Source organism: Biomphalaria glabrata, chromosome 11 (assembly GCF_947242115.1).
Source record: "Biomphalaria glabrata chromosome 11, xgBioGlab47.1, whole genome shotgun sequence".
NCBI classification, from domain to species: domain Eukaryota; kingdom Metazoa; phylum Mollusca; class Gastropoda; family Planorbidae; genus Biomphalaria; species Biomphalaria glabrata.
Genome location: NC_074721.1, coordinates 3,332,000 through 3,476,178, shown reverse-complemented (window position 1 = coordinate 3,476,178; position 144,179 = coordinate 3,332,000). Strand labels below are relative to the sequence as shown.

Genomic DNA, 144,179 nt, shown 5'->3' with positions numbered 1-144,179 from the left:
ACGCATTTGCACCATTCAGTATTCACACTAAGCTGCGCAAGTAATCTCTATATACATGTAGTTAGATGTCAGTCATGAAAGAAAAACTGTGAAGACTTATATAAAAATAATACACCATATAAGGAGATCCCATCCAGTGTTATTTGCCTTATACGTGTTACCAATCTGTCAGAATACATTCTCATGAGTTAATATCGTTAATAACTAATATATAAAATTAGGTTTATATTTAATCCTTTGGTAATTTTCACATATCGACTAATAAACTCAGTAGTCTCCTTTTGTTTAGCTTTCGATTTTTTAGATTTTGTTTCCGTTATTTAAGCAATAAAATGCAGTAAAGAAAAAAAAGTACCCCTTTCAGACCTTGTAATATATAGGATCTGTAAAGGTCATCTGTTTCTGTGGCGCACGGTTTACGAGGATGTCACGTGGCCAGCACAACGACCAACATCCTTTACCTTCCAAAACTAAAATCAGAAACCTATAAGATGTGGGTGGGCTCAGGGGCGCCCTAAAAATCAAGAAATTGAAAATCCCATTCTTCACCGAGATTCGAACCCCGGACTCCAGGTTCGAAAGCCATTAAATGAGTACCCTATTGTTAAATAAAACAAAGATATTGATATCTCGATCTTGACGGGAACATTTCCATTTAGATGCACAGTTATATTTCCTGGCTTGCACGCAACAAGCTATTTATTCGTGACTATTTTTGGAATAAACATCAAAGACAGATTGTGGGTAGGAGAGTTATGTTTTTTATATATGTAGAGATTTAGACATATCAACAGATGAAAGATGCACTACTGTCCAGAGTTGGACACAGCAATCTACACAAGAAGACAACAAAACAATAAAAGCAAGCATGGCGCCGCCTCGGTATGGAATCATTGATAGACACCCTGCCTACTAATCGATTCCGCCCTCGTCTGAAGCAATCGTCCGTACTCAAGACTCCCACACTCGTGAACACGACTTCGCCCTGAATCAACATTTAAAGTGTTTCGGGTTCAGCGTGGCGATGTGTTCGGGGCCGGCAAAGGAACGGGCAGTGATGGAAGCGTTCAAGGATCGAGAGAAGCAGAGCGAGAAGAAGAGGGCTATCTAGGAGATCAGGGGCGTTTTGCAAGGCGGGCTGGAGGAGTGCAAGATAGGAGAAGACTAAGAAAGAGAGAACTGAAGATACAGATAGGGAGAAGCTGAGAGACAAGAGTCGGGGAAAATGGTGTTAAGAGAGAGAAAAGGAGACTGAGAGAGTGTGTGAGAGAGTATGTGAGAGAGTGTGTGTGAAAGTGTGTGAGAGCGTGTGTGAGAGAGTGTGAGAGAGTGGGTGTGAGAGAGTGTGTGTGAAAGTGTGTGAGAGAGTGTGTGAGAGAGTGTGTGAGAGAGTGTGTGAGAGAGTGTGTGACAGAGTGTGTGACAGAGTGTGTGAGAGTGTGTGAGAGAGTGTGTGAGAGAGTGTGTGAGAGAGTTTGTGAGAGAGTGTGTGAGAGAGAGATTGAGAGTTTATGTAAGAGAATAAGAGCGCGTGAAAGATTTAAATAGAGTGAGAAAATGAGAGAGAGGGGGAGAAAGAGGGAGGGAGAGAGAGAGAGAGAGAGATTGTGAAAAAGGAAAGAGTGTGACTGACTGAGAGAGAGTTTAAACCATCATATATATATATATATATATATTTATACAGTGCCGGTACTCAGTGGTTAGGTGCCGGTACTCAGTAGTTGATTGTCTAACTTTTAACAATTAAAAATTAACAATATACTTTAAAATACAAGAAAAGTAATAATTTTGTCAAAAAAGGTGCCGGTACGCCGTACCGGTGCGTACCGTCACAAATAAAGCCCTTTGTATATATATATATAACTCCATACCTTATTAATCTTTGAACTCGAAGACCAGCCTCATTATTATTATTATTATGTTAGAAACGAACGAATATTCATTCTCTAGCGCTGTCAGGGTCGCGTTTCGCTAAAGAGAATCAAAATTCATCGTAGTCCCTTAAATATTTCCCACTGATATTATTATTTTCATTATTATTATTATTATTTGTCACAGCTTTCCTATTATATAACTCTGTAGAATCTACCTTAGGTCTGGATACGTCTAGGTGTCCCTGGTTCAGTTCTAGTTAACGAAATAAAACAATGAAACCACTAGATCAAACACATAAACTTTAATCAGCTTTACTGCATATCACACACGCTGGTCTCTCTCTGATCAACTAAAACACACTTCCGGTCATTCGCGCAGAATGTAAAAATAGATTATACAGTATTATACATACATACACACATTCATCCGTGACATTATTATTATTATTTTTATGTAACATATAAACATCAGTAAACAAAAAAAAAAAAAAAACAGATTAGGAGTAATATAGAAACATCCTGACACATCACCTTCATGACAAATAATGTGACGTGTACTTTAGGGAAATCTTTGTAATGTTTCTATTTCTAGTTCATGTCTAAAAACATTCTTTTTTTTCTCTTCACTTCATATTATTACAGATATTTTCTATTATTCCACTTAATATTCACGATTCCCTGTTCCGACAATAAGATTGACAGGTCATCCTCAATATGGGGGTCAAGTCTGTTAGAACTCAAACAGTTGAAGTGATAACTTAGTCACAGTTCTTGTATGCAAATATGGTTTCAGTTTTATGGCTTGATTATAAGAGCATGACAGTTAACGCTGCCTACGTGATCGTCTGCTGGCCTTGTGTTATTTCTTCTCGGCAAGGACAGCTTCAGTTTGACTTTGTTCAATCAAGATATTTGACTTTGTTCAATCAAGATATTTGACTTTGTTCAATCAAGATATTTGACTTTGTTCAATCAAGATATTTGACTTTGTTCAATCAAGATATTTGACTTTGTTCAATCAAGATATTTGACTTTGTTCAATCATGATATTTGACTTTGTTCAATCATGATATTTGACTTTGTTCAATCAAGATATTTGACTTTGTTCAATCAAGATATTTGACTTTGTTCAATCAAGATATTTGACTTTGTTCAATCATGATATTTGACTTTGTTCAATCAAGATATTTGACTTTGTTCAATCAAGATATTTGACTTTGTTCAATCAAGATATTTGACTTTGTTCAATCAAGATATTTGACTTTGTTCAATCAAGATATTTGACTTTGTTCAATCAAGATATTTCCCACTCTGGATAATGATATTGGCTTTATTTTTATTAGCGTATCCAAAATTAATAAACCAGGAGATACAGGCCTACCAATTGTATGAAGACCCACCAATAGTGACGCAAAAAGGAACAGTCTCTGTGGGAGCTGGTCACCTTGAAAGAATGTCAGAGAACAGAGAAACTATGTTTGTAAAATGTTTTACATGTTTCGGATGTTCCTTCAGAGTTGAAGATAGTTACTTCCTAGTCCAAACCTCCCGCAGGACGACGGGGGTTGGGAGCGGGCAGGGTTTGAACCCTGGACCATCGATAAATCTGAACGACAGTCCAGCGCGCAAACCGCACGACCAGAATAGTATTCCAGCAAAATCAACAAGGTAGGCGCCCCTAAGGCAGACTACAAATACGATGGATTAAGAGGCAGATCTACAGAGGTCGGGCATGAAGATCTGAATGGAATGGTGAGCTGAAGTAGGTCATAGCCCTCCATGGGTTGTGGCGCCACTGGCTACGGGATGGATCTATAAGTAATTTATTTAGCACGTGGTAATAGGGTACGTTACTGTACACCAGAGTACACCCTGGAGTGGCACGACATCCCCTTAAGGGGGCGCCACGTCCTGACAAAAGGGTGAGGATGAGCGAAACCTGTCACATTATTTTGTTAAGTAGTACAAAAAAAAAATAGGTTTGATGACAGTAGGCGGTTAATATGTCTTGATATCACTGGGAGCTATATCTAATGACTCAGTATCCAATGTATACCGGTAAAACTCTTAATATACTTTTATGTGTATGCAATTCCTATTTACAAAATAAATTAATTTAATCATGTAAGTATAAACCACGAAAAGACTGAACACTTAATATATATATATATGTGGGAAGGGTGGTGTAGAGGCTGGACATACTGGTTAGCATACATCCTGGCTACCTATGAAGGGGGCTCGAGATTCGACACCCGAATCGGGCAGAGTTGTGTTTACTGAGCGCCTAAAGGCAGCACGGAAAACAACTCCCAGATACCCCCTCCCCCCCCCCACTGGTCCACAAATGAGATTGGACCAAAGCGCTCTGAGCATGATATAAGCATGAAAGTAGCGCTTTATAAAAGCGATAATTATTATTATTATATAAACACCTATCTATAATACACTATTATTTATTTATGAGTTTATAGAAATAAAAAAAATTATGTGATTTTTTAGTTCTACTAGTCTTGGTAGAAACTCAAATCTTCTAGAAGATTCAGTGTAAAAAAACAACTTCCTGTTTATATTTCTGTGGAAACCTACATCACGCTACATATTGATATATAAATAAATAATTATATGTACATAAGAATATCTTATTTGTACTTTTATATATTTAGAAGTTTCGCACATTTAATGGTCTATTTATACTCTGCTTATATTGATGTTGATTTAAAATTGAAACTGGATCACAGTTTTGAGTTTTATATACTAGAATCCAAATGTTTTATACAAGAAACAAGTGTGTTTTAAACTGACATTGTAACAAAAAGACAAAGAAATCCCATAGCTAAGCCATATCCAGGTTTCCTGTGGGCTGTTTAATATTAAGCTCGTCCAGGCGTCGATATTGACAGTTCAAGGTCTGATGAAGTCTACATTTTAAGTTCCACTGTTGAAAACCTGCATTATTAAGTTTTCATTTTTTGTTTGTCTTCTGGTGGAGAATCAAGCCAGGTCATTGCCTGGTCCTGGGTTAAATAAAGATACTGCGATGGGAGGTCTCCTTTATAATAATAATAATAATAATAATAATGGCCGCCGGAAGCTATGGCGTGTTTTCCTTCTCTCTGACTCAGTGCACTTTTTAGCGAGATCAAGGAAGTATTTGTACTCTAGACTTTACAGATACTGAAGTACTGCTACATGGTTGTAGGTCTGCATATATTTAGGATGTTTTTATGCATTGGGTTTGAAAACTTTCTTAGTTTTAAGATCACTTCTTATCCTAGGCTAGGGACGCCATTTTCGCTGCGTCACTTCCATGATTACTAGACCTAGATCTAAAAAGCTTGTTTACTGAGACAGTAGATCAAAATAAACCAGTCAACGCACGTTCATTTTTTTTATCTTCATTTTTGAATTTTGAGGAAATAGAACGGACCCATTGCTTCTTCCAGGACAGTGATGAATATGAAATAAATTAGGCGGTAAATATTATTCACCAATGAGTCGAGTGTTTACTGAGGGTAATTCACAACCTCATGACCAAACACAAGAGGTCGGTCTACTCCCTGACTCGCACCCCACACAATTGAGAGGTGCTGTTGGTGGTAGAACAAGAGGAGCCAAAAGGATCAAATGGACGAGAGAAATGAATATAGACATTATGAAATCGTTCTTCCGTGTAAACATTTGTGATGATAAACCTCTCCCAGGTTATAGGCAAAAACTCTCCCTGGAATTTAACAAATTATACCCTAATCTAAACCTTACAGAGCAGAATGTTGTAGACAGAAGATCTGTAATAATTAAAAAATGCCTACACCCCAAGTCCTCCACCATAAGGTTATACCTGCCCAGGAAGGATGGGGGTCGTGGATTGCAGAACATCTTCAAATTGTGTAAGATGCAAGTTTTAAAAATACGATCAAAACTGCTCGCCTCCAGCAACAAATTAGTTTCCTTCCTACGGAAGTACGACTCCGATCGGTAAGGACACTCCCCCTTATTATAAATACTCTCCGCAAGAGGTTCTCGAGTCTACTGAACATTTGCTGTACTGGGATAGGCCTATTCTGACCGACAAAACGGTAGATTTCAATCGCCCGGATCTGCTGTTCATCGATAAAAAAGAAAAAACCGCTACCATTATCGATATCGCCGTACCACTGTCTCATAATTTAAGAAAAACTGAGATAGAAAAACAAAGAAAATATGGGAACCTGGGCTTGGAGATTAAGCGTCTATGGAAATTGTCCAAAATAACAATATACCCCATTGTTATATCAACCGAGGGGATAATAACAACTGACCTCACAGACACATTCAAGGCCCTTAACATTCCTAGGAACATATTCGTTGCCTGTCAGAGGGCGGTACTGCTGCAGACCTGCCACATCACCAGAAAATTCCTCAGTGGAAACTGTTAAAGGGACTACGATGAATTTTGTTTCTCTTTAGCGAAACTCGACCCTGGCAGTGCCAGAGAATGACTACTCGTTCATTTCTAACATAATAATAATAATAATAATAATAATAATCTTTATTATCCGTAAGGAAATTTGTCTTACAATTTGTGCATTACACCAAACAAAAAACATTATAACTATAAGAAACCAAAGTGTACATTCACGCCAGACTCTCTCATATACAACGAGGAAACTTGTTTCCGCTTGGTTTCAAAAGTTTAACTTAAGGTTGAAAGAAATTGTCAGTGTGACATCTAACTATCAATAATTTAAAGGTATCAGTTCGTCAGAGTCTCAATCACTATTGTAAGCAGGGTCGGATTTACGACAGTGCAAGACTGTGAATTCCCCATAGTTACACCTTCAAAGGAGCCTCCCAATTTCCGAAATTTAAAATGTAAATAAAACATAAAACAATAAGAGAAAAGATTTAAATTTATAAGTTCTCTTATTCTTTAAAAGTATCACGTGAATATCGTATATGCTGCGGGACACACATTTGAGACCCTTGAAGATATATTTGAGACCCCAGGACACACATTTGAGACCCAGAGAAAAACCATTATTCAAGAAATGCGCATAATACGAAAAGAAAACTTTAAATAGACTGCCGCGGGTCTGCTTTATATGAGATGCGGAAAAATATGTAGGTCGCAACCGGGTTTGTCTAGTCATATGAAACACTGCACTCGTTTTTAATCTTCAGAATCGAAGACATTGCCATTATATATATATAGAGAGAGAGAGAGAGTGCGAAGAAGACAGCCATCAGCGAAAAGCTAAGAGCGACAGAAAACTACGAGCAAAAGGAAGCAATACTGCAACAGACTCAAACCAACGCGCTGCTGTGTCCTTGTCTTCGGTTAGCTTTTCAAAGAGAAGATTGAAGACCCCTGGGTACTATCCTAGACAATAAACTAAATTTTACTGCAAATACTGATTATATCAGCAAAAAAGGGCAGCAAAGATTACGATTACTAAGAAAACTGTCCTCGTTTAATGTTAGCGAAAAGGCCTTGGCTATGTTTTATCACGCTCACATCTGCAATATTTTAAGTTTCAATATCACCGCCTGGTATGGCAATCTGAGCATTAAAAATAAAAATAAACTTTATAGAATCCTAAATGCTGCTGGCAAAACCATTGGCAAAAAACAAACCCCATTTGGGCAGTTGTTTGAGACAAACATCTATAAAAAAGCTAACAAGATCCTCGAAATAAAGAATCACCCTTTGTGTCAGGATTTGGGGATTTTAACATCACAAAAGAGATACAAGACACCGATAGCAAAGACAAACAGACACAAACACTCTTTTGTTACCCTGGCAATCAAATCATTAAATAAGAACAACCTGGTATAAACTTTGTCACATGTAAATTATGAGTGAGTCTGGAATGAATGTACACTTTGGTTTCTTATAGTTATAATGTTTTTTGTTTGGTGTAATGCACAAATTGTAAGACAAATTTCCTTACGGAAAATAAAGATTATTATTATTATTATTATTATTATTATTAAATACATGTTTAACACCCCTGAATACATGTTTGAGACACATGAATACATGTTTGAAACCCCTGAATACATGTTTGAGACCCCTGGATACATGTCTGAGACCCCTGGATACATTTTTGAGACCCCTAAATACATGTTTGAGACCCCTGGATACATGTTTGAGACCCCTGGATACATGTTTGAGACCCCTGGATAGATGTTTGAGACCCCTAAATACATGTTTGAGACCCCTGGATACATGTTTGAGACCCCTGGATACATGTTTGAGACCCCTGGATAGATGTTTGAGACCCCTGGATACATGTTTGAGATCCCTGAATACATGTTTGAGACCCCTGGATACATGTCTGAGACCCCTGAATACATGTTTGAGACCCCTGGATAGATGTTTGAGACCCCTGGATACATGTCTGAGACCCCTGAATACATGTTTGAGACCCCTGAATACATGTCTGAGACCCCTAAATACATGTTTGAGACCCCTGGATACATGTTTGAGACCCCTGGATACATGTTTGAGACCCCTGGATAGATGTTTGAGACCCCTAAATACATGTTTGAGACCCCTGGATACATGTTTGAGACCCCTGGATACATGTCTGAGACCCCTGAATACATGTTTGAGACCCCTGGATACATGTCTGAGACCCCTGAATACATGTTTGAGACCCCTGGAATTAATAGCCATCTTCAAGTTCGTAGTAAATAAGATTGTGTTGACCGGGGACGAGGTGACTGAGTGGTTAAGCGCTTGGCTTCCGAACCTGGGGTTCTGGGTTCGAATCTCGAGGAAGATTGGGATTTTGATTTTCGGGATTTTTAGGGCGCCCCTGAGTCCACCCAACTCTGATGGGTACCTGACTTTAGTTGGGGAAAGTAAAGACGGTGATCGTTGTTCTGGCCACATGACACCCTGTTCGTTAACCGTTGGCAGAAGGAAACAGATGACCTTAACATCACCTGCCATATAGACCGCCTGGTCTGAAAGTGGAACTTTTTACTTTATATATTTAATTTAGGGGCCTATTTAAGTTCTTAATTGAACTCGACACATAGTCCGCTCTATGATTAGGTTTGCGAGGTCTAGAAGTTTAACTTTCCTCATGTTGCCATTCTGAATGTTTACTTACAGTATTTAAGCAAAACTTAAATAATCTACGACTGCTTTATAAGAAATAATGTGCTGTGTAAAAGTCTCCACAAACAAGTCAGTCAAGAGAGCCAACAGTTGAAGTCTTGGCAGTAATAACTTTATGGCCTCTTGGGCAGCCCTGGACCTGTGGGTAGTGACTGATGTCGGCCATTAATGTAGGTCAAACTAGGTCAGACTAGGTGTTATGTTTTATGTTGGGCTGAGAAGAATGTTCTTAAAATGCATAATTTTGTCATTTTTTAATACGAATCTACAATGTCTTCATGTTACGGAGATCTTGCAATGCCATCAAAATCATTTAGCGCACTCATTAGTTATCTCATATAGTATAATAACTTATGGAAGTGATATCTTATCTTAGACAATTTCTAACAATATTCTTTTTCTGTAACTATAATTATTCACTTATTTTACTAAAATATATTATGCACACATGACATAAATAGCTGTTTACAGCAAGCTGTTTAGTATCTCGAACAAGGGAACGAAATTGTACAATAATGAAGAAGTGGTATTAGCTGAATTAGCCCCCTTTTCATAAGTCTCCGATTTAAATTGAAACAAAAAAAAAATGCTTAACTATACAACCTTCTCTAAGTACCTCGCTAGCAGAGTGGTTAGCAGTTGGCCCTAGAAGGCTGAGCCAAGAATTAGACTATGCTAAAATCCCTTTCCTTCTCCTCCCCCCCCCCTAACTAGTCCAGATAAGTGATAGTCCAAATAAGTGATAGTTCAAATAAGTGATAGTTCAAATAAGTGATAGTTCAAATAAGTGATAGTTCAAATAAGTGATAGTCGAGATAAGTGATAGTTCAAATAAGTGATAGTTCAAATAAGTGATAGTTCAAATAAGTGATAGTTCAAATAAGTGATAGTTCAAATAAGTGATAGTTCAAATAAGTGATAGTTCAAATAAGTGATAGTTCAAATAAGTGATAGTCGAGATAAGTGATAGTTCAAATAAGTGATAGTTCAAATAAGTGATAGTTCAAATAAGTGATAGTTCAAATAAGTGATAGTTCAAATAAGTGATAGTTCAAATAAGTGATAGTTCAAATAAGTGATAGTTCAAATACGTGATAGTTCAAATAAGTGATAGTTCAAATAAGTGATAGTTCAAATAAGTGATAGTCGAGATAAGTAATAGTTCAAATAAGTGATAGTTCAAATAAGTGATAGTTCAAATAAGTGATAGTTCAAATAAGTGATAGTTCAAATAAGTGATAGTTCAAATAAGTGATAGTCGAGATAAGTGATAGTTCAAATAAGTGATAGTCGAGATAAGTGATAGTTCAAATAAGTGATAGTTCAAATAAGTGATAGTTCAAATAAGTGATAGTTCAAATAAGTGATAGTTCAAATAAGTGATAGTTCAAATAAGTGATAGTCGAGATAAGTGATAGTTCAAATAAGTGATAGTTCAAATAAGTGATAGTCGAGATAAGTGATAGTTCAAATAAGTGATAGTTCAAATAAGTGATAGTTCAAATAAGTGATAGTTCAAATAAGTGATAGTTCAAATAAGTGATAGTTCAAATAAGTGATAGTCGAGATAAGTGATAGTTCAAATAAGTGATAGTTCAAATAAGTGATAGTCGAGATAAGTGATAGTTCAAATAAGTGATAGTTCAAATAAGTGATAGTTCAAATAAGTGATGGTCGAGATAAGTGATAGTTCAAATAAGTGATAGTTCAAATAAGTGATAGTTCAAATAAGTGATAATTCAAATAAGTGATAGTTCAAATAAGTGATAGTTCAAATAAGTGATAGTTCAAATAAGTGATAGTTCAAATAAGTGATAGTTCAAATAAGTGATAGTCGAGATAAGTGATAGTTCAAATAAGTGATAGTTCAAATAAGTGATAGTCGAGATAAGTGATAGTTCAAATAAGTGATAGTTCAAATAAGTGATAGTTCAAATAAGTGATAGTTCAAATAAGTGATATTTCAAATAAGTGATAGTTCAAATAAGTGATAGTCGAGATAAGTGATAGTTCAAATAAGTGATAGTTCAAATAAGTGATAGTCGAGATAAGTGATAGTTCAAATAAGTGATAGTTCAAATAAGTGATAGTTCAAATAAGTGATGGTCGAGATAAGTGATAGTTCAAATAAGTGATAGTTCAAATAAGTGATAGTTCAAATAAGTGATAATTCAAATAAGTGATAGTTCAAATAAGTGATAGTTCAAATAAGTGATAGTTCAAATAAGTGATAGTTCAAATAAGTGATAGTCGAGATAAGTGATAGTCAAGATAAGTGATAGTCGAGATAAGTGATAGTCCAAATAAGTGATAGTCGAGATAAGTGATAGTCCAGATAAGTGACAGTCGAGATAAGTGATAGTCCAGATAAGTGATAGTCGAGATAAGTGATAGTCGAGATAAGTGATAGTCCAGATAAGTGTCAGTCGAGATAAGTGATAGTCCAGATAAGTGATAGTCGAGATAAGTGATAGTCCAGATAAGTGACAGTCGAGATAAGTGATAGTCCAGATAAGTGATAGTCGAGATAAGTGATAGTCGAGATAAGTGATAGTCCAGATAAGTGTCAGTCGAGATAAGTGATAGTCCAGATAAGTGATAGTCGAGATAAGTGATAGTCCCAATAAATGATAGTCGAGATAAGTGATAGTCCATATAAGTGATAGTCCAAATAAGTGATAGTCCAAATAAGTGATAGTCCATATAAGTGATAGTCCAAATAAATGATAGTCAGGATAAATGATAGTCCAGGTAAGTGATAGTCTAGATAAGTGATAGTCCCAATAAGTGTAGTCCAGGTAAGGGATAGTCTAAATATATGATAGTCCAGATAAGTGATATTCCAAATAAGTGATAGTCTAGATAAGTGATACTCCAAAAGAGTGATAGTCCAGATACGTGATAATCCAAATAAGTGATAGTCCAGATAAGTGATAGTCCAGATAAGTGATAGTCCAGATAAGTAATAGGATCATAGCGAATTGAGAAAGCTAAAAGCATGAAATAGCGCTAAATAGCAATAATTAGTAAAACAAAAGAATGTATTAATCGCACAGATCTATTGCTGTTAGTCTAGATCTATTACAAATTTAACTACATGACAGATTCAAACTAATTGATACAAATACACTACGTATAATCTTTTATTTTTAAAAGTGTTTTTTTTTTAAATCTTTTTCTTGTTGAAAATAGAGTGTACTCGCGGCATTAAAAAATGATTATTATTATGATTAATTAATAAATTTCAAGTGAAATAAGTCTCATTATCATCTGTATTAATTGTAACATTAGAAACAAAAGCCGTGTAAAAAAAGTTTTCTTCATGATCAAATTCATCATCCTCAACATCATAATCATCACATAATCATCACATAATCATCACATAATCATCACATAATCATCACATAATCATCACCATCACATAATCATATGAATAGGATGTGTGCGATGTCTATGATATCTACATATCACAGCATCTGTCATCTGTGATTATATCAGTAACATATGTGATATTTTTGCAATATATGTGATGTCCGTCGCGTATCGTGGTGTATGTCATGTTGGACGATTGAAAGAGTTGAAATGGTCGAAAATCGATTGCGAAATCCAAACATACAAGAAACATACAGAGGGACGTAACGCAAGCGTTGTAACATTTTAAAACAATCTCTCAAAATGTTGCACTTTAAATTCTCGATTATTTTGTACGTTCCCTTACATCATACCAACACCTCTTCCTTTCTTCATATCCCTTACTCTTCTTTGTCTACTGCTACTGTATTTTATTACTAAAATAGAGAATATAGCCCTTATGTTTAAATATAAGCAAAGGGGAGATTACTGTAAATGAAAAGTGATCATCCCATATGTATATATACATATCCAGACATTCGTTGATTGTAAGATTTAGGGGTGAAGCACTCAACATAACAGATCTGTTTTAGGAAGGAGGGGGGGAGTGTAGGTGGGGGATGCTACAAACCTGGTGTTGCGGTGTGCACCGAGAGAGTTAATGGGCCAGTTTTAATTGGAAAGTGTTTCCGCTAATTTTATGGGTTGTCCCTGGACTGTGTCAAGAGTGTAGCTCAGATCAAAATTATGTATGAATTTTGTAGATATCATTAAAATTAATAAATAAATAAATATACAGATGATGTACAAAAGGCGGAGAGAGAGAGAAAGAGAGAGAGAGAGAGAGAGAGTGAAAGAGAGAGAGGGGTGGGGAGGAGAGAAAAAGAGAGCGAAAGAAAGAAATAAGGAGACATATAAAAGATATAAAAGGTAAGGAAGCGAATGATTATCTTTCAGATATTTAATGTACTTAGGTGAGGTGGCTGAGTGCTAGAGCGCTTGGCTTCACAACAGGAGTTCGAATGCTGGTGAAGACTGTGTGTTTTTTAAAATTTCGAGATCCTCGGGTCTCCTCTGAGTCCATCCAGCTATAATGGGTACCTGGCATTAGTTGGGGAAAAGCAAAGGCGGTTGGACGTTGTGCTGGCCACATGACACCCTTGTTAACAGTTGACCTTTACATCCTCTGTCCTATAGTCGAAAAGGGAAACGGTTTTACTATATATCATGTACAGTGTTGATTTCCAAGACAATGGTTGGGAAAAAATGAAGGAGGTAGGAAGTCATTTTTCTCTTTCTAATCTCTTTTTTCTCTTTCTAATCTCTTTTTCTCTCTCTTTTCCTTTTTTCCCTCCTCTATCCCACTGCACTTTTGTGTTTCTCTTTCTGTCTATGTCTCTCTGTCTCTGTCTCTCTCTATGTCTCTCTCTGTCTCTGTCTCTCTCTATGTCTCTCTCTGTCTCTGTCTGTCTGTCTCTCTGTCTCTGTCTCTCTCTGTCTCTGTCTGTCTCTGTCTCTGTCTCTCTCTGTCCCTGTCTCTCTCTCTGTCTCTCTCTGTCTCTCTCTGTCTCTGTCTCTCTCTGTCTCTCTCTGTCTCTCTCTGTCTCTGTCTCTCTCTGTCTCTCTCTTTCTCTGTCTCTCTCTGTCTCTCTCTGTCTCTCTCTGTCTCTGTCTCTCTGTCTCTGTCCCTGTCTCTCTGTCTCTGACTCTCTCTGTCTCTCTCTGTCTCTATCTCTCTCTGTCTCTGTCTCTCTCTGTCTCTGTCTCTCTGTCTCTGTCACTGTCTCTCTCTGTCTCTGTCTATCTGTCTCTCTCTGTCTCTCTCTCTCTCTCTGTCTCTGTCTCTCTCTTTGCACTTCTTTGCTTTCATTCGTTTCTTTGTCACTCGTTCTCTTCTGTTTTCGTCAGTTCTCTCTCTCTTTCTCTCTCTTTTTCTCTATCACTCTCTCTCTTTCTCTCTATCACTTTCTCTCTCTTTCTCTATATCACTCTTTCTCTCTCTCTCTTTCTCCTTATCACTCTCTCTCTCTATCACTCTTTCTCTCTCTCTCTTTCTCTCTATCACTCTCTCTCTCTTTCTCCCCATCACTCTCTCTTTCTCCCCATCACTCTCTCTTTCTCTCTCTCTCTTTCTCCCTATCACTCTCTCTCTCTCTCTTTCTCCATATCACTCTCTCTCTCTTTCTCTCTATCACTCTATCTCTCTCTCTTTCTCTATATCACTCTTTCTCTCTATCACTCTCTCTTTCTTTCTCTATATCGCTCTCTCTTTCTATCACTCTCTCTTTCTCTCTCTTTTCTCTCTATCACTCTCTCTTTCTTTATCACTCTTTCTCTCTATCACTCTCTTTTTCTTTCTCTATATCGCTCTCTCTTTCTCTCTCTCTCTCTTTAACTATATCACTCTTTCTCTCTATCACTCTCTCTTTCTTTCTCTATATCGCTCTCTTTCTCACTCTCTCTCTCTTTCTCTACATCACTCTCTCTCTTTCTCTCTATCACTCCCTCTCTCTATTTCTCATATCTAACAGACAGACGTTTCATGCTGTAACTCTCTCAATTGGCGATAATACATTTTAATGAGCTCACAATCGGCCTTCAGTTTTAACGTTTCTACAGGGTCAGTTTTAGCTTTTTGTTTTATTTTCTGACAATTAGGGGAGAAAACAGATCTGATTATTACCACTACCTGGACTCGGATAACGCAAGTTCGGTGAAGTCTTATATCGTCACGTGATTGTACCATCATTCCTACACACTTTCTCGATACCATTAATCATTAGGTAAGTTTTGTCAAGTTTATTTTATTGTTAAGTTTTAATATTTTTGACTTGCTACGTGTAATATTTAAAGATATGGCTTGTTCAAAATCATATAGATATGCCTTAATTTGAATTTGTAAACAAATTTTATGCAGCTAGTTTTTCTACGTTAATTTTAAATATTTGAAAACTTTTTAATCGTATTGGTTGATTCCAGTGTCAGTAAACAAACTGCAGTCAAATTTCAAATTTCTAATTAAAAAAATAATACGACATGAAAAGAATATTCATTTTCATTCACTCATAAAGTTAGTCCAACGCTGTTTCTTAATTACAAACTTATAGATAATGCAACAATCTAAAAAGTCCCATTCCAACAAAACTGAAAAAATAAAAGAGACTATTTATTGAAAAACGAAATGATACTATAACAACACAATGTGTGACTAATAAGGATATTCCTTTTAAATTCATAAACTGAATGTTAACATGTGTAAAGATGAATCAGAAGACATTATTACCCTATCATAATCATTACATTTTAATAACGATGTCTAAATATCATATCAAAGGTAAATTACATAACATTGCGATGACTGGGTATATCCTTGACCTTTCGGAATGGAAGACAACAACACTGACCTGCAACGTCACAACATGTGGGCAGCGGAGACCAGTAGCTCGTTGCCACGTCAGACAGAGCTGCGAACTGGCAACGAGCTAGTGGTATAATGCAAGTCAGTGTTCACCCCTTTTATGACGATTTGTATCGAGATCTCAGACAACCGATTTTCATGGTGTTATACCCTACAACAGGTAGTTCAGTAATCTAAACTTCGAGTGGAAAAAAAAAATTGGTGTTATTTTTAAAGATGATGACTTATAGTAAGAGCGATTGCATTCCTCTTAATAACCAATAAATGATATTTAAAAAAAAAATACCCATAACCCCCAGACAAAAGTCATGGTTAAGCGCATGTATAGATCTACTCTAAGTATATAGGATCTAGATATATAGTATAGAATATTCTAGTTTGGCGATAAGCCTATAAAACCAGACCTACAAGAGGCGTGTCAATATAGTCTTTTTATTGATTGATTTATATCTTTAATCAATACATGCTGGAACACCAGTTGAAGTATGCTTGTTTATTATAAAGATTGTTAAGACCTACAGTCAAATTTAAATTTAGAAGATAAAATTTCGAAAAATTATAACTTTCAAACCAAAGAGTTTCTTGGGAAAAATTGGTACAAGTTCTCGTTCTTCCCTAGTACTATTAAAGCATGGAATGGGTTGACTGAATCAGCCAGGAAAACCAATGACTTGGCAGAGTTTAGGGCAATGATTAACATGCATGACTAGATAGACCTTGGAAACGCAGGTAGATAAGAATATAAAAGAGCAAACTTTAAGGAAGGGTCCTTGATTACAAATGGGGAACACAGCATAAAGAGCAAACCTTAAGGAGGGGTCCTTGATTACAGATGTGCGCGGAGGGCGCTGAGACTCAGCGGTAAAGCGCTTGGCTTCTGAACCGTAGTTCCCGGTTTCGAATCCTGGTGAAGACTGAGATTAATAATTTTGGGATCCTTGGGCGCCTCTGAGTCCACCCAGCTGTAAAGGGTACCTTACATTAAAGGCGGTTGGTCGTTGTGCTGGCCACATGAGACTCTCGTTAACTGCAAGCCGCAGAGCTAACATTTACAAGTTCTGAAAGCGGGACTTTACTTAACCTGTGTCCGTGTATGTTTATGGAAGGTTGGCCTCTTTAGTCTCATGAAATATCGCAAAACGAAAATAATTTATATCCAGATGTAATAAATGCCACAGCAGCGCGTAATTCATGACCCTTCGACTTCCTCTTTTCTGAACATTGGGAAGGTGTTGGGGAAGGCTTCCGTGCTGTCTTTAAGGACTTAACAAACAAAACTCAATTAGGATTGAAATCTCAATTTAAATATTCTTAGTTAATCTCTGGCTTTAAACTCGATTTCCTTCAGACGTTTTATCCCACTCAGCCGCACATAACATTGTTTACATTTTAGCTCAATATAGGTCGTTAATCAAACTGATGACATCCATAAAACAGTGGGAGGTGTCTAGAATGTAGTTACTTCCACCTACTTTGTCGTGACACGTCGTCACAATGATGGCATCCATCATCCGCAGAGCACGAAGTGTTGCTCTATCCAAGATGTCGCGCTGCAGTAGAAAAAGTGAATACATCTATTCTGCTGGACACCTGCTTCAACCCAATCGACCCACAATCTAGTCTACGTCCGGTAAATGAGGGTTAATATGGATCACACCTGTCAGAAACGTTAAGTAGTATCTAGTAGCTTAGTAGTTACTATTAGTTCAATAAAGCACAAAAGTCTCCAGTGTTTGACAATGGGTTTGATAAATAACACAGCGTGTTTCCAAATCGTGCCAAAAAAAGATTAATAGTCGAGGAAAACAAAATAGAAAGTCGACGTGCATGTTGAGTAATCATAACCGAAATATCGAATTTGTTGAGAGATGTGTCATAAACATATTTTATTAAAAGAGAGATAGTTGAGATTGAACAAATATCTTAATATCTTAAACAAAAAAAAAAAAGAAAGAGAAACTAAAAAATAAATAAAAATAAAGCAAGATAATACAAGAAGTTTGTGTTAAACATTAACTCCTGGGTGGATTCTTTGGGTCAGTCGCACGAAAATTAAGTAAAAAAAATTGTATACGAATTTGGGATTAACAACAACTGCCTATTAAGCTTTGAGAACAGCAAAATAATTTTTCTCACCTATGAGCTTATTTCTCTCTCTCTCTCTCTCTTTGTCTCTCTCTCTTTCTCTTTCTTCCTCGCATTACTCTATTTTTAGTGTGTTGTTTTAAGTATATAAGAAACATGGCTATGTAGACTCAGGGAATTAGAAATAAAATGTATTTGTCTTCTCATGTAGCAAATCTAATAGTGACAGACAGACAGACAGAGGGGCGATAGGGAGGGAAAAAGACTTATTATAGATATTATCAGTTTAATGTTACACTGTAAAGTAAAAAAAAAAATGCAATTTTTACAGCACAAGTTGACCTTCACAATAGATCTAAAACTTAAGAGTAACCTTGCACAGCTAGATCAAAAGCTCTTTTTCTGATCTATTTCCTGGCGAACAATAAGACTTTGTTGTTCAAACCAGGAATGCTACAAACTTGCTAAGAACCTGTTGTGTAGGTGGAAACTTTAATTGGTTTAATTTATTTGGCATTTTGATTACCAGGTAGTTTTAAAAGCAATGAGGGAGTTGTTACATAAGTATGAATGTAATAAATTACTCTTAGAATGGGAAAGGTAAATGGTATAGAAAGGTATCGAAATAAATAAATATATATATGTATATATATATATATGCTAGGATTGCTCGCTTGAAAGCATAGGTCTTTCTCTGTCTTAAAATATAGTTTGAGTCAGTAACAAACAAGAAAATAATAAGTAGATCTATAGTACATTTAAATTGGTGTTTTTCATGAGTGGCGGTGACTGAGTAGTAGAGGGTTCAAATCCTAGTGCAGACCGGGTTGTTGTTCTTTTATTTCGGGATCCTTAGTGCGCTTTTGAGTCTATCTACCATAGTCGATTTTTAACAGTCATTCACAAGAAAGGGGGATCCACAAATTAATGTAAGAAAGTACTTTGTTTACGTAGGACTTAGGCAACATCGGGTTGTTTCCCTTCTGTGGAATTAAAGGAGTTACTATTTCAAACCACACCGGCTGACTCTACTATGTTGCGTTATTTGATATTTGTCTAGAGATAAATATTTTATAAAGTAGTATGTTAAAATGAGCATTAATAAACTCACAGAACACCTTATACCATACTCTACAGTAATAGTAATAATAATAAATAATAATAATAAAAATCTTTGTTATTCGTCAGGAAATTAGTTCTATAATTGTCTATTACAAAAGAAAAAAAAAACAATACATGATTAAAGAAAACATATGTACAATAGCACACAAGATATATGTTCATACCCCAGTGTCTCTTTAACATTATATGCAAACTTTACAACAGTGAGTTACATATTGATCAATGACTCAATTACCAATGGAACAAGGGAGTTTTGGTGTGTTTTTTTGTGGTTAAAATCTTATATTTTCTTGGTGATGCTAAAATGTTAAAAATCATGTCGACACTGTCATGACTTGATAGCTAGACGCATAGAGGGGCGGGTTAATCGGGAATTTCCTTAGTGACGCGACGGTACATTAAAATCTTGGAACGGAAAAAAGATTGTGTGAGTGTTTATATTAAGAACGCGCGACTACAAAATACAACACCTCAAGTCACAGCACTAACAAATTTCTCAACAGAAATAATAACACCTCTCTCAACAGCACGCGACACTGGACAGTGGACAACGTGAAATAATGGACCGGCATCTCTCTGGACATCCTATTGACAACAGTTTTATATAGCGCTACTTTTCATGCTTATAATCTCTTTTGTGGACCAGTGGGGGGAGGGGTATCTAGGAGTTAGTTTTCCCTGCTGCCTTTAGTAACTCTGCCCGAGACGGGAGTCGAACCTCGACCCTCCGTGTGTGTGGATATGACAGCCACAAGTTCAAGCGCACTTAGCCTCTCGACCACGCTTCCCATTTATGGAACATAAATTGGTACGCTATGAAATGACACTAAAAATATTACAAAGCTGCAATAATAAAAATAAAATAATTATAAAACAATCGTAATAAAAATACAATAGTATTTGCAGCAATATGAAAATGAATATTAACAAATGACCTACTACTGTACATTTTTGGAGTCTTTGTGTTATAGAATAGGGGACGCTATTCATTTTTTCCTCATGGGTAGCAAATTAAACAGATTACTTCCCTTAGTTTCATCACATTTTGTTGATATAGGCGTTTCTACGCACACGTAAAATATACAAACATAACCAGACCAGGCATACACACACACACACGTAACTTGTTATTATGCGTAGACAGAGACACCCTCATAATCCACATCCGGGTCGTGTTGAGGCTGTAGCTACAGACTTCCTGGATATGCAAAGCGTCATAGGCGTATTCTTAAACTAATGCAAATATGAAAAAAAAATCTAAAAAAAAAATACTTCCGAAAAAAAAAAGATAATCTTTTTCGATATCAAAATAAATAAATACTTATAAATAAATATTTATAAATACTTATCAATAATAACTGAATAATTGGTTATTCCTTTATTGATTTGTGTTTTCTTTTGTACAAGAAATAATTGTTTGAAGTTTCAACTTGATCCGACAATGGATGTGAAAAAAATAACTTTCTCCATTATCTAAGGGGACAAAACCTCAAATATTTAGCCTTATATCTGAATACCTTGTTAGCATCCAACAAAATAAATAATTACCTGTAATTAACTGACTAATTGGTTATTATTGCTTAAAGATTCGTGTATTTTTTAGTTAGAGTAAATAATTGTTTAAGGATTCAGTTTGATCCGAGAATGGTTGCGGGATAAAATAACGTCTGCAACATTTTACAGGTAAAACAAAAAAAAACATTGATATAAGCTTAGTAAAAATGAATTCTTATTGACAGTATTTAAAGCTCCCAATTGTAGTACAGGTGTTGTGTAGATAGAAACACAAGGGAAGTAACTAAACTTCACTTTATCTTTCAGTCTCTGACTTGTACACGAGTTATCTTTCGTATAACAATAGACACTGTACATAGCCTCCCCTGAGATAATCTGACAGAAATCATTTGTTATAGAAGCCTTGAATAATAACTTGCAACGTCACAGCCTGTGGGCTGTAAAGACCAACAGCTCGCTGCCACATAATGAATGGTCTCGACCGAGCACGGTATTGGTATAAAAATGTGCTATATAAACGCATTTTAAAATATCCGTATCAATTCGTTTTTATTTTATATTATTACTAGAGTCTACCTGATTTTTTTTCATTTCAACTGAAGTTGAATATGTTTAGATTGTAATAAAAGTTATGTTTCATTATAATTTTTTTCTTTAACACGAAGAAGTTATTCAAGCTGTTTTATGTTTAATATAATACGCCTAAAGGGGTTTAGTTACGTATACGGTAATATGATATCTGAAAAGGCAGTGGAATCGCTTGCTCCAACCAGTGTCCAATTCAAAGAGAGAGAGAGTGAAAAAGAGAGAGAGCAAATGCGCGTGCCTCTCTACGATTTAAATAGTTATTATATGTTTATTGTGCCTGGACCACTTTTATTTCCTTCAATAAAACGGCTTGCGCCAAAACGGTCCCCCGCCCACAACACTAATTTTTTTCTGGTTCTCCTTTTGCATCCCTGAATTCCAAGGCCAGTAATGCACAGTTTTAACCAAAGCACACCCACTTCTTTGTCTCCCCTGTTGGGTTAAAGGACGGAAAGCATATATTGTCTGAGCTAGAGAGAGACATAGAGAGAGAGAGAGAGAGAGAGAGAGAGAGAGAGAGAGAGAGAGTGGCCCTTTCCTTCCCCTTTAAAAAACGAATTCATCAATTGAAGTGGAAAAACTCTATCACGTGTGTGTGTGTTTTTCTTCAACTTACACCAAAATGAATCACGATACAAAGGTCGAGGTGATGTCGAACAGAAGTAAAACAACCAATAAACTTGAAAACAATACTTTTTCCAAAACAAAGTTTTTATTGGATGTATCAATTAGTTTGAATCAGTCATTAAATAGAATTTGTAATAAGCCTCAGACGACAATTTAAAAAAGGAACTAATTCGGCGTATAACACCACTTCATTCAAGTACTATTTCTTTCTCTTGTTTGAGATTTCAAACAAAGTAATTTATAACCAATAGTTAATTAGCTAATTGTTTTTTGTTTTTTTTAATAGATTCTTGTGTTGTCAGGTAAAAGAAATAATTGTGCTCAATTTCAGCTTGATCCGAGATTGAATTTCGGAGAAATAAATTGTACAAACTTTTGGCCAGACAGACACACAGACAGACAGAGTTGCTATAAGCTTTGTAAAAAAAATAAAGTTTCTCTTTCAGACATTGCAATCCACAAGTCGGATGGCTTAATAGTCATCTATTTTCCCCATGGGTAGCAAATTAAATAGATGACCTCCCTTAGTTGCCACGCCCACTTAAATATACAAACAAACATAACCACCCCAGGCCCACAGTTAACGAGGGTGTCATGTGGCTAGCATAACGACTACCTGCCTTTACTTTTTCCCTAATGTCTTGCACCCATGAGAGCTGGCTGGACTCAAGGGCACCTAAAATGTCCCGAAATAAAAAAAAATCTCAGTCTTCACCAGGATTTAAACCCGGGACCCTCTCTGTTCGGAAGCCAAGCCATCCCCCCCTCCCATAGTGAAACAACGGAGCTTAAAAGCCATACATATTGTCAGACGAACCTAAAGGAAAGATTATTACATGAAAGAGACACTCTCAATCTAGTCTGACTCTCAGTTGACTTGTGACAGAACTTTGTCTATAAATAACAAGGCGTCAGTTCTCCACAATATTTATGATCTAATTCAGTGTTTCCCAAACTGCGTTCCGCGTAACCCTAGTGTTTCGCGAGGCTTTTATTAGGTGTTCCACGAACTACTGGAATAATTAATTAGTAGGCCACCACGTGAATTAATTTCTCTAAAAAAAAAAAGCAAATTGTAACGTTAAATACTCAGAATTTGCAAAGTGTTCCGTTAATGAAAAAGTTTGAGAACCTCTGGTCTAATTACAGAACGACTTCATCTAAAAGTGTGTTAGGTTACGAAACGAAGAGGGTTGTTATGGAAAGAATCAAAATGCTGCTCGGGGACTCTGCCGTCGCGTAGTAATCTTTGAGTTGAGGGAGATGTTACATCCCCCCCACGTGCTGCAGACTACGTTCGACTAGGAGAGGAAGTGACTTGATTCCAAGTTTCATTCATGTGTTGGGATTACAGTCGACAAAGGTGGGCAGTTAGAGATGTACATCTAATTTAATATTTAATCTAATATCTTTTGTTTGTAATTTAATGCTACTTTAACAATCGTATTTTCTCAACCAATTTATTCACCCATCTAAATCTACATCTCCGGATTGCTGCCTTGTTTCGTTGTCTTTGTCGACATGATGGTTCCTGGTTCCAGCCCATCATCTCCACTCCCAGCAGTGCTGCAAGAGGTTTAGCCTAGGATGTAAACATTTTCATTTCAAACAAAACACCGCAAAGCATATACTCTCCCATTGTGAGATTACCATGTAAATTAGTATTAATAGTGTGTACTAAATTATTATTGTTATTATTAAGTCTCCATGTTACTATATCGAGACAAATGAGTTTTGATCCAATCTTTTTGTGACGTGCTGGGAAGGGAGTATCTGGGGAGAATGCCTCCTTGGGGCTAATAGATCTAGCTGCTATGTGAACACAACAATGCGGGAGAGGGGGTATTCTGTGCTACCCATGAAGCTCAACCATGCTAGATAACTCAAATATAGATTTTCTGTATTGAACGGAGTTACTTCCCTTAGTTAAGTTGCTGCTTAGATTCTATCTTCGTAGTAAGTCATTGCTGGTCCGCAAAAATACAATTGCTCCTAGGGAGAAACCTGGAGACCTAAGCACACCAACAGTTTTCTTACAGTGCTGCCGTGATTTTTCACGAACATATATATATATATATATATAATTAATATATAGTTCGTCCTTCCTGGTTCGATGATGACCACTTTGTCATCCAGGTGGCTGTGGGCTTTGCACTGGGGTTTTATGCCTCCTCATGTGGCTGGTGAGACCTATGTGAGCCCGGAATGTTAGGCCGCAGACTGGGCAGGTTATTCCAGCTGGAGCTAGTGTCGTTTGCCTTGCTTTTCTTCTCTGTCTGCCAGCGTTGTTCTTTTTTCCTCAGCAACCTGTAGACGCTTGAGTTGTATAACTAAAAGTTAAGAATGAACAATGCTTAAATATAAAGACAGGCATTAGACGTGAATCAAGATGGATTGAAATAGACACTTGTAATAAATATTGGAAACAGAAGAAAAAAAAAGTGTTTTTTTTGCGCAATACTACAGTACAACTTGATTTTTAAAAGGCTTACGATGTGCTATAAACTATAAGGATAAACTAAATACTTAAAGTGTTCAATGTAGACACAGACGTGACAAGGTGAACACAGACATGCCCAGGGTAAACACAGACATGCCCAGGGTAAACACAGACATGCCGAAGGTAAACACAGACATGCCCAGGGTAAACACAGACATGCCGAGGGTAAACACAGACATGCCGAGGGTAAACACAGACATGCTGAAGGTAAACACAGACATGCTGAAGGTAAACACAGACATGACCAGGGTAAACACAGACATGCCCAAGGTTAGCACAGATATGCCAAAGGTGAACACAGACATTCCCAATGTAAACACATGTATGACAAGGTGAACACAGACATGCCCAAGGTAAACGCAGACTTGTGCTTGTTAAAACAGACAAGTCCTAGATAAACACAGACATGTACTAGGTAAACACAGACATAAAAAGGTAAACGCAGACGTGTCTTAGGGAAACGCAAAGTTAGCTTTATTGACATAAAAGATACATTTCGTATATGAAATCTACTTTCGGACACCCCCGAGGGATGATTATACAAGTTAAAATACAAATCTACCACACTCAGTTAGTTTCTATACCTTCAGTGCTGAAAGTTATTCAAGCAGACAAGGTTTGAACTCAATGCCCTCTTGATGACCCCTCGAAGCCCATACCAGTTGACCAGGCAGCAAGTCCTGGAAAAAGATGTACTCCATTTCCACCTCCACCGCCAATGTGCTATAATTATTAATTCTGTAAAACCTGAAAACAATTTTCCTGTGTGACTCTTAAGTTGTACATGTTTTATATACATACATACATGCAGAAGAAATACCAGCGATACATATTAGAAATCACACACTTACGGTGGTGCAGGAATTCACATATTTGGGAACAACAATAGCCAGCAACCTAAATTTAGACACTGAGCTGACAAAAAGAATAGGAAAGGCTTCTTCAGCAATGGCAAAACTCTCCAAGCACGTGTTGGAAAATACCAAATTGTTTACGCAACAAAAATCCTAGTCTACAATGCCTGCGTTCTGAGCACACTTCTTTATAGCAGTGAGAGCTGGGCAACTTACATGCGTCAAAAACACAGGTTGAATAGCTTCAACCTACGCTGCCTGCGACGCATACTGTGCATCTCCTGGAGGGATCATGTCTCCAACCAGGAAGTTTTGAAACGGGCCAATATGCACAGCATCTATGCTCTCCTTCAACAGAGAAGACTTCGCTGGCTCGGTCATGTCAATCGCATGCCAGATGGAAGAATCCCTAAAGACATCCTATACGCTGAGCTTGCAGAGGGAGTCAGACCCAGGGGCAGCCCAAGACTAACCTATAGAGATGTCTGTGTTCTCTCAAAACTTCTTTAATGAACTTCTTCAGATTACATAGATAAGTAACTTCTCAATTCAATAACAACTTGACTTAATTCTTCATAAAAATAAAAACTTTCAAGTTACAACATCAACTTTAACTAGTATAACTTCAACTAATGTAACTTCAATTAATGTAACTTCAACTAATGGACCCTCATACTAACACAAGACCGTTACATTGCGAGGACCCCGACTAACTCACTTTCCCCTAATTTACACTTTTCTCAATCGTACTTTCCAGAATCATAGAAACTGACGTATGCTATTTTTTTGCCTTAATCTCTTTCTCTGACTGGATGACTAAAATTAACTTGTTTACTCTGGTCGACTCTGCCTTGACCTGGGCTTCTAGAAACTGGTCGAAATAGGTCATAGTCTCGACTCGGATTTAGATCTATGTCAACTTAGCTAATGTTCCTTTCAAGTTTCTTTTTCTTTAGCCACGAAAATAAAAGTAGAGTGTGAAAAATGGGTTTACCCGTTAAGCCGAGATATTCATATCAAATATAACATACTGTGAAAAGGGGTTTACCCAATTTGTTAACAAGTTTCTTTATAGAGATAGATTTAGTTTGTTTGTTTTTTTGCCCCCCCCCCTCTCCCAGCTGTTGGAGGGACATTAAAGATATACTAGGTCTCCGCCATGATCTAAGGAACATTTATGCCAATTTTTATTAAGATTGGTCAAATGGTTTTGATTTCTTTGCGGGACATACATACATGCATGCATGCATGCATACATACATACATACATACATACATACATACATAGATACATACATACATACATTCACACATATATATATACATACATATCTACATACATACGCCTTACTTTCTGCTTTATATATTAGATATATTCGGACTCCAAGACAAACCTTATTATCTATGTATGTGTGTGTGTGTATGACTAGATGCATGCCGCTTAGAACGTAATTATCTTCTTTTTTTAAAGTAACGTCTGTATTATATAAGATAAGATAAATATCTAGTTGAGATCAGCCTTTGAATCATACTTTAATACGAGTCTTTAATACAGACACTCGAAACCAAAATGATTCTTGTATTCAGAGAAACATTTGAGCTCGCGTCTGCTTTCTTATTTCATATTTATGGAACGAATCTCTGAAATGTCAAAGTTAAAAAAAAAAAAAGGTTACATCCCGGATAGCATTAATGATTAAATCACCATATTCTGTCCTTCTGTCTTCTGAAATCGATAACAGAAAATGTCACAGAATGAGAAAAAACAAATATTTTCTTTTCATGGCAAATCCATGAGTGGCTGAAACAACTGTAATGACAAAGTGTTCCTTCAGGTTGAGGGGGGGGGGGGGAACACAATCATAATAAAATCGGCCGAAATAAAGCTATGGGTTATTAATTCAAAGTAATGGCTTATTAACTCAGTTTGTTATTGGCTAACATTGAGTGCAGTACAAATGTGGGCTGTAGAGTTGTGCTAAAATGTTGTAGGCCCGTTTTTAATTCACTATAAGTGGACCGGGAACTTATCAATATAAAAACTTATTAAAATAAAAAAAAAACAATAATGCATAACTAATATTGATTTGCATAAAAACTGATATTATAGAAATAATAATAATAATAAAAAACCAGGTTTGATAGGAAGCTTAGATTGCAGAAACCACTTTTATATTGAGTGAAATTACATCATAACTGTATACCATGGCGTAGGTTACTCTGCAGAACGCAAGCCTTTTTACACGACTATATTTCATGTTGACAACGAGTCCCATTCATGCTTGAAAGGGAAGGGGGAATAAAAGGGAAAAAAAGGTGGGGGGAGGGGGAGGGGAAGGAGGAACTTTCTTTGCTGTTGACTCACGATTTGAAAGGGGAAACCCCTTTTTTAAAAAAATAATTCATATAACATAACATACATAACACTAGACTCCATATCACACGAGTTTTTCACAGGTTTCCAAACATAGAGAGCTATTTGATAAAAAGAAGACATCCTTTATTTGCACAAGACAGCCGGGGGTTGAAGACAACGTTCTCTTTGTGACCTGAACTCTTGAAAGGTCCTTGTCAATGTTCCTTAAAATTGTTTTTACTTTATAATCATCTCTCATGAGATATCACTGGTGTCTTTTCTTTCTCTCGGATAGTTCCTCTACTGTTGAGTAAAAATGAGATACTAGCTTTCAGAAGAGTTTTTTGCTACAAGCCCTACGATGTAACCTCATTCTAGCGATATATCTTACCATAATTCCTTTTGTTTTTTCATTATTCCATTTTCCAGTATTCTATTTTATATCATTCTAGTTTCCATTATTCTATTTTATATCATTCCATTTTCCATTATTCTATTTTATATCATTCCATTTTCCATCATTTTATTTTTCCATCATTTCATTTTTCAATTATTCCATTTATCCATCATTCTGTGTGTCCATCACCCCATTTTCCAACATTCTATGTTTCCATCACCCCATTTTCCAACATTCTATGTTTCCATCACCCCATTTTCCAACATTCTATGTTTCCATCATTGCATTTTCCAACATTCTATGTTTCCATCATTGCATTTTCCAACATTCTATGTTTCCATCATTCCATTTTCCAACATTCTATGTTTCCATCACCCCATTTTCCAACATTCTATGTTTCCATCATTGCATTTTCCAACATTCTATGTTTCCATCATTGCATTTTCCAACATTCTATGTTTCCATCATTGCATTTTCCAACATTCTATGTTTCCATCATTGCATTTTCCAACATTCTATGTTTCCATCATTGCATTTTCCAACATTCTATGTTTCCATCATTGCATTTTCCAACATTCTATGTTTCCATCATTGCATTTTCCAACATTCTATGTTTCCATCATTGCATTTTCCAACATTCTATGTTTCCATCATTCTATTTTTCCATCATTACAATTAGCCATAATTCTTGTTTCCATCATTCCCTTTTTTTCCATTGTTCATCTTCCCATCATTCTATTTTTCCCATCATTCCACGTTTCCATCATTCCATTTCCCATCATTCTATTTTTCCCATCATTCCACGTTTCCATCATTCCATTTCCCATCATTCCACGTTTCCATCATTCCATTTCCCATCATTCTATTTTTCCCATCATTCCACGTTTCCATCATTCCATTTCCCATCATTCCATGTTTCCATCCCCATGCCTTGTTCAGTAGACTAACTGTCAGGTAACGAAATGTAAATCTTAATCTTTAAACACGGCAGAAGAAATTCGAGTCGAGGGAACTAATTATCTCCCATGTGTAGGCCTCGCGTTCTATATTCTCTTTTCTCTCTCTTCCTCCCCCTCAATCCTCTTTCTCTCGCTCCCTCTCTGCTTTCCTTTTCATGTTTCCTCTCTCTTTCCGTCTCCCCCCCCTCACCGCCCCATCACTCTGCTTCACTCAACTCAGTGATGCATGCTTTTAAATTGCAGATGTTCGTTTTAAAAGAAGATTTTTATACAAATGTCACTCTGCAACGTGATGAGACTTTCTTGTTTTTTTTTTCAAAAACCCAACTTTATGAACTTCTAAGTTTTTCTGGATAAATACCATGCTTACATGGTTCATGGAAATATGCATATAGCTTCGTTAGGTCATAAAGAGCAAGGGGTGTGTTATTATCCTTAAATCTATGGTTTTTTTTTCTGGTCATTTTATTCGATTATGTTTTGTATTTATAAGCAGTGTCGCATATAGTTGTAAGCTATTTGAGCTAGGGGCCCTTTATAGACCGGGTTTTCTACAACAATGCAAATATTTCTTGTGGCCTTCAAATAGTACACTCCCTTCCTGAGGGAACAGCAGTACATTGAGAACAGGAATACACTGAGAACAGGAGTACATTGAGAACAGACGTACATTGAGAACAGAAGTACATTGAGAACAGAAATACATTAAGAACAAAAGTACACTGAGAACAGAAGTACACTGAGAACAGAAGTACACTGAGAACAGAAGTACATTGAGAATAGAAATACACTGAGAACCGAAGTACATTGAGAACAGAAGTACACTGAGAACAGAAGTACACTGAGAACAGAAGTACATTGAGAACAAAAGTACATTGAGAACAGAAATACACTGAGAACAGAAGTACATTGAGAACAGAAGTACATTGAGAACAGAAGTACATTAAGAACAGAAGTACATTGAGAACAGAATTACACTGAGAACAGAAGTACATTAAGAACAGAAGTACACAGTGAACAGAATTACACTGAGATCAAATTTACACTGAGAACAGAAGTACACTGAGAACAGAAGTACATTGAGAACAGAATTACACTGAGAACAGAAGTACATTAAGAACAGAAGTACACAGTGAACAGAATTACACTGAGATCAAATTTACACTGAGAACAGAAGTATACAGTGAAAAGAAGTACACTGAGAACATAAGTACACAAAGAACATAAGTACACTGAGATCAAATGTACACTGAGAACAGAAGTACACTGAGATCAAATGTACACTGAGAACAGAAGTACACTGAGAACAGAAGTACACTGAGATCAAATGTACACAGAGAACAGAAGTACACTGAGATCAAATTTACACTGAGATCAAATGTACACAGAGAACAGAAGTACACTGAGCTCAAATGTACACAGAGAACAGAAGTACACTGATATCAAATGTACACTGAGAACAGAAGTACACTGAGAACAGAAGTACACTGAGATCAAATGTACACAGAGAACAGAAGTACACTGAGATCAAATGTACACAGAGAACAGAAGTACACTGAGATCAAATGTACACTGAGAACAGAAGTACACTGAGATCACATGTACACTGAGAACAGAAGTACACTGAGAACAGAAGTACACTGAGAACAGAAGTACACTGAGATCAAATGTACACAGAGAACAGAAGTACACTGAGATCAAATGTACACAGAGAACAGAAGTACACTGAGATCAAATGTACACAGAGAACAGAAGTACATTGAGATCAAATGTACACTGAGAACAGAAGTACACTGAGAACAGAAGTACACTGAGAACAGAAGTACACTGAGAACAGAAGTACACTGAGAACAGAAGTACACTGAGAACAGAAGTACATTAAGAACAAAAGTACATTGAGAACAGAAGTACACTGAGAACAGAAGTACATTGAGAACAGAAGTACACTGATAACAGAAGTGCATTAAGAACAGAAGTACACAGTGAACAGAATTACACTGAGATCAAATGTACACTGAGAACAGAAGTATACAGTGAAAAGAAGTACACTGAGAACATAAGTACACTGAGGACAGGTGTACACCAAATATGACCTCTTTAGGGGCCCCTTCATTTCGACATCATGACTTATTTTCGTAATATTCAATGTAAAAAAAAATATAAAAAATCGATCAATCATTAAGTGGCCCCCCTCAAATAAGGGCCGGAGGATTCTCAAATTCTTCCCCCCATCCGCCCACCATAGCTACACTACTGAGTGACTGATTAAAAGCATATCTTCTACCTAATGCCTATTTACACTCATTAAACTAAATAAAGTTTCCTTCCGCCATGCTCCTCCCTTCCGCCATGTGGGCTAACTAGGACGGAATCATTTTCAATTCAGAAGAAACTTCCAAAACATGTTAAAAAAGCAAAAACATAAGAAAAACCAAAAAAAAAAAAAGGTTACGAGACACAAGGTCTTAAAAAAAAAAGTTTACTAGGTTGTCTACACATTACCACCATAAACCACAGACCATAGAAATACACTCATTAAACAGTATTTAACGCCAGTGATTGATAAGGGATATTTCTCTGGTTTTTGAAATTACAACTCATTCAACCGTCTCAAATTTGCCATTTTTTTTTAATCTCAATTTTTGTTTGAACAGATGTGATTTCCGGTAAGCGTTGTACTCTCGTGCCTTGAGGAGAACGTCGTTTAAAGCAAAGTTAAATAGAATCCGCAGCAGTACCAGTACTTGGGAAATAGGAAAAGAACGGAAATGGAATAAGAACTCACAATTACAGTTATATTTCTCAATAATGTGGAAGTTATTTCCCTTATTCGATACCATACGGGAATGATTATTACCAAAAATAATTTACTAATTAGTTAAAAAAAATAGATTCATGTTGTTTTTTTTTAGGTACAATAAATAATGGACCTCATTCACCAATCGTAAGCAAACATCATTTAGCCACGTGATTCTATATCTCTTTTATACAAATTATGTAATCCATAGTGGCTGTCACGTGATACGTATTTTTCATTGTTTTATCAATATAATGACGTGGCTAAATGTGTTTATTTACGATTGGTGAATGAGGTCCATTGATTAAAAATTTCAACTTTATCAAAGAATGGGAATGGAAGAACTAACATGTTCAATTATCAAAGTGGACGATACATATATAATACGTCGGATCTGTGAATAGTGTGATGATGCCTATCTGTCTAGTAGTTATGGATGCCTGTCTGACTTCGATGTAGAATTACTCTGGAGATGTCTGGGTTTCTTGTGCGGGTGTATTTCAATGTGACTAACCAAACAGGACAGATGGAACACACACAAATTTAACAGGTGAAAAGATAAGTCCAAACACCGTTGAACAATACAGATGATGGTTTTAATACACAAAAGGCCACAGTCGAATCTCTGTGGATAAATAATTATTACTCCTAGGAAATCCTATTACTAACTTCTTTTATGTCTCTAGCTAGCCTCTAACCCCACCTAAATCATAACGTCATTAGTCGCGTTCAAAGTCCCTCAATTATGGTGCTTCTTTATAGAAACTAAAAAATACTAACTAAGTGTCTAGCAATACTGAGAGATTATTTTCCCTTATGGGTATCAAAAAAAAATTAATAACCAGTAATTAATTAACTAATGATTATGTCTATGCCAATAAATCAGAGTTCAAAGTTTCAAGTTGAACCAAAGATGGCTGTGGAGGAGAGAACGAGTAAGTTGATACAAGCTTCGGAATAAGCGTGGTCGAGAGGCTAAGTGCGCTTGAACTTGTCTTGGCTACCTAGAAGGAGGCTCGAGGTTCGACTACCGACTCGGGCTGAGTTGTGTTTACTGAGCTGCCTAAAGGCAGCACGGAAAACCAACTCCTAGATACCCGCTCCCCCCGACTGGTCCACAAATGAGATTGGACCAAAAGCGCTCTGAGCATGCTATAAGTATGAAAGTAGCGATATATAAAAGCTATAATAAAAATAATAATAATAAAAGGCTACCACTGTAACGGGACCTAAAGGAATATAAAAGGAATAAAGGGGCCAGTAAGCGTAAGTGGGCTAAGGTTTACTTTTTTGTACCCTTACGATCTATGGGGCAGATGTTTATGTTTATCTGTTTCTACTGACGAGGGCTCCATGTGGCCAGCATAATGACGACTCGCCTTTATATCTCTAACGAATGCCAGTTACCCATTTAAGCTAGGGGGAGTGGGGCGCATCGAAAAATCCCAAAATTCAAATTATCTGTCTTCATTTGGATTCAAGACCTCTTGTTTCTGCAGCCACGCGATTGACAACCACTACGCTGTATATGAAGGGATTATTGAGAATATAAAGTGAATGTGTGGAATATAAAGTGAGCGTTGAGAATATTAAGTGAATGTTTGGAATATAAAGTGAATGTGTGGAATATAAAAGTGAATGTTTGGAATATAAAGTGAATGTTTGGAATATAAAGTGAATGTTTGGAATATAAAGTAAATGTTTGGAATATAAATGGGCACATGGCAAGATAAACAAAACTAGAAACAAGCATCTAATAAAATTATTATATTAAAAAGTGTTTGAAAGAAGGAATGATGCCAGTCTTCAATCATGTCACAATTGTGTTGCTTTGTGTCTCAGAATCCTTAGTCTAAAGATTTCTGTTGTTTTGTCTCATCAAGTAAAATTATATACCCTTCTTGATCCTGCTTGAATGTTTTGTTCGAAACGGCTCTAGAATTGTCATATTTTTTTATACATTGTAAAATTCGCCCACGCCGAAGCATATGATTTCGTAAGCGAGAAGTCGGCAAGAAAATGTCAAGAGCATTTAAAATCCGTGCTTAATCGACAGCAATATTGTAGAGAATCCTTATCAGTTTCAAAAGAATCCTATCAACAAGCAACTGTCAAAACTTCCGGAGGATTTTAGATATTCAGACAAAGACTCTTGGATGGCTTCGTCTAGACTGGAAATAAAAAAAAATTAAAAAAAACTTTAGTGTATTTAAAAACAAGTGAACTGTATGTATAGCAGAAAATTGTTGCCTGTTTTTACAAAACTTATATCAACTCATTCTGTCTGTCTGTCAGTCTGTCTGGTGAAACGTGTGTAGCCTGCACGTTATTTCTACCGCACCCATTCATGGATCAAGTTAAAACCTCGCACAATTATTCATTGGCCTAGACAACACATTAATCAATAAAAGAAAGTAACCAATTAGTCAATTATTTACTGGTATTGATTATTTAATTTGAAACCAACAAGGGACAGTAGTCTTTCAGTATTTACAGATATGGCTAAATTAGTTGGTTCATTCCCCTTAAATTATTGTGCTGTTATCTCCTCACGCATTCTCCAATCAAGTTAACTCTTTCCATCCGTAATTCTGGTGAAATCAACGTTGGTATCGTCAGTTAGGAGAGAAAGAGTTAATACTTTAAACAATTAGTTATTGTACCTGATGAAACATGAATCAATAAACAAAAATTCTCAATTAGTCTATTAATTATTGGTAATTAATTATTGTGTTTAATATCGAATAAGGGAAAGAACTTGTACATTATCGATAGATATAGTTTTAAGGGCGCAGTTCTTCCCCTTTTGAATAGATGTATTTTTCTAAGTATTTTTTTTTTTTGGCTTGTTACATCAAGTAATATTCTTGTAAAAAAAACTTTGCCTTATTAAAATTGATTCATGTCTTGTCTGTGTTAATGAATAATGAGGTAGTTCCGGATCTCTTCTCATTCACGTGGGTGTGTTGTTTACATAATTGACCTCATTGACTTCATTGTAATTTAAACATGAAAATAGTCTAGATCTAGACATCTTTAAGTAATAAAAAGTATGTTACAATAATTCACTAATTTTTTATGATTATTTAGTAGGTCTACTAGATCTAGGCTAGCACTAAATCTAGATCTACATCTTATCATAGGAAGATATTGCCATTATTGCCATGTATAAGACCACAGTCACGTGACTTTTTATAAAGTAGGTCAGATATTCGGAACTACCTCATTGTGAAAGTTTCAACAGGATTTAAGCACGGGTGTGGGAGAAATAACGTGTACACACTTTTTACCAAACGCAGTAAGACGGACAGACAGACAGACAAAGTGAGTTGCTATATGCTTTGCAATAAAAAAAATCAGTTGGCATATGGTTAACAACCATTTTTTTGGATCACAATATGTTCATCTTTTTTTTTTTAATAAAAGAGTTTTCCTTTAAGTCGGGAAATGCAGGTGATATTAATTAGTTTTATTGATTGATCTATAAGCCATTGCAAAGAGTTTATTATTTGCTAGATTGTATTGTTAGCTTAAATGATCATTAAACAAAGAAAATATGGAACTTATATAAATATATATTTATATATATATATATATATATAATCTATTTATCACACAGACTGTATCCTGTCTTCCAATGCTAGACTCCTGTGCCTTTTCTTTTAACACGCTTCGAACGACACTGAGGCAGAATGTTCACGGCAGACCTTCCGGCTAGGAAAAAACTCTACAGATGGACAACAACCTGACTACCTCATCCCTGACTGAACTCAGAGTCGTTACTATAGCAATCAAGGATAATTACCTGTGGGTCATCATGGCTTTGGGATTCCCAGGAAACCTCCTCACATTTTTCACCATCCTGTCCATAAGGCCAAGGCTACGCTTCACCGTCTACGTGGCGGCCTTGGCTGTGGTGGACAACGTGTGCCTGGTCACAAAGGTCATAAATATTAATTTGAACCAACGCCATGTGAACATGGGTGATTTCGGATGTCAGTTTTTGCAGTATTGGGGCAGTTTAACTGGCCAATGGGCGAATTGGCTGCTGGTCATGATGACCGCTGAAAGACTTATTGACATCACAATGCCGTTACTCAGTATGAGGATAAACAAACGGTGAGTACTTAAGTCATACATTTGTCGCGTCGCTCTACGCACTAGCTACTCTTTTTTTACTAAGGTTTGTCTTCGGGTCCGAGGATTATTGAGGAATGCAGTATTTCCCGTGGCTACGCAGCCCCAGCATGAGTAATTAAGTCATACATTTGCCGCGTCGCTCTACGCACTAGCTACTCTTTCTACTAAGGTTTGTCTTCGGGTCCGAAGATTATTGAGGAATGCAGTATTTCCCTTGGCTACACAACCCCAGCTGCGACCTACATATTTTGACACAACTAGAGCAGGCATAACCATTGTCCGCCGGTGGTCGATTAAGAGTTTCTTTTCGCCGTCTGCGACTGTCCTCGGCAGCGGATTTTCTTTTGGTCTCAAATGTGTATCCCGCGGCCTGTTAGTGTAATAGACTAAAATAAAATGAGCTTCAATAAATTCAAGGATTTTATTCGTCGCTATTTATGTTCTTTACTCCAGCCACTTGTTCTCTAAACTGACCTCCATTTACACACAGTCCTGACACACTGCTGTTCACTCAACCATGTATACTCAAGGTCCACAGGTCATTTCATACACAGGCACACACACTGCACTACCAGCCACGCAAAACACATACACTTACGATCACAGTTAGTGACCCCCAGCTTTCTTGTTCTGAAGCCGCATGCAACCAGGTGCTCTGCTAAGGCAAGTTGGCTCCTAATCTGGTCATTAAAGCGTTTCCGTGAGGCACCTCTGTTATGTCGACCACCTTTTAGCTCACCACAAATGACTGCTATTGGCATAGGTTCGCCTTCGCCATGCAGGAAACGTGCCCTTCCCAGTGTAACTGTCGGACCATAAAGAAGTCCCTCTATACTGTCCATACCGGCGTTCGCAAAGACATCGCTGTTTGTAGTGCGGTCTTGCCACCGTATGTCCATGATGGAGAGCAAGCATCTTTGGTGAAAGCGTTCAAGTAGTCTTAGTTGCTTTACTGTCATTGAAAATAATCAAGTAAAATTATTTTTGTTTGTCTGTCTTTCTGTCTGTCCGTCTGGTAAAAAAAGTGTTTACACGTTATTTCTTAAACGCCCTTTCTCAGATCAAATTGAAACTTTGCACAATTATTCATTTGCTTAGACAAGACATGAATCAAAACAAAACTATCACCAATTAGTCAATTAAGTACTAGTCATTAATATTATTATGTTTGATATTATTAAGGGAGATTAATCCTTCAGTATTCACAGATAGGTTTAAATTACTAGGGTTTAGTAATAGTAGTAATTATACATAAAACACTGAACCATAATCTTCAAATACAAATACAAAATTTAATAAAATACTTAGAAAGACACAAAGATAAAGGCACACTGCTTGTTCCATATGCTAGGACAAATTTGTACAAATACTCCTTCTTCCCTAGTGCTATTAGAGCATGGAATGAGTTGCCTGAGCTAGCCAGGAAAACCAGTGACTTGGCAGAATTTAGGTCATTGGTTAATATGCATGACTGAATGCATGGTGCGTAGGACATAATCACCTTCCTTTTTGAAGTAACGTCTGTATTATATAAGATAAGATAATATAAGCTTTCTTTTTTTTAAAAAAAAAGGATTTTTTTATGTGCTTCTTAAAAAAAACAAAGCCTAATTAAAGCACTTTTTACCAGAGAGACAGACGGACAGACATATATAATTAGTTAATATAAGCTTTGTAAAAATTATTGGTTTATGATAACACCATATCAATACTTCTGTATTCTGTACCTAGGAAAGCTTACTATTTATCGATTTTATCTTTTTTTTTTCAACTTGTGCTTACTTTTTGTTCTGTTTTTTAGCATCTACCTGTCGCTCAATGGAATTATTATCCTCTCCTTGCTGGCCATCAATTGGTACTATTTTAAGGTATTCTACTTCAACAAGGGAGACAATAATAAATGCGATTATCACAACGAAACTAAGGAAGAGGAAAACTTCTATTTTATCGCTGTCATCATCCACCTAATAGTCTATTCATTTCTACCAGTGCTGCTCATTCTCATCATGACCTGCTTGATAGCCAAGAGGTTGTATGCGTCAGTGAGTAATTTGGTAAGATTGCACTACATTATTACAAAGCTTGTTATCAATAGTTAATTAACTACTAGGCTAATTTCTTTGTTGCTACTTGTGTTGTCAGGCAAAATGGATAATTATGCAAAATTTCAGCTTAATCCGAGAGTGGGTGTGGGAGAAATAACATGTACAAACTTTTGGCGAGACAGAGTTTATATAAGCTTTGAAATTAGTTACTATTATTCTTATGTTTTAATAATTGTAAGAATTTTAAGACAAAACTCGTTCATTATTGTGAATTTATATAGGAGTATTGAGTATATTATATATGAATGTGTTCAAAGGAATATTATGTAAATAATAACATTATAAGTGGAAGTTCTTTAAAACTAATATCAACTCATTCTGTCATACAGACAGACAGACAGACAGACAGAGTGAGCTGATAAAGGCGTTTTAAAAAGAAGATGATAAGGTCCTAGGCGTGTCCCTTGGTCAGTGTAGTCATGCAAGTTAATCTATGACTTAAACTCTGCCAAGTCATTCGTTTCTCAGGCTGATTCAGGCAACCCATTTCATGCCCTTATAGCACTGGGGAAGGAGTATTTTCACCTTTTTTGTCCTAGCAGATGGAGTATGATATGTATCTTTATCTTTGTGTCTTTCTTAGTATTTTATGAGGTTTTTTGTATTTGAAGATTATGGTTTAGTGTTTTACATATAATTGCTTGTTTAATTTTTTGTCATTTATCCTAAATTTCATGATTTGTTTGTTATGAACTTTCTGCTCTATTTCATTATGTGTGGTGCATCTTTGTGTTTTCTTGTGTTATGAGTTCCTACATAAGAGATTGATGTTCTCTTATTGGTCTAGCCTTGGTTAAATAACACTACAGTTTTATGTTCTTTTTTGATTGATCAAAATTGCTTTTGATAAACCTCAATGTTTTGATTAATTATTTAACTAATTTCATCAATAATGTCTCATCATACTGCACAGGAGGGTATCATCCTCCAATTATTATTCAAATTCAGCTTAGTACTTAAATAGAAAATAATAATGTTGTGAATTTTTTTCAGAAAAGACATTTTTCAGTATCCAGGTCGGCTCTAGAAAAGAGGAAAAGGTTTCAAAGGCAGATAACTGTCATGACTATGTTTACTTGTGTCGTCTTCTCCATCCTGGTCATCCCTAGGCCAGTGCAGCATCTGTTTATGGCAGACTTGAAAAGGAGGAAAGTCCCTTACGATGAGAACTTACAATTGTAGGTCACTGTGTTACTTTAAACGAAATTAGTCGTAGAAATAATTGGGAATAGAAGATAAGGTGTCACACCTAGCCTTTCTTCATCACTTTGTGATGATCTAAATTATGGCAACTTAAGTAAGAGACCCCAAACTTAGATGATTTAAGAACTGCAGGAACCTTTAGTTTATCAGTAGATTCTAATATTATTATTATAGCTTTTATATAGCGCTACTTTCATGCTTATAGCATGCTCAGAACGCTTTTGGTCCAATCTCATTTGTGGACCAGTGGGGGGGTGGGAGGGGGTATCTAGGAGTTGGTTTTCCGTGCTGCCTTTAGGCGCTCAGTAAATACAACTCTGCCCGAGTCGGGTGTCGAACCTCGAGCCCCCTTCTAGGTGGCCAAGCCAAGCGCACTTGGCCTCTCGACCACGCTTCCCAACTGATCAGTCCAACATTCATCATCATTATCATCACTCCTTTGAGTTCCTCATGGAACATAGGGCCTCGACAAAAACACGCCACTCTCCACGGTCTCTTGCTAGCTTTTTGATGGTGTCCCAGCTCTTCCCGGTCTTCTCTGCTTCTTCAAGTACACTGCGTCGCCATGTTCTTTTTGGTCTTCCTCTGCGTCTTGTTCCCTGGTGGTTCTACTCTAAGGCCTGCCTAGCTCTGTTGCTGGTAATTTTTCTAAGGGTGTGACCAATCCATCTCCACTTCCTCTGCGTATGTTCCCTGGGGGTTCCACTCTAAGGCCTGCCTAGCTCTGTTGCTGGTAATTTTTCTAAGGGTGTGACCAATCCGTCTCCACTTCCTCTGCGTATGTTCCCTGGGGGTTCCACTCTAAGGCCTGCCTAGCTCTGTTGCTGGTAATTTTTCTAAGGGTGTGACCAATCCATCTCCACTTCTTCTCTAAGATCTGCACTTCTATATTTTTTTGTCCACTAGTCCAACATTGATTAAAAGTAAAGTTTCCCCTTTCACGCCTCCCGATCTATGGGGCAGATGACGTTAAGGTCAACTGTTTCTTTAGCCCACGGTTAACAAGCAGGGTGTTATGTGGCCAGCACAACGACCAAACACCTTTACTTTCCCTAACTAATGCCATATTTTTAACACATATATGCATACAGTTATAATTTGTTTGTTAGAAACATTTTTTGTTTACATTTGTATCGCTAAGTTGTGTAAGTTCTGTCATACTAATTACTACATTTACACGAAAAAAAATGTTTATTTTTTTTAACGAGAAAAAATCTATTTAGTATGCATATATGTGGAACAAAATTTAAAACAACAATTAATATGTAATTTTTCATAATATCGAGTGAAATAATATGGGATATATAACTCTAGATACACTTAGTTAAAGGTAATTTTTTTTTTTTTTTTTTTTTTTTTTGAGGAATTAGAGATTGACCATTTACAAACCAATTACATCAATTAGATACTCATTATAAGACATCAGTTAGGCCAGGTTCACATTTAACTTCACATTCACTTTCACCTATCCATTAGTTTGCTGGACCGCTGGGCTCCACACAAGATCTGTCAACCTTCTTTCTCCATTCTTCTCTGTCATTTGTCTTTGATCGAATTTAATTCTGATGTTCGTACATAAAATACTGATACCTGACTTTTTACCTGCTTGGGTGGACCACTTCGGGGGTCCGATTTCGAGTTTGTGTTTCCATACAAATTGTCTTTGTAACCTTTTTTATTTGTTAATTTGGTCAATATTTTAATTCAATAACTTTTCGTTTGTTTCATAGTTAAATGTTTTGGTTTTGAAAGTAATTTTTAAAGAATATGTCACCATGCCGATAGGTCATTGATTTTGATTAGTATTTTAACATTTCGGTTAATCAAAAAATTCTTTGTGAATAGATCAATATTTAGATTAAATAGGTCTATTTCTAATGCAATAAATCAATATTTTGTGTAAAAAGTTCATTATTTTTAATAATAGTTTAATATTATGGTTGCATAGGTAATTTTTTAAATCAATATTTAGGCTATTGAGGTCATTTTTTTTGATACTTTAGTTATAGAGGGCGTTTGAAGGTCAAGTTAAAAATATGCTATTTATAGTATCTCATCTCTAAACGTTACTTATGTACCGACAGACAGGAAGAAAGTTTCCAACGGTCTATCATAAAAGAAGAAAATGACCTCGAAGGTCAGACATTCTTCTGGACGATGTGGGGGGGGGGGGGCAGAGGGCAAGGCTAATCGAGACAACAGAACGAAGCGACTAACACTCGACCAGACTGCAAAAACTGAATGGCGGGTCATTCTCTGTTTCTCTGTTAGATGGAGGGATGGACAAAGAAACAGATAGACAGGCAGACAGAAAGATAGATAGATAGATAGATAGATAGATAGATAGATAGATAGATAGATAGATAGATAGATAGATAGATAGATAGATAGAGACAGACACAGAGAGTTAACAAGAGATAGAGACTAAGAGAGAGATAGAGAGAGAGAGACGAAGAGAGAGAGAGAGAGAGACAGACAGAATAAGACAGAGAAAGAAATTTAAAAAATGAATAGATACATACGTACATATATCGTTAAACACACCGTTGTAAACAGATACATAATTATTGAACGTATCATGCTTTCATTTTGTAATATCTCCAACAATATACTTTTCACAGTTTCTTGACCAATATCTTCTTCGTCATGTCTGATTCAAGCCACGCAGTCAACTTTTACATCTACTTCCTTAGCAACAAGTTCTTCAGAAAACAGCTTTATGAGAAACTGAGCAATCTGATCAAAGCTATCAAAACGTGCCCCGCCCAAAGTCCGCAGTTCTCAAATCTACACGGAAGATACACTCCGCAGTTCTCAAGTCTACACGGAAGATACACTCGTTCATCTTGGACCAAGCAGACGGCAATTTGACGTCTGCCGAGACACTGATGTACTCTCGAAGAAACGTGGAAATGTTTGTGACAAATTGTGTGGATCTCATCGCATAAGTGACAAGCTCATTATTAGAGAGTATACTGTGATGTGTTATATGCGCTGTTGTTCAATAGAGAGTGTCGGACATCAAGCGACATTGACTTGTAATATATTTAGTTATTGAATGTCACTCTTTGATGTCTACGGCACCTACATCTTATCTCGTCTCATAGCTCATTGACAACTTCAAGACATATAGTTGCTGTCATAAATACTTGCCATAAGTCTGTTGTTGTTTATGTTAAATGTACAAACCAATAAAATATACAATATTTTTGTAATATATAGTCTTTACACTTACGATTTGATATTGGCGCATGGTTAGCAAATTTAACTATAGCAACTGCTGCTTAACAAAATTTGGCAATATAAGATATCGACCTTCTTGGATAAACATTATTAAACATTATTTGCTTAAACTGGCATAGAACAGATCACCTGCTTGCATGTGACTTCAGAACGTGACAGCTGGAGATCAATTACTATGGCCTCGGGATACATCCATGATACCAAAAGAAAATCCGCTGCCTAGGACAGACGCAGATGGCGAAAAGAAAATCTAAATCGACCACCGGCGGACAATGCCATTGCCTGCACTGGATGTGGCAAAATGTGTAGGTCACAGCTGGGGCTGCTTAACCATGAGAAAAACTGCATTCCTCATTAATTTTCGTACCCGAAGACAAGCCTTATTTATTTTAATCGATAAAAAAAAAAAGATAACATTTATAAACCTCACTGTTGCTTCCTTGTATATAGGCACGTACATTACAAAAGTCAAAATTAGGCATATGTGCCAGCATCCTTAAGTTTGTTTTAGAATTAGATGAAAAGCGATTTCACAGAATTCTTAAGGCCCATTATGTTTTTTACTTTTAGCATAATAAACTGTACTAGCGTTAACGCAGTCCTTTGACACACACATACACACACATACATATATATATATATATATATATATATATATATATATATATATATATATATATATATATATATATATATATATATATGTGTCGATTTTGAAGAGCTTCATGTCGCGTTTGGTCGACACTGGCAACTGGGAAGAGGTGGCACTGGACAGATCCACATGGAGAGAGAGCATAAAGGAAGGGTCACAGATTGCAGATGTCATACACAACAGAAGCAGAAAGAAGGGTGAAAATGCAACGGCGCCTGGTGATTATATATGCCCAACCTGCGATCGCAGCTGTGTATCAAGGATTGGCCTCTTTAGTCACACAAGAAGTTGCAAAGGGAAAAGATCGTCTCTCGAGACGTAAAATGCCACAGAGATATATATGTGTAAATATACAAATATTCAAACTATGTAAACCACATGAAATATGAACAAATTATAGTTCAAGTAATACTAAAGTTAAAGACTTTTATTATCAAATAGAATAAAACATACCATTGCTGAGGAATGACGCACACGGCGAAAATAGATATACAAGATCCACATTTCGATTTAACACAGACATGGCCTCTCCTAAAAAGTTCTATCAAGCAGCAAAGCCAGTTAATATCTACATTAGCTCAGGGACGTAGGAGGCAAGAATATGAACAACTCAAATACACATTATTACACACGGATGATGAAATCGTTAAAACAGAAACTCTTTTAAAACTAGAGGAATTAAACAAGTATACTTATAGGGGTGCTGAGATTAGTAATGAAGGTCCTAGTAAACTATTCCTATCGTTTGAACAGAATGTACAATCAAGTAAAATAATAAGCAACATCATAGATAGTGAGGGGAATAAAGTAGATGATTATGAAGATATTAAGAATATTTTTACAAAACACTTCACTACTATATACAGTGAAGAGCCAGTATATACTGATGCTCAAGATAATTTTCTAAAATTTTGCAACCAGCTGGACAAGACAGATGAAGATCTTTTAGGGAGTGCATTTACGCTAGACGAACTCAGGACTGCCCTTGACTCGACTAAGAACAATAAATCACCCGGTTCAGATGGCTTAACATTTGAACTCTATAAAACCTTCTTCCCCCTGCTTGGTCCTCTCTTACTGCGACTATATAGCGACGCCATTAAACTGGGACATTTTCCTCCAAATTTTAACGAAGCATACATCACACTTTTACCTAAGAAATCTGAAAATAACACTTCACCTAGCGACTATAGGCCCATTTCACTTCTCAACACGGACTATAAACTTCTCACAAAAATGATTTTCCTAAGAATGAAACCACTCATAAACCAACTTATCGGACATGACCAGTACTGTTGTATCCCGGACAGAAACATTGACGGCATGACGCATTTTTTACGGGATTTTATCATGTACAGTAAGGATAAAAACCTCAATGTGTCTCTTTTATCTGTAGATCAAGAAAAAGCCTTTGACCGAGTAAGCCATAGCTTCCTGTTCAAGGTGCTTGAGAAATGTAAAATAAGTTCCCTGTTAATCAGATATATAAAGCTTGTCTATACCAATGCAACAAGTAGATTGATAATTAATCATTCTCTCAGTAGGAGTATCCTCATACAAAGGTCTGTCAGACAGGGCTGTCCCTTATCCCCCTTCTTGTATATCCTTTGCTTGGAACCCTTCTTGGAATCTGTAAGATCTGACCCATCCATTATTGGGATAAATATACCGGGTCGTTCCTTCTCAACCATCAAAGTCAAAGCCTATGCGGATGATACAACCTTTTTTCCATCTTCAGAGCAAGATATTGAGAATATACTAAAGAAATTTACACTTTTCGGAGAAGCTAGTGGTTCAAAAATAAATATAAATAAATCCTCTGTAATGGGACTAGGGAAATGGAAATTCAAAGAAAATTGCGCTTTCAGAATTGTTGATAAAATCAAGATTTGTGGTATTGTCTATACCTGTAATCCTTTGTTCTATTGTAAAGACCAGTGGGAGAATATTTTTGTCAAAGCCTCAAACTTAATTAAACGTTATCAGCACACAGGTTCTACAATATTTGGTAGAGCTGTATTGATAAATAGTTTGGTCATTCCAAAGATTGTCTATTTAGCTAACATTACAGAGCCACCTCCTAAATTCATAAACAAGCTGAACAAGTTAATTAGAAGCTTTATATTTAAAAACACTATTAGGAGCATTAAGCACACTACACTCATTCAAAACAAAGAGGATGGGGGGATAAACTTGCAAGATGTTAAAACAAAAATACAGTCGCTAAGGCTAAAATTTGTAGGTCAAGTAGTTAGAAACCCAACAAACTTTCCCTTGACAATTTACTATTATGGTTTAAGATTAAGTAGTCTTCTTCCAATACACAATGATACTCCTCACTATTTTGGTACAGTCACTCATCCGTTTTACAGATCTATTTCAAGAGTTTTACCTGGTAATGAACATTTAATACACAACAAAACCAAAGAATCATACATAACACTTAAAAAGCTGTTACAGGAAAGCCTAGTGAATAGGATTAAGTGGGGGAGAGTTCTTGGGGTGACAGAATTCAAGGACACATTCATAAACCTACACAGTAAACATATCCCACCAAAAGCTAGAGAGATTAGTTATAGACTTATCTTTGGGATGACCCCTATGGTTAGAAGACGGGCAAATGACCGTGAATGTATATTATGCCACCTTGAAAATGCTGATAACGAAAAACACATGTATTTGGAATGTCCATTATTCCTTCAAGTTAGAAGTACTGTAATGGACCTATTGGAAGCAAACTGTGGCAATTATGTAAATGTTAACTTGTCTATTATTTTAAACAAGCTGCCAAAACTAAAAAATAAAATGATACATAACTTTAACTTGATTATTGTTTCCGAATACAGGAATCTTGTTTGGGCTACCTGGCTCAAATGTCTACATAATAATAAGGTGTTTGATCCTAATCACTTGGAATTAACATTTAGAAGAATAATGGACTTTAGGGTAGAGAATTATCTAGTTTGATTTTCATATACCTGTATAATGCTCATGTAGTTTTTCAGAAATAGGGTGTTGGGGGTCAGGGATATCTGATATTGTGTTGATTGTTCTGGAGTAGAGTATACTTGTATCATTTTTCTGTCTTTAGGGGGTTCATTGGTTAGGTAGTATGTCTTTGATATTAAATAATATTTCTATTACTGTTATTATATTTTTAGGTTAATCACTTTTCAATTGTTTATGATTTAATACTTGTGAATTATGGTAACTTACAAATAAAAACATATTAAAAAAAAAAAAAAAAAAAAAAAAAAAAAAAAAAAAGCCCACAAAAGAGGCAAGATGGCCCATAAAAGAGGCATATAAAGCCCAAAAAAGAGGCAAAGAAAAGAGGCATAAAGCCCAAGGATTCCTATGATGATAAAGCTAAAACTGAATAGCGCAAATTCTGAGGTTTCCTTTTTTTTAAAAAAAAAAAAAAAAAAAAAGGAATGACGCACACGGCGAAAATAGAATTTAATCGACCACCGGCGGTCAACGATAATGCTTTCATGGATGTTGCTGGTGCTGTGTAGCCACGGAAATTATTGTATTCCTCATTTACCTTTGGACTTGACGACAAGCCTTAATATTAAAGAAAAGGAGCAATTGCTTAGACACTTTTAAAATGTCCAAATCGACATGGAATCGGATGAATTTCTTGTCGCAGAGCTTAATTTCAATGTTAATGCTTTTTTGTCCATTATAGTGTTAGGGCTATTTTTTAAAACCAGAATAATTTAAAAATATTTTCTAAACGTTTATAACAAGACTGACAGGTCGCATTCCAAATTTCCCGGCTGTCTCAAAATCATCATCAAACTCCATTTGAGTGAGAAATGGAGAGACTCAAATCCTCTCTTGCAAAAGCCCTGGACAGAAACCCTGCTGTCTTGCGTAGTGCATAAATGTCGCCATACAGGTCGAGAATTTGTTGGTTTCCCAGAGCAGTCGAGGCGGAGATCAGCAAGTCTGGGGCAGTCAAAAAGATTATGAGAAACGGTTTCCTCCTCTTCCCCGCAGCGGGAGTCAAAATTTAGCATTAGCCTTGAGAAATATGAGCCAAGAGGACAGTGGCCCCCCGACTGTTTTGTCCTTTTGCATATTTTCTAAACTGTCGTTTCGGCGGCCCTAGGCTCGAACCTTGCCCCTCGCCATCCCCGCTGTCCCAATCAATGGACCTCATTCACCAATCGTAAACATTTAGCCACGTGGTTGTCTATCTCTTCTATATAATTTATGATCTAATGTTTCATTCATGATGGTTGTCACGTGACAGTTTTTTTTCCGTTGTTTTATCAATAAGATCACGTGACTAAATGTTGTTTGCTTACGATTGGTGAATGAGGTCCATTCTGAAAGAATATCCGAGACATGAATCAAATTAACTAGGTCAAGTCAGGGAACAGAACCAGGAAAAAGAAGTAGAGGAAGTCAGAGAAAAAGACGGGAAGACAGCGGGTCTAGTCACGGAAAGAGATTCTAGCCAAAGAGAAAACAGAGAGGAAAGGAGAAAGACGGTCAACGGATCTTGTGTGGTGCCCCAACCTTCCAACAGGCGAAGGCGAAGGTCCAGTCTTTGCACTTTGAAAACCAGTTTAGCAGTAGTGTGGGTGTGTTGAAGGGCACGCATGTGGGAATGGACCTCATTCACCAATCGTAAACAAACAACATTTAGCCACGTGGTTCTCTATATCTTCTATGCAAATGACACAATCCATAAAGGCTGTCACGTGATATGTAATTTTCATTGTTTTATCAATACCGTCACGTGGCTAAATGTTGTTTGTTTACGATTGGTGAATGAGGTCCAATGAGATTCCTAGTTCCTACCTTTGCTGAGGAAAGATCCAAGGTAAAGATATAAACAAGCATAATAGAAAAATTCTTAAAAAAAAACAAAAACATTTCTAAGGGTAAGAACTCTATTTTTACAGCTATATATACCACTAATGTAGAAGTTGTATTCGATACCAAACAAAATAATTGATTACCAATAAACAATTAATTGTGTAAAAGCTTCAACTTAATCCAAGAATAGATGTGGGAGAAATAACGTGTACAAAACTTTGCCCAGACAAACAGAAAGACAGACTGACCGAGTAAGTTGATATAAGCTTTTCAAACAAAACTACAAGAAAAAAGGTTAATTAAATGAACGCAATTAAATTTAAAACCTTGAACTTGCTCTAATAAGATTAAATGCATGAGACTTTGGTGTTTTCTTACGAGCCTTTCTATGAGATACATCTGAACATCTTAATAATGTTGTAGTTGAGTGTAAAACGCCTGGCCTTGAAACTAAGGAGTCAGTGGCGTAGCTATGGTGGGGATGGGGGGGGGGAGAATTTGAAAATCCCCCTCGAACCCACAATTCAGAGAGGTCCCCACTTGAGAGGGACCCCCAAATGAGTGTTAGAATTTTTTACATTAAATATTACCCCATTATCTCATGTCCTGATGTCGAATGTCAAAATGTAGGGGCACCTAAAGAGGTCAAGGCCCCCCCCCCACCGGTGGCCCCAAAACGATTGCAAATTCCTCGCTACGCCACTGCGAGCGGTCTCGGTCTTGAATCTCAGTGAAGACTGGGATTTTGAATTTAACAATTTCTAAGGCGCCCCTGAGTTCATCCAACTGTAATGTGTTATGCAAATGTAAAGGCGGTTGGTCATTGTACTGAGTGCTGACCCCATGACACCCCGTTAACCGTGGGCGCAGAATCAGATGGCGTTTTCACTACCTGCCACATAGATCGCATTGTCCGAAAGGACTATGCTTTACTTTTAGGAAAATTAAAACTGTCTTAAGAATTTTATTGAATAAAAAGAAAAAAACACTTAATTTTCTTTGGCAACAAATGTATTCATTTTAAAGTCAATGATGCTTTTCTACAAAAGAAAAAATATGAAATAGATGTACCCACATGTGTATTGTTGGTTAAGAAAGTAACACATACGCACTCAATAAATACAGACTCACAGACAGAACTGGAAAATTACATTAAAATTCTAGTATCATGCGAAACAATTTATTACCAATAAGGTTACAATTTTCCTTTTTTTAAAGAAAACATCAATTTTTATTCTGTAGTTGAATATTTACACTGTTATTAATTGATCTCTTTGGCATATTATGTCTCGACAATGAAAAGTATCCATTTGCAACTTCTTGTGTGACTAAAGAGGCCAATCCTTGATACACAGCTGCGGTCACAGGTTGGGCATATGTAATCACCAGGCGCCGTTGCATTTATTTGATATACACCGAAAATAAAGGCCTAATCACTTAGTTTGAATTTACAAAACATTACAATCAAACTTCCAGTCTTCATGGACGTAGCGCATATAATGTTAATACGTCACAATGCATAGTTTATTACGTAATAACTTTTGGTTAATATGTCAAAATGTATTGTTTGTAAGTGTCACAGATTACATTATAGAATTGTTTGTACATTTCACTTTTGAAAGTAATATAAGCCCTCGACATGAGTCTCGGGATTTAATCCTCAAATTTAGACACTTGACATTCAAATCAGGATTTACCCAAGGGACTTAATTAGTAAGTTTGAAATCTATTGGTTGATTTGAATTTAAACAAAGACATTTTTGAAAAGGGTTAGCGCCAGAGAATTGGCGGTAGTAAGAAAGAAAAGTCAGTCGATAATATTAAGTCCTTGTAGCTAGTCACGTTTCTAAGAGCTCTGTTTGAAAAGCCTTTGTAATATGTTCCATGCTCATTGATTTGTAATTTGTACATAAATTGTACTTACGTTGTATTTAATAAAGTTCCAGAGTTTTGTTTTATCAAAGCATCATTAATTTGTGAGTCTAGATCGTCAGTTTTGTTAACTATTGAATTCAAATAAAATCCTCGGCATCACAACACATCGTGACGTCATACCATCCGAATGTTGTTGTGACATATTTGGCACTCTCCGACTAACAAAAGTTCATGGACAACTTTTAACGAAATTTATTCAAGATCTAGATCTGGGACCAATTTCTAAAACTCTTCAAAGGAACTTCATTCTTATTTAACGGAGGACAGAATTTCTGTGTTTAACAGGTCAGTTGGTTATCGATAATTCTTTTATAAAGATTTTCGTTAGAGTTACGTCTAACTCACGAAAACTATTATTATATGTAATTGGCAAAAGGAATAAGACCAATATACATAATAACTGGCATTATTAAAAGACCAGTAAGTCAAATAACTGGCATTATTAAAAGACCAGTAAGTCAAATAACTGGCATTATAAAAAAGACCAGTAAAGTAAATAACTGGCAATATAAAAGACCAGTAAAGCAAATAACTGGCAGTATAAAAAAGACCAGTAAATCAAATAACTGGCGTTATAAAGAAGACCAGATTTAACCAACTGTTAAACCAGTAAAAAGTACATCGGCTCAATAGATCTATATTATTATTATATCTGAGATAAAGCCAAAATCCAGATATTGAACATTTTGCTCCAATACAAGAAACTAACAAAAAAATTAAATATGGCTTCCAGTTCTAGAACACAACGATTCTTCGAATTAATAGAATTTGCCAAAGAAAAGCAAATTTCAAAGCCAGACCAGTGGGCAGAGAAACAAGAAGAAAAAGAATATCAAGAGCAAGAATCTGAAAAACGCATACAATTAGAAGAAAAAAAATTACAAGAATCTGAAAAACGCATGCAATTAGAAGAAAAAAAATTGCAAGACGCCGAAAAACAAAGGCAAGAATCTGAAAAACAAAGGCAAGACGCCGAAAAGCAAAGACAACATGAAAAAGAAAAAATGGAATTCGAAAGGCAAAATAAAGAAAGCATTTCAATTCAAGGTCACTCAAGTATGTTTGACAAATACAGATTAATGAACAAAATATCGGCATTCAACGAAAACATTGACAATATGGACTCGTATCTCATAAGATTTGAAGAAATAGCTACAACATCCGGTCTACCTGAAGCACATTGGTCGAGCTCACTCCTCACCCTTTTGACTGGCAAAGCTGTCAACATTTGCTCACAACTGTCAATCAATGAACGCAGCACTTACTCTGATATCAAGGAAGCTCTACTGCGCCAATACGGAGCAACTTCAGCCAACTATAGAAAGAAATTCTATAATGAAAGGCCACAGCAAAATGATGATCCGCAAATTTTTGTAGCTAATATGTCAATGTGGTTTGATAGATGGGTATCCATGGCAAAAATAGAAGAAAGTTACCAAGCTCTTCGTCAACATATTATTATCGACAACATCACCCATGCTCACTCAGAAGATATTCAATCTTACATTATAGAGAGAAATCCTACTGATATACAGACATTAACCAAGATCATCAGACAATATAGAGCAGCCTATCCAAACAAGTCAGTCAAACCATCTGTTGAAGAAAATTTTGTCTGCTTTGCTCAAGACAAAAATGCAAGATATAAGTCAGATGACAAAGTCAAATGCAACAAATGTCATAAACTAGGGCATTTCACGTCTCAATGCCGCAGCAGAACCACAGAATGTTCATTTTGCCATAAAAAGGGTCACCAAAATCATGAATGTTGGAAAAAACAGGCAGTCTCAAAAAATCAAAATTTTGATACACCCACATCACCAACTCAAAGATACAGCAATAGAGAGCAATACAATCTCAACAAAGCACCTGGAAACAATAAACCAGATAACAACAAACCTCGCTACAGAAGTCATTCACAGGACTCCAGACCACAATATATGCCAAACAGAAGCTCATATAACAGAAGCTATTACAATGAGCACTCAACTATGACAGTCATTGCAAAGTCCAATGGTCTCAAATTTTATCCAGGCTTTGTAGGAGACAAGAAGGTGGAAGTGCTTCGTGACACAGGAAGCACGTCCACATTAGTACATGAACGCTTCGTACACGCAAACCGTTTCACAGGCAACCACGTCCAAGTCACTGCATTCAACGGAACTGTCAGCAAGTTACCTGAAGCCATCATTTATGTTACTACACCATTCTTCAGTGGTCAAACAAAAGCATTAGTAACACCCAATCTACCAGTGGACCTAATCATTGGAAACATAGAAGGAGTTAAAGAATGCACTCCTCAAGAACTTACTGAATGTACAAATGCCATAGAGCAAGGTCAAAAATGTTTGGCAGTAATGACAAGATCCATGTCCAGACAACAAGAACATTTGGCACCTGAACAAGTTAGCCAAAATAATCACATGGCTACCTCAGTTACTCAAGTTGTGCAGAATGCAACAGAACCAGTTACTAGTCCAGTAGCCAGCAACAATCAAGAACATTCAACATGGACACCCCCAGTTACATCAAGCCCATCCCTACCGGTCATAAGTCCACCACCAATTCCCGAATGTCCATTGTTGAACTTTGAAGAACAAGACGACATGCCCAGAGTCTCTAGCAATGATACAAGAACTCTAACTGGTCAAACTGAAGTCAATCAAGACAAGTCTCATGAACCAGAGGCAGATAACAAAGAAATTTTTATGCAATCTGACTCTATCACTCATACAAGTATTCCTCATTTGAAAGAATATGAGTCAACTAAAGAAGCCATTACAACCAAGAACATTGGAAGTCAAAGAATATTACATGAACACATGAAATCAAGATATTTTGCTCAAGGAGATCAAGTCAATTTACTGTTACCAGATTGGAGTAACAAGCTATTCTACAAATGGCAAGGTCCATTTACTATCACCAGAAGGATTTCCAACCTGCTTTATGAAATCAATGTCAACAAGTTTACCAGAGTATCTCATGTTCATATGTTTGAACATTACCATGAAACAGATAATGAAGACATCAAAGCAGAAGTTGAACATTTTACAAGCTTAGCAACTATTCCTGAGGAAGAAGAAACATCATCAACACCCATTCCTGAGATAGATGTTTCATTACCGACATCAAATAACATTGACATTCCCAAGGTCATCACTCTGAATGACATAGCAGCAGCAAATCAAAGTGACATTCCAAAGGTCATCACTCTGGATGACATAACACTACAAACAGTGAAAGACACTAAAGTGTTTCCAGACCATGCAGATTTCTTTACCAGTGTTTCTGAGACATTTCCAGTACTGCAATTTGAAAGAAACTCAGAAAGCAATAACATTGACAACACCAAGTTTCATCCTCCTTCTACTCAAGGGGCAACTTTTCTTCAGAAAGGAACAAATGAACTTCTTCAACATTGCTGTATTGACCGATTGAACTCAGACATGTTCAGTCATTGCTCTATTGAACATTTTAATGCAAAGCATTCTGCTACCATTGTTCTACAGCGTCAAAGTTCATCAACCAGAAAATTGAGTTTTGGTTTCGGACAGTTCTTATTTTCACCAAACTCAAACGCGGTTCAATCAGACATTATCTGTGAGATCATTATGACATGGAGTCAACAGCTTCATAAACTGAAAGACCTTTTCTTCAAGTTTAGAAAAAACGTACACACATCCATGACAGCAATTCAGAAGGGTTCTAAACTTCACACTTACATTTTATATATGTACTATACCATATTTAGTGTCACTTGATCCATTATCATTCATACTCGTCAAGGAAGAACATTATCCAGTTATATTTAATTAATAAATTAATTTGTTTACTCACTTTTTCCACAGGAGTTCTATATCAGATGTTATATTTATTTCAGCACCAAGCAACCCACTGAGGAAAGTCACTCATTCAAGATACTTTGTTTATTATGTTTCAGCATCTTTGCATATGACATGCATCAGACATTTTAATTTTTAAATCATGTGCATTTTATTTCAGGTCAAATATTATTGCATATATCCTATTTTAATAGTACAGATACATGACAGACAATTGGAATTTTTCATTGCTTCACACATGTTGAGATTTATATCACATTGAGTACTATTTTCTCAGAAGATTGTCATGTATTATCACAATTATTTTTTCTATTATTTTTTCTATGTCAATTTTTCATATGCAATATATTTTTCCATGTACACATTTTCACATTAGTACTAACCAAATGAGTTATAATGTCATATTTTAATATTATCATGAAGCACCATGAAGAGAAGTAACCTATTCAATTCAAGATTTAATTTATCCAAGTATTATGCCTTGTACAATTTTTGATATTGTTCATGACAAGCATTGTCTCATTTTCATAACCATTTCAATAGTGAGACAGGTGTTCAAAGTCATCAATAATTTTATTCTCTGCATTTACATTTTTTTATTATTGTTGTTATCTCCAAGTTGACTTTATTTTGTCATATGTTACCTCAACCATTTTTCTATAATTTCATGTATGGTATTTTGTGTATATTTAAATATTTTTAATACATATGAGCATTTCTATTACCATACAAATGCTAAATGGAGGGGGGGGGTAATATGTCACAGATTACATTATAGAATTGTTTGTACATTTCACTTTTGAAAGTAATATAAGCCCTCGACATGAGTCTCGGGATTTAATCCTCAAATTTAGACACTTGACATTCAAATCAGGATTTACCCAAGGGACTTAATTAGTAAGTTTGAAATCTATTGGTTGATTTGAATTTAAACAAAGACATTTTTGAAAAGGGTTAGCGCCAGAGAATTGGCGGTAGTAAGAAAGAAAAGTCAGTCGATAATATTAAGTCCTTGTAGCTAGTCACGTTTCTAAGAGCTCTGTTTGAAAAGCCTTTGTAATATGTTCCATGCTCATTGATTTGTAATTTGTACATAAATTGTACTTACGTTGTATTTAATAAAGTTCCAGAGTTTTGTTTTATCAAAGCATCATTAATTTGTGAGTCTAGATCGTCAGTTTTGTTAACTATTGAATTCAAATAAAATCCTCGGCATCACAACACATCGTGACGTCATACCATCCGAATGTTGTTGTGACAGTAAGCAACACGGATGGCTGCCTGGTCGTGAGGTTTGAACGCTGTACTGTCGTTCAGATTTATCGATGGTCCCGGGTTCAAACCCTGTCCGCTCCCATCCCCCGTCGTCCTGCGGGAGGTTTGGACTAGGAAGTAAACTATCTTCAACTCTGAAGGAACATCCGAAACATGTAAAACATTTTACAAAACAAACAAACAAGTATGTTTATTCATTTTGATTAGCTTCGCCTAAATCCAGAAGCTTAAGTCCCAACAAAGGATGAATGTTTATGAAGGTTCTCAAAGCTGTTCGCCATACAAAACACTCTAAATAAATTGCTAAAAATGGCCTTCGTTTGATAAACACATGATGTTTATTGTCATATGAGAATATGTCTTTTTTTTTTCCTTCTATCATGAGCAGCCATATTCTCTTTCCACGTATTAGTCTCTAGGTTGCCAAGATCTCTACCCAGAAATGAAACTGATTGACAATTCTAAATTCAAAAAGCTATGCACCCAAACAAGTCCCTAAAATAAATTTATTTATTTAGATTTAAATTACGTTCATTATTGCACACAATCACGCAACATATTCTTAACGTCCATAAGCTAACTAGGTAGTATGTCTTTGATATTAAATATTATTTTCATTACTATGATTATATTTACAGATTAATCACTTTTCAATTGTTTATGATTTAATACTTGTGAATTATGAGAACTTACAAATAATAAACTATATAAAAAAAAGCCCACAAAAGAGGCAAGTGGGCCCATAAAAGAGGTAAAGAAAAGAGGCCTTAGGCCCAAGGATTCCTATGATGATAAAGCTAAAATTGAATAGCGCAAATTCTGACGTTTCCTATAGAAAAGAAACAAAAAATAACTAGGTTAGGGATGGTACAAACTCATTTTTTTTTATAAATTAGTTGAGGATGCGCTGAAGCAATTCCTAAATTAATTGAAGATATAAGAGAGAAATATCAGAAATAATAGAGATTTCAATAGAAACCATCTTAGTAACCCTTAATATCATTCATCTTGTATTGAACAACATTAAAGTTTTTGAAAGACAATTCAACAAAAAGGGGGATAGGGGGGGGATCCTATGTCAGTGAAAATGAAAGAACAGGATCACATAAAATAGTAAGCAGATTCATTCTACTATGAAAAAATCCACTCATCCCCAATGGGTACCTGACTTAAGTAAGGGAAAGTTAAGTCGGTTGGTCGTTGTGCTGGCCACATGACATATTGCTCGTTAACCGTTGACCTAAACATCATCTAGCCCCGTAGATTGCAAGGTGCAAAAGGGAAACCTTACTTTTTGGAGGCGCGGTGGCTGAGTGGCTAAACGCTTGTCTTCCGAACCTGTTGTCCTGGGTTCGAATTTCGGCGAAGACTGGATCTTTTAGGGCACCCCTGAGTCCCCCCAACCCTAAATGGCACCTGGCTTTGGTTGGAGGAAAGCAAAGGCGGTTGGTTGTTGTGCTGGCAACGTGACATCCTGCTCGTTAACCCATTGAAACCAGAGAAACGGAAACTTTAATAGAGGGATAGAATCGTTATTTTTTTGTGTGCCTAACCAAGAAATCTGCCCTGGTTATAAGAGGTCGTTGTGATCGGTGGAATAAACATACATTTTTTGACTACTGGAAGGTATTTTGGTTAAGCCAATCACTTATTGAGATGTCTAGACGCTGGAAGTTTACCGCTTTCTTATCAGATTTAAAAGCATCTCGCCTAAAAATTAGTTTTGGTTGTCTTTAAATAAACATTGCTAAAAAAACAAGACTTGGGTTCTAAAACCCTGAATCGCTAGCAATTAATATAAAAACAAGGTAAAAAAGAACATTTTAACTTTAATCCTCTTGAAAATGAAGCTTGAACGATGACTTAAATATTTTTTTTAACATATAGACGAATATCTGACAGGCTGTTAGAGCTACTACTTTAAAGCTACTACTTTAAAGCTACTACTTTCAAGCTACTACTTTAAAGCTACTATATTAAAGCTACTACTTTAAAGCTACTACTTTCAAGCTGCTACTTTAAAGTTACTACATTAAAGCTACTACTTTAAAGCTACTACTTTCAAGCTACTACTTTAAAGCTACTACTTTCAAGCTACTATTTTAAAGCTACTACTTTCAAGCTACTACTTTAAAGCTACTACTTTAAAGCTACTACTTTCAAGAAAGCATTTCCGAAAGTCGAAATTCTTAGGAGGACGGGAATTTTGTGTCTCGGTATTTTTAGGCTGTCCCTCAGTCTATTGTATTGTGTACACTATTGTAACTCTATTGTGTACATGAATTTAGTTAGGGAAGAACAGGCGATCTTTGTGCTGGCCACATAGTGCCATGCTCGTTAACCGTTGGCCAAATAAACACATGACACCATAAGCCTTTTAGAGCGTATGGTCTCAAAAAGAAACTTTAATTTACTTTTACAATAATTCACTTCGTGCAGTAAAGTAAAGTAAAGTTCCCCTTTCAGGCCTTGTGGTCTAAAGGGCAGATGATGTAAATGTCATCTGTTTCTGTGGACTGCGGTTTACGAGGATGCCATGTTGCCAGCACAACGAACAACCGCCTTTACTTTTCCCCAACTAATGTCAGGTACCAATGAGAGTTGGGTGGACTCAGAGGCATAGAGGCAACCGAAGATCCCGAAATTAAAAATCCCAGTCTTCACCTGGATTCGAACCAGGGACCCCGGAACGGAAGACAAGCGCCTTACCGAACAGCCAGGCGCCTCGTACTACCTATAGACTTTGTTCAAAATCTTTAATTTCTACCTTTATATCTTCACTCACGATGTTAATTCCTACCAATGCTCCATCACACAAGATTTACATGGCTAATACACATAAATCCCCTTATCTTACACGGAAAACATAGAACTTGATCAAATAAGGGCCGGATATACGACTGTGCATTAGCCCAGGCCTCATCCCTTAAAGGGGGGCCTCCACCAGCTTTTAAATAAGCAAAGTATGACCAAAATATGGAATACTACAGTCCATAAATAATGAGTCCATGTATCATTACTATAGCATTAATTGAGATCACTTTGCTTAAAATCCTCAAAACAGGTTAAGGGCCTACAAAAAAAACAACACTGGCCATGGACTCTATTTACTTAAAGTTGTGAATTTCTTCTCGTATATGTTCCTTGTTGTTGTGAATTTCTTCTCGTATATGTTCCTTGTTGTTGTGAATTTCTTCTCGTATATGTTCCTTGTTGTTGTGAATTTCTTCTCGTATATGTTCCTTGTTGTTGTGAATTTCTTCTCGTATATGTTTCTTGTTGTTGTGAATTTCTTCTCGTATATGTTCCTTGTTCAATCGTCCACACTTCCATCACACTGCCCAGTGTGTTTTGTCTGGTCAAGCCATGACACTTGACCTGTAGGAAGTCGCTGATGTACATGAAAGCTTTCTTTGCCAGCTCTAAAAGTCTTCTACGGAACAGCCTGTTGCTCAGAAAGTAGATGTAGAAGTTGACAGCGTGGCATGAGTCAGACATGGCGAAGAAGATTTGCTCCAACAACCTGGAAAACATAAAAATTTATTCAATGACTTTTAGAGATGGCCTAAACAAAAAATGTGGGAATATAGGTACGTATGGTTTATAGAGGAAGTGGGAGATGTCGGAAGTGTATTCTGTCTGTAATCTTCCTTTTAAAGGATCGCGACAAGGTTGATTGGCGTTACCCAATATATTTATGTATTTTCCTTCTAGATTGACGTATTTTCCTACTAGATTGACGTATTTTCCTACTAGATTGACGTATTTTCCTACTAGATTGACGTATTTTCCTACTAGATTGACGTATTTTCCTACTAGATTGACGTATTTTCCTAATAGGTTGACGTATTTTTCTAATAGATTGACGTATTTTTCTAATAGATTGACGTATTTTCCTACTAGATTGACGTATTTTCCTACTAGATTGACGTATTTTCCTACTAGATTGACGTATTTTCCTAATAGGTTGACGTATTTTTCTAATAGATTGACGTATTTTTCTAATAGATTGACGTATTTTCCTACTAGATTGACGTATTTTCCTACTAGATTGACGTATTTTCCTACTAGATTGACGTATTTTCCTACTAGATTGACGTATTTTCCTACTAGATTGACGTATTTTCCTACTAGATTGACGTATTTTCCTAATAGGTTGACGTATTTTCCTAATAGGTTGACGTATTTTTCTACTAGATTGACGTATTTTCCTACTAGATTGACGTATTTTCCTACTAGATTGACGTATTTTCCTACTAGATTGACGTATTTTCCTACTAGATTGACGTATTTTCCTACTAGATTGACGTATTTTCCTACTAGATTGACGTATTTTCCTATTAGTTTGACGTATTTTCCTACTAGATTGACGTATTTTCCTACTAGATTGACGTATTTCCCTATTTTACCTAATAGATCTTCGTATTTTTCTATTAGATTTACATATTTTCTAATAGACTTACGTATTTTTCCTAATAGATTTGGCTGCAGTGGCCCGGACAACACTTCTCGTTCGAGTGGAAACGTTAAAAATTAAATACAAATCGGATAATTTGGAATCGAAACAATGCTCCGGATACTGTGCCAATGGAATTAAGTTCAATGTACTGAAGGCGTTGACAATTCTTGACGCCGTTTTTACATGAGGATATTTTCCCAGTGATGAAGCCCCGTACAAAAGTTGTAATATAGTTACAGAACATGAAAGTCTCTCGGAACGGTTGCCATCTTCGGCCTTGCTGCCTACCGAGACAGATTGAGGATTGGATCCTCCAAAACAAAGAGTTTTACTAAGTCTCGCATCTACGTGGAACACATTTAGAGAGAAAGATTTCTTTCATTCAGTCAGATAGATTTCTTTTAAAAGACAGGAAAAGATGTTTTGGCCTACACTTTCATTTACTCTTAACTTTCACAACAACCCAACATCTCGACAATGTCACGTGACATTATCTGTTCCAGGGCCGGCCTTAGAGAATCGGAAGCCCTTGGCGAAGTGGGCTATATTCCTCAACTACGTCGCTCCGACCAGGCGTCTGTCTAACTGTGCGCGTGTATCTTCTGAGGAAGAGTTGAATAACTTCCACCCCCTTTCATTTGTTTAGTCCATCACATTGATTGACAAGTGACCAGGTTACTAGTAGAAGCGGCCCGTGGTCTTTCAAATAAAATCATGATGACCAGTTGATCGTCTGAAATACATGAACACATACATCTACCCACTATGCCACCCAGATTGCATTTTACCTTTGAGAGATTTACAAAGTCAAATATAGATTTACTTATGCTACATAGACCATTCCCCACCCACGCCCCTTAACAGTTGGTGGCTCTACATACACACACACATACACACACTTATATATGTGTTTGTGATTGGCCTATCTGTTAATAAATGCTATCAAACTTTTACTCGCCAAATTATTCGTCATATTCTACTATCCGGGCAGATGCGGCTCCGGCCAAATATTTAAAAAAAGCAATAACTATCAGACGCAACACTGATATACGATGTATATAAATATATAATACAAATATATAGATTATATATATATATATATAGGCCTATAAATTATTATTGTGTTTGCTACTCTAAATTATCATTTTGTCTTTATTAATCCAATTTGGTATCAGAAACACTGCTTTATAGGACTGAAGGTAGCCTACTTTAGAGACTGCGCGAAAATCATTTTGCTTATATAGTGAGTTTTAAATACGAATTTTTATACACCGATATTCATTTATCATAGAGCTTATATCACAACCAGCATTCATTGAGGCTTCATAATATTTTTTAACCAATGCTAAAAACACATATATAGTAGATTATATACTTATGACAAAGAATGATTTATACCAGACATTACTAAAGATATTACAAATTTATTTCTGAGAATGGAACTGCAAACCTTGAATAAGACTTCTGTTTGACCTCATCCCATTTCATTTCCACAAAGTAGTAAAGAGGCCGGGGGGTGACTAGGAGGCTGAATATGACACACGCCACAATTGTCGTGACTGTAATATTTTGATTGTATCTTTTTCGCTTGATTAGAGCCGGCATTTGAATACTGAACCGTCTTTCCTGTGTTGTATAAAAAAGCAAATGGTGTATTAGTGATTGAAACATTGCTGTTCCAGCAAGATGACATACATTACGGTAGAGAGGCAAATAGTTCCAGGTATAGTCTATCATGACTAGCTATCACGCAGTAAAAAAAAAAAGGACTAGCGTACATTGTTGTTGTTTTTTGGCCTTATAAACGGTCACAACAGAATGAGACAGCACATATTCCAGAAGCTGATAATTGAAATGTGTCCTTTTTTTTATCCTACTTTCCTTTCTCGGATCAAGAGGATGACAATACACGAATCAATCCAAAAGTAATTCAATTAGTACTAATTCAATGTAGTAGATCCTTTTATGTTTAAGTCAGAAATGTGTAAATCAAAAAAATGGGTTACATGTTTAGGATGTTTATTCAGATTTGAAGATAAGTTCACCCTAACCCAAACCTCCATCAGCACGACGGCGAGGGGGGGGGGGGCGCAGGACGTCGATTGACATCGGTACCATCTAGACCTCTGAACCACAGTTAAGAGCGAATACTGTATGACCAGGCAGCCGCCTTATAGTGATAATAATAATTGATTTATTCTTTGCCTCTCGTGGCATGGGATGTAGTATATAACTCTAGTATATAGATTCGAAATATGAATCTGGTAAATGAATCTGTCATATGAATGTATTATATGAATCTAGTATAGGAAACTAGTGTAAGAATCTAGTAAATGAATTTATTATATGAATCTAGTATATAAATCAATTATATGAATCTAGTATATGAATCAATTATATGAATCTAGTATATGAATCAGTTATATAAATCTAGTATATGAATCAATTATATGAATCTAGTATATGAATCAATTATATGAATCCAGTATATGAATCTATTATATGAATCTAGGATATGAATCAATTATATGAATCTAGTATATGAATCAATTATATGAATCTAGTATATGAATCAATTATACGAATCTAGTATATAATATTATTATATGAATCTATAATATGAAAAATAAACAAATCCAGCTAGGCGAAGGATTACGTCAACATGACAGAATGTATGTCTCTGACAATTAATAAATAATAAATAATAGTATAGGGCCAATCTGCAACAGATGCATTAGTAAGAACATAAATGCCACGATGGCATATGTTACAGTGGTACAGGAGATGTGAGTTACATATAATTGGGGTGTTATAGGAAATAGACACGGTTGATTCATTGTCGTAATAACAGTCCGAATATATGTATGTAAGTCTTAAGTGCCACGAGATGTCCATTAATCTGTCTAGAAATGAGTTCAACCAGTAAAGCCAGTTTCGGCACGCGGACCGAATCCGACTCTCCATACCTGCCCACAGAACAAGCTATCGGTATGTTTAAAATAGATCTAAAAAAGTTCCCTTTTCGGACCTTGCGATATAGGGCAGATGATATAAAGGTCAACTGCGTATGTGATCAACGGTTAACGAGAGTGTCTTGTGGTCAGCACAACGACCAACCGCCTTTACTTTTCCTTAAATTAAAAGGGAAATAGGAAACAACAATGTTGCATCGGCCCGTAACAAGCACAGGAGAAATAGATTCGGCCCTGTGGCTGAAGAAGCTCTGGAATCATTTGCAAGGCCGGTCTTAGGCCACTGCAACCTACGCTTTCATTTTCCCCGCGCTAATTCTATGTGTAATTATTAATTGCAAATTATATACGAAAAATTTGCTGCACTAATTAAAATCTCCTGAAAAATAAACAAAATTATCATTTGTGTGTGTCATTCATTATGGAAAACGTCATTCCTACGTGCGTTAAAAAAAAGGCAATGTCAGCTTTCATGTAATAAAATGTAATGATCGGACAAATTTTCCCCATAACCAATACCGTATTTACTTTAATAGTCACTGGCATAAAAATATGCCATAGGTAGCAAGATTCGTGAAGTTAACTTGATCGCAATTTTGTACTTAGAAAAGAATGAATAAAATGCAAAGCCGAATTTATTTTCTAATACAAAATCTTAATTTTCACTTACTATCCTTATTCTCACCCAGACTAGGCCCCCGCGCAATCAGTTTCGCATAGGGCCCCGCAATTGCTAGGACCGGCCCTGATCATTTGGATGTATGTTTTGCATTTTTAAATGTTCTTTCAAGTTTAAAGATGATCACATTCTAGTCCAAAACTCCCGCAGCCGGCAGAGTTCGAACCCTGGACCATGGAGCCAAAGTTCATAGCTAATACCTCTCGACCAGGCAGCCATCCGTGATACTTATAGACTTATTCAAATTCAATCTCCTTTAATCCCATCTTACACAGACACTATCGCAAACAAACAAAACAAAAGAACACAAGCTAACAATCTATGTCTCGCAAAGACCTTCCTTTAGGGAACAGTACCAGGAAAAAGAAGAAGAGGCAGACAGAGAAAGCGATAGGAAGAAAACATAAAAAAAAATGGACGGGCCTGCCATTGAAAGAGGTTCTAAGGCAAAAGACAAAGAGGAATGGAGAAAGACGGTCGACAAATCTTGTATGGTACCCCATCAGTCCAACACACTAGGGGTTAGGTAAAGGTAACCCATACACAGAGATATTCTTAGACGTATTTTCCCACTTCAAAATCTGAAAATATCAAACATGTTTCACCATATAAAAATCCATATAAACAAACTTTTTTTTTTTTTTAAAGTTATACTGACCTACTGCCATACTTACTATATTGTTTACAGAAGTGTAAAGTCGTCTGATTATGAGGCAGCTCATTATGGAAAGGCAAAGAACCGGAAGCAGAGAATAGACGACCATTTCAACGATAGCATTTATGTAAACAAAGTCATACATTGTACTCTCCCTTGTGTAACTATCAGAACATTTTCGAGTTTCTCTGTCGAAGTAATATATTTTAAAACTGGTTCCATTGACTCCTAAGAGAAGGGCGATAATAATGGCGTTGATTATCAGGTAATGCCTAGAAAAGAATACATATACATATATTAGTTAATATATTTTAATATCTTTTAATTAAGGACTTGCATAAAAATATTAACTTCCTAATGTAATATTAAACGTATATATCTACTAAAACTCTTAAATTATAACTGATCACAGCCCCTGCTACACTCCGAGAAATGCTAATGAAGAGCCCAGAAATACAATATCTAAATGGCACAGACCTCTGTTCTTCATATAAGAAGAATTACTCCATGAAGTAGTTGAACTACATGAGATTCAACCATTAATAAAAGTTTGTTTGACGGAATGGAGGGATGGGTTGGGTTTACGGTTTGGAGAGAGGGGTTAGTAAGACGGATTGAATCAAGGAGTTTGATAGTCGTATTCAAGCAAGAAGTGTTTGAGCGATTAGATAGCAAGACGGACTGGAGACAGGAGTTGGCAAAATAAATTGGAGACATGAGTTGGCAAAATAGATTGGAGACATGAGTTGGTAAGACGGACTGGAGACAGGAGTTGGCAAAATAAATTGGAGACATGAGATGGTAAGACGGACTGGAGACAGGAGTTGGCAAAATAAATTGGAGACATGAGTTGGTAAGACGGACTGGAGACAGGAGTTGGCAAGACGGACTGGAGACAGGAGTTGGCAAAATAAATTGGAGACATGAGTTGGCAAGACGGACTGGAGACAGGAGTTGGCAAAATAAATTGGAGACATGAGTTGGTAAGACGGACTGGAGACAGGAGTTGGCAAGACGGACTGGAGACAGGAGTTGGCAAAATAAATTGGAGACATGAGTTGGCAAGACGGACTGGAGACAGGAGTTGGCAAAATAAATTGGAGACATAAGTTGGTAAGACGGACTGGAGACAGGAGTTGGCAAGACGGACTGGAGACAGGAGTTGGCAAAATAAATTGGAGACATGAGTTGGCAGAACGGACTGGAGACAGGAGTTGGCAAAATAAATTGGAGACATGAGTTGGTAAGACGGACTGGAGACAGGAGTTGGCAAGACGGACTGGAGACAGGAGTTGGCAAAATAAATTGGAGACAGGAGTTGGCAACACGGACTGGAGACAGGAGTTGGCAAAATAGATTGGAGACATGAATTGGCAAAATAAATTGGAGACAGGAGTTGGCAAGACGGACTGGAGACAGGAGTTGGCAAAATAAATTTGAGACAGGAGTTGGCAAAATAGATTGGAGACATGAGTTGGCAAAATAAATTGAAGACAGGAGTTGGCAAGACGGACTAGAGACAGGAGTTGGCAAAATAAATTTGAGACAGGAGTTGGCAAAATAGATTGGAGACATGAGCTGGTAAGACGAACTGGAGACAGTAGTTGGCAAAATAGATTGAAGATAGGAGTTAGCAAAATAGATTGGAGACATGAGTTGGCAAAATAGATTGGAGACATGAGTTGGCAAAATAGATTGAAGATAGGAGTTGGCAAAATAGATTGGAGACAGGAGTTGGCAAAATAGATTGGAGACATGAGTTGGCAAAATAAATTGGAGATAGGAGTTGGCAAGACGGACTGAAGACAGGAGTTGACAAAATAAATTTGAGACAGGAGTTGGCAAAATAGATTGCAGACATGAGTTGGTAAGACGAACTGGAGACAGGAGTTGGCAAAATAGATTGAAGACAGGAGTTGGTAAAATAGATTGAAGACAGGAGTTGGTAAAATAGATTGAAGACAGGAGTTAGTAAAATAGATTGAAGACAGGAGTTGGCAAAATAGATTGAAGACAGGAGTTGGCAAAATATATTGAAGACAGGAGTTGGTAAAATAAATTAGAGACATGAGTTGTTAAGACGGACTGGAGACAGGAGTTGGCAAAATAAATTGGAGACATGAGTTGGTAAGACGGACTGGAGACAGGAGTTGGCAAGACGGACTGGAGACAGGAGTTGGCAAAATAAATTGGAGACATGAGTTGGCAAGACGGACTGGAGACAGGAGTTGGCAAAATAAATTGGAGACATGAGTTGGTAAGACGGACTGGAGACAGGAGTTGGCAAGACGGACTGGAGACAGGAGTTGGCAAAATAAATTGGAGACATGAGCTGGTAAGACGAACTGGAGACAGTAGTTGGCAAAATAGATTGAAGATAGGAGTTAGCAAAATAGATTGGAGACATGAGTTGGCAAAATAGATTGGAGACATGAGTTGGCAAAATAGATTGAAGATAGGAGTTGGCAAAATAGATTGGAGACAGGAGTTGGCAAAATAGATTGGAGACATGAGTTGGCAAAATAAATTGGAGATAGGAGTTGGCAAGACGGACTGAAGACAGGAGTTGACAAAATAAATTTGAGACAGGAGTTGGCAAAATAGATTGCAGACATGAGTTGGTAAGACGAACTGGAGACAGGAGTTGGCAAAATAGATTGAAGACAGGAGTTGGTAAAATAGATTGAAGACAGGAGTTGGTAAAATAGATTGAAGACAGGAGTTAGTAAAATAGATTGAAGACAGGAGTTGGCAAAATAGATTGAAGACAGGAGTTGGCAAAATATATTGAAGACAGGAGTTGGTAAAATAAATTAGAGACATGAGTTGGTAAGACGGATTGGAGACAGGAGTTGGCAAGATGGACTGGAGACATGAGTTGGCAAAATAAATTGGAGACAGGAGTTGGCAAGACGGACTGGAGACAGGAGTTGGCAAAATAAATTTGAGACATGAGTTGGTAAGACGGACTGGAGACAGGAGTTGGCAAAATAAATTGGAGACAGGAGTTGGCAACACGGACTGGAGACAGGAGTTGGCAAAATAGATTGGAGACATGAATTGGCAAAATAAATTGGAGACAGGAGTTGGTAAGACGAACTGGAGACAGGTGTTGACAAAATAGATTGAAGACAGGAGTTGGTAAAATAGATTGGAGACATGAGTTGGTAAAATAGATTGAAGACAGGAGTTGGTAAAATAGATTGGAGACATGAGTTGGTAAGACGAACTGGAGACAGGAGTTGGCAAAATAGATTGAAGACAGGAGTTGGCAAAATAGATTGAAGACAGGAGTTGGTAAAATAGATTGAAGACAGGAGTTGGCAAAATAGATTGAAGACAGGAGTTGGCAAAATAAATTGAAGACATGAGTTGGTAAAATAAATTAGAGACATGAGTTGGTAAGACGGATTGGAGACAGGAGTTGGCAAGACGGACTGGAGACAGGAGTTGGCAAGACGGACTGTAGACAGGTGTTGACAAAATAGATTGAAGACAGGAGTTGGTAAAATAGATTGGAGACATGAGTTGGTAAGACGGATTGGAGACATGAGTTGGCAAAATAGATTGAAGACAGGAGTTGGTAAAATAGATTGGAGACATGAGTTGGCAAGACGGACTGGAGACAGGAGTTGGCAAGATAGATTGAAGATAAGAGTTGGCAATACGGATTGGAGACAGGAGTTGGCAAGGTGCATTGTAGCTACACCATTAGTTATAGAAGGTCCTAACTCTGAGCTGCAACGTCACAACCTGTGGGCAGATTAGACCAACAGCTTGTTGCCCCTTCACAGATCCATTGACGTGGCAATGAGCTATTGGTCTAAACTGTCCAAAGGTTGTGACGTTGCAGGAAAGTATTCAGGGCTTCCTTAACGTTAGGGGATTATCGTTTGCATTATTTTTTAAATTTTTGGTTTATGGAAAAGGAGGATTTAACTGCAGCCACCCCCCCCCTCCGGTATTTTTTTTTAAACTCAAAACCCCCTTGGCTGCGCTGGGGCAAGTGATGGTTTAGTATTACCTAAAATAAACTAAATCAAAGCAAAAAATCAGTCCCTAAATTTCAATTCTCCAATCGGGAGGGGGGGATTTTTTACGCCCATGATAAGTACAGACATTATTTGTTCGTTGAAGGAAAGAATGTAGACATCTCTGGGTTAAGAATAAATGCAATCTTGAAATTTATTTTTGATTAATTATTGAGTGCAACGATGTCGCCGACAACAAAAATAGGCTAATTACAGAAACCACATAATTATTGACAATTTATTGCTTAAAAATTTATTTATTTTTTCCGTGTTATGGTGTAAAAACAAGGAACCGTGAGTAATATTTAATCGATGTGGTAATGTAATCCACATTTAATAGAAGATAATTAAAAAGCTGTTACAAGAAAACCTAGTGATTAGAATTAAGTGGGGGAGAGCTCTTGGGGTGACACATTCAGAAACCTACACAGCAAACATATCACACCAAAAGCTAGAGCAACAACCTATAGACTCATCTTTGGGATGACCCCTACAGTTAAAAAACGAGCAAATGTCCATAAATGTAAATTATTTCATCTTGAAAATGCTGATAACGAGAAGCATATATATTTGGAATTTCCATTATTCCTTAAAGCTAAAAATACTGTAAGAGACTTGTTAGAAGCTAGCTGTGACAACTAAGTGAATCTAAACTTGTCTATTGTTTTAAACAAGTTGCCAAAACTGAAAATAAAATGGTTTATAATTTCAATTTGATTATTGTTTCTGAATATTGGAATCCTGTTTGGACTAGCAGACTCAAAGTTTTACATAACAATAAGGTGTTTGACTCTACTTATTGGAGGTCCTAAAGAAAGATCAAGGAGGTACTAAAGACAGGTCGGCTGACCTACTGAAGGTCTTAAAAGACAGATCAACTGACCTATTGTAGTCCTAAAGACAGGACAACTGACCTATTGGAGATCGTAAAGACAGGTCAACTGACCAATTGGAGGTCTTAAAGACAGGTCAACTGACCTATTGGAGGTCGTAAAGCCAGGTCAACTGACCTATTGGAGGTCGTAAAGACAGGTCAACTGACCTATTGGAGGTCGTAAAGACAGGTCAACTGACCTATTGGAGGTCGTAAAGACAGGTCAACTGACCAAGTGAAGGTCCTAAAAAAGTAAACTTGTTGCCATAAAAGTAGGTAGTAAATAAACAATTTCGAAATAATGGTGTTGATGTGCAGGGGCGGACTGGGTGTCAACATCGGCCCTGGAATTACTATACTAACCAGCCCACAATTTGATTGCCATATGATGTACATCTATTGTTACCTGCCCATATAATAATCAATGTTTTTATAATGCATTGAAAACTGAACTTAACCGTGCAAACATGAATTCAGAACTTCAGATAGGCCTATTTAATGTTTTATATTTCTTGCCTACATCTAGTTAAACGTAGAGGCTATAGGCTTTGAGATAATATCAATTTGTACAAACAGTGTACAATTACAATCTTGATTAGTTTGAATAAAATATTTTATATGACTTGATTTTGAAACGATTTGACATAATTATAATTAATGATCTTGAAATACAAAAACAAACCCTAATAAAATGCTCAGAAAGACACAAAGATAAAGACACATTCTTCGTTCCATATGCTAGGACAAATTTGTACAAGCGCTCCTTTTTCCTTAGTGTTATTAGAGCATAGAATAGGTTGCCTGAGCCAGCTAGGAAAACCAATTATTTGGTAGAATTTAAGTCATTGGTTAACATACATGTTCCTAGATTGACATAGGAACACGCGTAGGACGTAATCATCTTCTTCCCTGTATTATATAAGATAAGATAAGATAAGATATCGAGTTATAGACATAGATTTATGTGATTCTCTTATTACGAGAGTATGTGTTTAGTATTACACAGTAAAGTCTATAAAATTATTTTATGAAAGGTAAGCAAATGTCCCCAGTATTAGGTATATATATATAATAATATTGGGGACTAGTTTAAAACAACAGTTGGGTTAAGACAAAGCTGCATACTTTCACCAGCCTTTTATCAATACCTTCCTTGAAAGGACAATGAGAGATGCCCCAACAGGGCTTTAAAATGGGCATCAGTATTGGAGGTGAAAAGCTGAATGGTGTCAGTAGTTTCAAATACCTCGGGGCTATTGTCTCATATGAGGGAAGTAAACCTGAACTACTGGCTTGAATTGCACAGTCCACAGCAGCCCTTTCAAAACTTAAAATACTATGGAAAAACAAAGGCTTATCCCTCGGCACCAAAATCAGACTGATGCGCTCCCTGGTCATGGCCACATTCTTATATGCTTGTGACTGCAGAGCTAGAGAGGAGGATCCTAGCAATGGAATTGAGATGCTACAGAAGGATCCTAGGTATCACATTCGAAGAACGCATCACAAACCAAGAGATTAGAGACAGGGTTACTGCAGCGAATGGACCCCACGATTACCTGCTAACTATCGTAAAATGTCATTTTGAGAGTAGCAAATACTAAGATCTTTCTTGATGTTTATAAGAATAATAAGGAGTTGTAAAAGAGCTCTCACGACCTTTTCAACAATCCAGGCGCCGTTCTTCAAGAGGCCGTTTCCAAAATGGCAAGACCCGCTCGGTTAGATAAAGAATTTGGCAGTGGTTACTTGTGCACTCGGCCTTCGGCCGCGTCTCTAGTAGACGAGTCCGGAGCGACCTAGTCACTGGGAACGAAGTGTTGATCTAAACACTCCAGAAGACCCTCTTGAAGACAGAACACACTGTTCAATCAGGCCGGTGAGAGGAGCTTCTGTTCGCTTTTGCGGGCTAGAATTTCAAGAGCCTAGGCTCAGTTCTACCAGTTTCAAATAAGATTAATAACACATGAATACATAATCGAGTGAACAACCCGAATGAAATCTCCGCAGAAAGTCAAGACCCACTACATGATCCAAATCTAATAAAACTCATAGATAGTGAAGCTCCACCAAGACGAGGGTTAATCAAGATAGGCGAAGATGGTGTCTACGTGAGAGAAATTCATCTGAAAGCAGGCAAGACACAACAATTGCTTGTTCCAAAGAAGTATAGAGCAACAATTTTAAAGCTTGCACATGACACCCCGTTTGCCGGACATATGGGAGTAAAGAGAACATTAAATAGAATCTTGAATGAGTTTTTTTGGCCTAGAACTACGCAAGAGGTCAAGGCCTATATAAAGTCTTGCCATATTTGCCAAATACATGGTGCAAAATAAAAATAAAAATATGCATTTCATTTAACTTATCCTAATTGTTCTTCAATATTATCGTTATTAAAATACTTTTCTAGTTCAGAGGGAAGATCTAAGGTCTTTTAATGATTCGATTGAATCGTTTATCGTTATTGTCTCGTGAGTTGTAGTTTTTAATTTATCTTGTTACACGTGTGATGCTCAGTCTTCTTTACCACCAGCTGAGATTGTAATATTTCTCTTGTTCGTCGATGTGTGTCTGCTATGCTCACAAGCAACACTGAAATGAAGGCAGGTAAAGTAAGTAAAGTTCCCCATTCAGAACTTGAGATCCATAGGGCAACTGCTGTAAAGGTCATCTGTTTCTGTGGCCTACGGTTAACGAGGGTGTCATATGACCAGCACAATGACCAAACCGCCTTCCCCCCCCCCCCCACTAATGTCAGGCACCCATCAGATCTGGGTGGACCTCAGAGGCGCCCTAAAGATCCCGAAATAAAAAATCTTGTGGTCTATATGGCAGATGATGTAAAGTTCATCTGATTCTGTGGCCTACGGTTAACAAGGGTGTCATGTAGCCAGCACAACGACCAACCGCCTTTGCTTTACCCCAATTAATGTCAGGTACCCATTAGAGCTGGGTGGACTCAGAGGTGCCCTAAAGATCCCGAAATAAAAAAATCCTAGTCTTCACCAGGATTTGAACACGGAACTTCCGCTTCGGAAGCCAAGCGCTTTACCCTCACCACCGCAGAAAATAGGGCTAAGTGATATTGAAGTCATCTATTTATACTAGATGCCAAAACCTACCTGTTCAGGTTTTATCTTTCAGCCGTAATTGATTGGTCATGCATGACAACATGTCATTTTTTTTTTAGAAGTACAAGTACCCTACCGATTCATTAACTATATAGACCAGGGGTTCTCAACCTGTGGGTCGCGACCCCTTGAGGGGTCGATTGACGATTTGTCAGGGATCGCCTAAGACCATCGAAAATATGAATTGTATTTTGTGTATTCTTCTATTGCTGTGTGTGTGGGGGGTGGGGGGGGGGGGTCGCGGCAGAGTGGGGGATAGTAAAAAGGGGTCGCCAAGCTTAAAAGGTTGAGAACCGCTGATATAGACCAAGTAACACTTCAAAACGTGACTAGTCAAGTGGAACACTTCCTTGTTGTCAACAAATAGACGTTTGGCCGTAATGGATCTTTTTCCATTACGAAAATAGCAATATCTATTTTAGTTGTTCGCTAGATTGACAGGGCTCCCACCCACTTTCTTCACAGGAATGCAACATTTTTTTTCCACGTAGGCTTTCCTAAAAAAACAGAATCATCCAAACCCGATTCGAAGGTGCCACCTCTAGTAAAAGAAAAAGTTTGGAAGAAGGCCTACCACAAGGTTCAACCCATAGCGTCCCACTATATCTAATCTTCATGAATGTCCTCCCGGACCTCATTTCGGTCAATAAAGCACTTTACCCAGATGACCTCTTAATTTGGACTACACAGAGATATCCAGTGCTGACTAGATCTAAATTAAACAGAGCCCTCAAAACTATCTCCACGTTTTCAAAATTATGGAAAATGGAAATAACACAAAGAAAAGTCAGTTTATTCAATCTTTAGCCACAGCAACAAAACAGCAAAAAGAAACTACATCCTAAAAATAGACTCACAGCCAATAAATAAAGAAAAAAATCCAACATATCTTGGTGTAAAATTTACACCAAAGAATGTCTCTAAATCACTTTATGGCAGATTTAAAAGAAAAAGCATCACAAAGATTAAACATGATAAAACACCTAGCAGGAACATCCTGGGGAGCTGAAAAGAAAACCTTAAGACAGTTATACACTGGATACGTCAGATCTGTAATGGATAACTGTCTCTACATACAAGTAGCTGCCAACAAAACCCACCAATCATCATTAGACACAATCCAAAACCAAGCCTTGCGGTTAATTAGTGGAGGTATGAGAACTACTCCCACAGCAGCCTGTGAAATAGACTTCAATATTGAACCTCTTAAGTTAAGGCGCAACAGAGCAGCATTAGAAGCTATTGAGAGATACAGAAGGTTGGAAGACGACCATCCAAATAAATTACTAACACAGAGAAATAGGAAAAACAAGCAAAAAAAGCAAAGAACTCTGATCCAACTTACTGACGAACTAGCCCTAAAACACCATCTACCCAATAACAGAAAAATTACCAGATTCTGAAACATGACTCCTGGACTTAACTTCAACCAACCAACCATTAAAACACTTTTAATAAATAATACTCTAACAAAAGAATCAAATCCACTGAAGCTTAAAGTAGGTACGCTTGAAACAATTGAAAGCTTTCCAAAAACAGCCATCCATCGACTGATAGACTCACAAAGCCACCATCAATGCTGATCTTGGTGCCTTAATAGTCTTCCCCAAAAATAAACACTTTGTAATAAGTGCACCCTGTGGCGACTACTGCTCAAACTTCCAAGCCAAAATTGAGGCTATTACCATAGCTTTGCAGACAGTCGAAAACAAATTATATGAAGGGATACAATCACCATCAGATATTGTTGATTTACTCTTCAAGAACTTAACAGCAGCACCTCAAAAAACCCAAGAGAGTTGACAACACTAATAGTGATAATAGATCAGATGATGACAAAATTAAACATCAACATCACATAACAGCGGATACCTGGACACATTGGCGTCATGGGAAATGAAAGGGCAGATAAGCTTTCAAAGGCAGGATCATCTATGGAACAACCAGATAGACCTGTTAACTACCTCACCCTAAGGTCAGTGTTAATCAACAATCACAAAGAGGAGTGGCTCAACCAATGGGCAACAGGAAACACAGGAAGAGCCATGTACAAAGAAATGAACATGCTTAAAAAACTGGACAGTATTAACTTCCTCCCCCGCAAAGAGCACACTACAATCTTCCAACTAAGGACAGGACACACACCTCTGTTAAATTACCATCTCAATAAAATAACTTCCACACAACTCCCCCTATGTAGACACCGGACCTACTCTTATGAAACCGTATACCATATCCTTTTTGAATGCTCCTTCCTTATCCACCTTAGGCAGACCCTACTACATCTACAGCCCAATATATCCAACACCCTGTACGGCAGTGCTGAACAACTGAAGAAAACTGCACACTATTTATCCTTGGCACAGTCTGCAAAAGAGCTCACAGCTGAGCAGCAATAAAGCTAGCTAGAAGAAGAACAACAACAACACCAGTAGTTTTAATTGGCCAAGTTTAGGTGTCAGCGAGAAATGTTGCCCTTTTGTTCTTCGTTAATATCCTAAGAGTTGAGTCTAAGTTGTTTTCATTGTAGCGACCTTGACATTGTATATTTAATAATCTTTTTGTTTCAAAACCTTCAAACTTTTTAAACAAATTTCCTAACGTTGATTTCCCTTAGATTCCATTATATCGCCCTCATATTTATCCACATCGTTTTTTCTTCTTTTTCTCTTACTGCACAGTCTCGGTCGACATTGTCTGCTATATGTTCACCTCGGGTCATGAGAGTAAAAAAGACAAGTGAAACTCCTGATAGGAAGTAAGAATGACCAAACTGAAATCAGTTCAGTGGTATCTTTGGGCCAGTCGAAGTTAAGGGGTATCTTTTGGTCCGGTGCGGACAGTAGTAACTTAGAGTCGAGTACTAACTTTGAGTTGAGTAGAGTCGTTTCTGGAATTTGAGACAGTACACGTATTTCTAATAGTTGTTTTCTGTAGTTAGAGTTGGATACGTGTTTTATTAGTGAAGTAGTTTTTTAAAGGACTTTTTTATACCATACCACTGTTATGTGGATGTAATTATGTTACTTATTGGATATCTTGATGTAACGACCAATCTGAGCATTAAAAATAAAAATAAACTTTATAGAATCCTAAATGCTGCTGGCAAAATCATTGGCAAAAAACAAACCCCATTTGGGGCAGTTGTTTGAGACAAACATCTCTAAAAAAGCTAACAAGATCCTCGAAATAAAGAATCACCCTTTGTGTCAGGATTTTGTGATTTTACCATCACAAAAGAGATACAAGACACCGATAGCAAAGACAAACAGACACAAACACTCTTTTGTTCCCCTGCAATCAAATCATTAAATAAGAACAATCTGGTATAAACTTTGTCACATGTAAATTATGAGTGAGTCTGGTGTGAATGTACACTTTGGTTTCTTATAGTTATAATGTTTTTTGTTTGGTGTAATGCACAAATTGTAAGACAAATTTCCGTACGGATAATAAAGATTATTATTATTATTATTATTATTATTAAATAAACGTCATATTTGTCTGCTGAAGATAGAGTGTAGGTCTTTGTATACTATTCATGTCTGTCGTGTGCTAAGTGGACACACGAGCCCCGCATTCAACATTATACACATTCACGATGTTTCACTGTATCACATAAAAACGTATAATTTTTCGGTTCATTGAATTCAAATTGTAAACAAAGCGCAGATAACTCTTAGTAAATTTATGAAACTCATCTACGGCGCGTCTACATGTCACAGAATAACACGGTCGATATGTTTGGACCCTATCTCTTTTCTAAACATGAGGGGTGGGAGTGGGGTAGAACGATTTGGGACTGCCTTTAGATCAGGGGTTCTCAACCTGTGGTTCGCGACCCCCTTGTGGGTCGATTGACCAATTGCCAGGGGTCGCCTAAGACCATCGAAAATATGGATTGCTATTGCCTACTCTTCTATTGCTGTGTGTGTGGAGAGAGGGGGGTCGCGGCAGAGTGGGGGATTGTAAAAAGGGGTCGCCGAGCTTAAAAGGTTGAGAACCGCTGCTTTAGATACTTTGTAAACGGTATCTAAAGTCACACAGACTAAAAACTCGAAATATCTAGGTGTAATAATCAATGAAAGGTTATTATGGAATCTCCATATTAATGACATTATTTAAAAAATCAAGAAAAACATTAGCGTTTATTAAAAGAAATTTTAAAATCAAACAAGAACATAAAATTAAAATGCTATTTGACTTAAGTTAAGCCGATATTAGAATATGCATCCTCTGTTTGGGATCTCTCTTGTCAAGAAAATATAAAGAAACTAGAACAAATAGAAAATAGAACAGTAAGATTTATAACAAAGGAATATGCCAATTTGATAAGGATAACACCATTTCTAAAATCACTAAACTTAGAGACACTTCAGGACAGAGGAATAAAAGGTAAAGTAGCTATAATACATCTATCTTCTTATCTTATATAATACAGACGTTACTTCAAAAAAGAAGATTATTACGTCCTACGCGTCATGCATTTAGTCATGCATATTAACCAATGACTTAAATTCTGCAAAGTCACTGGTTTTCCTGGCTAGCTCACTAAACCATAATTTACAAATAGAAAAACAAAACCTATTGAAATACTCAGAAAGACACAAAGGTAGAGGCGCATTTCTTATTCCATACGCTAGGACAAAGTCGTACAAGTGATCTTTCTTCCCTAGTGCCATTAGAGATGGGAATGGGTAGCCTGAATCAGCCGGGAAAACAAAATACATAGCAGACTTTAAGTCATTGATTAACATGCATGACTAGACTGACACTTGAAATGCGTTGGACCTAATTATCGACTTTTTTGAAGTAACTTTCGTAAAAAATAAGATAAGAGCTAAATAAGAGTTAAATTCAAATAAAGACAATATTCAATTCTAATTCTCTGTCAGAGTTTCTTCAACAATGCATTATCCGTATGTCTCATTTCCCATATAATATATGCCTTTGATTGTCGCCACATTAACAACTGTCTAGTTCATTCTAACCAACCCCTAAATGACGCTAACTATAACAATGAATTTTTGAATAAGACTTCAGTTGCTGCACTAACAAATGTTATAGATCTAAACCAGAAGATAATTACGAACACGCGCGTAATAATAAATTGGAAGCTAGGGCAGCGCCTTATATCCAGTGATAAGCGTACCCCTGGTAGTATTACAAGTCAAGCCCAATAATACTCGTGTGGTCCTTTTTTTTTTTCCCCAAGATTTCTCAATTTTTCATTTTTTTTCCTCTTCATACTTTTCCATATAGGAAATGAGCGAACGGAAACGGAACTAGAATTCAACTTTTTAAAATCTAATCGTTAATTAAGACACATAATAAAACATATATAAAGTTCATCGTGTTAAAATATGAGAGAGAATCTGAGAGCCAAAAAATATACCGCATATTCATTCGTTTGACAACTACAAGTTCCAAAAACGCTTGCCGGACATGTCCTTCGACACAATGAATCGCGCATCAAGTAAGCACGTAATGACATAGAGATCATAAAGCCCCGACTGGGACGATCTTGTAGTTCAGTTTACTGTGCTAACCTAGTTCAAATAATGTTTGTAAAGCTCCAAACTACAGGAGCAATAAATGTTTTCAATTTGTTTGGTTTCTCTGAATTTTTACAAAATCCCAAACTTAAGCTATATGCGATATCACGAGGTCCTTAGGTCTATAAAGACCTTTCTCAAAAGAACAATACCAGGCAACAGAAGAAAAGGCAGAAAGAGAAAGCAAAGTGAAGACAACATTAAACAATGGACGGGTCTAGCATTGACTGGTAACACTATTGCAGACTCCTTGGTCCAGAAGGGAGGGCAAATTCCACCAACTGAACAGGCCGTAAGTTTTCATCATGCCCTGGTTATAATAAAACAAAAACAGAAATGGAAAATTGGTTTGAGTGCTGGGACAAGTGCCAAAAAGCCCATGGAGTCTGGGAGCGCAGACTATAGCACATTGCAGAACAGGTCACTGTCCTGTTGGCTCATATTTCTCACGGCTATGGCTAAATGTTTCGACTCACGGTGTCCCCTCTGCGAGAAAGAAGAGGAAACCGTGCCTCATATTCTGTTTGACTGCCCCAGACTTGCTGATCTCCGTCTCGACAGGTGTGGGAAACCAAAAATCCTCGACCTGTATGGTGAAAATACGCACTACGCAAGACAGCAGGGTTTCTGTCCAGGGCTTATGCAAGAGAGGATTTGAGCCTCTCAAGCCCTCACTCAAATGGAGTTTGATGATGATGATGATGATGATGAACATTGAAAATGATTCTGGTCTAGGCAATAGACAGAATAGAATACAGAATAACAATAAAGATCGACAGATCAAGTATGGTGCCCCAACTGTCCAAGAGAGAGAGAAGATATGTTAAGGTCATATGTTAAGGTAAAGCTTACTCTTACAGTGTTGTAAAATTCACCTTGCAATGCCCACACAGTAAACAAAATCCCAAATACTTATTTTTACTTTAGTCAACTTCACCTTTTATTTATCCGTCTGCTAAGTAAAGGCATAGTGAAGTCCACCAATCTCTCAGTGGTCATCATGACTAGTAGCCAGTTAGCCCACTGGCCAGTAAAAGTCCCGAAGTACTGCATGAGTTGACACCCGACGTCCCCGATGTCGACCTGGTAACTATTCAGGTTGAAATAGACCACTTTGATGGCCAAGCACACGTTGTCAACAAGGGCCAAGGCGGCGACGTAGACAGTGAACCGCAGCCTCGGCTTCATCGTCAGGATGGTTCCGAAGGCCAAGAGGTTTCCTGGGAACCCGAAGGCCAGTATGACCCAGAAGTAGACATCGTTGAGGGCGTCGGCTACATCAGAGGATGTCATTGAGAAATTGGGCGAGGGTGAACCGGTCACATCGTGGACCTCACTTCCTACTGATGTGGTGGAAGGCAATGGTGCTTGACTACCGATCAGATAGCTCAAAGTCTTTGCTTCATACATAACTGTTAACAAGAAAAACATACAAAATACTTTTAGGAAAAGCATAGGTTATACGAAGTGTAGTTGTATCAATTATTTTGGATCAGTCATGGAATTAATTTTTTTTTAGAGCTAGACCGTACAACAATAAATCTGCAATTAAAAATATTTTTACCAATTGTTTTTTTAAGCGCTATTTTAGCTTTCTCAAGACATTATAATACTATCACCTATCTAGATCAGATGGGAAAATGGGGGGAGAGAATAAAGAAAGGGGATAGGGTGAATACTATCGTAATCGGTTTTTAAATGAAATTATTTTAAAAAAGGTGTGTGGGGGGGGGTGAAGGTAACGACCTGCATGCAGCTTGATCCGAATCAGGTGTCGAAGAAATAAAAGAAATAACGTGTACAAGCTTTTCCCCAGACAGACAGACAAACAAAGTGAGTTAATAGGAGCTTGGTAAAAGGACAATACCTGCTTTAATAAACATTTTTGAGCGATTTTTTTCTCTAAATAACTAACGAATTTTAGATTTAAAAAAATGGGAAAAAAAAATTAGCCCGTCCCATTCCACCCGTCCCTCCCACACTTCTCGCCTGAGAAAGAATTCTGGATGAGCGATTGTATAGATCTACTAGACTTTATAATGTTCCAATCCTAGGCCTTTAGATCGTCAAAAAAAAAAAAAAACGTCCCGCGCCAAAGCGTCCACTGCGCCAAAACGTCATGTCTCCAAAAACATCCACTGCGCCAAAACGTTTTGCCACCAATCCATCATTAGAGCCAAAACGTCAACTGCACCAAAACGTCCTGTCGCCAATCCTCAGCTGCGCCAAAACGTCCTGACGCCAAAAACGCCCACTGCGTCAAAACGGCGGCGTCAAAACAGGCGTGTGTCTTGAACTAAGCAGCTATTTGGTTGACGTAAATGTTATAACTATTTATACATGTCCTGTGCCTGCTGTCCCTCATGTTTGTGACACACGGTAAGACAGACACAAAGTAGAAAACAATACAATCATTGTTACAAGTCCTGAACTGTGATTCACCCATTCATAACTTGGGAGTTAACTCGTTGAACCTAGAGGTAATGTATTGATTGAGATGGTTCAGTTGAAGACTAGGGCTCTTAATTTACTGTTACAGACTATTTGTTGACACACTACCTCTTTACGAATCATTAGTTCCTTGAAATATATTGTAGAAAGCACATTTTAGGCCATTTAAAATTGTAAATATTTTTTTTTCTGATGTGCCAATTCAGTAGTCTTTCTTGGATTTATATAGTGAATATGTAGTAGAATATTTTTATCTGGGCAACCAAAGTGTAAATACATTAGCTGCTACTAAGGATTTTAAACTCATTTTAAGCCCTCTGTCTCGGTGTTTGTTGATTATCAATTAGCCTACGCAACTTGATATAATTTTACTACAAATCGATCAATTATACATATACAAGAAAGAGTACAGAGTAACAATCAATATAGTACGATTACTCATGCGTTATTAATAATCCATATATATATATATATATATATATATATATATATATATTATATATATATATATATACAGAGAGAGAGAGAGAGAGAGAGTTTGTATAATATCAACATGGCATGTTACCTGTGTATCTTTGAGGAGCTTAACATTTTATAAGTCATATATCCCTCGATAAAATTGTTTATTTCAATCCTTGCAAGTCTAGATACGTTTATTTATAAGTGGTAGATACAAACAATCCCTAAGTGACACTAAGTCTATACATAAACATAACATGTCTGCAAATTATGCCTTTATACATAGATTATTATACAACACAATTAAAACGTCGATTACCTTCCTATTGGCTGGCCTGTCACTGCCGTCATCAGGCATATGTAGAGTATAACAAAGACGGGCAGTTGCTTGGCATACACCTGGTCACACACCAGTAATTTTCAGCCTTACTGACTTCCTGAAAGTAATTGATACACGGTAAAAGATTGGGTATAACATGGTCTGGTGATATAGACAGATCTAGTGCTTGAGAATTTGTCCGACTTACCTGGTTATGACAAGTATCTCATCATATTGCGTGTGTCCGTGTATATGTGTGTGATGTGTGTGAATGTTATTCATGTTTGCATCTATGTTGTCATTGTTATAGCTTCTAGTAATAATGCTAAGGTGGACAACTGTAGTGAAACTGAATGTATCTTATCTTATAAATTTCAGACGTTACTATGAAAAAGAAGATAATTAAGTCCTACCTATATCCATGTGACTGTGCCTTATACATGCAGAAAGTACACACTTCCATTAGATTGGACCTTAATTTAAAAAAAAAAAAAGGAAGTGACGGAACCAGCCAATGAAACGCATGCCATTTATTGATTCACTTACTCCAATGGAGTTCAATATTTTGATTCTATGACGTCAGTTTCATTTAGAACTTTTTTTTTTGTTACTTGAGGGGGAGGGGGTGTCTGATGATTGGTAGATCACTTGGCCTCAGAATCGAGAGCGGTAAGGGGTCTGTGGTTTAAATCTTGATAAATACTGTGATTTTGAATTTTGGTATACTTAATGCGCCTCTGAGTCCACCTGACCTTAGTTGGAGATAAGTAAAGGTAGTTGGTCTTTGTGCTGGCCACATGTGACCCTTATAAACGTGGGCCACAGAAACATGTGACCTTTACATCATGGCTATGATCATGCCCATATATGTCTGAGAGGGGAGGGGTACTTTACTTATTACTTTGTCATATGAACAAGTATAGTTCATATCATAGGTGTCTCATGCTTTGCATGTAGTGTCAATATGCTACACAATAGCACGATGTGTGTATTTGGCAGAGGAGAAATCAAAGGCTATCACATTACCCTATTTTAAGATTTATTTATACCATACTAAGTTCACGATATATAAGTTTATATTGAATTCGAACATACAATATAATTCGGAAAGGCTATAAAGACCTTAGAATCAATACGCCATGGTAAGTATAGGTTACTCGTATTTGACGTCATCAGTTTACGAGTGTGACGTGTAACCTTACCGGCTTTAAAAAAAAAACAAACTCTTCATATTTAGAAAGTGAACTCTGCAATGTGTAACCTTCCACCTTGAAATTTAACTCTGAACTTTGAACTACCCACGACACAAAGGAAGTATCCTGTTCACGTGATGATTTATTTACGATCATTACACATAATGATGACGTCATTCAGGAGTATCTTTTTTTTCCGGATATAGTGACAAACAGAGTTTCTTTCATTTCATCTCTCTGAAACCGGACCTCATTCACCAATCGTAAACAAAAAACATTTAGTCACGTGATCTTATTGAGAAAACAACGAAACAAACGGTCACGTGACAACCATCATGAATTAAACATGAGATCGTAAATTATATAGAAGAGATAGAGAACCACGTGGCTAAATGTTTGTTTACGGTTGGTGAATGAGGCTCACTTTAGGGTCCATGACATTGCTCCCACAGGTCTTCGTATAGTTTTTCTTCTTTTTCTGTATTATTTTATCTCAGAATGGATGACCGTTTTAGTAAACAAGCAAAATACCGAAAATACTTTATAAAAATAACAAACAAAGCTTATATTAAGTTAATAAGTGTAGTTTGTTACACCGCGCTTCTGTGCTGTGTAGCATGCAGCTAGGTCAAACTGAAGTAACACTCAAATAATGAAATAAAATAACACAGGCGAAAGACCAACAGAATAAGTAATAAGTTAGTCGACGCTGATAGTGAATGTTGAATATTTTAATATAAACACAGGGGAACGTCCGATGTCATCAAGCTAAATCTTAACGTTCATAAAAGCTCATCTCTCTAGATGCTGTCAAAAGTAAACTGTTAACATCTGTTTAAATATCGCTGTTTTCTTTCTCAAAATCTAGTTTAGTCTTTTACTGACCGCGTCATTGTCTTTGAAGCCAAAACTTCCACTGTTTAAGTTTGGATTAATCATGTTATCAAATTTGCAGTAGATCTAGACTAACAATAATGCATCTGTGCGATTAGAAATATTTTTACCTATTGTTTCTGTTTAGCGCAATGGACTTCATTCACCAATCGTAAACAAACAACATTTAGTCACGTGATCTTATTGAGAAAACAACGAAACAAACGGTCACGTGACAACCATCATGAATTAACCATGAGATCGTAAATTATATAGAGAGATAGAGCAACACGTGGCTAAATGTTGTTTGTTTTCGGTTGGTGAATGTGGTCCAATGTTTTTCCATGTTTCGGATGTTCCTTCAGAGTTGAAGATAGTTTAACTTCCTAGTCCAAACCTCCCGCAGGACGACGGGGGATGGGAGCGGGCAGGATTTGAACCCTCGACCATCGATTAATCCGAACGATAGTCCAGCGCGCAAACCGCTCGACCAGGCAGCCATCCAGGTAGCTTTGTCAATACGCTATGATCCTATCTTTTGTCTGGACCAGTTGGAGAGGGGGGGGGGGAGGAAAGTAGGGTGGGGGGGGTATCTGGGTCATCTTTATATATATATGTATTAAATAAAGTGAGCGACCTGGGCTTTATAGTTATTCATAGTTATTTACATTTTTTCCCCCTACAAACAATAAAGGGAACTAATTCAACTTATACTACTTTATCAGTCAATGAAAATTTCATTCCCTTGTTCGAGATACAAAACAAAATAATTAATTAACAATAGTCAATTAACTAGTTGATAATTGTGCAAAGTTTCAGCTTGATCAAAGATTGGCTGTAGGAGAAATAACGTGTACAAACTTTTTACCAGACAGACACAAGACACAAAGATGAAGGCACATTCCTCGTTCCAAATGCCAGGACAAATTTGTGCAAATACTTATACTCCTTAGGTTCTATTAGAGCATGGAATTAGTTGCCTGAGCTAGCCAGGAAAACCAGTGACTTGGCAGAATTTAAGTCATTGGTTAACATGCATAACTGAATGCATAACGCGTAGGACGTAATCATCTTCTTTTTTTAAAGTAACGTCTGTATTATAAGATAAGAAGTGAGTGAGTTGCTAATAAGCTTTATAAAAACGAGCAGACTCCAATGGGAAATTTAGGTCAAAGGCACTTCTCTCATTTTTCCATTGCTTCCAGTGATGTCCTCGATTGTCTCCTCTTGTATTCTCTCCCCCTGAATAAATAGTTCTTATGACCTCTGCAGTCACCATTTAGTAAATCAAATATAAACAGCAATTGCATAGCAGGGAATATCCAGTCCAGCCCTTTGTTGGCCAGGCCAGGTAAACAAATCTACCTCATACTAATTAAGAGGACTAATACAATTAGGTTGGTCAGCAGTTAGACATAATGACCCCAAACAGGTCAAACGGGGAGTTCACCAATTAAGTCTCTGAGGCTGGTCCATGAGGTTTTATTACACGCGACACTCACAACAGAGGTTACATTTTGTGATGTCACTTTTTCAGGACTTGAATACGGGTTTTAAAAAGATGATCAGCTAGGGGTTTCTTCAAACATTGTTAACTCTTTCATTGCGTAATTATTTACCACATTCTGGTGGAATCAACGTTGGTATATACAGTTAGGAGAGAAAGTGTTAAACCAGAAGTGTTGCTTTTTGTATCAACAATTAATATCCGATTACAAACGCTTGTGCTTAAAGCTCAACCTATCACGCTGTGGAGGGCTTTTGCTAGAGAGGATTTGAGCCTCTCAAGCCCCCACTCAAATGGAGTTTGAATGATGATGATGATGATGAGTTAGTAATTTCTCACATTATACTTAATTATACTTAATACTTTATATACTTATATTCATTTTATAGTTATCATTAATAATATGCCATTTCATTGTATAAATATCATTTGATTAAATTTATAATCTGATCCATAGCATCATTCACCTCGTATGTGTAACTGGGTGTGTATGGTGTGTCTGTTGGGCTGAACCTTGGGTCTAAAATAAATAAAAGTTATAAAGTAAACGATTTTAATACCTAAACAATTTTATTATCCATTAATTAAATCTTAAGTCCCGACAGGCTGCAGTAAACGTTTTATAAAAGAATCGTTTAAAAATATATTGTAATAACTGAAGGGAGGCAACTCAACGAGACATAGATGGTTATTTACACGAGGACATGACAAACACATAGGACATCTGCCTTGAGCACAGCATCTTCATCTCGGCTCTAGACTTGGGCTGAAATCGTTCTCTCTCTCTCCTAATGTGAACATTCTTCCTAGTCTAGTCACTTATAGTGCGCATCTTCTTCACTGTATTGGATGGCGGTGTGCATGGCGGGGTTACAACAATATCATTTTTTTTTAGATTTATTAATTCACTTTCTTTATACTACTTAACAGTGTTAGAGTTAAACCGTCTAAATATTGGGATTTACAAAAGGCACCCAATCTCACATAGCTTAGGCCGGCTTAGGGCCTTTTCAAGTGTAAATCCGGCCATGCCTGTAAACAAATAATTCTTCCTTCCTCGATAGAGATCAAATATCAAAAGTAAATCAAAGCTTCACCCAGATCTTCGAAATAACAATTGACTTGGCTCTTTATTAACACATCGATAAAACACCATAAACGTCTCAAATATCACGTGACCAACACAGTTTCCCTTAAACACGCGCGTCATGCCTATAAATAGCGTACAAAAAGTGGCTTCTGTTATATTGTTTTCCCGGGGTTAAGTAGGGGGGAATCAGATGCCAGCAGCTTCGAGACAGTATGCCCCCCCCCCCCCCCCACTTTCAACCTCAGAGAGCTGAAAGAGATACATTGACCTCTCTCTTACATCTCTGTCTTGTCACTCTTGTTTAACCTCTTCTTATCTCCCTTACTTACCTCTCTTCTCATTTTCCAAAGATATTATCTTGTTTCTCTCTCTCTCTCTCTCTATCTCTCTCTCTCACTCTCTCTCTTTTCCCTTTATTAAAATTCAATTGTTAGAACTGCTACGTTGTAATCAAATAAAATTACAGAGGACAAAGTAAAGGAATAGTCAACTTGTTGGGGTTATTTTAATTAAGAAAAGAGACATATCTGTGGTGTCCTGAACTAATCAAATAGAAAGTCTCTTCCAAATGTAACACGTTCAACAATTGAGGCTAGGGGTGGTTAACCAGGAAGTGATCTCATGTAGTGGCTCTTAACTTGCGGTACTTGTTTGCACGGGAAGGGCTTCGTAGGTGATTATCTTTAAAGTTCATGAAAATCTAACTCAGTTTTAATGAGTTGAGGTACTGTAAAACAAGCAAAGTATATAAAAATACTTTACGAAAAAATCAACAAATTTTATAAGGTGAAGAGCTTCACATTTCAAGACATAGAACTCAATACCGTAGGACTTCCCCCCCCCCCCCCCACGTTTCAATATCAAACTTAATCATTAATTACCACTTATCAATTAATTGATTAGTCCATCTTTTTTTTTTTTTTTATTGATTCGTGTTTTGTAAGGTTCCGTGTATAATTTTGTAAAGTTTCAATTTGATCCGACAATTGTGAGCGCGAGAAATAACGTGTACAAAAACTATAACAGACAGTGTGTTGATTGAAGCTTTGTAAAATGACAATAAAAATATATTCATTCTAATGTAAAAAAATACATACTAGAATACTTTCAATGTGCAAATTTTCGGGTATAGTTAACCCTTAAAGTGCTGAGCTATTTTACAAGAGTCCATACAAAATGGAATCACAATTCTAGTGTTTAGAGGCTAAACTACCACACGCGTTTAAAGGGTTAAAGTACATTTCTTCTTCTAACCACCAAAATAGGATTAAACCTTAATTTGCATTGCTTCGGTAGAAGTAAAGAATCGATGGAAAGAGAACATCAAGGTTTAGACAGACCACTCAATGAAAGAGCCTAATTTAAGGCAAAAGACGGAGAGGAATGGAGAAAAATTGTACGAGATCATGTGTGGTGCCCCCAAGTATTTATAATGAGTAAGGGAAAGGTGAAGGGTTTTACTGAACTACAACACATTACAGAGGCGTGGCAAGGGTGGGGAGGGAGGGAGGGGGAGAATTGAGTGTTTTTACATTAAATATTACGCAAAATGCAGGGGGTCACAAATGATAGCCAATTTCTTGCTACGCCACTGATAATGTAGCTTAGGTCTTCATAAGAAAGACGAAACATTTTTAACTGTTATTCTAGTTTCTGAACTTTGCCGTTGTTCTGTGCTGCGTGACCACACACAAAAAAAACGAGACCGCTAAATGAAGTCTTGCTTAACAAGATTAATCACGTAAAACAGTGATGTCCAAAATATGCCCGCTGGCCATATCCGGCCCGCGACGTGATTCCAATCGGCCCGCCGAGACGACAGCCCAAAGTGTAGAAAATTTCCTTTAAAAAAAAAATAAATAAAAATGTATGTTAGGGACCTCACTTTTTCTCTGATGGATTACTACAATGACCTTTGGGTGTTTATGAACTAGGACTATATATATAGAATCTTCTAGGAAAAGGGAACAGTTCTTTGCTTTTATGTGTACTATGATAATAAGCCAACATATTTGTTTTATAAAGCAAGTGTTAATATTATAAAATAAAAAAACGACAACATATAAACTACATTATCAAATAAATATGGCGCATTCTTGAATTGAGCCACAAATACAAGATTGTTAAACTAGGCATAGAAATTGGAGGGTTGACGAGAATGTTTCCCAAAAAGAGTCACGCATTATATTTGGTGGTAAAGCTAAGCACAATATTGCTCACATTTTAAGCAGAGAAATGAGGACATTTTTAGGTGCGTAAAGAATGGAATAAATCTCAAATATCTTATTTATTATTAATGTAAGTGCTAGGGCTAGATCCACGAGTTTCTAATACAATAACAACTTTTACTTTTTCGGTGGTATGGCCCGCGACACGAGTATCGGAGATTAAAATGGCCCGCAGAACGAATTAGGTTGGGCATCCCTGACGTGAAGGATTTACATCTGTCTGGATCATCTCTCACATTTTGAGTATCTGGTTCGTGACAACAAATTTATGCAAACGCATTCCGCCCACTTCTTTATCAGATCTGTGCTGAAATGCTTTTATGCAGAATGCTCTGCAAATACAACGAATAACAGATTGAGCAGCACAGAATGTACGAAAATGCTTAATTCCGTGGCTCCAACCCCAACCATACTTACTACCAGTGGCGTCACTAGGGGGGTGCGATCCGCACCGGGTGACACCCAACAGGGGGTGACACCCAAGCTGGAAAAATACACTTTTCCAAACTGCAACTTTTAAAAATAAAAATTACTAACTTGAATGTCTCTCACAGTTTAGTATCAACATGCCCCAAACCTTCTTAATTTAAATTCTATTTAACTTGTAAGCTTCCTAGTATGAGAAACATAATGCATCGTAGACACCAGGAGAAAGAGTTTCTGAAGCTCAGAAATGTAGAAAAACGGTTTGCGAACGGCCACAACTTTGAGTGAGCTTACGGCGTTCCCCCTAACATCTGATCTGACCAGTTGAGTGGCGAACGTAACATTTTTTAATTGTAAATTGTGTTGAGAAACACATAGAATTAAGCCCCCTCTCTCGCCATTCGACGCATAGGGCTGCAAGCTCTCTCCAAAGCAGTCATTACAAGGTGACTTTCATAGCCACTTCTCAGCTGGTTTCATAGTTCATAGCTGGTCCCCACGAAATTCAGGACTTCTGAAAAGGTGTGACGCCATGTGACGGCTTTCATGTTAAGGCTGACTTTGGTTAACATGGAACCAGTGAAATCTGCCCATCTGGAGTATCACAAGAAAATGCAGACCACGTCCTCCAAAACTGCTCTCTCTACCAAGAGACGCGTACAAGACACTGGCCCCAAATCAACCCCCAATAGAAAGGAAACTACATGGAGAGCTCCCTGATTTGGAAACCACTGCGCAGTTCATCTCATGTATTGGTCTAGTCATCTGAACACTCCAACATAACAATGAAAACGATGAAGAAGAAGAAGAAGATAAACATGTTTCGTCTTGTCTAGTCATATGTCTCACAAAAGTCAATCAATGTCCAGTGTCTACTTCCCTTAGACGGCAAATGCCTAAGTGGGAAAAGATTTCTTTATATGTAACATTATCTCGGTATGTTATTCGTAGGATCTTTCTCAGCCATCACTGCTCAGCCTCTTTTCAGCCTTCCACGTCTCGAAGCGTAGGTGGCCGTTGGGACAATGATTGTATTGAGTAGGTGAATATTAGTCTCCAGGCTAATTGATTTGTCTGTACGTTTTGAAAAGACGGCTCCTGCTTTCCAATCCAACATGCAACACCATGATATGCATCTCCATCACTTGAGATAACATTGCCTAAATAGGCAAACTTTTCAATTTATTGAAGATCTCTATGACCAGTGTTGATCAATGTTGGGAGTACTGGGTAACCTGCAACCAATTTGAGGGCGTCTTCATTTGTTATCTTGTGCATACATTTAATTGTATTTCAAGGTAACGCTATAATGTGTACAAAATTAAACTCAGTTTGGTTTACCTCATGGGAACCCGAAAGTAGCTTCTCCTTTTGGTGATCGAAGATGAGCATATTTCTTATACCCTATGAACACGAAGATTACTGTAAGGTCCATCCTCGCTTTAATAAGCATGTCTAGGTTTGGTCAGATAGGTCCTGCTTCTTCTCTCAGCTTTAATCTTTGATTAGTAACTTCATAGATAGTGCCTCTTAAGTTCTTCTACAAATTGAACAGGTTATTCCTCTTACGACAACTCCTTAAGGGTCTTCCTGAGATGTAATGGGACATCTCTAACATCATCAAGGTAACACTTAAGTTTCTTGTTCAAGTCGTTTTAAGGTAAAGCCTTTCACGACAATTCCTCTATAATTTAAAGTCTGTTTGGGTAAAAACTTCCACAACTGCTCCTCTGTACCACAATTGTACAGGGTTCTGATAGAGTCGTTTGTTTTATATTTTACTAGGCTTTATGGCGTCATAAATTGTTCCTTCATTCTTTCTTCTCATTATAGGATACCCGAACAATGTATATAATGTGGTATATGAAATCTGCATACATTTTAAATCACGTTCTAAATCTATTTACCAGACCTAGTTCTTGCATTATATATTTTCCAAAGAAAAAAAAATTCTCATACAAAACATAGTATCACATCCTAATATTAATAATCTTACACTTATACTTACTTATACTTATTTGATTCTATTTCATAGATCAGAAAATTTAAACATAGTTAATTTGTCCTTAAATATTACAGCATCCTTCATTGAGGATTCTTGACTTTCAATTGTCTGCCCTTGTCTATATTCATTCGGATCATTTTAGTTTTGGTATATATGTTTATAGTCTCTTCTCAGGCTCCAAGACGTTCTTCGGTCCGTCTTGTTTTCTTGTCCCCTCTGCATGGCCTTTGCTTTCCAATCAATCGGATTTTGGGAAAGGGGGGGGGGGAGAGAATTACATTTCCTTTGTTCTATTTGCGGCTGTGTTTTGTTTGTCACGCCCCTGGGTGCTCAAGTTTTGTATCACTTCCAAGGGATGCAATTCTTGCGACGCTCCCTTTCAGTGTTTCTGAACGGTTGGGTCTGTTTTGTAGGTTTTCGCAGGGGGCGAAACTGCAGAAAAATTGTTTTTATTTTTTTGTTTGAAGACCTGAGTTGTCTTCCGTATATGTAGGTGTTTTTTTTCCTCAAGTAGAATCTGTCTTTATTGTTAATAAAAGTTGTAGTGAGGTTTGGTTTACAAAATAAAAGGAGTTTGTTGAAGTTATTTCAAGTTTCACAATAACAACATTATAATATGCCCACTAGTAGTACCAGCTATCTACAGGTATAGACTAGCCACACCAAATAACAAAAAGCAAACTAATAAACGTAATAATTACGAGTTTTCATAGATTTTATCTACCTTTTACATTTTTTTGTTCTCGTCTGTTATCACATTCCATTGTTTATTTATATAAATTGCCGGGATTTTGGTCCACATGATATCACAGATTTTACTCTTTTTTTCTATCGTAAACCTTTGCGTGAAATCTGGTGGGACATCCCACCTACTTAACCCCATTAAGACTGATAACTGGAAATCAACTTTACAAAAGCGCGATTGCCTTCTATTTCGAGTTTCAGTTTGCATTTATAATGGCCATACTTTTGCTTGGGTACCATGTAATGTTTCAATGTCGCTTCATTACTTCTACAGATCTCTATTTTAAAATTAGTGTACATAAAGGTAAAAACAGGACAAATGACATCACATATTTATGACGTTACGTCTTCTTTTTTTTTTTTTAGTTACATTCTTAACCCTAAATGGAGGTTGGTTTATGTACTTCACAAATTTTACTTTATTCTCTATTTATTGTTTTATCTCTCTTGATTTCATTTTCACTGTTTACGATTTATTGTATTACCTCCCTTGCACCTACTATCAGTTGTTTTTATATATATTTGCCGGTACCTATCGGAATACAAAAAAGCACTATAAATTTATATATATATATATATTGTTATAAACCTGGTGATGACACAGATGGGGGTAGTGCTGTGTGTTCTTAGCCTACCCAAATCGCCACAGTCCAGTCACAGTCCAGTGCAGGACGAGCGGTCAACTGTGTCCAGTGACAAGTACACGCCAGTTTGGCAACGACCTGTGTGTAAATATTACCCACGCAAGTCACGGCGATTGTGATCATTCAGAGTGGTCAAGAACGTTCCATCCGATTCTAGAAGGCCAGTAGAGACATGTATATAAGAGCGAGTGTGTCAGAAAGACTGGACTTCACGTTACCTCGCAATGTGACCAAGACGAGGCGAGAACCAGCACGGTGTGTGAAGTCAGGAGAACCAAGACTAGGCTTTTGTAAAGACAGTGTCAATGTTGTTGCCAATTGTACAGTGTTTGTAATGTATTTGCAATTAAACTGACTGATACTTTGGAGCCCTGAGTTGTGAGGTTCTTTAAGTTCGTTGTTCGTGTGGTGCAGTTTGATGAGAACCTGGATAGTAAGAGAGACGTAACAATATATATATATTCATAAGCTCAGGTGAATGGAAGTCGGTGTGTGTTTGTGTGTGTGTGAGAGAGAGAGAGAGAGACAGACAGACAGACAGACACATTGTGTGAGTATGTAGAACTATTTCATGTTCGTGTGTTTTTCGAGTGTATGTGTGTACATCTTGTAATGGGGATGGAGGGGGTGGGTTAGGTTTGAAGTACTAAAAGCAAATAATCTAGCAAGACTGGTTATAATCCAGGTCAGTGACCTTAACCTTCAACGCCCTCCTCCCCAGCCACTACTCAATACCCAAGTTTCTATCGACTGTCCCCTTTGACCACCTCAATCCGATCGCTTCACCAGTAAACCGGTGTCAATTTCCCGATTTCCTCTATATTGCCCCCCCCCCTCCTTCTCGCAAGCCCAGCATGTCGGAAGGTATGCTCTCACTACCAGCAGACCAATGGCACCCAAACATTAACAGCGGCCAGACGTGATCCCCTTTCTTCCGTGGAATGTGTCCTGTTACCTGGCCACCGGTTGGTTCAATAAACCTGCGAACGTGCAAACAAATTTTAAAAAAGGGAAGAACCTTACATTTATAGGAACATGAAAGGTGTGTTGCTTGCGGTCAGAACATCAGAACGCTATTAACAAGCAACTGTTCCAGCCTGGTCGAGTTCTTATTTTGTTTAATTAAATTCTCTTTCCGTCAGGGGCGTCGGCATCGTTATAAAATTGTATACCCAATTCTTTTTTTAGTGAGAAAAATGTTATGTAGAAAGGTATAAGTAAGTACTTACCTATATTTGATATACAATTTAACATGGGTCTCTCTTTGCGCTTTGAAGATTCTACTCAATCAATTTTCCGATTAATTTAAAGAATGTTCTTTCTGTAGCCGATTCTGTCTATAGATTTTGTTGATTTCATATTAGATTTCACAATGGTTTGCTCTGTCAATGGTTCAATACGTCCGACCTATTTACAGCCATGGCGTAACTCGTAGCGTCATTATAATGGGAACCCACTTGTTGTTTTTTTTTAGATCTAAGGTTTAGGTAGGTTGGAATTCTGTTTCCTTCAGCTTGGTGTTATATGGATGGTTATTTAACATAATGATAGCCTTTCCATCCAAACTGATTGTTTTAGAAGTCTGTATACTGGGTAAGTTGGATTAGATATGATTTCACCTGATTATATATAGAGAGCTAAAAAAAGAACAATATTTTTTTTCCCTTCTACCCTTTCTCTATTCAAGTCACTCCTTCGTGGAAAGAAAGGTGGACGCTGATCTCAAAAACGGCTCTAATTATTTTCCTAGAATTTTAACAGTTGATGTTTATTGCTGAGAAAAGACGACTCGGGGAAAACTCTAGTTTGACCGTTATAAGTTTTCAAAGTAAAAAATAAATAAATCTTAACTTAGCTGTAGATTATATCTAGGTCAAGAACCAAAATGGAGGAGTGGTCTTCCGTATAACCGTAATTATGCGATAACAGTAAATTTTAAGTTGCTTCAGTTTCATTGAAGTTTATAATCGTTGCTTATATTTTGACGTAATTCTTATATAGATTACATTTATATTCTAGATCTATAAGACTAGATTCTAAATCTGAACTTCAGTTATAGTGTTAGATATTTATGTCCGTATAATGAACATATAAAAAAATAATAAAGTAAGATTACCTTCCTCGCTTTCCGAATCAGAAAATGCCTAGGCCTTTATATTCTAGCAGTTGACGGTTTCACGGGTTCGATTCCCCGAATTAAATTAAAAACTTATTTACTTTTTTTTAAACATTAATTTTATTATATTTGAAGTTTAATAAGGGAGGTTTTGTCTTTTAAAAAAATATATTTTTATTTTTTTTTTGTTGCTCAGTTTCCAGTTCGTTCCACATCCCTATTTCTACAATTTGAGAGCTATTGAATATCTCTTGACATTAGTTTGTATAGTTTGAGTTTTTCAAATATTTTTTTTATTTTCTTTAGAATTTTGCATGAGTTTAATTTTTTTTTAGCCATTCCTAACTTTGGCAAGTAGTTGAACTAAAATGTTATTTAACCTTGGTTAGGCCAATAATAGAATATGCATCCTCTGTTTGTGACCCCTCAACTCAAGAAAACATTAAGAAACTAGAACAGACACAAAATAGAGCAGTGCGATTCATAACAAACGAATATTCACATTTGACTAGAGTAACACCTTTAGTAAAATCACTAAATTTAGAAAGTCTTCAGGACAGAAGGCTCAAAAGTAAAGTAGCAATAATACATAAAACACTGAACCATAATCTTCAAATACAAAAACAAAATTTAATAAAATACTCTGAAAGACACAAAGATAAAGGCACATTCCTCGTCCCATATGCTAGGACAAATTTGTACAAATACTCCTTCTTCCCTAGTGCTATTAGAGCATGGAATGGGTTGCCTGAGCTAGCCAGGAAAACCAGTGACTTGGCAGAATTTAAGTCATTGGTTGATATGCATGACTAAATGCATGACGCGTAGGACGTAATCATCTTCTTTTTTGAAGTAACGTCTGTATTATATAAGATAAGATAAGATAGAGTGATTAGATAATGTTTAGTATCAGTGTTGTCACATTTTTAATTATGGCACAAATATTTATTTTAATCATTCAGTTCAGTGTTTCCCCACACTTGTTCCTTAACCCTTAAAGTGCTGAGCTGTTTTACAATGAGTGCATACAAAATGGAATTACAATTCTGATGTATAGAGGCTTAACTAGCACACGCGTTTTAAGGGTTAAGGTAACACTTCGCACATTCTGGGTATTTAGCGAAACACTTTGCTTATCTTTTTAGAAAGATTAATTGGCCTACTGGTAAATTGTTCCACTAGTTCGTGGAACGCCTAATCAGGCCTCGAGGAACACTAGGGCTCCGTGGAACACAGTTTGGGAAATACTGATTTAGTTGATACAATTTAAAAAGAAAAATATAAATCTACATAACATTTTGGTGCTCTAGGAAAAAACAAAATTGGTTATTTAAACATTAAACACGTAATTATCAAGTTAAAATTCGAATATATTTTAAATTAAAAAACAATATTTAATTTAAGAGTTCATTTCACTTACTTTTATTTTATATTGTGCACATTAATAATAATAATAATAATAATAATACTAATAAGGCTTGTCTTCGAGTCCGAAGATAAGTGAGGAGTGCAGTATTTCCAGTGGATGCGCAGCCCCAGCTGTGACCTACATATTTTGCCACAGCCAGGTCAAGCATAACCATTGTCCGCAGGAGGTCGATTTAGATTTTCTTTTCGCCGTCTACGTTTGTCATCGGCAGCAAATTTCCTTTTGGTCTCAAATGTGTATCCCGCGGCCTTCGTGAGTGACCTCCAGCTGTCTCGTTCTGAGGCCGCATGCAACCAGGTGCTTTCTTTTACATCAGCCAAGAAAAGTTGACGCCTAAGCTGGTCTTTGAAGCGTTTCCGTGGGGCGCCTTTGTTACGTCGACCACCTTTTAGCTCACCAAAAAAAAAGACTGCTTTTGGCATACGTTCGTCTCCCATATGGGATACACATTAAAACAAATAATATGATAATCATTATTACTATTATCTTTATGAGTATCATTTATGTAATGATTTTACTTTGTGCATTGAAGTACTTTTACAATTTTTATATTTATGTTTTTACTTCAAGACAAAAGTTCTGTAGCCTTGTTTTTGAACCTGGTTTGAAAAGTAGAGCAATGCTTTAAATCGAAATAATCAATTTAAAATCTTTAACTTGATTTAAAAAAAAAATTGTTTATAAAAGTTCATTAAACTTTTTATATGATCATTTTCCTAAAATAGTTGTATGTATAGATGTGTAAATCTACTTTGATGTAAAGGTGTACTTTAATGCTAGTAATGCTTCTTCCCTAGTGCCATTAGAGAATGGAATGGGTTGCCTGAATCAGCCAGGAATACCAACGACTTAACAGAGTTTAAGTCATTGAAAAAAACATGCATATCTAGATTGACACATGAAATGTGTAGATAAGGTAAAGATAAGATAAAGATAAGATAAAGATAAGATAAAGATAAGATAAAGATAAGATAAAGATAAGATAAAGATAAGGATAAGATAAGATAAAGATAAGATAAAGATAAGATAAAGATAAGATAAAGATAAGATAAAGATAAGATAAAGATAAGATAAAGATAAGATAAAGATAAGATAAAGATAAGATAAAAGATAAGATAAAAGATTAGATAAGATATAAGATAGATATAAGATAAGATTAGATAAATAGTTTGATGAACTTCTATTGTCCACATGTAAAAGAGGTGGGGAGGTGGGGAGGGGGAAATGACCTGTCATAAGGCCGCTAAGGAAGCCCAACTAAGCTCAAGATAAATCCAAACTAGGGTGACAGAGTAGGTACTAAAAAGGTCACCGTTAGATTTAAGGTTTTTGCAAGTAGTATCCATTCTTTAGCAAATTAGTGGCCTTGAAATCCTTTTAAAACTTTCATACGGAAAAAATAAACAGCTCAGAAATATTTTTAGTTACCCTTACCTATTCATTAGTCTATTGGACCGTTAGGGCACCATACAAGATTCGTCGACCGTCTTTCTCCATTCCTCTCTGTATTTTGCCTTAGTTAGAACCTCTTTCAATGGCAGGCCCATCCATTCTTTTATGTTGTCCTCCCATCGCTTTCTCTGCCTCTTCACCTTTTTACTCGTACTGTTCCCTGAAGGAAGGTCTTTGCGAGCCCCGAAGATCTTTTAATATGGCCATACATTTTTAGCTTGCGTTTTTTTTTTCATGATAGTAGGTCATCGTGGGGTCCAATTGCTGCAGTACCCTGTCTCTAATCTCTTGTATTGTGATGCGGTCTTTGAATTACTGTACTAAATTACAATTTGAGCCTGCATACTTTCTAAATGTACGTACTGCCGTCTACATTAATTACTTGACTTTACGTCGGTCGCACCGAATTATTGTGTCGCAATATGAGTATCATAGTATCGAGAGTCAACTGTAAATAAAATAGGAAAAGGTCTCTGTCTGCCCTTCATAATTATGTACATGCGGGGAACTTTTAGAAATTAGTACCATTGTATTATGAGAATCATGTTGCTAAAATCAGTTCCGTAGTGTAAGAATGCGGACGAAACCAGAGTTAAAAAACAAGGTTACAAAGGTTACAACGACAGTTTGTGTGGAAACACAAACTCAAAATCGGCCCCTGAAGTGGTCCAGCCAGGCTGGTAAAAAGGCAGGTTTCAATATTTTCAGAAAGAATATCAGAAAGAAATTCTATCAAAGGCTAATGACAGTGAAGAGTGGAGAAAGAAGATTGACGGTTCCTGTGTGGTGCCCCAACGGTCCAGCAGACCAAGGGATATGTGAAAGTTGAAGCTAGATGTGAACCTGGCCTAACTGATGTCAGACGGACGGACAGACAGACCATACAAAACTAATAGCGTCTTTACCCCTTTCGTGGGCTGCTTAAAAAACGTCATTTCTCTTATCAATCATCATTAGAGCCTACGTGCAGCAGATTGAGAACGGTCTTATTTCTCTTTATTATATTTACAGTATAAACATGGACATTCGACATTTATTATGGGTGTTTAACAGAATGAAATAGAAACTCTCTTATGTTGAAAGGGATGTAACTCTGATGAAGCAATAGTTTCTTGTCATTGTTTGAACTAAAACCTTCAAACATTTTATTTGTTATCGCTCTTTACTTTACTTGATGACACGAGCTATACGCCATAGTCTCCTGGCCTTCAAGAGCGATCAATATATCTCAATAGATTACTTGTTACCAATGACTCAGTCTCATAGCTGCTTAAAGTTTCATTCTAAAGGTTAGGCTTTATAGTGAGTATTTCATAGTGAGCTTATTAAATTAAAGGCCCATACCAAAAGTATGTCTGTTATGTTTTCTAGCCACGGAAAATACTGGATTCCTCATTAATCTTCAGACACGAAGACAAGCATTATTATTATTATGATGTTTTCTTATCTTATATAGTTTCTTCATTGACTTTGTCTACGTAATCTATTCTCGTTGTGTGTCTGTCTGGTAAAACGTTTCTACACGTTATTTCTCCCACACCCATTCTCAGATTAAGTTGAAACTTACAACTTACAAAATAGATACCAGACATCGATAGCAAAGACAGACAAAAAAAAAAACATTTTGTTCCCCTGACAACCAAATCATTAAACAAAGAACTATCTGATATAAACTTTTCGTATGTAAATTATGAGTGAGTCTGGTGTGAATGTATATTTTAGTTTTCTATAATTATAATGTTTTGTTTGGTGTAATGCACAAATTGTATGAACAATTTCCTTATGGATAATAAAGATTATTATTATTATTATTTAATGTACTCAAAAAAAAACATGAATCCTCATTAAACAAGTTAACCAAATAGTCATTGATTATATCCTAGGGTAAGATTGTAAATTCATTCATAGTATATAGCTGTGATATTATTTCTTGTAGCTTTTTTTTTCAGGTGTAAACTTTTTTTTAATTTAAGAAGAATTTTAGTTTACTTTTTATCTTCTGTATCTTTAGGCTCACTAAGCTTGCTTTTGGCGCAGGAAGCCATGTTGTTCAGAGTGTCAGAAGTAAACGTCGCCATGGTTGCACTGGAGGTACCGGAAGTGATCACGTCTCTGACGTCATGTGCCATTAGATGCCATATGTTGGCTGGTTCTTGTTTTAGTTTTAAATACAACCTGGTGACATCATTATGTTCACTTGGTAAATAGTTGATGGAATTATTGCACATGTTTGAAACACTTTTTTAGCGGTCCCCGAAAGGGGAAAAGACGCTATTAGTTTTGTGTGACCTCTCTGTCCGTCTGTCCGTCCGTCCGTCCCGTTTACATCTGAGAAACTAGAAGAGAAAATGAAAATCGGACGTCATGATATTTCAGATCATTCAAAGTTCTGATGCAAAGACTACTTTTTTATCAATTGGCTAGATCTAACTCTAGATCTAAACTTAGAACTAGTTTTAGACCTAGACTTAGATCTTGAATCTAGATTTGGATTTAAAACTAGGTCTAGATCTAGCTAGATCTATGTCTAGTTTGTATGACAAATGACAATGGAGATATTACTTTTTATTTTCGAGGGGAAAGTCTAAAGTCATTTTTACTCAATTGTAGCTTAAAGTAGGTCAAAAATTTTTTTTTTCGTGTTGCCAATTTATCTAATTTTGTTAGAAGAATAAATCTTTTTTAGTTTCTCTTTATTACATGTAACATGTTATTAATTTTGAATGTATGGATAAGGTTTATAATTATTATTTTAAAAAATATAAGTGTGCGCTAAATAAATATATGGAGATGCTGTGGCTGTAAAGCACTTGGAACTGGAAGTCCAGTGTTCAAATCCTGGTGAAGACTACGTGGATAACTTCGGGGTCCGATTTAAAGTTTGTGTTTCCACACAAACAGTCTTTGTAACCTTGTTAATTGTTTCTTCTCAGTTCAGTTTTCTTAGCGTTCATCTTAAAAAGAACAAAACGGAGATTCTCTCAATTCTATTTTTAAATTTACTCAAAAGGAAAGAAAAAGAAGCGATATTAAGTATGGATAAGAACGAGGCCCTAACACTTGACCTACATAAAAGCCGTTAAAAAGATTACGATAGAGGGCGCAATGGTCTATAAAAGTTGTTATTTTGTCCTTCATATCCTTAGCAACCCGGATTGTATGCATAGGACGTCAATTGCCTTCCTTCTCTATAGGGCACTTGACGTCAATGGCCTTAAGTCTCTATAGGGCACTTGACGTCAATTGCTTTAAGTCTCTATAGGGCACTTGACGTCGATTGCCTTAAGTCTCTATAGGGCACTTGACGTCAATGGCCTTAAGTCTCTATAGGACACTAGACGTCAATTGCCTTAAGTCTCTATAGGGCACTTGACGTCAATTGCCTTAAGTCTCTATAGGGCACTTGACGTCAATGGCCTTAAGTCTCTTTTAGGAACTTAATATCAAGTAGCTTGAGTCTCTATTGGGTACTTGATATCAATTGGCTAGATCTTGTAAGCAAAGTAAAATATATGAGTTAAGAAACTTGACTAATAATGGCATTGTATATTCTCTCGCCTGATCACTCAACATGCAACAAACACTATCGCGTGGTCGTCTTTTCATGACTGACTACACGTAGCCTATAGGTTTTCTAGGCTACCTTACACTGACCAGTTTGTTAGAATCAATCGGGCACGATCTATTGACTTCTTGGGACAAAGAGAGAGTAGAATGAAAATACTACATTTTTTTCTCGATTTGGTTATTTTAATGATTTTAGATCTATATATTACTGTACAGTTGACTATTATAGCTATGGACTAGGCTGTCACTAAGCCTAACACCCTTTGTAAAATAAAGCAATACGATTGGTTAGATCTAGATTCGCCTTCAGAATTTGTAAGAAAACTGACATGCCTAAACTAAAATTGAAATCTCACAAAACCCCGATTTTTTTTTCTAGATGTTAAGAATTTACTAAGTTATTAATTATAATAGTTTTTAAGCATTTGAATAAAAAATGGTCAAATGTTTATTATTACGACTTTTTATGCTGAATTTAAATTTGTCAATAACACAAAACTGAAAAAACAACAACATCGGAGTTTCCCTTTAAGATTTGCAGCGTTTGATTGTAGAAATCAAGAGAAGATCTCCATTTTGTTTATACTATATTTAGAGTTAATAAATCTGAATACATTTTTATAACTTAAGATATAAGTGACATTAATACGTATTGAATATCATTGATAAATGTCAATTTATAAATGACAAGAGTATTTGTGTTTTTATGAATACAGGTTCGTGGATTGTCCCTTCAAACGGAACCAGTTCTTTGCAGCCCAGCGAGGGTCTCTTTACAACAGGAGCATTTTGTAACACGTCATTGAACTTTACTCTAGAAACAAACGGAACTGCCAGCGTCTGTATCTGGATATCAACCAAAAGTTACAACTACACAACGTCTGTCAATTCCTGTTTAGGTTTGTCTTGACACATTTCGGTGTTTAGATTTGTCTTTACACATTTCCATGTTTAGGTTTGTATTTAAACATTTCCATGTTTAGGTTTGTCTTTACACATTTCGGTGTTTAGGTTTGTCTTGACACATTTCGGTGTTTAGGTTTGTCTTGACACATTTCGGTGTTTAGGTTTGTCTTTACACATTTCGGTGTTTAGGTTTGTCTTTACACATTTCGGTGTTTAGGTGTTTGTCTTTACACATTTCGGTGTTTAGGTTTGTCTTTACACATTTCGATGTTTAGGTTTGTCTTTACACATTTCGGTGTTTAGGTTTGTCTTTACACATTTCGATGTTTAGGTTTGTCTTTACACATTTCGGTGTTTAGGTTTGTCTTTACACATTTCGGTGTTTAGGTTTGTCTTTACACATTTCGGTGTTTAGGTTTAATTATTTATCTTTCGCGCATTGACCGCTCACTAGAAGACCAGTATTATTTGTTTCGTTGGCTGTCGTCCGTCTTTTAAAGACTGGAAGATGTATATTTAAAAAAAACAAAAAACACGTTAAAATCACGAATTAGTATGAAATGACATTGACAGAAAATAATAAGTTCTAAGCTATAGGCTATCGATGGATTGTGTGGCTATCACAACGACCAAACGCCTTTATTTTTTGAGACTAAGCTCATTTAGCTATAAGTAAAATTAGGGACTTAAAAGATAGATAGTAAAAGACAAATAAAACATCGCGATGCTTCGGTCAGGGGCTAGAAACAAGCTACCTAACACTTAACTGCTCGATCACACTGAAGTATAAGTTCAAGGGCAGTTAATATTATTTTCTTTTTATAAATAAGACCACATCTAAAGGTGCTAGCGTTTCCACCCAGATGCAAACAAAAATATGAATTGCTATACCTAGGGAAAAAAATAAAAATAGGAACTTCAATAACATTCATGAGGCTAGTCTAAAGAAGAAAAAAAAAAGGCAATATCAAAGTGAAAATAACTGACTTAAAAGCTCAGTTCACTAATTCTACTAGAGCTACCGTATATTGGTCTGAAAATTAATTATAATTCTCTTCCTCAAGCAAAACGTTTTGGCCCGTAAGAGTTATTAGTCGTACTTGTTACAGAAACCACGACTCCAGAATACATTTCTAAATAAAAGTTATCAGTATTTCTATAATTGAAAGATTCTAATCTATATAACGTGGGTACCATTGCTGAGCGGTTCCGAACCTGGGTCCTCGGTTCGAATCTCTGTGAACACTCGGTTTTTAAATTTCTGGATTTTTAGGGCGTCCCTAAGTCCACCCAGCTCTGAGGGGTACGTGACGATATTTGGGTAAAGTAAAGGCGGTTGGTTGTTGTGCTGGCCACATGACACCTTGCTCGATAACCATTGGCTAAAGAAACAGATGACCACGACATCATCTGCCCTATTGCAATTATACAAAAAAAAAAAAATAATAAAATACTCAGAAAGACACAAAGATAAAGGCACATTCCTCGTCCCATATGCTAGGACAAATTTGTACAAATTCTCCTTCTTCCCTAGTGCCATTAGAGCATGGAATGGGTTGCCTGAGCTAGCCAGGAAAACCAGTGACTTGGCAGAATTTAAGTCATTGGTTAACATGCATGACTGAATGCATGACGCGTAGGACGTAATCATCTTTTTTTAAGTAACGTCTGTATTATATAAGATAAGACAAGATTGCAAGGTTTGAAAGGGGATTTTTACTTTTTTAACTCTATATAACGGCTTGATGGAACCATTTTTGAATAAAAATGGGTGAAGTTAATCAAATAAAATTTATATCTGATAATTTTTCAATGGAATCATACATACATATCCCAACATGTTGTATTTATTCAATTAACTTTCTTTTTTTTTCAACATGTCTAGCTCGAAGGATGCATCTGTACACACCAAAGACTTTGGACAAATTCAGTATAATGACATCAATAGTTATAAGACTGCAGAAAAATTTCTGGATCGGACTGGACGACATAGAAGTGGAAAATGTCTTTAGATGGGTGGACGATGGATCTCTTCTGGACAACAATTACAGGAAACAGATATTTGCTCCAAGTACGAGATATAGATAGATAGATAGATAGATAGATAGATAGATAGATAGATAGATAGATAGATAGATAGATAGATAGATAGATAGATGAATGGATGAACGGACAGACCGACAGATATAGGTAGATAGATAGATAGATAGATAGATAGATAGATAGATAGATAGATAGATAGATACATAGATACATAGATACATAGATACATAGATACATAGATAGATGAATGGATGAACGACAGAAAAATCGATAGATAGATAGATAGATAGATAGATAGATAGATAGATAGATAGATAGATAGATAGATAGATACATAGATACATAGATACATAGATAGATAGTGTGATGTTGCTAGTTCAGGCTGCCTTGAAGTCAACCAATTACTCTGCAATCGTTTGGGTGTAATTGTTCGGGTGTATTACATGTAGTTGAACAGCAATACAAACAAGAACTGGCACATCGATTGTAACTAGTGAAGAGATGTAGTCGACTCTGATGAACAATTGTACATAGGTTTATTCTGATAAAAGGCCACAGTAGAAGTCTCTGTCACTAAACACGTCGTTACCCTGGACTATTCTATCGCTAACTGATTTTCCGGTCTCTAACCCAACATATCCCAAACGTCACTAGTCCCGTTCAATATGCGTCTTCTATGGTGCGTCGCTAAATAACTAACCTATATAAATAAGGTGTCTAACAGATTCCTGTCGCCACTGTGATGTTGCTAGTTCAGGCTGCCTTGAAGTCAACCAATTACTCTGCAATCGTTTGGGTGTAATTGTTCGGGTGTATTACATGTAGTTGAACAACAATACAAACAAGAACTGGCACATCGATTGTAACTAGTGAAGAGATGTAGTCGACTCTGATGAACAATTGTACATAGGTTTATTCTGATAAAAGGCCACAGTAGAAGTCTCTGTCACTAAACACGTCATTACCCTGGACTATTCTATCGCTAACTGATTTTCCGGTCTCTAACCCAACATATCCCAAACGTCACTAGTCCCGTTCAATATGCGTCTTCTATGGTGCGTCGCTAAATAACTAACCTATATAAATAAGGTGTCTAACAATAGATAGATACATAGATAGATACATAGATAGATAGACAGATAGATAGATACATACATACATACATAGATACATAGATAGATAGATAGATAGATAGATAAATGGATGAACGGACAGACCGACCGATATAGATAGATAGATAGATACATAGATACATAGATAGATACATAGATAGATGAATGGATGAACGACAGACCGACAGATATAGACAGATAGATAGATAGATAGATAGATAGATAGATAGATAGATAGATAGATAGATAGATAGATAGATAGATAGATGGATGGATGGATGGATGGATAGATAGATAGATAGATAGATAGATAGATAGATAGATAGATAGATAGATAGATAGATAGATAGATAGATACTAAGAATTATATAGATAAGATAGATAGATAGTAAGCTAGATAGATAAATCGATATATAAGATAGATAGATAGATATCTTTACATGTCTGTACTGTGTAGCAATGATCTATTGGTTTCAAGTGCCCACAGGTTGCGATGTCGTAGGTCAGTGTTCTGGCCTTCTATCACAAAGGGTCTTGAATTCACAGACCACACAAAACTAATAGCAGCTTTTAAACCTTTGGGTGCCCATATAAAATAATATGTAGGCATTAAAATAGTATAACTAATAATATAGCAGTATTCATACCATTTCGAAATATTTTGTAAGAAAAATAATAGGTTATCCATCTTGTCTTCAATAAGTAATATGGATAGATAGATAGATAGATAAATAGATAGATAGATAGATAGATAGATAGATAGATAGATAGATAGATAGATAGATAGATAGATAGATAGATAGATAGATAGATAAATAGATAGATAGATAGAGTGATAGATAGATAAATAGATAGATATATAGATAGATAGATAGATAGATAGATAGATAGATAGATAGATAGATAGATAGATAAATAGATAGATAGATAGATAGATAGATAGATAAATAGATAGATAGATAGATAGATAGATAAATAGATAGATAGATAGATAGATAGATAGATAGATAGATAGATAGATAGATAGATAGATAGATAGATAGATAGATAGATAGACAGACAGATACATACATACTATTACATACATACATACATAGATAGATAGATAGATAGATAGATAGATAGATAGATAGATAGATAGATACTAAGAATTATATAGATAAGATAGATAGTAAGCTAGATAGATAAATCGATATATAAGATAGACAGATAGATAGATATCTTTACATGTCTGTACTGTGTAGCAATGATCTATTCTTTTCAAGTGCCCACAGGTTGCGATGTCGTAGGTCAGTGTTTTGGCCTTCTATCACAAAAGGTCTCGAATTCACAGACCACACAAAACTAATAGCAGCTTTTAAACCTTTGGGTGCCCATATAAAATAATATGTAGGCATTGAAGTAGTATAACTAATAATATAGCAGTATTCATACCATTTCGAAATATTTTGTAAGAAAAATAATAATAGGTTATCCATCTTGTCGTTGTACTGTTGCGTCACTGGTTACAACAGCTTGAGTGGCTAGATATACGGATTTAGAGAGAAGAGAATATTTAGTACTGCTAGATCACTTTTATTTAGACAGACAGACAGACAGATAGATAGATAGATAGATAGATAGATAGATAGATAGATAGATAGATAGATAGATAGATAGATAGATAGATAGATAGATAGATACTAAGAATTATATAGATAAGATAGATAGATAGTAAGCTAGATAGATAAATCGATATATAAGATAGATAGATAGATATCTTTACATGTCTATACTGTGTAGCTATGAGCTATTGGTTTCCAGTGCCCACAGGTTGGGATGTCGTAACTAAAACAAATTCATTCCACTTATCTTATTCATGGCAAACCAGAAACACAGACTAAAAACGCAAAATACCTAGGTGTTATAATAAATGAAAAACTGTCATGGAATCCACATATTGATGAAACTACAAAAAAATCAAACAAAGCATTAGGATTTATTAAAAGAAATTTCTATAAATCAAATAAGAACATAAAACTAAAATGTTATTTAACCTTGGTTAGGCCAATAATAGAATATGCATCCTCCGTTTGGGACCCCTCAACTCAAGAAAACATTAAGAAACTTGAACAGACACAAAATAGAGCAGTGAGATTCATAACAAATGAATATTCACATTTGACTTGAGTAACACCTATAGTAAAATCACTAAATTTAGAAAGCCTTCAGGACAGAAGACTCAAAAGTAAAGTAGCAATTATACATAAAACACTGAACCATAATCTTCAAATACAAAAACAAAATTTAATAAAATACTGTGAGAGACACAGAGATAAAGGTACATTCCTCGTCCCATATGCTAGGACAAATTTGTACAAATTCTCTTTCTTCCCTAGTGCTATTAGAGCATGGAATGGGTTTGCCTGAGCTAGCCAGGAAAAACAGTGACTTGGCAGAATTTAAGTCGTTGGTTAATATGCATGACTAAATGCATGACGCGTAGGACGTAGTCATCTTCTTTTTTGAAGTAACGTCTGTATTATATAAGATAAGATAAGATAAGATAAGTAATTGATGTCCCCTATTTCTATTTTTAGATCAACCCGACAATCACAACGGCTCCGAGGACTGCGTGGCTTACAATTTAAAATATTTCCCGCTCAACGATGGGACCTGCAGTTCTGCTCTTCCATATATCTGTGAAAAAGGTACAACAGAGTCTACTTTTTAAAAAGCCAGACCAACAGCAGAAGTATAGAATCAATTAAAGTGTTAGTAAATTAAATAACATTTGGCTTATTAAGTTTATTCAAAGGTCTATATTTTAATTTCTTTAATTGTTTTATTAATTTGAACTGTGTCTGTTTTATATGCTTTGAATGGCTTTCGGATTAGAAATTATTATATTTAACCCTAAACCTCCCATAGAGCTGCGCAAGGGGTGGGGATGGTAGCACGCAAGGGTTCGAGCCGGGAGAATCTAGAGCGGATATCATGGAAGCCAGCCATGTAAGTCAAAGATTTTCAATCTTTTTAGCTCGGCGACGCCCTTATACGATTCTCCACTAGGCGGCGACTCCCAACCGTAAAATTTGCTTCTTTCATAGACAGGCCCTTATTTTGATTTTGTTAATGTTATAAAATCATAATTATATTTTAAATGTATATACATCTGACAACCATAATGTATTTACATAGCATAAGTTGTATGTAATTTTTTTTAGTGAAAAAAAAAATTATGTAAAACAAAATAAAAATAAATAATTCTTTAAATTATACCATCTATGATACAAATGAGCTAGTTGCAATACTTAAAAATCGTATGCCAAAAAAAAAAATAAATAAAACTTTCAATGAAAAATAGACGAAAAAAAAATTCAGATCGGATTAGGCGACCCCTTCCAAATGATCATTCGAACCCCAAAGCATAAAATGGCCTACACATCTCGATCGTCCTTTTCCCTCGGAGAGTCGGACCACAAAATGACCCATCTTACACCCACGTACAAACCGGTTTTAAAAACAACAAAACCCGAAGTACAGTCCATCCAGTCATGGTCTGACGACGCTGTTTTACAGCTACAAAGTTGTCTGGAGCAAACAGATTGGGACTTGTTTGTAAACAACTGCCCAGACAGATGAACTTAACACAATTGTTAATTCGTACATCCAGTTCTGTGAAAACATGATTGTATCTAAGAAGAAAATTAAAACATTCAGTAATAATAGACCCTGGATGACCAACATTAAAAATTAACATTCTGTCGTCATCGAGAAGTACATAGAAGTCTATTTATAAAGCGCTGGTTATGAGTTTGTATGTGTTTTGTTTTCGTGTGTGAATGTTGTTCGTATGTGCATTTATATCGTGCATCTATATTGTTACTGTACAGTAGTTACGCTGAGGTTGTCAATTGTACACTGGATATATTTCCATTTGTTTGGATCAATAAAGTTATCTTAATCTAATCTTAATCTTAAAAGGGGTCGAGAAAGATAGGTTGCGAACCCCTGATTTAAGTGGTATTCTACATACTATATAAGAAAGTACAAGTGTTTAGACGTTAAGTTGTAATATATAAAAAAAAATACCTCATTAATCTTGAAATAATAACAACTTAACTATCTTTTATAATTAAATAAGATTAAATAATAAGATTTTGAATTGAATAAATAACAAGGATATGTGAAGCTTGAGAAGATGAACTGAGGAATACATGGACCTCAAAGTGCTGCAAGATTTCTAAAGTTTCGGTGTTACTTGGAATGTATTAAAGGAGGTCGTGAAACATTTCAGCTCTGCCTGGGGTCCCGTTAGGGACGTCGACCACCAAGTAGCTTCCTCCAGGCTCTGGGTGACTCGCTACAACTGCCCCTACGTCGTAAAACAAATGGGTGATACATTACTGACATGGTGTAGCAGACTGTCAGATCTGGTCAGTCTTGGTTTTCTGTTTACTTTATAGAATGGGGGGGGGGGAGAATTCAGGTTGTTTACTTCTTATGTAAAGTATTATTGATATTTTGGTTTGTTTCGCTTTATGAAAGGGGTTTTGAATGGAATGTAACATAGTTAGTCAGTGTGGTCTTTGTTTCTGGTTTGAGATACTTGGACTTTAGTTTATAGAGTTGAAGTATACACTTTAATTAGTGTGCAACTATTATTCTGTCAACGGGATAGTGTGTATTGGAAATAATTTATTTTGAATATTTCAATTGCCAGAACTGTGCCTGTAATTTAATTTTATTTTCAATGGGCAACTTCTATGTCCGTGAATAGGCATTCTGTACCTTAATATCTTTATTTCTGTCGCCACAGTTATGTTCATGACAATGTTTCATTTGGTAGTCAGACTTGAACTGCACTTACGTATATCAAAAGTATTCCGGACACATCTATGAGCTCGGAGAAAAAGCTCCAAAGCCTGATCCCATGATGATGTTATCTTATCTTATATCATGCAGACGTTACTTCAAAAAAGAATATTTTTACGTCCTACGCGTCATGCATGTAGTCATGCATACTAACCAATGACCTAAATTCTGCCAAGTCACTGGTTTTCCTGGCTAGCTCAGGCAACCCATTCCATGCTCTAATAGCACTAGGGAAGAAGGAGCATTTGTACAAATTTGTCCTAGCATAGCATGATTTTTCGATAATCTCATCAATATGTGGATTCCATGACAGTTTTTCATTTTTTATAACACCGAGGTATTTTGCGTTTTTAGTCTGTGTTACTGGTTTGCCATGAATAAGATAAGTGGAATTAATTTGTTTTAGTTTTTTTGTAATTCTTAATAACTTGCATTTTTCTGGGTGGAAAGACGTGCTCCAATTTGATTCCCATTTCTGTAATTCATCTAATTCTCTTTGTAAAATATCTGTATATGGTGTTGTTTTTATTGTTCTATATATTATGCAATCGTCTGCAAATAATCTGACTTTTGTTCCTGAACTAATGCAATTTGGTAAATCATTTATGTAAATTAAAAATAGTAGTGGACCTAAGACTGTTCCTTGTGATACACCTGAGTGTACTGTTATTGGTGTTGATTTAGAGCCATTTATTATTACAGTTTGTTCTCTCCCTATCAGAAAATCTTTAGTCCACTGATGAAATGGACCATCAATGCCAAAATATTTTCATTTTTTTCAGCAAGCTATAGTACTTAGATAGATGACCTGGACATGTCTCAATCTGTCAATGCTGAATAGGTCTTGGCGAAGCAAGAACTGATGTTTCCAAGTTAAGGAACATGATGCCCTCCCTTTCAAGAAACGAGTAAGTTCAGTATTGCAACAAAAAAAAGTTCAAGTATTCACCACTACAGCCTCAACATGACTAACACAAAGTATTGCTGTGCGGAACAGCTGAGAACAACAGCGAGCTACTTTTCTGAGGCACAGGCTGATAAAGAGCTGATAAAGAGCTGATAAAGAAGTGATAAAGAGCTGATAAAGCGCTGATAAAGAGCTGATAAAGGGCTGATAAAGGGCTGATAAAGAGCAGATAAAGAGCTGATAAAGAGCTGATAAAGGGCTGATAAAGAGCTGATAAAGAGCTGATAAAGGGCTGATAAAGAGCTGATAAAGATCTGATAAAGAGCTGATAAAGAGCTGATAAAGATCTGATAAAGATCTTATAAAGATCTGATAAAGGGCCGATAAAGAGCGGATAAAGGGCTGATAAAGATCTGATAAAGATCTTATAAAGGGCTGATAAAGAGCTGATAAAGGGCTGATACAGATCTGATAAAGATCTGATAAAGGGCTGATAAAGAGCTGATAGAGAGCTGATAAAGAGCTGATAAAGAGCTGATAAAGGGCTGATGAAGAGCTGAAAAAGAGCTGATAAAGAGCTGATAAAGGGCTGATGAAGATCTGATAAAGGGCTGATGAAGATCTGATAAAGGGCTGATAAAGATCTGATAAAGAGCTGAAAAAGAGCTGATAAAGAGCTGATGAAGAGCTGAAAAAGAGCTGATAAAGATCTGATAAAGTGCTGATAAAGAGCTGATAAAGAGCTGATAAAGAGCTAATAAAGGGCTGATGAAGAGCTGAAAAAGAGCTGATAAAGATCTGATAAAGGGCTGATAAAGAGCTGATAAAGGGCTGATGAAGAGCTGAAAAAGAGCTGATAAAGATCTGATAAAGGGCTGATAAAGAGCTTACAGATCAACAGCTAAATAAAATGCTACAAAGAGAAAGGAGAGACAGAGTATTCCAGTGTGTAACCTTCTAATTACAAAGAAAAAACAGCACATTAGTGAATGTACCAAATTTTAAAGGTAATAGTGACATGACAGTCGAATGTTGTCTTCTGATAAAGTAATAAATAATTGACTTTCGACTGCTCCTGTGGGCCAAATTTAGTCATCTGGTCAGGCACAATGAACCCCTTCAAGGTCGTGGTTGCTACGCCACTGGGATAGTTGCTGTATTCGCATATCATATATCCTTCTTAATGTGGTGAAGCAAAAAGCATTCTGCTTCTGGACAATTATGTCTTCTGCTCTATAATGTATACATACATTACACGCTTAACAAACATTCAGTTACGGACTGACTACTGTTACTACCTAGCGTGTAACAACATTACACGCAATTTTTCTGTTATCTTATTCTAATTAGTTCCGTACAAAACCAATTATCATAATTTCTAACCGCAATGAATTTATTTAGGTCAGTCCTTTCAATACGAGGTACATGATTGCTTTTCAGAGTTTTATTTTTAGCCATTTCTCTCGGACGTTTTTATTTTTTGTTAGTACTAACTGCTATCTACAAACTCAATACTATGTCTGTGTTTCTTCACCCATTCTATGACGATGAAACATTATATAAGTCTAGATATATACAAATGAAGCGCGTAGCGCGTGCCGTAGCAATGGAGTTACCAGCCCGGGCCTCCACAAAGAAAAATAAAAGATTTTTAAAGCTTCAAAATGTTAACCTTTTTCCCGCATTTTTTACCGACACTATTTTAAATCATACAATTGTAACCATTGCGGCAGAAGCTTTTCCACTTCCTTTGGTCACCTCGGTGTCTAAATTTGAATGACCCTTACAGGAAACATGTCAAAAAGCCTGCCTTAATTCCTTTAGAGAATGCGCTTTAATCAATGCATCCAAAACCCAAAGTGTTGGGAAGTCAACACAAAGAGGCTTGCGTGATAGCATCTTCGATCTGTTACAATTCCTCATAATGCTCACTCATCGTTGAACCCGCTGTTTGAGGTCCTATGGCCTTTTTTCATACTCTCATATAATCCTCTGATGTTGCTATAGTCAGCACAAGATTGGAAAAACTCCAAAATCATATCCTAGAAAATACTAAACTGAAAATGACAACAAAAAAAAAAGCTAAACTATAACGCCTGTGTAGTGAGCTCCCTTCTGTACGGTAGAGAGAGCCAGTCAACGCCAACAACATAATTTAAACAGTTTTTCACTTGCGCTGCCTGCGGTGCATATTGTGTAGGAATATCTCCTGAAGAGATCGTCATTCAAATCAGGACGTTTTGAAACTCGTCAGTTGAGACGATATCTTTGCGTTTAGACACATACTACATCGGCATGAACGTCGCACCTGCATGCCAGGTAAAACAAAATTCCTGAGCACATCCTCTATTCAGAGTAGAGGTAGACAGACCCAGTCGTTATAGAAGGCATCAACACTGACCTGCAACGTCACAAACTGTGGGCAATTTAGACTAATAGCTCGTTGCCACGACATTTACAGGTCTGTACGGCGTGGCAACGTGCTATTTGTCGAAACCGCCCACAGGCTATGACGTTGCAGGTCAGTGTTGATGCTTTCTATAACAAATGATCTCGCTCTGAGAATCTCTTGAATCCTTTCTCCCCCCTCATTTCTTTTACCCCCCCCCCCTCCAAAATTAAATTCTATTTCAAAAGCATTGGTTTAGATTTTAATCCATTTTTGTTCCCTTTTTAATTCCATCCTTCTAGTGTTGCTTTTTAAAAAAATTTCTTAAATGTAAAATAACAAGTATTATTTAAATTTTAATGGAATTAGAAAACTTGCAATAACATTTGAATATATTAATAATTATGATTTTGGTGGTTGGTCTCAAGAACTAGGTCTGGATTGGAGAGAAGATCTTTCTCTAGCGTAGACTCTGGTGTAAGACATTGGTCGTTGCGATTGCCGTTTCTGAAACAAACGAGTTTTTAAAATTCAATTATATTTCCATTGGCTAACTCAAATACAACCAATTTGTTGCTAGTTATAAAGCTTCTAACTACTTAAAGCTAGGTAAGTGTTTGTTGTTCACCTAAAAGAAAATCCACTGCCGCAGACAGACGCAGACGATGAAAAACGTAATCGTCTACCGGCGGACAATGGCTATGCTTAACTGATTATGACAAAATAAGTAGGTCACAGCTGGGGCTGCGTAGCCACGGCAAATATCATTAGTCTAAGAACCATAACCCTATCACAGTACCGTGTAATGTCCACTCCTTGTCTATGGTCCAATGGGTTTCTGTGTTGGATGTAGACTGCATCACGTGACGACGTAGAGGGGCACTCGTTGTGATAATTGAAAGGCAGTAAAGTGAACCCAACCTTTGGCCCGACGCTGCTCTTTAGGGGCAAATCTTCAGTACGTGGAATGTGATACGTTCCACAGGTAATCCACAAAACTAGATCCTGGAAAATAAATATTTTTGACCATATATTTTGTTGGTCCAAACAAATGGAATTCATTTTTAAGGTTATCCCCATCAGAATACATTCATTGTCTTTGTAAAGGTCAGAGAAAATGTTTCAAGTTTTCGTACCTTATATTATTGACCTCGTTCACAAAAGAATCCTTGTTTTGTAAACGTTTTAAAAAACGAAAAACTTACGTTTCTGTATGTTAGACTCACCTCGTTCACAATCAGTTCAAACTTTATCAAGAGGCCCGAACGTGACTCTGACCCGAAAGCCTTCCTATAGAAAAAAAACTATATGAAGAATTGCCTGGTCTGGAAACCACTGCAAGGTTCATCTCAGATTCTTCTTCTTCTTCTTAAACTGTCAGGTAGAATTGAACCTTCGGCTCTTGGAACTCTAGGCCAGCAAAAGTGAACAAGTGCTCCCTCTCACCGGCCTGAATAAGAACAGTGTACACTGTCTGAAGGATGGGTCAGACTCGCGGCAAGAGACCGCGTACACTAAGACCCCCGCCATTTTCCTTTTCTATACCAGACTAAACTGTGCGGGACACGCCATTTATGTAACGGCCCCTTGAGGACCAGCGCCTGGATTGTGACAAGGTTGTGGGAGCTTTTTTTACAACTCCGCACAGTGCAATGAGGATGCTCTCGCACCCCCTTAGGCACCCCCACGGGAGTCTTGTTTTGCTACCCTTTAGCCTAATCGTTTCCTCTTACGATCGTTTCCACCCGGGCGCCACTATGAGGCAGGGTAGCATGCCCGGGTCATGTAAGATATAAGATTACTGATCTGAGCCTTCCAACCAAAATGAGAACAAAGAAGAAGAATTGTCTTGGTAGAAGTCTGAGAAAATAGTTGCTACGTTTCAGTATGTTAGACTTACCTCGTTCACAATCGAGTCATTGTCTTGGTAAAAGTCTGAGAAAATAGTTGCTACGTTTCAGTATGTTAGACTCACCTCGTTTACAATCGAGTCATTGTCTTGGTAGAAGTCTGAGCAAATAGTTGCTACGTTTCAGTATGTTAGACTCACCTCGTTTACAATCGAGTCATTGTCTTGGTAAAAGTCTGAGATAATAGTTGCTACGTTTCAGTATGTTAGACTCACCTCGTTTACAATCGAGTCATTGTCTTGGTAAAAGTCTGAGAAAATAGTTGCTACGTTTCAGTATGTTAGACTCACCTCGTTTACAATCGAGTCATTGTCTTGGTAAAAGTCTGAGATAATAGTTGCTACGTTTCAGTATGTTAGACTCACCTCGTTTACAATCGAGTCATTGTCTTGGTAAAAGTCTGAGAAAATAGTTGCTACGTTTCAGTATGTTAGACTCACCTCGTTTACAATCGAGTCATTGTCTTGGTAGAAGTCTGAGATAATAGTTGCTACGTTTCAGTATGTTAGACTCACCTCGTTTACAATCGAGTCATTGTCTTGGTAAAAGTCTGAGAAAATAGTTGCTACGTTTCAGTATGTTAGACTCACCTCGTTTACAATCGAGTCATTGTCTTGGTAAAAGTCTGAGAAAATAGTTGCTACGTTTCAGTATGTTAGACTCACCTCGTTTACAATCGAGTCATTGTCTTGGTAAAAGTCTGAGATAATAGTTGCTACGTTTCAGTATGTTAGACTCACCTCGTTTACAATCGAGTCATTGTCTTGGTAAAAGTCTGAGAAAATAGTTGCTACGTTTCAGTATGTTAGACTCACCTCGTTTACAATCGAGTCATTGTCTTGGTAGAAGTCTGAGATAATAGTTGCTACGTTTCAGTATGTTAGACTCACCTCGTTTACAATCGAGTCATTGTCTTGGTAAAAGTCTGAGAAAATAGTTGCTACGTTTCAGTATGTTAGACTCACCTCGTTCACAATCGAGTCATTGTCTTGGTAAAAGTCTGAGAAGTTCACAACTGGAGCAGCGCTGTCGTACACTGCGTAGCTGGAACTGCTTCGAACCTCCGAATCTTTGTGTTTGGTGACGACCATCTGGTGTCTTGACCACGGGATGGTTCTCTCATTCCCGACATTCTCAGGTAGTAAACTTTTGGTCATACCATCGATTTGAACTCTGGGAGTAAAAAAAAAAAGAAGAAGAAGAAATGAGACAGATTCTCGCTTGAATGAGCTTGGATTTATATGCACCGTTTTTAAGGTGTATTGAATACATTTAGAAAAAATTGGGTCTAGAAACATATGTGAGACAGGAATCATGGTAAATAAAGAAAAAAAAATATTCACACTAGAAAATCAAAGCACATTAAAGAATATTTTATATATTAAAAAATTTATTATATATATACACTGTACACACCGGCTACGCCCGTTCATTAATCCCAGTCTACAAACTATTTATTTCGGAAGGAATTCCATCCTCACCCTTCATTGTTTTATTTTTTTCCCCTGCCATTCCTATAAAACATTTGACGAGTCCCTCCTATTATATTTTCAAGCTTGTGATTTCTAGTTCGTTGAAATGAACGGCCCGAGCTTTTTCTTTATCTTTCGTTATCTCCTTCTCTCTTCGCTCTCTTTTTCCCTATCTCTTTTTTATTTTCTCTCTCTCTCTAAACTCTCCTTTTTTTTTATCCTGCTCTCCCATTTAGACTTTAAACTTGAGTTGGAACGGTTCGCTACATTTCTCTTTGTCTATCCATATCTCCCTGCTTCGTTATATCTTCCTCTTTTTTCTTATTATTCCTCTCTCTCTCTCTCTCTATCTCTCTCTCTTTCTCTCTCTCTCTCTCTCTCTATCCCCCTCTTTTTGCAACTGCGCATTCTTTTGTTCGCCCATATTTTCTACCTCTCCCGTTTCTTCTGTCTTTCTCCATCTCTCCTTCTCTATCAGTCCCTTCTCTCCCACTAAGTCTCTCCTTCTCTATCAGTCCCTTCTCTCCCACTACCTCTCTGGCCCCTAACCCTTTTATCGGACCCTGTTTATCGTAATGGTGTCCTACAGAAACTTGAATTAAATGGCCCGTTTTAGCGCCCACATCCCACAAAATACACATAATTCTGACCGGTATTTCTAGTATTACTTTCCTCCCCCTCCAATAAAAAAAAAGTCTTAATTACAATGTCTGACTTTTCTGGACTTTTTAATTTAATATCAAAATGTTTAAAAGTCTGTATGTTGTATGTCTTCCCCACCTTCCACAAACAAAAAATCCTCCCCAAGGTATAGACCAAGACTTTCAATAAACCATCTATGAGATTTCGTTTTTTTTTTAAAAGTTACATTTACTTTCATTAGTTAACTTTTTGTAGTAGTCACACACTGATTCAAACAACAACAAACTCATAAAATACTGGAAAAGGACACCAAGATAAAGGCATATTTCATATTCCGTTAGCTTGGACAAATCTGTAGAAGTGCTTATTCTTCGTAAGTGCCATTAGATAATGAAATGGGTTGCCTTAATCAGCCAGGATAACCAACGACTTGGCAGATTTAATTCACTTAATATGTATGACAGATGGATATGTGTAGGCGTATTTATCTGTAATTTATAAGATAATAATTTAATTCTGTACATATTTAATATTAAAGAGTATTTGTTTCTCTATAATAGTCTATAACAGGGGTTCTCAACCTGTGGGTCGCGACCCCCTTGGGGGTCGATTTACTAATTTGCCAGGGGTCACTTAAGACCATCGAAAATATGGATTGCTATTGTCTACTCTTCTGTTGCTGTATGTGTGCGTCGAGGGGGGGGGTCGCGGCAGAGTGGGTTATTGTAATAATCGATCGCAGAGGTTAAAAGGTTGAGAACCGCTGGTCTATAAGATCTCCTAAGCAGTTGCCCACTATAATATGATATAATATGAAAAAGTATTTGTTTCTCTGTAAGATCTCCTCAGCAGTTGCCCACTTTAATATGATATAATATTAAAGTGAAGCTGCCTACCTGTATCCCCTGTTCTCACTGTAAGCGTTCTGGCTGAAGTTATTGAAGACAATGTGATATTTGGGCTGGTCAAAGCTATACAAGTGGACAGCGTCCAGCTCGGATGTCTTTAGTTGAGATACTATTTTATTTTGCACCCAATCTTTACTTGCGTCCTGTGTATCGAAGTACAGACAAAAAAAATGAGAAAAACTTTAGTAAATGTTACAGAGGGTGGTCATTTAGTGTCCAAAGTTTCAAATTAGATTTTTTCCCTAATTTTATTTCACTCTCAAATTCTACCAAGCAGTAGGTGGTGACTGCGTGATTTAGAGTTTGGTTTTTGAGCCTGGAGTCCGGGGTTCGAATCGTGGTAAAGACTGTGCTATTGAATTTTGGAATTTTAGGGTGCCTTTGAGTCCACCCAACTCTCATTGGTACCTGACTATAGTTGGGGAAAGTAAAGGCGGCTGGTCGTTGTGATGGCCACATGACACCCTGACCGTTAACCGTCGGCCATAGATACAGAAGACCCTAACATTATCTTCCTCATAGATCGCAAGGTAAGAAAGGGAGACTATTCTATATAATTTAAAACACATTGTTCAATTAAGGATTAGATATTAAAGTCTTATGGCAGTATGTAGCTAAAAAATAGGGAATGAAGTTTTAAGTAAACATATAATTTGACTATGAAGATAATTACTAGTATTAATTGGACATATTTATTTTTCATTAACAAAGATACTGTCATCTGTCACTATTTGTGATATGTGACACATCCTCCCTAGTTTCTGCCCTTAGGTTCGTTTTTATGCTTACATTTGTATGATTGAACTAGCATGATTGCTCATTGTTATGGAGTGTGTGTGTGTGTGTTCCCTGGGTGATATAGTAAGGGAGTATTTATTGTTTGTTGTAGAGAGAGACCGTTCATTTAATGTTAGTCTTGTAGAATGATGCAAGATAGGCTGTGGTGAACTGTATTAAGCACGCCAGACAACTCCAGGATAACAGAGCGTAAAGATATGTTTTTAGTGTAAGTAGATTTGTTTAAATATCAGTTTATTTCATTTTATCATAAGTTGAACTAGATTGTAGTTAAATGTATATTTAGTTAATTAAGTTATTTTAAGTATAATAATAATAATAATAATAATAAATATAAGGCTTGTCTTCGAGTCCGAAGATTAGTGAGGAATGCAGTTATTCCCGTGGCTGCGCAGCCCCAGCTGTGACCTACATATTTAGCCACATCCAGGGCAAGCATAACCATTGTCCGCAGGTGGTCGATTTAGATTTTCTTTTCGCCGTCTGCGTTTGTCCTCGATAGCGGATTTTCTTTTTGGTCTCAAATGTGTATCCCGCGGCCTTTGTGAGTGACCTCCAGCTGTCTCGTTACGTCGAGCACCTTTTAGCTCACCAAAAAAAGACTGCATTTGGCATACGTTCGTCTCCCATACGGGATACGTGCCCTACCCAGCGTAACTGACGGACCATAAGAAGTCCCTCTATACTGCCTACAGTGGTTTAGTAGCGGTGCTACAAGTCAACGACCATCAATAGCACATGTACAAATCTCAATCGAAATTGTTACATAAATTACACGGGACCCGGATCAAAAGTCAAAGTATAAGACCTTGAGGAATGACCTAGACCAGTGGTTCCCAAACTTTTTCCTAAACGGAACACTTCCAACATTTTGAGTATTTTGAAAAATACTTCGCTTATTTTTTTTAGAGAGATTAATTCAAGTCGTGGCCTACTAGTTAATCATTCCAGTAGTTCGTGGAACACCTAGTCAAGCCTCGCGGAACAATAGAGTTGAGGGCAACACAGTTTGGGAAAGTCAGCCCTTGATCCTTGACCACAATACCAAAGTACATTGGAATAAAATGTTTTTTGAGATCTAATTGCATCTTTTTGTATCTAATTGCATCTTTTTGTATCTAATTGCATCTTTTTGTATCTAATTGCATCTTTTTGTATCTAATTGCATCTTTTTGTATCTAATCGTATCTTTTTGTATCTAATTGCATCTTTTTGTATCTAATTGTATCTTTTTGTATCTAATTGCATCTTTTTGTATCTAATTGCATCCTTTTGTATCTAATTGCATCTTTTTGTATCTAATTGTATCTTTTTGTATCTAATTGCATCCTTTTGCCTCTAATTGCATCTTTTTGTATCTAATTGCATCTTTTTGCCTCTAATTGTATCTTTTTGTATCTAATTGCATCTTTTTGTATCTAATTGCATCTTTTTGTATCTAATTGCATCTTTTTGTATCTAATTGCATCCTTTTGTATCTAATTGCATCCTTTTGTATCTAATTGCATCTTTTTGTATCTAATTGCATCTTTTTGTATTTAATTGCATCTTTTTGTATCTAATTGCATCTTTCTAATTGTATCTTTTTGTATCTAATTGCATCTTTTTGTATCTAATTGTATCTTTTTTTTTATAAAAGTTAAGCCTTCTGGATGACGATATTGAAGATTATCCAATATCTTATCTTATCTTATATGATACAGACGTTACTTCGGGTTGATCAAAGCTTAATGAGTGTTGCCCTTACGTCTGATCTCGCCACAACTTCTCTCTGGATGTCTAGTGTCTTGTACATATTCTGAGTCCCAGCGACGTCAAGGTCCACCTTAAAGTGAAACATCTGATGATGGAGATTGCCCAGGAGGTTTTCTCCTATGCGGAAGCCGTAACGGCCCTCAGCTTCGCTGTAAACGTTTCCTAGGATGTAACCTGTTCAATGGATACAGTACAAAAGTGCTACAATATATTACAAAAGCACTACAATACATTACATTAAAATTAATAAAAGTAGGTCAGAATATCAAATCAGAAGGTAGATGTATAGAGCATTGATTGCGAGCTATAAATCTAACTCAGCTGAACCGAGCAGGCGGAAAACTTTATTAGAAGAGACGATTAGCAAATAAAGAGCAAAAACCACAGAACACCCAGAGTTGGGTTGTTATTCCATTGTTGAGGATGGAAGTTAACCCTAAACCAGGGGTTCTCAACCTGTGGGTCGCGACCCCCTTGGGGGTCGATTGACGATTTGCCAGGGGGTCGCCAAAGACCATTGAAAAAATGGATTGTTATTGACAATTCTTCTATTACTGTGTGTGTGCGGTGGTGGAGGGGGGTCGCGGCTAAGTGGGGGGATTGTAAAAAGGGGTCGCCGAGCTTAAAAGGTTGAGAACCGCTGCCCTAAACAATCCAGTCACTATCCACAAACGTTGCTACCTGGGAACAACTGCATGGCTGGTATGGTACAGGAAAGGATTACGGGGGGATTTAGTGCTCGGCATACGGCCTCGACTGTAGCCCGAGTGTCTATGGATGAACGCCGCCTTAATAGTGATGTATAGAAATTTACATTTTTTTTTATCCCTTCCAGACAGAAAAGTTTTTCGGACAGGTCGATGGAGTTGAGCTTCCATAGACTTATAGTTTCCAGAATCTTCGATTCAACTCTTACGGCAATTGCAAAACAAATTAAGCTAAAAATCAAGGCTGCATTAGTTGGTAAATGAAATATTGAAAACATAGAAAGCAAATCAATCAACAAGATCAGTATTGGTTCCTCCACTCAGTGGGATAGTTTTGATGAAGCTTGCAATTAGTTTGTCCACTTTTCTTGACTTGATATCATCTTTGCGTTTTATCCTGTTGGACTGTACCGCTTTTAACTTTGTGTGATTGTTTCTGGTTTTTTAAGGATAATCTTCGCAATGAATCACGTCATTTTATATAAACCTGCCCCCAGTTCTTTTTATCTCATTTTTATAAGAACCTCTGTCTGTTTACCTGCATAGATATGGACATGAAGCTCATGTAGTTATTGTTTCCTATCGCTGACAATGTTTTGTTCTCATTCTCTCTCGTGTATCTACATGATGTCGTAGCTGACATAACTCATTAAATAAAACCACTTCTGAAAAACTGCATTTAATTTTAGGGTTGCACATGTTTGTTGTGTTGTTTTTTTCTGATAAGACTAGATTACATTATGTTTATTCCTGGTATGCCCACTATGTTATGTTTCTCTACAACATGTCAATGGATGTCCTAAAGTTTGGATGTTTTAAATAGGTTCCTCAGCATCTGTAGTCATTGGTGTTTTCTTTAAATAAGTAAGCTCAGGGGAAAATTGCATTGGTTTGTTCAAATATTAAATTAAACCTACAGACAAACAGAGAGAGAGAGAGAGACAAACAGAGAGAGAGTGACAAACAGAGAGAGAGAGAGAGAAAGAGACAAACAGAGAGAGACAAACAAAGAGAGAGAGAGAGAGTGAGACTAGGAGGAAAAGGTATATAGTATATTTACACATAAACTTACCCGTTGTGAGAACTTTAGTTTCCAATGCTCCATTTTGATGGAAAATAAAATCTATAATGTAGTCGTCGTTTGAAATGGTTAGAGCTGATCTAGAAATAGATGGCATAATATAAATCAACTCAATTGATCAAGAATCCAATGTAACTCTATATAGCAACAAAAAGACTTGTGATGAATATAAATAAATTAAGCTTTGTATTTCCTTTGCATTCTACACGTGGGCTCGAGGTTCGACACCCGCATCGGGAAGAGTTGTGTTTACTGAGCGCCTAAAGGCAGCACGGAAAACCAACTCCTAGATACCCCCTTTCCCCCCCCCACCCCCCACACACACACACTGGTCCACTAATGAGATTGGACCAAAAGCGATCTGAGCATGCTATAAGCATGAAAGTAGCGCTATATAAAAGCTATAATAATTATAATAATAATAATGTGGTCAAGAGGAAAGAGGCCAAATCTTTTATTTCATGCCATCGAAAGAGGTGGACAATTATCAAGACAAAACTCTCCACTTTCACAAATACCTAAATCTAGTCGCAGACACTTTGATACCAAGCATGATACTAAAGTTGGTCTCATAGTTACAACCGGAAATCAAGCTCAAGTTTGTTACGCGCTCTACCACCCTGATACCAGTTATTTGGAAACTTTCGGAAATAACGTAACGCCAAAAAAAAAAATCACTTGTTTAAGCCCCACTCCCCCAAGCCCTTTGTAACAAATTGTAACCCAACTCAATAAGAAAATTTGAATTTCACAAAAGACCTGCTAATTAATTATCATTTTTCCAAATTATTTTTTTTTTCTATAATTGTATGAAGAAAAATTATGGGAATAGCATCGACTACTTTCGGTACCTCGAGGATCCAGTCAGTTTTTTTTTCCCCAATTACTGTTTATATTTATCGGGCGGCCGTAGTTAAACGCGTGGGATAACCTTTGGTATAAAATAAATCAACGCAAAGTATTATTCCCATGAATATATATTTAATTCCGTGGTCTAGCCCATTCCGAGAGTCACTGTGACTGATGATTCATTTGAATTTTTTTGTTGTTTTGTTACGTAAAGAATCTTCGTACCACCCCTCCCCCTTGTCAAAAGTCGAAGAAAATGTGTATACCCCCCTCTCCCCTTCTTTGTCGTTATATAATGTTCCAATGTTCCCTTGGCATCAATTAGAATTGGAAAGTAAGAAAGGGAAGTTCCCCTTTGGGAACTTGTGATGTATAGGGCAGATGATGTTGAGGTCATATGTTTCTTTGGCCAATGGTTAACGAGGAGGGTGTAATGTGGCCAGCACAACGACCAACCGTCTTTACTTTCCCCCACTTACCCAGGGGCGCCCTAAAAATCCAGAAATTCAGAATCCAAGTCGTCATCAAGATTCGAACCCTATGATCCCAGGTTCGGAAGCCAAGCGCTTTACCTCTCAACCACCGCACTCTCCAATAATTATAATGCTAGTTGAGAAATGTTATCAGGAAAATGTGTTTGAACTTTGACCTTTTGCAGCAGTTCGAGAGCAACAAGAACATGACAACACTTAACCCCGTTCTATTAATAAAGATGACTCCAACATCTAAACATTCTTCTTTTCCTTTGTTTTTTGGTGTTTTTTTTTTTTCCAAACAAAAAACAAGGTAATCAAAACGAAAAAATGTGCACATTATTACCTGAGGACCAGGGCCGAATCCAGCATTCCACCATAGAATCCACCATCGGCCACTGTGTAGGACAAATGTCTTCTGAGAGGTATGCCGTTATTGTGTTCAAACAGACAGAACGTGGTGTAGTTTACAGAGGTTGAGTCTCCAAGCATGTTCAATATAGGCTAAAATAATGTTTTTGAAACAAGTTATTGACTCAGTTTACTGAAAAAAAAAAATACACGCAAAAAAAACATCTACTAAACTTGATTTGTCCAAGAAATCCCTCGCTACCAATAACTCTCAACATTGTTCGGATGCTGCCATGGGATACAAATATATTTCCGACACCTGTTTTTATCACAAACATTTGGTTATGATCAACAGAGTTGAACAAAGTCAGGCAGGATGGGGCCACATAGCATTCAATACTGCCGTTAGTGGGTGTGACAACATGGCAGTGACTATAAAACGAGCTATTTAATTTTAAAGAAAAAATATGCCACAAAAACAGGCAAGCTTTACATCATCTGCCCTATAAACCACAAGGTCTGAAAGGGGAACTAGTTAGGCCATGTTCACATCTAACTTTGCATTCACTTGCACCTATCCCCTGATCTCCTGGACCGTTGGGGCACTACACAAGATCTGTCAACCTTCTTTCTCCATTCTTATCTCTCATTTGTCCTTGATATAATTTCATTTGAATGTTCTTTCTGAAAACATTGAAGCCTGCCTGGGTGGACCACTTCGGGGGCCGATTTTGAGTTTGTGTTTCCACACAAACTGTCTTTGTAATCTTGTTTTTTTACTCTCTTAAGATCATTTCTCAAAAGGATTACTTGTTGAAGATTGTTGAAGATAATTTACTTTGTTGAAGATTGTTGAGTAGAAGATAATTTACTTCCTAGTCCAAACCTCCCGCAGGACGACGGGGGATGACAATGAGCCTGGGACAATCAAGAAGTCCGAACGACAGTCCAGCCGCATGCGACCAGGCAGCCATTATTCAATAACAAAGATGCAAAACTGTAGCCACTCTTCCCGGGTTACTTAAACACCTGAAACGTGTTCCTATAAAATTACCTGGCTTATTAGAGTAGCTGTCTCTGGACAGTCAGCTCCTGGAACAAGTGACCGCACCTGTTGGTCGACCATAAGTCCACTGACTACATAGTTAGTGACTTGCTAACAAAAAGAAAAAAAAACTTTTGTATAGAGATGTTAGCAATTGATATAGGCTATTTCCTTATGGTAAATATTAAGTTGTAAGAATTGGCTTACCATCCAAGGGGCGAAACCAGAATAAAAAGAGGCCATCTCATTCAACGCTATTTCATAAGCTATTCTCTCCCCCTTGAAACGGACGTCATAGACTGCAGGTCCACTCACTGTTGACATGCGAACATTGAATGCCCAGTTCAAATAGGTCACCTAGACAACAACAAGGGCAAGAATATTTAACTAGTATTTGTACAAAGCTTAAATCAGCTCTGTCTGTCTGTCTGTCTGGTAAAAAGTGTGTACACGTTATTTCTCCCACACCCAATCTCGAATGTAATTGAAACGTTGAACATTTATTCATTGACTTAGACAAGACATGAATTAATTTTAAAAAATACAAATTAAACAATTAATTAATGGTAATTCATTCATTAGTCAGATAGCAACAAGGAAACTATTACTACAGTATTCACATATATAGTTGACAGTTTAGGAAGTAATTTTTTTAATTATTCTACATAAGCCGCTGGTCCGATAAACCGGTGGTTCCATTAAATGGATTCGACTATAAAGAATGGAAGATATCAGTTATAAGGGCTTTTTAAATAACTTTGCTTATGAGTTTGAGTAGAATATTTCGACGTTGAATTTGAACTTTCTACTGTGCAACTTGAGTAGGACTAAAACATTTCTTTTCGACCTTTGGTGATCTACTTTGATATAGTCTTTAGGACCAATATTCTCACTGACATATATTGTAATCGTATCAAGTAACAACTGTATGCTAAGATTTAATAAAAGACAATGAACTAATAACATTGACACGTACCCTCCTGTTGTTCAGCGAGTATCTTTTCCCATCAGGTTCAACTTGAGTTGGCGGCTGCTGCGGTTTCTCGGGCATAGGATTCCCACGTCGATGTTCAGTCGAAAACACATTTTCTGTTTTTACGGGTTTGGTCATTGTGACCTTAGCGATGCTGAATAGTGAAAAAACGTACTTATTTACAATAAAAAAGAGCAATAATTTGTATACTTAAATTAACGTAATCCCCAAATGAGCTCTGAGCATGTTATTAGCATGAAAGTAGCGCTATATAAAAGCTATAATTTAATTACTGTTATTTGAAAATGTTCACTAAAAATTTTCACAAATGCAATTATATAAGTCCTTTCAGTACTCAACGACTTACGTTCCAGTGCTGTAAGCGCTGTTCAAGTCTGTGGCTGAGTTAAAGATCTTGTTAGCGTACCAGACCTTGCTGAAAGTCCATTTCATTGGGTCAGCTTCTTTCATATGGCACAGGATCGCCATCCCAGTAGGATGCAGCGACGGATACTGGAGTTTATAGCGAGGAACTATCCACAACTGTCTTCAAAAATATGAGAGAACATGTTAGAAGGTATGCTGGGTATTAAACAAACACAGAAACACTTACTATGAGCTCACTAAAATGAATTTATCTTACAAGGGATGTGTGGCCGAGAAGCTAAACATGGCTTGGCTACTTATCAATGGGGCTCTAGGTTCGACACCCGACTCGAGCAGAGTTGTTTTTACTGGGCACCTAAAGGCAAGCACGGAAAACCTTCTCCCAGATATTCCCTTCCCCCCTGGACCTTAGCGCTCTGAGCATGCATTAAGCATGAAAAGCTATCTAAAAGCTATTTAAGAGTCTAGTTTAGTAAAGTGCAAAACAAATGTACCATGGCATTCTTATGCAATGACCTACAAACATCAGCCATCTTTCTTTCAAGCTACCAAAAGAACTATAAAACAACTAAGTTAATATGGAGGTACCAGTTTAACTTAGCACCAATATTCAATTTTTTAAAAGCTAATTTGTTACATGAAATAACAAGACATGTTAATGTTGATACCAGTTCAATTAAAGAGCAACTATCAGTCATTAACTGATAAAGCAAATATGAAGTGACATAATAGCCAATGGAATTGGTAGAAGTTTAGACATGTGACCAGGGAGAGAGAGAGAGTATTATTGTGTGCCCAACCCATTTATATTTCACTTCAGTTTTTGAGTACAATTTGTCAGTTGAAATACTGTTTTGATGGCTACCCGACAGTGTGGTCTGCGCTTTGGGCTGTGGTCACGTTTGTTCCACGTTTAAGCCTTACCCAGTCTCATCCCCTGACATTTTGGGGGAGGTATAGGCTATGACGTAATAAACTCATTTTAAAGGAATGACTAAAACTAAACATTATAATAATTTATGTAACCCTAGACTCACTGCTAAATGATAAAGAGAAATAAATGGAATGAAACCACCAGCTGAGTACTTGTGATGCCCCAGAGATTGCAAAGGGAGAATCGAACTACAGTTGGGGTAGGTCAGATAAAATTAAATAGTGATGTACCTTTCTGATGTGCTGTTGACTAGCTGCGAACTGACCGGTGAAATACCAAAAGTCAAACAATCTTCAGGAAGTTCACATCCTCGGAATGTTGCATTTAAATTTTCCATTAAAATGGTTCCAAGCTAAAGAACAAGGGAACTATATAATTCTAGAGAATAATACATGCATAACATAAACCCCAGACTGGACATTGTCAGGGGCAGTAATGGTGAGAGTGAATGTTTTTTTTCTTTGTTGTAACTTTGGTATGGATGAGTTATATCCCTTTGCTTATGTATTCCCGGGGTATGAATTACTATGAATGTGAATAGTCTGCTTACTTACTTAGACTTAGGTTCTCCCGCGCCTTTCGGCGCACAGGGCGGAAATCTGTTTCTATAAAGATCTTTCATTGGCAGTGTCTGAAGCCTCCTCCCACCTGGTGTCCACTGCTCTGAGGTCCTCCATGATGGTGTGGCTGTCTCCACAAAGATCTGTCACTGGCAATGTCTGAAGCCTCCTCCTACCTGGTGTCCACTGTTCTGAGGTCCTCCATGAAGGTGTGGTGCCAAGTTATACGAGGACGTCCGTCGTATTGGCCTCCATGTCATCGCAATTCTTGGTATGCGTAGTTCATTTTGTCGGAGAACATGTCCCGCAAACCTCATGCGACGCTCTGTCACAACTTCACTAAGTGTTCGACTCCCAGTTCGACATAGGATTTCCTTGTTTGAAACCCGATCTGTGTAACTGACTCCCAAAATCCGTCTCAGCCATTTTTTTTTGTTGAGCCACATTTAGTCTTTTATCAATTTTGACAGACGACTTCCATGTCTCACATGCATATGTTGCAGGGGCTATAGTCTGCACGTGACGTGAACTGAATGACTTTGAATATTGGTATGACATGGAGAGGGCTTAGTTAGTCATCAGTTGTTATCTTGTAGTGCAGGGGTTCTCAACCTGTGGGTCGCGACCCCTTTGGGTGTCGATTGACCGTTTGCCAGGGGTCGCCTAAGACCATCGAAACTATGGATTGTTATAATCTATTCTTCTATTGCTGTATGTGTGGGGGGGGGGGCGTTGCGGCAGAGTGGGGGATTGTAAAAAGGGGTCGCCGAACTTAAAAGGTTGAGAACCGCTGTTGTGGTGGAACAAAGACGTTAGTTCGTTATGAGTACAAGTATGTCTGAAATATTGGATATTAAACTTATTGTTCTTCTTGAACTGAAGTTTGTGAAGTTTTTCTGTTGTTTCTTTTTTTTGAGTAACGTTTAGAGATTGTGTATTTCATAGTTATAAAATGTGTCAAGTTTGTAAATTTCTAAAGTTCGAAATAATGAAAGTTATAAGCCTTCAATCATACGCCTGGAGAAGGCAGGAGAAGCACCTGGCAGATATTACAAAGTAAAAGTATGTCTTTCAGATCTTGAGATCAATAAGGCAGTAAATGTAAAGGTCATCTGTTTCTATGGCCGACCAGTAGCCTTTACTTTCCACAACTTAAGTCAGATACTCTTAGAGCTGGGTGGCAGAGGCGTCCTAAATATCCCGTATTTAAAAATACCCGTCTTCTTCGAGATTCGAATCCGGGACAGAAGCCAAGTACTTTACCACTCAGCCACCATTCCTTTTACTGGCTAATATACAAATGTGTTACTTCGTGGGATATAATAAAGTAGTTGATAATGTAAAGTAAATAAAGTTACACGAACGTAAAAAATGGATGTAGTTACAGCGGAGAGAGTAAAACTTTGTTGGCCTTCAACAGTGTTTTACATATAATGAAAAAAAAATGTAATAATATTGAATGTATAACGCTAGTGTGGATAATTTAATAGTCTAAAGCAGGGGTTCTCAACCTGTGGGTCGCGACCCCGTTGGGGGTCGATTGACGGTTTGCCAGGGGTCGCCTAAGACCATCGATAAATGAATTGTTTTTGTCCATTCTTCTATTGCTGTGTGTGCATGCGGAGGGTGGGGGGTCGTGGCAGAGTGGGGGGTTGTAAAAAGGGGTCGCCGAGCCTAAAAGGTTGAGAACCGCTGGTCTAAAGTAATTGTAGATACTAAATATAAAAAAAAGTTAAATTTCACTTTCAGACCATGGGGTCTATAGGGCACATGATGTAAAGGTCATCTGTTTCTGTGGTCAAAGGTTTATGAGGTTGGCAACCGCCTTTACTTTTCCCGAACTAATGTCTGGTACCCATTACAGGGCTAAGAGGCGCCATAGATAGGTCGAAATTAAATATCCCAGTCTTCAAACCCGGAACACTCCGGTTTGGAGGCAAGCGCTTCTACCACTCGACCACCCCACCTCACTGTACAGTAATCACAGCTGATTAATCTGAAAAACAAAATTGCCTATCATCAACTTACCTCTTTGTCGATTTTGTCAAGTAAATATTTGAAAGCTCCATTGCTATCAAACTCTAATGACAGGAGTGGCCTAGAACATTTCAAAATGTAGAGTTACATTAAAAGGAAAACATCTAGGAAACTAAACTGAAAACATAAACCATCACAATAGAAGTTAAAAAACTAATAAAAACTAGAAAAGCCGCAAAATAGATTCGTGAGATTTATAACGATTCATGTTTGACTTTATAACACATTTTATATTTAATAAAATACTCTGAAAGACACAAAGATAAAGGCACATTCCTCGTCCCATATGCTAGGACAAATCTGTACAAATACTCCTTCTTCCCTAGTGCTATTAGAGCATGGAATGGGTTGCCTGAGCTAGCCAGGAAAACCAGTGACTTGGCTGAATTTAAGTCATTGGTTAATATGCATGACTAAATGCATGACGCGTAGGACGTAATCATCTTCTTTTTTGAAGTACCGTCTGTATTATATAAGATAAGATAAGATAAGGAGATAACACTATTATTAACATATCTAAATTTAGAGACACTTAAGGAATAAATAGAATAAATAGTAAAGTATCAATTATACATAAACCACTGAACCATAGCTTGCTAGCTCCTAAAAGAACCTTTACTACTCAGCAAAACATGAACTTTCATAAGATGAAATATCAACTAGTATTCTATCAGACCTACAACTGGCATATCTTATCTATGTAATACAGACGTTACTTCATAAAAGAATGCATATCCAGAGGACAAGAGAGTTGTATTTCTGCCCAAAGCTTAACACAACAATTTAGCGTAATTTTTGTTTCAATTTTTACCATCTCTATATCAGCTCCCTCTGTCTGTGTCTGGTACACATCCATTAAACGTTATTTCTTTCACCCCCCATTATCGGATTAAGTTGAAACTTGACAAATTGTTTATTATCGATAACAACACAATTGCGATTGTGTTGCGAAATTTACCAATCATTAGATTTATTAGTCGTAATAAATTAATGTTGTTTTATATACAGTAAAGTAAAGTTCCCCTTTCAGACCTTGTGGTCTATAGGGCAGATGATGTAACGGTCATCTGTTTCTGTGGCCTACGGTTAACGAGGGTGTCATGTGGCCAGCACAACGACCAACCACCTTTACTTTTCCCTAACTAATGTCAGGTACCCATTAGAGCTGGGTGGACTCAGAGGCGCCCGAAGATCCTGTAATTAAAAATCCCAGTCTTCACCAGGATTCGAACCCCCGGTCCCCGGTTCGGAAGTCAAGCGCGTTACCGCTCAGCCACCGAGCCTCCTTTATATATAGAAAGAACAAATTTACCAATCATTAGATTTATTAGTCGTGATAAATTAATGTTGTTTTATATAGAGACAGGGCGAATTTACCAATCATTAGATTTATTAGTCGAGACTAACTAAGAGGCTAACTAAGCAAGGAGAATCATGTCGTCAGCTAAAAAATGTTAAACTAACAAAAGCTAACCCTAAAAACTTCTATTTTTACAAGTACTATCACAGCTCAGTGACTAGTACGTCAAGATTAAGTGAAGAAGGCTCAAGACATCGAGTTAAAATTTAGACTAAGAAGCTTTTTTGAAAAGGCAGCCTGGAAAACTTCTCCGGATACCCCCCCCTCCTTCCCAGTGGCTATTAATTAATTAATTTTCCATCATTTAATGGCCCGGGGGGGGGTTGACCTCTTGTAGGGCCCCTGCATTTTGCGTAATATCTAATATTTAATGTAAAAAACACTCATTTGAGGGCCTCGCTCAAGTGGGGGCCCGGGAGGATTTTCAAATTCTCTCCCTCACCCCACCACCCTAGCTAGGCCACTGCTCCTTCCCCTACCCCCTTTTTAAGAGGGTTCAGTAAAAGTAAAGCGGACCAGAGCACTGAGTGTAATACAGAAATGAAAGTCAAGCTAAACAAAAAAAAAATTATGAACGCTAATTAGAGTAGGGCAAACCAGTGAAACAGATAATATATGACGTATACTCACACCCCGAGGAACAAGCGATCTCTCGACATACCGTAACGTATAACTATCAAAACTTTAATACCCAATTTACAACGAGGTTCTTGTGGTCCTGTTGACAGACAGAACGAGGACTTGGAGTGGCCCACCAGAGATCCAACCCCTAGACAACAACCTGCACTGCCACCTAAGGTAGTCCCCGGTTAGAGGCGGCTTGTATCAGACTCCTTATATCTCTTTAAGTGTTATAAACATTAAAAAAAAAAGGATTGTTCTTTTATATTTTTCTTGTTTATATTTCATTTAAAGTTATTATAAGAAATATTCTGGAATTGTGTTTTCGATAATATTCACAGTGAAAAGTATTGTTAACCTATTTTAGGTAAAAAATATTTTACTTAAGTTATTTTGTAACTTACAAATTTTGTTCTAAATCTCTTCTGTAAAAGTCTTATATAAATGAATGAACATATTTTAGCCAGAATTATAAATTATTGGCAATGTTATCTCTTCGGTACTGAGAAAAAAAATGTTTTCAGATTGCTATAATAGTATTAGTATATATCTTAGAACAAACGATACAGGAAAGATTAGAAAAAGGGGGAGACTACTATTTACAATATTTTTAACAAACGGTTGTAGATTTTTTGTCAAATTTTTTAATTTATATTTGTATTGTTAAGTTATGTGAGGACTCAGCAGAAAGGTCATTTGAACCATAAAAATGTTGTTAAAAAAACTACCTGAAGGATTTTAAAATATATTATATATGTATAACATTACCCTTTAAAAAGTCCTAGGAATCACATTTGAGAAAAAGATAAAATCCACTGCTGAGAAATCAAATCAAGGGTATTCATTTTCCATATGTTTATGATTTAATACTTGTGAATTATGAGAACTTACAAATAAAAACATATTTTAAAAAAAGAAAAAAAAGCCCACAAAAGAGGCAAGATTAAGCCCAAAAAAGAGGCAAAGAAAAGAGGCCTAAGACCCAAGGATTCCTATGATGATAAAGCTAAAATTGAATAGCGCAAATTCTGAGGTTTACTTTAAAAGAATATACATATTGTGTTGATTGTTATGGGGTAGAGGATACCTGTATCATTTTTCTGTCTCTGGTGGTTTCAATAGTTAGGTAGTAAGTCTTTGATATTAAATAGTATTTCTATTACTATTATTATATTTTTAGGTTAATCACTTTTCAATTGTTTATGATTTAATACTTGTGAATTATGATAACTTACAAATAAAAATCTATATAAAGGGAAAAAAAGAAACAAAAGAGGCAAGAGGGCCCATAAAAGAGGCATATAAAGCCCAAAAAAGAGGCAAAGAAAAAAGGCCTAAGGCCAAAAGATTCCTATGATGATAAAGCTAAAATTGAATAGCGTAAATTCTTAGGTTTCCTGTAAAGGGAAACAAAGTGAAAATAATAATAGGATGATTTTTTTACTTCAACTTGTTGACTCGTGAATAAAAAAGTTTCGACCAGTGCCGATAACAAAAATAAATTGTTGTTTTAAAATTGATTCTAGACAACAGGAATAATGGTGAGAAAATTACTTGAACTTTATAAGCTATTTAATTCATCGAAACCGGGAAATCCAAAACTAATGGATCCCCTATAAAGTAAACTACTATGTACCTGAGAGAGAAATCAACTGGATTCCTAGCACTTGTATCGTTGACTGTCAGTAGGCGACATGATTCTACATTGTGCAAAGGTCCACACTTTAACTCTTCCACCACTGGTGGGATCCTGTCTCCCCGTATCATTATGACTCTCGCATAACGAGGTAACTCTGTATCTAGACAAAAATTAGTTTCATTGCTATGTTGTACTGGGTGTTGCTCAATAGGTGTGTTTTTAAGGTATTTTTAGTAACTTTTTTTTTTTGGTGTGTGTTCTAAGGTGTTGTACTTTTGTAGACAGATATAACATGACACATTTATTATTAATATCTATGCTTTTGTTGTAACTGAACTAGTAGTAAGGGCGGGGTAGCTGTTTATACAATCAGCTTGGGAAGCTGAACTTGAACTTGACTTGTCTTGGCTACCTAGAAGGGGGCTCGAGGTTCGACACCCGACTCGGGAAGAGTTGTGTTTACTGAGCGCCTAAAGGCAGGAAGGAAAACCATCTCCTAGATATCCCCTCTCCCCCACTGGTCCACAAATGAGATTGGACCAAAAAGCGCTCTGAGCATGCTATAAGCATGAAAGTAGCGCTATATATATAAAAGCTATAATAATAATAATCAGCTGACATATATGAAACTATCCTGGATATTTCCAGCGAATTGATGTAAACACTTGTGTAGATGTTATGGTGTCTGTGTGTATGTGTGTGTTTCTATGGTGACGGTGGAAGAGGTTAAAGATTGGTGGTGAATGATGCAACATAGATGGCATTGTCGTCATTCGGTCTTAGTCAGGACAGACGACTCCAGAACGTGAGACTAAAATTAAAATGTGTAGTGAATGATTGTGTTAATGAATATTATTACTTAAGTCTAAAAAGTAAAAAAAAAAGTAAAGTTTCCCTTTTCAGACCTTGCGCTCTATGGGGCAGATGATGTTAAGGTCATCTGTTTCTTTGGCCAAAGGTTAACGAACAGGGTGTTATGTGGCCAGCACAACGACAAACCGCCTTTACTTTCCCCAACTAAAGTCAGGTACCCATTAGAGTTGGGTTAACTCAGGGGTGCCCTAAAAATCCAGAAATTCAAAATCCCAGTCCTCACCGGGATTCGAACCCGGGACCTCAGGTTCGGAAGCCAAGCGCTTAACCATTCGACCACCGTGATTGTGTTAATGAATATTATTACTTCAGTCTAGTAATTTTTTTTTCATATCAACCTGATTTCTTTCTATATTATAAATAAATGTATTTTAGTATTGTTCACAAGGGAGTTTTTAATTTTATTTTATTAGTTAATGCTATATTAAGCCAACAACGGTTTAGTTCTCTGTCATCGGTTTGGTTCTACAAGTCAACGACGGTAACAACACTAGATCACTAGATATGGTCATAGGACAGCGGTTCTCAACCTTTTAAGCTCGGCGACCCCTTTTTACACCCCCCCCCTCTCTGCCGCGACCCCCCCCCCCCCCCGACACACACATACAGCAATAGAAGAGTAGGCAATAACAATCCATATTTTCGATGGTCTTAAGCGAAACCCATGGCAAATGGTCAATCGACCCCCCCAAAGGGGTCGCGAACCACAGGTTGAGAACCCCTGTCATAGAAGCTAGATAGAAAGTTGAGGTGAAAGGTTAAGAACTTCCTATGACAATCCAAAAATATTTTTATACGACATATTGGAAGGAACTTAGAGCTAGCTATCTGGGTCGTTGTACCAAGTTATTGTTCAGTGTTCAATACTTTCTCTGATAGAAATGTATTGATCAGTCAGTCAGTGGCGTAGCTAGGGTGGAAGTAGGGGTGTCCCAATTCGAATGTTCCCCTGAGCCCCACACTTGAGGGGTGTCGCAAAATGAATGTTCTAATTTTTTTTTAAATTAAATATTAAATATCACGCCAATGCCATCCTGCTCTTAGCGTGGAGTTTAAAAATACTAGACAGCGCTGATCTAGAGCAGCGGTTCTCAGCCTTTTAATCTTGGCGACCCCTTTTTAGAATCCCCCCCCTCGGCCCCTCCCCACACACACAGCAAAAACAATCCATAGTTTCGATGGCGACCCCTGGCAAATCGTCAATCGACCTCCAAGGGGGTCGCGTGTGAGGGGGGGGGGGGGTCGTGGCATAGTGAGGGATTGTAAAAAGGATTGCCGAGCTTAAAAGGTTGAGAACTGCTGCGCCTCTTACGGTGTGGATCTATGTGGGAAATACCATGACGTATCCATATTCATCGATTCTGATTTAAAAGAGGTGATAATGATAGTAAATAAAAAAACAAGCATTAAATAATATTATTCGTCGTTTAATAAATAATATGTAACTAAGTTCACGCTTCTGTTTTCATAGCACATACAATACAATAGATTTGAAGCTATGTAGGAAAAAAAAATAGGTTTCAATTAATACCTCCAGTTTTTTTCAGACGAGCCAAGACTTCTGATTTCTTTGGTAACATTAAATCCATAGCAAAAATGAAGCTTGAGGACAGAGTTACAGTTCCTGGCCTGGCTGCTCTAGTTTCTGGGCGTTGTTCTAGAAATTTCCTGAGCTTTTGACATAAAAAAATAATTTATTCCATGCCTGGAACTATAAGACTAACAAATAGACTTAGTTTTTACTAAATTAAATGTTTTATTTACATGTCTATATGAATAACTTGGATTTCTTTGTCAGCACTAGAATACGGTTAGATTATTAACAAATTAAACTTAAGACATTGGGAGCCATGTTGCTTGTTAGGGTAGCATAGTATTGGCTTCCTGTGAAAGCGAGAATCAACTACAAAGTGGCCACACTTTTTTTATCAGTGTATCTTTAATAAAGAGATGGCTTTTTACCTTAGCGAGCTGATCACTCCATGTCTCTCAGAGAGCCCTGTGCTAAATGGACTCACGCTTCTAGTGGTGCCACGTTTCTCCCTAAAAGCTACGGTCTGCGGGCTTTTTCAATGCACGGACCAAAAGTTTGGAACTCACTCCCCATTGATTTCAGACAGACAACATGCTACAGTACATTCAATTTTTTTTTTTAGATTAGTTTGTCATTTTAGCTCTAGTGTTTATGTTTGTAGTGTAATCACAGCGCCTTGAACCTACATTTTGGTTTGCGCTCTATAAATTATGTTTTTTATTATTAAATTATTCTTTTTATTGTGAAGCTACAGCGACAACTTTTTACTCTCTTCATGTTTGTTGTTTGTTTTTAGTGACAAAGACCTTTTAAATTAGTCATCCAGTTTCCAAATGGTACTTTTTATTCAAATCACACGAGATTGATCGAAATTGATCGAAAAGGCGAATCCTTTTCCACTGTCCTGTAAATTCGACACTGTATTTCTTGAGTGTGTCACTCCATAGGGACTTATGAGCCTGTGACGTCACGTTACTTTGAGATACAAAGGAAAGCTACCAGTGTCAGGCCTTCAAGACTTCCAACTCTATTAACTAAGCTACCAGTGTCAGGCCTTCAAGACTTCCAACTCTATTAACTAAGCTACCAGTGTCAGGCCTTCAAGACTTCCAACTCTATTAACTAAGCTACCAGTGTCAGGCCTTCCAGACTTCCAACTCTATTAACTAAGCTACCAGTGTCAGGCCTTCAAGACTTCCAACTCTATTAACTAAGCTACCAGTGTCAGGCCTTCAAGACTTCCAACTCTATTAACTAAGCTACCAGTGTCAGGCCTTCAAGACTTACAACTCTATTAACTAAGCTACCAGTGTCAGGCCTTCAAGACTTCCAACTCTATTAACTAAGCTACCAGTGTCAGGCCTTCAAGACTTCCAACTCTATTAACTAAGCTACCAGTGTCAGGCCTTCAAGACTTCCAACTCTATTAACTAAGCTACCAGTGTCAGGCCTTCAAGACTTACAACTCTATTAACTAAGCTACCAGTGTCAGGCCTTCAAGACTTCCAACTCTATTAACTAAGCTACCAGTGTCAGGCCTTCAAGACTTCCAACTCTATTAACTAAGCTACCAGTGTCATGCCTTCAAGACTTCCAACTCTATTAACTAAGCTACCAGTGTCAGGCCTTCAAGACTTCCAACTCTATTAACTAAGCTACCAGTGTCAGGCCTTCAAGACTTCCACCTCTATTAACTAAGCTACCAGTGTCAGGCCTTTAAGACTTCCAACTCTATTAACTAAGCTACCAGTGTCAGGCCTTCAAGACTTCCAACTCTATTAACTAAGCTACCAGTGTCAGGCCTTCAAGACTTCCAACTCTATTAACTAAGCTACCAGTGTCAGGCCTTCAAGACTTCCAACTCTATTAACTAAGCTACCAGTGTCATGCCTTCAAGACTTCCAACTCTATTAACTAAGCTACCAGTGTCAGGCCTTCAAGACTTACAACTCTATTAAAAACGTTTCCCTTTCACTTCCGCCCATGTAAAAAAACAACAAGGGATTTAAATAAAATTAACTAAAGTTACTGAGCCTGGCGGAACCGTTACCACAGACAGGAGAAGGGGCAGAGGCGAGAAACTGGCGCCTAAACCAGTAAGCTTCGGACAGGAGGGGTTTGTTAGCCTTGGTTGGCTACATATCTAGGAGAAGGAAAACTCTGAATCAAAACCTCCGCTGCCTTGCGGCTATACCCAAACACGGGAAAGGCTTCGGGAGACAACCCTGAGGAAAAATCAGGAGCTGGTGACCCTTAGGCAGACTGTGGCACACCGTGCTACAGCCTGGCAGATCCTGCGGCGCTACTGATCCCAAACTGTATTGGATACTCCGTTCCTTTGGTCACATCAGTTGCACGGAGAGGGGGGAACTGCTGTGTGGGCGACAACGTTCCGACCAGAAACAATGCCCAGGCTTTCATCTCACTTCTGAGATGAACCATAGTCGTTCTACGACTAAAGGAGGCCAATACATATACATACATATACAATACATATACATATATACATATACATATATATACAATACATATACATATATAAATATACATATACATATATATACAATACATATACATATATACATATACATATATATATATATATATATATATATATATATATATATATATATATATATATATATATATATATATATATATATATATATATACATATAATATAATATAATATAAAATGTGTCCACCTAGAAGTCTCCACGAGGGTACGGGTTAAGTAGAAGTATTGCTGATAGAGAGAAACAGTGGGGTACTCTGGGTAACCTTAGGAAATACGTAAAAATATAAACAGTGGCTGATCAAAAGAATTTTTTAGATTAAAAGAGAAATTCGAACAATGTCAAGGACACAATATTGAAAGATCATCGATGTCAACTAAAAATTTGTATACAGGGACTGTTCTCTAAGGAATGTTAACAAATAAAAAAAAATTAAAAAATATATTTAAAAAAAATAAATTAAATAATAATAAAATTTAAAAAAACAACAACTTTGAAGTCTTGTGTCATCCCTACCTTTTTAATTTCCTCCACGGTCAAGTCGTGAAACGGACCTGGAATGTCCGGCTCTGTCAGATTGATCACATTGTTATTGGCATTAACAGAGCCGCAAAGCGTGGGCGCAACGTCATCCGTGATCACGGACACTTTAGCGGACGACGATGACGCATTCAGCAGACCGTCTCGTTGCCTGGTGACGACAATCAGGGCTAAAGCCAGTCCGACAGACAGAACCACAAAGAACATAGCCACAATCCCCCAGAACCATTTTGTCGCAATGGAATTCGCCTTTTCCCCAGACCACATTTTCGGACACTGAGAACAATCTGCTAAATCCTTTGTCCGAAGCAGACCGAAGAAGCAGCGGCCCGTAAATGCCCACCTCTAACCCACTACTTGCTTGAAAGAACTTAAAGGAGCCAACATTAACTGTCTTACAGTCGTGACTCTTAATGTTCCACGCTAATTAGTGCAACTTGTGTAGTCATTGGTTATGGTGACGAAAGATTTCATAGGCGTCGCCAACGTTTACTCATCATACAATACAATGTAAACAAGGCTTGCTTCCGTCATCTTCTCCTATGTATTCTTGTCATATAACTAAATAGCTTTAGTTATACACTCATTGATATTCATTGATTAATATAATTGTATTGATTCATGTCTAATTTTAGTGTAAGTTTAGATAGATAGATAGATAGATAGATAGGGTTAGATAGATAGATAGATAGATAGATAGATAGATAGATAGATAGATAGATAGATAGATGGATATATAGATAGATAGATAGATAGATAGATAGATAGATAGATAGATAGATAGATAGATAGACAGATAGATAGATAGATAGATGGATATATAGATAGATAGATAGATAGATAGATAGATAGATAGATAGACAGATAGATAGATAGATAGATAGATAGATAGATAGATAGATAGATAGATAGATAGGTTGCTTGAATGATTTAATTTATTCATAGAACATGCATGCCAATTGTGTATTCATAAATTAGCAACACAAGGATTGGGGTCAAACTTGTTTAGGGTTCCTTAAAGCGATTCCATTGATGATGTCCCTGGATCGACCTACATATGCAGTTTTCAATAACATCACTATATTTGGACAATTACGGTAACAATATGTTAATACGCATTAAAAAAATATTAATTAAAGACATTAAAAGCAAATTTTAGTGGTAAAATGGAGTGAATTTTTTGGGGTAAAAAAATCCGTCTAAAATTAAGAGCACGAAATGATCGGTTCCCATTATTCAATATTTTTTTTATTTTCCATGTAACCCCGGGACGACCTATCTCCCCTTGTTGACACTAAGACATCCAGGAGGTCTTTTAAAATCACCTTAGACTAAAGAGACAAACAAGTATTAGTCAGTAACTATCACATTCAATTTACATATTTCTATCAGCTAATCTAAGCGTTATTTAGAAAGTTCTCATAAATTATGAGTAGTTTAAAATGGAACTATTCTTAGGACTTGAAAGAAAGTCATGACAATGAGATTAATTTTTGTATGTAATCACTGCAAATTATTTGACATAATTTTTGTATAATGATAATAATGACAATGTCTTCGATTCCGAAGATTAAGGCTGAGTGATGTGTTTCACATGACTAAGCAAACCCAGTTGCGACCTGCATATTTTCCCAAATTTCGTGCTCTTACGGGGGGGTAGGGGAAGGGGCACCTCTGTAATGCCGTCCTTCTCTAAGCTTGTCACAGAAGATCGCCTTTGGCATGCGGTCGTCTTCCATGCGGGATAAATGTTATTGATAGCAGAAAAATTAATAAAAATATTACATTTCGTTCAAATTTGTTTTCTCACGCTTCTTTATAAGTGTTTTTCTTACATGTGGGCGCTGGCGGATTTTTTTACGGAAAAAATACGAAAAGGGGACGGTAGGCCAAAAAAAGGTTGAAGACCGCTGGTCTAAATAGTCTAAGTGTACTTAAAGAGAACACTGGTGACTCCATGTAGTATGCAATTGACTGCGACTCTAAAGATTACATATTAAATGACTGATTTAACTTCACCTAATGAAGACTTTGTTTACTTTACAAAAATATAGTTGCCAATTTCCCCTAGATGTATAAATATAAAGACAATATATAGATAGGATCGAAGAATATAAATATAAATATATAAATGTAAATATAATTTAATAATAATAATAACAAGGCTTGTCTTTCGCCACATTCAGCGCTCATCCAATCATTGTTCGCGAATGATCGATTTGATTTCTCAGCAGTGGATTTTATCCTTTTTTCAAATGTGACTCCGAGGACTTTTAAAATGGTAATGTGATATATTTGTAATCCTTCAGGTAGTTTTATAAAAACATTTGTTTTTTCAAATTATGCATCCAAGAATTATAGATAGTAAAATTTAATATTTCATATCTAATCAAGAAACAATTTAAATTCGGTGTACAATAATGTGAATGTGGGTGTTGATTGTCTACATAATTATTCTGTTAGCCCTTTCGTCAACCTTTTGTATTAACCAAGTAGTTGGTATTCCCGATATACTATCGAATATGTAGATCAAAGCAAGCTAATGATTCATAACTTCACACTTAAAGTCAGAAAAATAGTCACTCGAAGAGTAGGTAATACATTTTTTTTTTTATTTGACTCAATGTTTGCCACACACATTGACCAACTCAAGGGGTGTGATTCAATTAATATTGTCTATACAATGTTTACATCAACTCACTCTGTCTGGTAAAAAGTTTTGAACACGTTGTACAGTCTTGTTTTCTTCTGACTTTTCGCTTTTTAAAACGCAGACTGTAACACAGACTGACAAATGCATTCAAACACACACATGCACTTAAAACTTACACACACACACACACACTGTTTATTAAAGGCAGAAAAAAGAAAAAAATGGAGAGACAGAAAGATGCAAGCAAGTAGAGCTGGAAAGTGAGGAGAGAGAAACTAAAGATTGAAAGAGAGACAGGGAGATAGGGAGAGAGAGAGACAATGAGAGAGATAGGGAGAGAGAAAAGAACAGAGAGACAGAAAGATGCAAGCAAGTAGAGCTGGAAAGCGAGGAGAGAGAAAATAAAGATTGAATGAGAGATAGGGAGATAGAGAGGGAGAGACAGGGGTAGAGAGACGGGAGAGAAGGAGAGAGAAAAGGAGAGAGAGAGAGAGAGACAGAAAGGATAAAGAAATATAATGAGAAACTGAAAGAAAACAACAGAAAGAAAGAGACACAAAGGGAGGGAGAGATCGTCAGGGAGTGATAAGCAAGGAATAGGAGAGGAATAAAAAGAGAAAGAATGATAAAAAGAAATAGAAAACGACAGAAAGAGACGAGTACATAGAGAGAGAGGGGGGGGGGAAGAAAAGCGAAATTAGAAACTGCTTCGGACAAAGAGAGAGAGACAGAGAGAGACAGAGAGAGAGAGAGAGAAAGAGACAAATAGAGAGAGAGAGTGAGAGAGACGGAGAGAGAGAGAGTGAGACAAAGAGAGAGAGAGAGAGAGAGAGAGAAACAGAGAGAGACAGAGAGAGAGAGAGAGAGACAGAGAGAACTAATTGACCAGGATATTAAAACTCCTCGTCCTATCCATGGTCAGTTTTACAAAACCTGAAGTACAGTAAGACTCAAAATAATATGGGGCTCTATAAATGAAAAACATTGTCTCTTCGATGAGCTCATGTATTGTAAGACACCATGTACACTTTTATATACTGGACTAGGGTCGTTTTCATTACCAAGTTGGCCTCCTTCAGTCGTAGAACGACTTTGATTCATCTCATAGAACGACTTTGATTCATCTCATAGAACGACTTTGATTCATCTCATAGAACGACTTTGATTCATCTCGTAGAACGACTTTGATTCATCTCATAGAACGACTTTGATTCATCTCGTAGAACGACTTTGATTCATCTCATAGAACGACTTTGATTCATCTCGTAGAACGACTTTGATTCATCTCATAGAACGTCTTTGATTCATCTCATAGAACGACTTTGATTCATCTCGTAGAACGACTTTGATTCATCTCATAGAACGATATTTGATTCATCTCATAGAACGACTTTGATTCATCTCATAGAACAATATTTGATTCATCTCATAGAATGACTTTGATTCATCTCATAGAACGACTTTGATTCATCTCATAGAACGACTTTGATTCATCTCATAGAACGATATTTGATTCATCTCATAGAACGACTTTAATTCATCTCATAGAACGACTTAGATTCATCTCATAGAACGACTTTGATTCATCTCATAGAACGATCTTATTCATCTCATAGAACGATATTTGATTCATCTCATAGAACGACTTTGATTCATCTCATAGAACGACGTTGATTCATCTCATAGAACGACTTTGATTCATCTCATAGAACGACTTTGATTCATCTCATAGAACGACTTTGATTCATCTCATAAAACAATATTTGATTCATCTCATAGAACAATATTTGATTCATCTCATAGAACGACTTTGATTCATCTCATAGAACGACTTTGATTCATCTCATAGAACGATATTTGATTCATCTCATAGAACGACTTTAATTCATCTCATAGAACGACTTAGATTCATCTCATAGAACGACTTTGATTCATCTCATAGAACGATCTTATTCATCTCATAGAACGATATTTGATTCATCTCATAGAACGACTTTGATTCATCTCATAGAACGACTTTAATTCATCTCATAGAACGATCTTTGATTCATCTCATAGAACGACTTTGATTCATCTCATAGAACGACTTTAATTCATCTCATAGAACGATATTTGATTCATCTCATAGAACGACTTTGATTCATCTCATAGAACGACTTTGATTCATCTCATAGAACGATATTTGATTCATCTCATAGAACGACTTTAATTCATCTCATAGAACGACTTTAATTCATCTCATAGAACGACTTAGATTCATCTCATAGAACGACTTTGATTCATCTCATAGAACGACTTTGATTCATCTCGTAGAACGACTTTGATTCATCTCATAGAACGATATTTGATTCATCTCATAGAACGACTTTGATTCATCTCATAGAACAATATTTGATTCATCTCATAGAACGACTTTGATTCATCTCATAGAACGACTTTGATTCATCTCATAGAACGACTTTGATTCATCTCATAGAACGATATTTGATTCATCTCATAGAACGACTTTAATTCATCTCATAGAACGACTTAGATTCATCTCATAGAACGACTTTGATTCATCTCATAGAACGATCTTATTCATCTCATAGAACGATATTTGATTCATCTCATAGAACGACTTTGATTCATCTCATAGAACGACGTTGATTCATCTCATAGAACGACTTTGATTCATCTCATAGAACGACTTTGATTCATCTCATAGAACGACTTTGATTCATCTCATAGAACAATATTTGATTCATCTCATAGAACGACTTTGATTCATCTCATAGAACGACTTTGATTCATCTCATAGAACGACTTTGATTCATCTCATAGAACGATATTTGATTCATCTCATAGAACGACTTTAATTCATCTCATAGAACGACTTAGATTCATCTCATAGAACGACTTTGATTCATCTCATAGAACGATCTTATTCATCTCATAGAACGATATTTGATTCATCTCATAGAACGACTTTGATTCATCTCATAGAACGACGTTGATTCATCTCATAGAACGACTTTGATTCATCTCATAGAACGACTTTGATTCATCTCATAGAACGACTTTAATTCATCTCATAGAACGACTTTGATTCATCTCATAGAACGACTTTAATTCATCTCATAGAACGATCTTTGATTCATCTCATAGAACGACTTTGATTCATCTCATAGAACGACTTTGATTCATCTCATAGAACGACGTTGATTCATCTCATAGAACGATATTTGATTCATCTCATAGAACGACTTTGATTCATCTCATAGAACGACTTTGATTCATCTCATAGAACGATATTTGATTCATCTCATAGAACGACTTTAATTCATCTCATAGAACGACTTTAATTCATCTCATAGAACGACTTAGATTCATCTCATAGAACGACTTTGATTCATCTCATAGAACGATCTTATTCATCTCATAGAACGATATTTGATTCATCTCATAGAACGACTTTGATTCATCTCATAGAACGACGTTGATTCATCTCATAGAACGACTTTGATTCATCTCATAGAACGACTTAGATTCATCTCATAGAACGACTTTGATTCATCTCATAGAACGATCTTATTCATCTCATAGAACGATATTTGATTCATCTCATAGAACGACTTTGATTCATCTCATAGAACGACTTTAATTCATCTCATAGAACGATCTTTGATTCATCTCATAGAACGACTTTGATTCATCTCATAGAACG

General features: G+C 36.8%; 5 protein-coding genes across 8 annotated transcripts in view; 3 read left to right on the top strand and 2 right to left on the bottom strand.

Annotated features, from left to right (window-relative positions):
* LOC106080197 (rhodopsin-like) overlaps window positions 1-42,216 on the top strand; it is an 80,682-nt gene extending 38,466 nt beyond the window's left edge. The window contains exons 1-6 of one of the 3 annotated variants that reach the window (XM_056004988.1): window positions 22,880-23,051; window positions 31,409-31,546; window positions 35,171-35,670; window positions 37,493-37,745; window positions 38,790-38,974; window positions 41,621-42,216. In XM_056004988.1, coding sequence (XP_055860963.1) covers window positions 35,285-35,670; window positions 37,493-37,745; window positions 38,790-38,974; window positions 41,621-41,870 — 1,074 coding nt within the window. In that variant the 5' untranslated portion in view covers window positions 22,880-23,051; window positions 31,409-31,546; window positions 35,171-35,284 and the 3' untranslated portion in view covers window positions 41,871-42,216. Of the gene's footprint in view, window positions 1-14,991; window positions 15,117-22,879; window positions 23,052-31,408; window positions 31,547-35,170; window positions 35,671-37,492; window positions 37,746-38,789; window positions 38,975-41,620 lie in introns of those variants that run through there. The other 2 variants (XM_056004986.1, XM_056004987.1) reach the window with 2 other exon arrangements.
* A 6,756-nt stretch (window positions 42,217-48,972) lies between these two features.
* Window positions 48,973-54,712, top strand: LOC129921755 (uncharacterized). Its single transcript, XM_056004434.1, has 2 exons — window positions 48,973-52,814; window positions 52,866-54,712. The coding sequence occupies exons 1-2, from the start codon at window positions 50,385-50,387 to the stop codon at window positions 53,421-53,423; spliced, it is 2,988 nt and encodes a 995-aa protein (XP_055860409.1). The 5' UTR covers window positions 48,973-50,384; the 3' UTR covers window positions 53,424-54,712.
* Window positions 54,713-56,326: 1,614 nt separating this feature from the next.
* On the bottom strand, window positions 56,327-80,845 carry LOC106063027 (green-sensitive opsin-like). 2 transcript variants are annotated; one of them, XM_056004436.1, is made up of 6 exons: window positions 80,781-80,845; window positions 80,368-80,485; window positions 78,076-78,550; window positions 63,564-63,816; window positions 60,689-60,864; window positions 56,327-58,302 (listed from the first exon to the last, which is right to left on the bottom strand). In XM_056004436.1, the coding sequence occupies exons 3-6, from the start codon at window positions 78,546-78,548 to the stop codon at window positions 57,891-57,893; spliced, it is 1,314 nt and encodes a 437-aa protein (XP_055860411.1). In that variant the 5' UTR covers window positions 78,549-78,550; window positions 80,368-80,485; window positions 80,781-80,845; the 3' UTR covers window positions 56,327-57,890. The 2 variants fall into 2 exon arrangements, with proteins under 2 accessions (XP_055860411.1, XP_055860410.1); XM_056004435.1 differs by lacking the exons at window positions 80,368-80,485; window positions 80,781-80,845 and adding an exon at window positions 80,155-80,360.
* An 11,647-nt stretch (window positions 80,846-92,492) lies between these two features.
* On the top strand, window positions 92,493-106,474 carry LOC106067038 (uncharacterized). Its single transcript, XM_056045520.1, has 5 exons — window positions 92,493-92,670; window positions 98,086-98,274; window positions 100,358-100,540; window positions 102,433-102,618; window positions 106,282-106,474. Exons 1-5 carry the CDS (start codon window positions 92,622-92,624, stop codon window positions 106,413-106,415), a joined length of 741 nt encoding a protein of 246 aa, XP_055901495.1. The 5' UTR covers window positions 92,493-92,621; the 3' UTR covers window positions 106,416-106,474.
* Window positions 106,475-112,191: 5,717 nt separating this feature from the next.
* Window positions 112,192-138,197, bottom strand: LOC106066558 (putative amine oxidase [copper-containing]). The gene is made up of 16 exons (XM_056004396.1): window positions 137,797-138,197; window positions 134,762-134,903; window positions 132,355-132,517; window positions 128,729-128,798; window positions 126,371-126,492; window positions 125,187-125,366; window positions 124,823-124,973; window positions 124,054-124,203; window positions 123,856-123,957; window positions 122,797-122,954; window positions 121,120-121,208; window positions 119,333-119,514; window positions 116,776-116,930; window positions 114,731-114,938; window positions 112,655-112,860; window positions 112,192-112,362 (listed from the first exon to the last, which is right to left on the bottom strand). The coding sequence occupies exons 1-16, from the start codon at window positions 138,085-138,087 to the stop codon at window positions 112,251-112,253; spliced, it is 2,481 nt and encodes an 826-aa protein (XP_055860371.1). The 5' UTR covers window positions 138,088-138,197; the 3' UTR covers window positions 112,192-112,250.
* Window positions 138,198-144,179: the final 5,982 nt, after the last annotated feature.

Coding starts and splice junctions, on each gene's coding strand:
- LOC106066558 (XM_056004396.1), bottom strand. CDS start 138,087: ATGTGGTCTGGGGAAAAGGCGAATTCCATTGCGACAAAATGGTTCTGG. Junction 124,974..125,186: donor AGCGCTTACAGCACTGGAAC/GTAAGTCGTTGA, acceptor TTCACTATTCAG/CATCGCTAAGGTCACAATGA. Junction 124,204..124,822: donor ACTCGCTGAACAACAGGAGG/GTACGTGTCAAT, acceptor GTTGTTGTCTAG/GTGACCTATTTGAACTGGGC.
- LOC106067038 (XM_056045520.1), top strand. CDS start 92,622: ATGATAGCCTTTCCATCCAAACTGATTGTTTTAGAAGTCTGTATACTG. Junction 98,275..100,357: donor GACATCATTATGTTCACTTG/GTAAATAGTTGA, acceptor TTATGAATACAG/GTTCGTGGATTGTCCCTTCA. Junction 102,619..106,281: donor GAAACAGATATTTGCTCCAA/GTACGAGATATA, acceptor TTCTATTTTTAG/ATCAACCCGACAATCACAAC.
- LOC129921755 (XM_056004434.1), top strand. CDS start 50,385: ATGGCTTCCAGTTCTAGAACACAACGATTCTTCGAATTAATAGAATTT. Junction 52,815..52,865: donor ATAACATTGACATTCCCAAG/GTCATCACTCTG, acceptor GACATTCCAAAG/GTCATCACTCTGGATGACAT.
- LOC106063027 (XM_056004436.1), bottom strand. CDS start 78,548: ATGTATGAAGCAAAGACTTTGAGCTATCTGATCGGTAGTCAAGCACCA. Junction 63,817..78,075: donor AGCAGACGGATAAATAAAAG/GTGAAGTTGACT, acceptor ATTCTTTTCTAG/GCATTACCTGATAATCAACG. Junction 58,303..60,688: donor AAACAGAAGTCTTATTCAAG/GTTTGCAGTTCC, acceptor TATGTTTTCCAG/GTTGTTGGAGCAAATCTTCT.